The 144,179-nt window shown below is 40.9% G+C and overlaps 4 protein-coding genes and 1 pseudogene across 11 annotated transcripts in view; 2 read left to right on the top strand and 3 right to left on the bottom strand.

Annotated features, from left to right (window-relative positions):
• The first annotated feature begins 13,133 nt into the window (after positions 1 to 13,133).
• LOC140002986 (coiled-coil domain-containing protein 138-like) lies at positions 13,134 to 25,600 on the top strand. Of its 2 annotated transcripts, XM_072041403.1 has the most exons (4): positions 13,134 to 13,247; positions 16,120 to 18,315; positions 20,319 to 20,501; positions 24,318 to 25,600. In XM_072041403.1, the coding sequence occupies exons 2-4, from the start codon at positions 18,078 to 18,080 to the stop codon at positions 24,458 to 24,460; spliced, it is 564 nt and encodes a 187-aa protein (XP_071897504.1). In that variant the 5' UTR covers positions 13,134 to 13,247; positions 16,120 to 18,077; the 3' UTR covers positions 24,461 to 25,600. The 2 variants fall into 2 exon arrangements, with proteins under 2 accessions (XP_071897504.1, XP_071897503.1); XM_072041402.1 differs by lacking the exon at positions 13,134 to 13,247 and having other exon boundaries at positions 15,391 to 18,315.
• Positions 25,601 to 40,645: 15,045 nt separating this feature from the next.
• On the bottom strand, positions 40,646 to 43,146 carry LOC140002988 (cysteine protease ATG4A-like). The gene is made up of 4 exons (XM_072041405.1): positions 43,057 to 43,146; positions 42,869 to 42,947; positions 41,840 to 41,985; positions 40,646 to 40,779 (listed from the first exon to the last, which is right to left on the bottom strand). The coding sequence occupies exons 2-4, from the start codon at positions 42,933 to 42,935 to the stop codon at positions 40,705 to 40,707; spliced, it is 288 nt and encodes a 95-aa protein (XP_071897506.1). The 5' UTR covers positions 42,936 to 42,947; positions 43,057 to 43,146; the 3' UTR covers positions 40,646 to 40,704.
• Positions 43,147 to 52,928: 9,782 nt separating this feature from the next.
• Positions 52,929 to 75,903, bottom strand: LOC140002984 (ubiquitin carboxyl-terminal hydrolase 42-like). Of its 7 annotated transcripts, XM_072041398.1 has the most exons (21): positions 75,452 to 75,903; positions 68,135 to 68,280; positions 67,253 to 68,053; positions 66,514 to 66,613; positions 64,675 to 64,912; positions 63,729 to 63,929; positions 63,024 to 63,134; positions 62,762 to 62,864; positions 62,490 to 62,557; positions 62,263 to 62,333; positions 61,648 to 61,730; positions 60,619 to 60,730; positions 60,101 to 60,241; positions 59,806 to 59,906; positions 59,201 to 59,342; positions 58,239 to 58,520; positions 57,351 to 57,439; positions 55,505 to 56,463; positions 54,500 to 54,810; positions 53,190 to 53,344; positions 52,929 to 53,108 (listed from the first exon to the last, which is right to left on the bottom strand). In XM_072041398.1, the coding sequence occupies exons 5-19, from the start codon at positions 64,910 to 64,912 to the stop codon at positions 54,698 to 54,700; spliced, it is 2,814 nt and encodes a 937-aa protein (XP_071897499.1). In that variant the 5' UTR covers positions 66,514 to 66,613; positions 67,253 to 68,053; positions 68,135 to 68,280; positions 75,452 to 75,903; the 3' UTR covers positions 52,929 to 53,108; positions 53,190 to 53,344; positions 54,500 to 54,697. The 7 variants fall into 7 exon arrangements, with proteins under 7 accessions (XP_071897499.1, XP_071897497.1, XP_071897495.1 ...); XM_072041396.1 differs by lacking the exons at positions 67,253 to 68,053; positions 68,135 to 68,280; positions 75,452 to 75,903 and having other exon boundaries at positions 55,505 to 56,236; positions 56,318 to 56,463; positions 66,497 to 67,245; XM_072041394.1 differs by lacking the exons at positions 67,253 to 68,053; positions 68,135 to 68,280; positions 75,452 to 75,903 and having other exon boundaries at positions 55,371 to 56,463; positions 66,497 to 67,245.
• Positions 75,904 to 91,787: 15,884 nt separating this feature from the next.
• On the top strand, positions 91,788 to 116,888 carry LOC140002989 (kinesin-like protein KIF27; annotated as a pseudogene).
• A 12,461-nt stretch (positions 116,889 to 129,349) lies between these two features.
• Positions 129,350 to 144,179, bottom strand: part of LOC140002874 (uncharacterized) — an 18,392-nt gene continuing 3,562 nt past the window's right edge. The window contains exons 6-12 of the mRNA XM_072040417.1: positions 143,065 to 143,138; positions 142,002 to 142,130; positions 138,690 to 138,896; positions 137,769 to 137,885; positions 136,642 to 136,834; positions 134,457 to 134,639; positions 129,350 to 130,640 (exon numbers count right to left, since the gene is read on the bottom strand). Coding sequence (XP_071896518.1) covers positions 130,498 to 130,640; positions 134,457 to 134,639; positions 136,642 to 136,834; positions 137,769 to 137,885; positions 138,690 to 138,896; positions 142,002 to 142,130; positions 143,065 to 143,138 — 1,046 coding nt within the window. The 3' untranslated portion in view covers positions 129,350 to 130,497. The remainder of the gene's footprint in view (positions 130,641 to 134,456; positions 134,640 to 136,641; positions 136,835 to 137,768; positions 137,886 to 138,689; positions 138,897 to 142,001; positions 142,131 to 143,064; positions 143,139 to 144,179) is intronic.

Raw genomic sequence — 144,179 nt, 5'->3', positions numbered from 1 at the left:
GCTTTGACATTTGTTTTCATTCACAATTCTTTCCCACACCTGACTTAACTGAGGAATGTACAAGAGGATCAATGAGAAGATCTAGGTATTTTCTGGAAAAAAAAAAAAAAGATCCATAGGCTGTACACCATGGCTCCCATTTTCTTTATATTTCTTCTTAATATGTGGTGTGGATGTTGCTTTCTTCACTACTGGTGGTATGTGCAGATTGGACCATGAAGAATTACAAATTTGATCTTTGAAAGTTTGTCCTGTTTTTTAACACTGAAATGGAACTTAGTTGGGAATTATTTCTAAAAAGACTCTCTTGTTAATCACGTTTTAAAATTTGATATTTCTCTAGCAGCATGAGACAAAAATGAGCCAACTGAGAGAAACCTTGAGAAAAATGACTGATGAAAATAACGAACTGAGGTCATCGCTTAACTCTCTGAGGGAAAATAACGAATTGCTAAAAACCCAGGCAAGATTAATTATTTCCTGTTACTAGCTTTACGAGTTACAGTCAAGTAGTCAAGCAGTACAGTCAAGTTTATAAGTAGCTTTGCAAGTTACAGTCAACAATTTTAAATGTTTGAACAAGTTGTTTGCAAAATTGCTGATTTAGTTTCTTTAAGACAAGAATTGTGTGAATGGTTGTAAATACTTTCTGCTTCGTTTTCTAGTACATGAAATTTAGTCTCTCAGAGCTTTTGCAGTATTAAAGACTTTAGAGTTAGTTATTTTTGAAAGTGTTAATTAAAGGAGTATTTTCTCTGTTCTTAAAGGCACGCTGAGACAGTGGTTCACAAGAATACAAAGTTAAAGTTTTCTTCTCACTTGACTTAAATCTGACCTAAGTGCTGACAAGCAAATTGCTGCCTAAACTCTTTTGACCGTTGCTCCTTCAGTGAATTGCAGTTCTGATGGTCTTGAGTATGATCAAAATCATCTGCTTCCTAGTCTCAGTAAAATCTTTCTTTCTCTTTCTCTTTTGTGCAAACTGAAGTATTCATAGAGGACTTACATGATGATCAGGATGCTTGTTGTATCCATAGAGTATGCTACTTATATCTAAATGGCGGTTATAGTTTGCCCCATATTGTTTTCTCACAGGTTATGCTCAGTAACAGTGTTATTTTCTGAAAACATTTGTTTTATGCTCAGCTTCAAAGCCTCAGTGTTGGTTTTTTTTTCAGAATCTGCTGGAAAATATTTAATTATATTTCAAATTTCCAGTGAAGGGGAAAAAAGACACATTCCTTGGTTCTTTTTCAAGGCACGCAGGTTTTTGACTGTTACAAGTAATTGTCGCTTCAATTTTCCTTTGTTGCAGTTTCTTTTGTCTGTTTTTGCTTATATTTTAATGGTATGTACTGGTGTTAAATTATATTATGGACTAATAATAACAACAAATATTAAAAGATTACTATCTTGAGTTTCACAATTATTTTTTTCCAATTCGATGAAATGTAGCACGTATTGGATACATTGCTGGACACTGCAGGACAGGTGTTTAAGTACAGGTGAACTAAAGCGTCTTAACTATCAGCAGTGAATAGTTAGAATATTTGAAAGATTCAAAAAAGGGAGAATTGGGCATATTTGTGGTTAAAATGGATGCTAAAAAAAAAAAAGAGCTAAGTGTAAACAAAAGCTTTGACATTTGTTTTCATTCACAATTCTTTCCCACACCTGACTTAACTGAGGAATGTACAAGAGGATCAATGAGAAGATCTAGGTATTTTCTGGAAAAAAAAAAAAAAGATCCATAGGCTGTACACCATGGCTCCCATTTTCTTTATATTTCTTCTTAATATGTGGTGTGGATGTTGCTTTCTTCACTACTGGTGGTATGTGCAGATTGGACCATGAAGAATTACAAATTTGATCTTTGAAAGTTTGTCCTGTTTTTTAACACTGAAATGGAACTTAGTTGGGAATTATTTCTAAAAAGACTCTCTTGTTAATCACGTTTTAAAATTTGATATTTCTCTAGCAGCATGAGACAAAAATGAGCCAACTGAGAGAAACCTTGAGAAAAATGACTGATGAAAATAACGAACTGAGGTCATCGCTTAACTCTCTGAGGGAAAATAACGAATTGCTAAAAACCCAGGCAAGATTAATTATTTCCTGTTACTAGCTTTACGAGTTACAGTCAAGTAGTCAAGCAGTACAGTCAAGTTTATAAGTAGCTTTGCAAGTTACAGTCAACAATTTTAAATGTTTGAACAAGTTGTTTGCAAAATTGCTGATTTTGTTTCTTTAAGACAAGAATTGTGTGAATGGTTGTAAATACTTTCTGCTTCGTTTTCTAGTACATGAAATTTAGTCTCTCAGAGCTTTTGCAGTATTAAAGACTTTAGAGTTAGTTATTTTTGAAAGTGTTAATTAAAGGAGTATTTTCTCTGTTCTTAAAGGCACGCTGAGACAGTGGTTCACAAGAATACAAAGTTAAAGTTTTCTTCTCACTTGACTTAAATCTGACCTAAGTGCTGACAAGCAAATTGCTGCCTAAACTCTTTTGACCGTTGCTCCTTCAGTGAATTGCAGTTCTGATGGTCTTGAGTATGATCAAAATCATCTGCTTCCTAGTCTCAGTAAAATCTTTCTTTCTCTTTCTCTTTTGTGCAAACTGAAGTATTCATAGAGGACTTACATGATGATCAGGATGCTTGTTGTATCCATAGAGTATGCTACTTATATCTAAATGGCGGTTATAGTTTGCCCCATATTGTTTTCTCACAGGTTATGCTCAGTAACAGTGTTATTTTCTGAAAACATTTGTTTTATGCTCAGCTTCAAAGCCTCAGTGTTGGTTTTTTTTTCAGAATCTGCTGGAAAATATTTAATTATATTTCAAATTTCCAGTGAAGGGGAAAAAAGACACATTCCTTGGTTCTTTTTCAAGGCACGCAGGTTTTTGACTGTTACAAGTAATTGTCGCTTCAATTTTCCTTTGTTGCAGTTTCTTTTGTCTGTTTTTGCTTATATTTTAATGGTATGTACTGGTATTAAATTATATTGTGGACTAATAATAACAACAAATATTAAAAGATTACTATCTTGAGTTTCACAATTATTTTTTTCCAATTCGATGAAATGTAGCACGTATTGGATACATTGCTGGACACTGCAGGACAGGTGTTTAAGTACAGGTGAACTAAAGCGTCTTAACTATCAGCAGTGAATAGTTAGAATATTTGAAAGATTCAAAAAAGGGAGAATTGGGCATATTTGTGGTTAAAATGGATGCTAAAAAAAAAAAAGAGCTAAGTGTAAACAAAAGCTTTGACATTTGTTTTCATTCACAATTCTTTCCCACACCTGACTTAACTGAGGAATGTACAAGAGGATCAATGAGAAGATCTAGGTATTTTCTGGAAAAAAAAAAAAAGATCCATAGGCTGTACACCATGGCTCCCATTTTCTTTATATTTCTTCTTAATATGTGGTGTGGATGTTGCTTTCTTCACTACTGGTGGTATGTGCAGATTGGACCATGAAGAATTACAAATTTGATCTTTGAAAGTTTGTCCTGTTTTTTAACACTGAAATGGAACTTAGTTGAGAATTATTTCTAAAAAGACTCTCTTGTTAATCACGTTTTAAAATTTAATATTTCTCTAGCAGCATGAGACAAAAATGAGCCAACTGAGAGAAACCTTGAGAAAAATGACTGATGAAAATAAGCAGCATGAGACAAAAATGAGCCAACTGAGAGAAACCTTGAGAAAAATGACTGATGAAAATAACGAACTGAGGTCATCGCTTAACTCTCTGAGGGAAAATAACGAATTGCTAAAAACCCAGGCAAGATTAATTATTTCCTGTTACTAGCTTTACGAGTTACAGTCAAGTAGTCAAGCAGTACAGTCAAGTTTATAAGTAGCTTTGCAAGTTGATTCAAAGATCGAAGCCGAAATTCCTTTAAGTGGTATATTCTTTATTGCAGCGCTGGATGCACGGGGGATCTCTCCACCTATCGTGCATACCCAAAGCGGAAAGCAGTCTTGAATTTATACAATCAATCTATCAATATTCTACAAGCGCCTATACATATGCATTACCTATCCCCGCCTTCCCTCGCTTCTCATGCTAATTAGCCTTTTGGCACCTTGCGCCTGCGTAGAGCCTCCCAAGAATTGTGGGCAGGGGTCTTTGGGACGTGGGCAGGGGTCTTTGGGAGGAAGACCCCGAGTCTTCCTCACAGTGTACTTTTCACCTTTGGTCAGGAATCTGCTGAATTGGCACGTTTCTTAATTGCGAGAGCTGGTTGTTGCCAATTCTTCCGTTTGTTGTATCTTTATAATGAATTCCAATGTCCAATTTTGAGATTTATAGTCCTTACATTTGTTTCTCTGTCCGTCTGCCGCTTCCTTATCATGAGTTCCAGTGTCTTGTTTCGAGATATACAGTCCATGTCTGGGGATTGTCCTTGCCTCCCCAATACCTCCCCAATACCTCCTTAATCAATCCCCCCTTTTCTTTTCCCATGCAAATTCTTTTGCATCAGATACTTTCATTATTTACAGTAACAAAACAAAGCAGGCATCTAAACAACATGCACACAAATATTCCTAACACTACTAATGTGATAAGAGCAATGAACACTTGTTTCAAACATTGGAAGTTGGGCAACCAGGAGGTTAACTTATTCCATATTTCACTAAAACTCCATGAAAGATCATCTTTACTGATCTCATGTAGGACCCTTGTCTGCTTCCATATTTCTTCCAGGTCGGTAGAGATCCTTCCACTCTGATCTACATACATACAACAACTTGTATTTATTACTGTACAGACTCCCCCTTGAGCGGCCAGTAACAAGTCTAGGGCCATCGGATTTTGTAATACTACCTGTGATAAACTAGGAATCTCTTCTTGTTGAGCCTTTATAGCATCCAGAGTTTTGTTTTCTAACTTCTCTATAATTGCAGAAATATTAACTATCGCCTTTTCCAATTCATTCACTCCTAACCATGGGATAAACCATCGAACAAAACTATGAAAAGCGGTGTGTCTCTCTATCAATGGATTGTTAATTTTTCGTCTAATTCTCCAGATATGATTTCTCAAGTAACCTCGAGGCACTACATCATGTACTGTCATACTGGGGACTACTGCTCCAAGAGTGCAAGTTCCCTTCCAGTTCTCGGGCAAGACCTTACGAGCTGTATCATTGCATAGCCAATACCACCCTTTTCCTTCTGGAACTGGCCAGCTGGTTGAATTTGCCCAACTGCTAGTTGTACTAATATCAATTGTTTGATTACAAGATGTCTGATTTCCCACATAAGTAGTACCCGTATTTATACAATCCTGTTTTCCCATACCCTTAGGCGGGTTACACCTTTGTACACATACATAGTAAGATTCCAATGGCACAAAGCTACTAACTTCTAGTTCCAAAACTTCTTCATATTTTTTTGACCCAAGATGTGTTTTCCCACAAATTAGTCCAAGATAAGTTTGCAGGCAAGGGAATCCCAATTATCGATATACCCTTATTCCCATGCTGTGGCAGATGGGTGCATACCCAACAGTTCGTCTTATTAATCACTTGAGATGCAGTTTGTATTAAGGTCAGGTGTAAGTTCTCGTCCCAAGTTGCCCATCCCAAATCTGACAACCATATCCCCACAATCATTAGGATCTGGAAAAACACAATTTTGCTGGTCCAATTGGGGTCATGGTCCATATCCTCGCCAGGGCCTTTTTCACCTTTGAATCGTGGATCCAAGCTGCTTGCTCCTTAATCTTAATGGCGGTGCGTGTTGTCAGTAATACCTGGTATGGTCCCGTCCACTTTCCTTCCGTTTTTCCTCTAGGGGTTGTCCTGAAAAAGTCTTTATATGTATAATCCCTGAGCTTAAAAGGGTGGATTGGTTGATCCAACCATCTAGCCCAGGTCCTGAGAACAAATTTATGTACTTTATTTAATTATTTCTGAAGTTCAGTTATATATGCATATAAATATTCTAATCCTAGCTGCATTAGATCCTCTCCACTAAATATAAATTGATATGGCCTTCCATATAAGATTTCAAAGGGACTCAAATTCCCTTTTATTCTAGGTTTAACTCAAATTCTAAGTAATGCTAAAGGGAGGGATTGAGGTCATGACAAATTAGATTCTTGTCCGATTTTAGCTATTTGTTGTTTAATTAAATGTTTCATTTTTTCTACCTGTCCACTTGCCTGCGGTCTATAAAGAGTATGCAGTTGTCTTTAGAATATCTTTAGAATCTTATTTATCTGTTGTACCACTTGCACACAAAAATGTGAAACTCTATCAGAAGACATTGCTACTAGAATCCCAAAGCATGGTATTATTTCATTTAACAAGACTTTAACCACTTCTTCTTGCTTTGTTTGTTTGACAGGGAAAGGCTTCAGGCCTTCCTGAAATCATGTCAGTCAGAACCAGTAAATAACAATACCCCCCTTTTCTAGGGAGTTCTGAAAAATCAATTTGCCACAGTTGCCCCGAATAATTCCCTTTATCAATGACACCAAATGTCACCCTATTTCCTGTATTGGGATTATGACGCATACAGGTGTCACATTGTTGGGTTACCTGCCTTATTGTGGTATACAGATTTCTTGCTACCAAGACTCGATTTAATAGTTTATACAGGGCATCGGCTCCCCAGTGGGTTTTGTTGTGTTCCCCCAAAACCATAGGCCACACCAAATTAGAGGGCATAACAACCCTGTTGTCCTTCAAATGAGCCCACCCATCAACATTCAGCTTCCCTTTTAGATCCTCGATCAACTTTAAATCTTCTTTTGAATATTTAGGAGCCTGTCCTTTCTCTAATGTCTGAATTTTACCGTCTGGTATTAAAGCAAGCACTTCCACTTGACCTCTTTCCGGCTCCCTTCTTGCCTCTTTATCAGCCAGTCTGTTCCCAATCTCGAAGTCAGTGGATCCTCTTTGATGCCCTCGACAATGCATAATAGCCACTTTTTCTGGTTGTTTTACAGCCTCTAACAATTTTAAAATTTCTTCAGCATGTTTTATCTGTTTTCCCTGAGCAGTCAGTAATCCATGTTCTTTCCAAATCGCTCCATGAGCATGTACCACGCCGAATGCATATTTAGAATCTGTCCAAATATTTACCCTTCTTTTTCCAGCTGCCAGTTCCAATGCTCTCGTGAGAGCAACTATCTCCGCCTTTTGAGCTGATGTTCCAGGGGGTAAAGGCTTAGACTCAATTACCTGCTGAGTAGTTGTTATAGCATATCCAGCTTTACGTTGTCCTTGTGTAACAAAACTGCTCCCATCCGTGAACCAAGTTTCTTCTGCATCTTCCATGGGCTCCTCCTTAAGGTCTGGTCGGCTGGAATACACAGTCTCCATAGTTTCTAAACAATCGTGAATCACAGGTTCCGCCGGAGCATCACTAAGAAAAGAGGCTGGATTCACAATATTAGTTATCACAATTTCCACATCGTCCTGTTCTACCAATATTGCTTGATATTTCAAAAATCTCTGAGGAGATAACCAATGAGCCCCCTTTTGTTCTAAAACTGCTGACACAGTGTGTGAGACAAACACTGTTATCTTCTGCCCCATTGTAAATTTCCGGGCTTCTTGTATATTCATAATTACGGCTGCCACTGCTCACAGGCAGTCTGGCCATCCTTTACTTACTTCATCCAATTGTTTAGAGAAATAAGCCACTGCCCTTTTGTAAGGTCCCAACTTTTGTGCTAGTACCCCTAAGGCCATACCCTGTCTTTCATAGGAGTATAACCAAAAGGGTTTAGACAAATCTGGTAAACCAAGAGCTGGGGCTCGCATCAACTCCATCTTAAACTTCTTAAAGGCTGCTCGGGCTTCTCCTGTCCATATTAGTCTTATGCAGTTATCTTTAATTAAATCATACAAAGGCCTTACAATTAATCCATAATTGTTGATCCATAATCTGCACCAACCTGTCATTCCTAGGAAAGTTCGTAATTCTTTAACAGTCTGTGGTTCTGGGGTACGACAGATTGCTTCCTTGCGTTCCGTCCCCAGTTCACGTTGTCCTCCTGAGATCTCAAATCCTAGGTACGTCACGTGGGTTTGAACCAATTGTGCCTTCTGTTGTGAAACCCGGTATCCATTCATTCCTAGGAAATTAAGGAGGCTCACCGTCCACTGTATGCAGCTTCCCCTGTCTTCGGTAGCAATCAAGAGATCATCAACATATTGCAGCAGGACCCCTGCAGAATTGGGGGCTTCCCAGGATTCAAGTTCCTTTGCAAGTTGATTACCAAAAATCGTAGGGCTATTTTTAAACCCCTGAGGAAGCACTGTCCATGTCAACTGGACTTTTCGTCCTGAGTCAGGATTTTCCCATTCAAAGGCAAAGAGGTTTCAGCTTTCTGGGGCCAAGGTTAAACAAAAGAAGGCATCCTTTAAATCCAGTACGGTAAACCAGACCAACTTGTCCCTTAACTTGGTCAATAGCGTATAAGGGTTTGCTACCACAGGGTGTATGTCTTCAGTGATCCTGTTTATTGCTCTCAAGTCCTGTACTAACCTATAACTCTTCCCATCCGGTTTCTTAATTGGTAAGATGGGAGTATTATATTCTGATTCACACTCGACCAGTAACCCATATTTCAAAAACTTATCTATTGTATCTTTTATTCCTCTTCTATCTTCTATTCTAAGGGGGTACTGCTTAACCTTTACTGGCTTCTCTCCTGGTTTTAATTTTACCATTATTGGTGCAGCATTCTTTGCTTTCCCAGGGACATCAGATTCCCACACCCCTGGATAAACCTGATCCTGGATTTCCGGAAGGGTTTCATTAAAAGAATCAGTTTGGATCAATACCAAACTTAGTGCACTTATAAGTCGGTCTTCTTTTACTCTTAACTCTACCCTTCCCTTTTCAAAAACAATTTCAGCTTCTAATTGCTCTAATAAATCCCGTCCCAATAAAGATCTAGGAGATCCCGGCAAATACAAAAACCTATGTATTCCCATTTGCTTCCCCAATTCATATTCTAATGGCTTTAAAAAGAAAGCTTTTTCGTGTCTACCCATTGCCCCCACCACTGTCACAAAATCTTTATCTTCTGGCATCGACTTCTGATTTAACACTGAATATGTAGCTCCTGTATCTACTAAAAATTCTACTTCCCGACCCAATTTCCCTAGCTTAATTTTAACCAGTGGATCTGCTAGGGTAGAGTCCCCCGGTCTCCTTCATTGTTTTGTAGCCATTAATAGCTTATTTTCCTCTTGCCGCTTCGGGCATTCCCTTTTCCAGTGTCCTATCTCTTTACAATAGGCACACTGTTCAGCCCGCAAGGGGAGTCGAATTACCTTCCCCCCCCCTTCTCCTGCCTCGAAAAGATTCTTCCTGCTTTCGCAGGGCTGCCACAGTGGCTGCTGCAATCGTCTCACCTAACTTTTGCCTTTCATTCCCCTCACGATTTCTAAACACTCTCCAGGCTTCTTCTACTAATCTTTCCAAATCCCTTACGTCTGGTTCTTTCATTTTCTGAAGTTTTCGTCTAATATCTTCCGCCGATTGACCCAAAAATAGAGATACTAATTGAAGTCTACCCCCCCTCAGAGGAAGGGTTTATAGTGGTAAACTTCTGCATTGCTGCCCTCAGCCTTTCAAGAAATTCGGATGGGGTTTCTTTTAGACCTTGTTGGAAGCATATTCTCAATTCCCAATTCATCCAGATTTTAGTATTTACTTAGCCGTTCATAATTTTAGGGATGATTAGGGTCTCAGTGGGGTCGGTCAGGGGAATGCAGTTGTCCACAGTTCCCTGAGCGGTCCCATCGGTAATCTGAGCTCGCACATGAATTCAGGTTGTTTTAAGAGTTAACTGTTTTTCTGTTTCCATAACAACTCTCTCTCGGACCCATCATGATCCATTTGCCCCAAAGGGCTAACACCCATGATTTTAAGATCTCTGCCTAGAGCAGAGACAGAACTATTAACATTCCTACATCCTCTTTCCCTGCTCATTCAACTTCAAACACCTTTAACACTTTCAACAACCCTTTTAACACTTCCTTTATCTTTCTCCAGCCTGTACTTCTCTAATGCCAACATCAAAGGCTCAGTCAGGGACCAACTTAATTCCGTACCTTTTCCCACCAAGATGCTGAAACAACATCAGTATACAACATTTCATCCTATTCTCCTTCTCAAAACCAACATTAACTGTAGCAAAACATTAGAGTTTAAAGTTCCATTTAGGGGCCACTTTTCTCCACATTCCAGCTTATAAAGCGGCCACCATTGATTACAATATTTTATCAATGTTTTCCTGTTCACACTTCCACCGGCAGATCCTCCAATATCCTTCCAGTGACTCAAAACACATCCTAACGCACTTTTCTTAGGAATTTCACTGCTTACTTGCCCCCCCATTTTCCAGTTTACACTTTCAGAATACACGTGTTACTTACAAAAGCGTATCACAAAAACGTATCACTCACAAAATTACAGGCACGCAATATCTTTCAGTAGCGATGTCACAAAGCTACTATTACCAGCAATATTGCTAAAATCACAATAACAATAGTCAGAGTCAAATTCTACATGCGATAACTCAGAAAACCGAACTGTGTAACACCATAACGATATCTTTCTTATAACAATGCCACGAACCTACTATTACCACCAGAAAAATAGCCAAAATCACAGTAACAATAACCAGAGTTAAATACCATACTCCATGAGTCAGAAAACCGAAATAAACAACACAATTCCAGATGGACCTTAAAGCGAGCTCTTTCCTTAAGGTCCCCAAATATACTTATGGTGCTTACCACAAAGTATATACCAAACACTGCCTCGCAGAAGATCACCTTCTGACTTACAGACAGTTCCAGATACAGATGGACCTCAAGGTCCCCAGATATACTTGTGGTGCTAACCACAAAGTATATACCAAATACTGTCCTGCAGAAGTCACCTTCCGACTTACTGGACAGTCCCAGATGACCGGTCTACCAGAAAACCAAACCAGAATAAAGAATATACTCACTTACAATGATGGGGTCCTTGTCTGCCTCCGCAGTGATCCGGTGAGTCGAGGAGTCCCTCCGGGAAATCCCGGGGGTACCCTAGGGAGTCCTGTCCCCAGCGGGTCCTGCGGACCGGCAGAGAGGTAGTCCCATCTGGGGTGCCAGATTGATTCAAAGATCGAAGCTGAAATTCCTTTAAGTGGTATATTCTTTATTGCAGCGCTGGATGCACGGGGGATCTCTCCACCTATCGTGCATACCCAAAGCGGAAAGCAGTCTTGAATTTATACAATCAATCTATCAATATTCTACAAGCGCCTATACATATGCATTACCTATCCCCGCCTTCCCTCGCTTCTCATGCTAATTAGCCTTTTGGCACCTTGCGCCTGCGTAGAGCCTCCCAAGAATTGTGGGCAGGGGTCTTTGGGAGGAAGACCCCGAGTCTTCCTCACAGTGTACTTTTCACCTTTGGTCAGGAATCTGCTGAATTGGCACGTTTCTTAATTGCGAGAGCTGGTTGTTGCCAATTCTTCCGTTTGTTGTATCTTTATAATGAATTCCAATGTCCAATTTTGAGATTTATAGTCCTTACATTTGTTTCTCTGTCCGTCTGCCGCTTCCTTATCATGAGTTCCAGTGTCTTGTTTCGAGATATACAGTCCATGTCTGGGGATTGTCCTTGCCTCCCCAATACCTCCCCAATACCTCCTTAATCAAAGTTACAGTCAACAATTTTAAATGTTTGAACAAATGTTTGCAAAATTGCTGATTTTGTTTCCTTAAGACAAGAATTGTGTGAATGGTTGTAAATACTTTCTGCTTCGTTTTCTAGTACATGAAATTTAGTCTCTCAGAGCTTTTGCAGTATTAAAGACTTTAGAGTTAGTTATTTTTGAAAGTGTTAATTAAAGGAGTATTTTCTCTGTTCTTAAAGGCACGCTGAGACAGTGGTTCACAAGAATACAAAGTTAAAGTTTTCTTCTCACTTGACTTAAATCTGACCTAAGTGCTGACAAGCAAATTGCTGCCTAAACTCTTTTGACCATTGCTCCTTCAGTGAATTGCAGTTCTGATGCTCTTGAGTATGATTAAAATCATCTGCTTCCTAGTCTCAGTAAAATCTTTCTTTCTCTTTCTCTTTTGTGCAAACTGAAGTATTCATAGAGGACTTACATGATGATCAGGATGCTTGTTGTATCCATAGAGTATGCTACTTATATTTAAATGGCGGTTATAGTTTGCCCCATATTGTTTTCTCACAGATCATGCTCAGTAACAGTGTTATTTTCTGAAAACATTTGTTTTATACTCAGCTTCAAAGCCTCAGTGTTGGTTTTTTTTTCAGAATCTGCTGGAAAATATTTAATTATATTACAAATTTCCAGTGAAGGGGAAAAAAGACACATTCCTTTGGTTCTTTTTCAAGGCACGCAGGTTTTTGACTGTTACAAGTAATTGTCGCTTCAATTTTCCTTTGTTGCAGTTTCTTTTGTCTGTTTTTGCTTATATTTTAATGGTATGTACTGGTATTAAATTATATTATGGACTAATAATAACAACAAATATTAAAAGATTACTATCTTGAGTTTCACAATTATTTTTTTCCAATTCAATGAAATGTAGCACGTATTGGATACATTGCTGGACACTGCAGGACAGGTGTTTAAGTACAGGTGAACTAAAGCGTCTTAACTATCAGCAGTGAATAGTTAGAATATTTGAAAGATTCAAAAAAGGGAGAATTGGGCATATTTGTGGTTAAAATGGATGCTAAAAGAAAAAAGAGCTAAGTGTAAACAAAAGCTTTGACATTTGTTTTCATTCACAATTCTTTCCCACACCTGACTTAACTGAGGAATGTACAAGAGGATCAATGAGAAGATCTAGGTATTTTCTGGAAAAAAAAAAAAGATCCATAGGCTGTACACCATGGCTCCCATTTTCTTTATATTTCTTCTTAATATGTGGTGTGGATGTTGCTTTCTTCACTACTGGTGGTATGTGCAGATTGGACCATGAAGAATTACAAATTTGATCTTTGAAAGTTTGTCCTGTTTTTTAACACTGAAATGGAACTTAGTTGAGAATTATTTCTAAAAAGACTCTCTTGTTAATCACGTTTTAAAATTTGATATTTGTCTAGCAGCATGAGACAAAAATGAGTCAACTGAGAGAAACCTTGAGAAAAATGACTGATGAAACTAACGAACTGAGGTCATCGCTTAACTCTCTGAGGGAAAATATCGAATTGCTAAAAACCCAGGCAAGATTAATTATTTCCTGTTACTAGCTTTACGAGTTACAGTCAAGTAGTCAAGCAGTACAGTCAAGTTTATAAGTAGCTTTGCAAGTTACAGTCAACAATTTTAAATGTTTGAACAAGTTGTTTGCAAAATTGCTGATTTTGTTTCCTTACGACAAGAATTGTGTGAATGGTTGTAAATACTTTCTGCTTCGTTTTCTAGTACATGAAATTTAGTCTCTCAGAGCTTTTGCAGTATTAAAGACTTTAGAGTTAGTTATTTTTGAAAGTGTTAATTAAAGGAGTATTTTCTCTGTTCTTAAAGGCACGCTGAGACAGTGGTTCACAAGAATACAAAGTTAAAGTTTTCTTCTCACTTGACTTAAATCTGACCTAAATGCTGACAAGCAAATTGCTGCCTAAACTCTTTTGACCATTGCTCCTTCAGTGAATTGCAGTTCTGATGCTCTTGAGTATGATTAAAATCATCTGCTTCCTAGTCTCAGTAAAATCCTTCTTTCTCTTTCTCTTTTGTGCAAACTGAAGTATTCATAGAGGACTTACATGATGATCAGGATGCTTGTTGTATCCATAGAGTATGCTACTTATATTTAAATGGCGGTTATAGTTTGCCCCATATTCTTTTCTCACAGATCATGCTCAGTAACAGTGTTATTTTCTGAAAACATTTGTTTTATGCTCAGCTTCAAAGCCTCAGTGTTGGCTTTTTTTTTCAGAATCTGCTGGAAAATATTTAATTATATTACAAATTTCCAGTGAAGGGGAAAAAAGACACATTCCTTTGGTTCTTTTTCAAGGCACGCAGGTTTTTGACTGTTACAAGTAATTGTCGCTTCAATTTTCCTTTGTTGCAGTTTCTTTTGTCCGTTTTTGCTTATATTTTAATGGTATGTACTGGTATTAAATTATATTGTGGACTAATAATAATAACAAATATTAAAAGATTACTATCTTGAGTTTCACAATTATTTTTTTCCAATTCAATGAAATGTAGCACGTATTGGATACATTGCTGGACACTGCAGGACAGGTGTTTAAGTACAGGTGAACTAAAGCGTCTTAACTATCAGCAGTGAATAGTTAGAATATTTGAAAGATTCAAAAAAGGGAGAATTGGGCATATTTGTGGTTAAAATGGATGCTAAAAAAAAAAAAAGAGCTAAGTGTAAACAAAAGCTTTGACATTTGTTTTCATTCACAATTCTTTCCCACACCTGACTTAACTGAGGAATGTACAAGAGGATCAATGAGAAGATCTAGGTATTTTCTGGAAAAAAAAAAAAAAAGATCCATAGGCTGTACACCATGGCTCCCATTTTCTTTATATTTCTTCTTAATATGTGGTGTGGATGTTGCTTTCTTCACTACTGGTGGTATGTGCAGATTGGACCATGAAGAATTACAAATTTGATCTTTGAAAGTTTGTCCTGTTTTTTAACACTGAAATGGAACTTAGTTGGGAATTATTTCTAAAAAGACTCTCTTGTTAATCACGTTTTAAAATTTGATATTTCTCTAGCAGCATGAGACAAAAATGAGCCAACTGAGAGAAACCTTGAGAAAAATGACTGATGAAAATAAGCAGCATGAGACAAAAATGAGCCAACTGAGAGAAACCTTGAGAAAAATGACTGATGAAACTAACGAACTGAGGTCATCGCTTAACTCTCTGAGGGAAAATAACGAATTGCTAAAAACCCAGGCAAGATTAATTATTTCCTGTTACTAGCTTTACGAGTTACAGTCAAGTAGTCAAGCAGTACAGTCAAGTTTATAAGTAGCTTTGCAAGTTACAGTCAACAATTTTAAATGTTTGAACAAGTTGTTTGCAAAATTGCTGATTTAGTTTCTTTAAGACAAGAATTGTGTGAATGGTTGTAAATACTTTCTGCTTCGTTTTCTAGTACATGAAATTTAGTCTCTCAGAGCTTTTGCAGTATTAAAGACTTTAGAGTTAGTTATTTTTGAAAGTGTTAATTAAAGGAGTATTTTCTCTGTTCTTAAAGGCACGCTGAGACAGTGGTTCACAAGAATACAAAGTTAAAGTTTTCTTCTCACTTGACTTAAATCTGACCTAAATGCTGACAAGCAAATTGCTGCCTAAACTCTTTTGACCATTGCTCCTTCAGTGAATTGCAGTTCTGATGCTCTTGAGTATGATTAAAATCATCTGCTTCCTAGTCTCAGTAAAATCTTTCTTTCTCTTTCTCTTTTGTGCAAACTGAAGTATTCATAGAGGACTTACATGATGATCAGGATGCTTGTTGTATCCATAGAGTATGCTACTTATATTTAAATGGCGGTTATAGTTTGCCCCATATTCTTTTCTCACAGTCGCAAGTGATATATGAGCAGTATCAGTAGTTAGAATTCTGAGTGAAGAGAAGAACAGTTGTCTGAAGGTAGATACAAGAAAACTTGTGAAGGTTTTAGAGAGATGTTTGTGTAGTTTGTCTTCAGGAACGTCTGGATACCTTTCACAGAGCTTTTCTGTACAGTTGTAGCAGAGGGACAGAATGACAATTTCACGAAATCTTTATTCTTCCAACAATGCTAGTTACACAGTTAAAATTTAGCCTAAGTAGATTGTATGAAATAAAGCAAAGGAGTGTATTAAATGTATTAAAATGAGGATCATGCACAGATCATTAAATATTTTCTTTCTCCTATGATCCATTTAGTTAGAATTATAAAATAGAGTGATTTTGTATGTGAAAATCTCTTCCCAAGGCTTTCATAAACATTTGTTTAAGCACAAAATAAAGCATGTGCGTATTACTAATGTACTCGTATATTTTAGTCTATTGGTATTGTGGTTTAGAAAATCATAGACTTGAAAACTGAAATAACTGATGTTGTGGATGTGTTACAGTTACTACGGATTTCAAAAGTTTACGACCCCTTAACTATTCTTATGGACTGGATCTCAGACCAACACCTTAGCAAAATAGAAATACAAGAAGAGAGAGAGGGCAGTGAGAAACCTCAGTGTGCTAAAGAAAACTACACTCTAGAAAATTGTATGAAGGTAAAGGCATTTGAATTTGTTTAGGTTGAAATGTTAAGATTCTTTGTATTATTTCTGAGTGTAACAGGTCTGCCTGTTTTACACACGCTTTGAATACATGAATTAAAAGAAAACAGCAGTTAATCCTTCAGTATTAATTCCAACAGTGAGATGTAATAGATAATTTTTCATACAGATATTTATACAGATCATTTTTAAGGAAATGTGTAGTGTGCAGTCTGACCTTGAGATTCCACCTGTCTTTCTATTTTAAGTCACTTTTCTCAGCTGATAATTTATCTCGTGTTTTATCTGTAATACTGTATGTAATTCCTTTTTCCTAAGGAGATACACACGTCTAATTTAAAGTATTTTAGTGCTGATACTAGGTATTAAAAGTTCAAGTTATGTCTTATAAAAGATGATACCGTGCTATACTTGTAACGCTTTTTTGGGATACCGAGGCTTGGAAATCAGTGAAGCGTTCAGGAAATCTGCTTTTTCTGTTTGTTTGTTTGTTTGTTTAATTATTATTCTATCTAAAATTTGTAGCCCTTGGTATTAGACTTCAGAGCTTGAGCTCACACAATGTCTTTCCACTTTTTGTGTAAACCTGTGTAAAATGTAAATTCAGTATATAATTCTGTTACCTGTACCAGATCTGCCCAGTGAGTATTTGTACATGTAGTCTGTTAAACTCCGGGAATACGTTGATTTTAGTTTGGTTTAGTTTTGCTTAGTTTGCTTTTTACTTGTGGTTAGCTTGTACTGTAAGTTCGTATACTGCACGTAACTTTGCCATTCTGTATTTTTACAGCTTTTGCCTATGGTCACTGGACAGCTCCAGTGGATGCCATTTGTGGATCCTAAACTACATATGTCTGTGATTCAATTTATCTACTGGTCTCTAAGGCAGATAGACACTGGTAGTCAGGTAAATTCCCAAGAGATATTTTGTATTATAAATGAGTATGAAAAGTAGATATTTTCAGGGAGTATATATAAAAGAAACTTTGCTGTCTTTGCAAAGCATACATGCCTACCACAGATACATAGCAAATGAAAAACTAATTCTCACCAAATTAACTTTCTCACATTCGTTGTAATATTTTGCACCGTGTCTGTAAACATATTTTTGCACACATATGTGATCTTTGTTGCAGTAGTGTGTAGCATCTCAGAAATGGTATTTTCCATATGTGCTTACAAAACTTGTGAACTAGGAAAAGAAATATATTTTTGTTCGCTTTATGCATGAGATTTGTTGAAATTGATGGCAACGTGTGGCAAAGTAGCAAAGGTATTTTGATTTCTTTGTTCTCTACTCAGTGTCTAACTGAATAGAACTAAGCTGGTGGTTCCAGTGCTAATGAGAAGGTATTTTAAATGAGCTTGTTATTAAGTTTGATTCTGAAGTAATATTTCTGCACCGGTTTTTGAAAAGTCCAATACATCTTACCTGTACAGTATTCTTAAGGGTCATGTTTAGACCTTAGTTCTGTAAACGCTTTTGTAGGACCTAGCTTCAGGCATCTTCACAAAAGAGGGTAGTGTAGTAGGCAGCACTGATTAAAGCTGAGTTTGAACTGACTTTATTCTGGAACCAGAGGCAAATTAAATAATGTCAGCATATCAGGGGCCCTGACTACCTTGTTTCTTTGTGAAGTGTGTGTTGACTAGGCCCTGTGCTAATGTTGTTCAACTGCTTGTGGAACGCAAAGTAGTATCCCATGTACAGACTATATTGCAATACACGGTCACGACATCTGCTATTTAATATTTAATCCTTAGGGGAACATACGTACTTAGCAGACAGGATTTTCATGTATTTTAATGTTTACGCTAAATGTGCACGTTGTTTGAAACAGGATGCAAGCATGACAGCAACAATGGAGAGACTTGCAGAAGTTATTCTCAAAGGCGCAGTACAAAAGGGAAGCATGCAAAAATGGACTAAAAAGTCTACACGGAGTAAACCAAAAGCTGCACATTTCTTTAAAAGCTCCTCTATGCCTTTGAGGTTTCTGTCAACTTTAGTTGTGCTTAGAACAGCAAAACGAAGTAAGTTCTGGTTTTTATTATGTCTTTTTTAAATTATCTTTTTCTTTTTCTTTTTTTTTTTTTTTTTAAATCTTATTTTCAGGTATGTGCCCAGACAAAAAAACAAATGTACAAAATGCAGCAGTTCAATGATACTGTAGCATCTGTAATGCTTTAGTAGTAAAGGATGTTTTATTTGAATTTTACCACCTGATGAAGCATAATATAGGGAAGCAAGTATGAACCTTGCTATTATTCATGTCATAATTTGTGTGGTCATTTTAATATGCTTTATTTATGTCAGTGAGATCAACGTATTTTGTGACAAAGGGGAAAAGAGATGTTGGTAATTCTCTCAAGCAATCACCGTAGCAGTGATTTGTTTGTCAAGATCTGCACTGCATATAATGGTACAGCTAATTGCTCCTCAGTAAACTGAAATCAGTAGCAAATTCAGAACAGTTCTAGAATTTCATTGCTTTGTCAAAGTTTAATGTAAAGCTCATACTCTGTCTAGCTCTTACCTCTCTGCTGTCTCCCCTTTTCTCCTACCAAGTCTGTCACTGCAAGTGGCTACCCATAAACATTATCAGCATTGAAGAATGCTACCATATGCTGATGCAGTATAGTAATGTATTTTGTTAACAGGCAAAAGCAAACGAGGTCGTACTTGTCTGGAGATATCGCAGTTCTTAGTGACTTTTGCTTCAGTTCATGAGAGTTACTCCGCTTGTGCAATTTCCAGGATGCCGTAGTATCTCTTCTCAGCAGCAGTTTCTTTAAAAACAAACAGGGCCTGAAAAGACAAAAAACGTTTTCTTTGAAGTGATGACAAAAATACTGACCTGTGCAGTATTTATACTGGTAGTACTTAGAATAAGTAGGATTTAAACATTCTGGAAGACCACCCTGTCACCATTAATAAACAAATACAGTATTTCAGCTGTTGGAGGGAAGAATCAGTGTATTTTCAATTTCAGTATCATATAGTTTCAGTCAGAATATTTTGGTGAAGCATGATTACCCTGAAATTGAAACTCACATTTCTAGAAATGTTTGATGAAAATGATGCAAATGAATTACAATACAAAAAAAGTACTTATTGCAGAGATTAACTATAAGCAGATGAAAGCTGTTGATCAGAATGAATCAGTTTAGCTTCTCATGGTCGGTTTTTACTGCGAGCCTATAGAACATGGAAAAAAATTACCTGTTAAATTTATGTTGAAACTTACCGTGTATGAATTTTCATCACTGACCACATGTCTAATGATCTAGCGATGACAAAGCAGCACATTCAGTTTAAACATATATATCCTGTTCCCTTCAAGATGCTAATATCCAGCAGATGGCACTGTAATTAAACTTTTGCTATGTGATAAATTTTTCCCTTACTCTTAATTTTCTGTGCTCCAGATGATCAATGCTATTCCAAGATACTGAGGAAGATTTGACATCATGAAATTAAGAAAACTGAATTGATTCACTTAATCTAAATTCTCTGAATAATTTAGTGTTCTCCAAAATGGATGCATATATAACGTGGATGCATATATAACGTGGATGCATATATAACTTAAACTACAGCTTTTTATGGAAAGGAATGTGAATAGTTGCTGTCATGGCAGTAATTGCAGTTATTCAGATGAATGAGCCTTTTACTCCTTTATTAGAGGCTTCCCAGGTGTTGAAACCAATATAGTCCCAAACTATGCAGCTTGTGATTTCTTTTCTCTCTTAAGGAAGAGATTAGAAAGGTGTTATATTTGCAAATATATTTTGCTCAATTTGTGAGTTGTAACTTGTCTTTTTTTCCACTCACAACAATTTTTGTAAGGAATAAAAATAGGCAGAAGATGCATTTAAACAAATAAGTAAATTAATATTTTCAGCCATTTAATTTTTTTTTTTAATTAGTATATATCTGCAACAGTAACTCTTAGGATAAATATTCATGTATTTGTGATCATCTAATGGAACTGTGATTACATAATTTTTATTCCCTGTTTTCTGTTATCTTTCAGTGGATTACCTGACTCAGGCATTTCATTCCCTTTGCGTGGACTTGAAGACAGATGAAGGAAAGATCTTATTTTTGCAATACCGATGTGTGCCTATCATACTAAGCCACTTAACTATATCCAAAAAATGTCTCCTTTTTATTGCACTTAATGCATTAGTTGAGATGGCCATGAACAACGATAAAAGTGAGTAATTGAAAAAAATACATACAAAGTTATGATGAAAGTAGGTGAGGTAAGCATAAATACCAAATCAAAAATAACGTGCTGCTTCTCTATAAATAACCTGATCTAGCATTAGCATTCATTTTTGTCATTTAAATTCATTAGAGATATAAAGTATGTTTCTGAATTGTCCGTCTCTTCTCACTGTCAGCATCCAAGCTTTACATCTTGTCCTGGTTGCTTTCTTAGTGGTGTGATTTTTTTTGATGTTTAGTTTAGCTTTTCTGTTTATTCCACTGGTTTACCTTGCTGATGTTTTGCCAATGAGTAATTTTCTTTTGAAGTAAGGCTGTGCCAGGGCAGCCATTTCATGAAATCCTGTTAGCAGGTGGAGATAAAATAAATAAATAAATAAATAAACTTTTATCTTTTTTTACCCCCCTAATGTGAACAGCTCACCCCTAGCCATTTTTCACTTTAAAGTAATTGGAAATGGCACATCTGTAAGGGATGGTTATGTTTCAATGAGTTGTACTGTGGTGTGGTCCTATAAAAGGGTTAATAGTCTCCTTCACAGTGGTTTTCCAGGTGACACAGGCAAAGAATCAGTTGATAACAATCTGGATGAACACACAAGTAGTGAGCCATTCCAGTGTCATGTGGAACAATCCTTGTTAATTTTCTTAAAATAAGAAGTATTCATTGTTTTTTGGAACAGAAAAGGGAAGGAGAAGGGACTGCTGCTATTTGTGAAATGTATATTGTTGGCTTGGGGTATTTTGTTACCATGTACTATAGGGGCAAAAACAGAAAGCGTGTTTGACTTGGGATGGAACAACGTTGAGTTAGAAGGCATTTTGTAGTGAGATAAGTGGCAGAAAGATTTACCTGATGTTGTTTTCATCCTTTTTAAGACCGTGTGGTTAGTTTATCTATTTATTTTTTTTACACTAAAGTATTTCTAATCATCATAATTTTGATCGGTATAGTAACTGGGAAAGAAAAACCTAAGCAGGGTTGATGGTATCTGACATTACTTTGAAGAAAAATTCCACTAACAGTACATGTTCTGTTATCTAGTAGTAGTCATTTCGATCTGCTGGATGCCTAGATTTGGAAGAATAATGGAGATAAATTGTGACAAGTTCACATTTTGCCATGTTGCTTGTAACCTTGTTGCATGTCAAATGTAACCGTTCAGGTATTGGTACCATCTGTTTCCTATCTATACGTAGTATCTTAATGACAAATTAGAATTAATAGTCTTATTGCTGTTCATCTTTACTGGCACGCAGCTTTTCATGTACCCCATCCCTGTTTGGTTCAGGTGTTTCACATCCAGAATCCTGTCAATCTGTCTTGTTATAAAGGTAGTTCCTGGCTTCCAAGGTGTAGGTTTTTGTTCTGGTCTTTTCTGATCTTTGTAAACTTCTGTTCAGTCCAACTTACTTCTGTGACATAAGGAATCCTGTTCTATTTTTAACCTTTTTTATTGCTTTTTTTTGTGTGTGTATGTTTGTGATGGTCATTTAAGAATGAGGGTGGCCTCCCGTACATCCTGTGTCATAGCTGCGTAAAGGTCTTGCACATCTAGGAAGCTGAAGAACAATTGATACCATCCTGAGGTCAACATGTACTGGGTGATGGGCTGGACCTGTCCTTGGGCTCTCTTAACTCGGGGTCACCCACGAAGGCATCCACACTCGAGGGGCCTTGCACTGACTGTTACCTCGCCTGCCCTCCGTTGTGCTATAACCACTGGCTCTTACCAGGCCCAGCTGTTGACGACGAGAATCAGTTAAACTCAGCAAATGGTTCCAATCTTGCCAGTGACTGTGTAAGAGACAGCAGCTCATCAGCAAGCTGTTCAGTGTAGTTATTGGTTCTTTTTCTGTGGTCCTTATGTAACTTTTCCACGAGCTAACTCTCTATCACTCTGTTGGGTTGGTCCGCTCTCCTGGCAGATCCACATGCAATTAGAAACGAGGCAAAACCGTAATGGTTAATTTGTTAAAACATGAACTTCAAGCTGGTGTTCCTGACAGTCTTCATTTTCTGAGGTGACAGAGCTTTAGCTATAAAACAGAAATTTCTGAATGACAATAGCTGGTGAGACTTGATGCTGTGAGTGACTGATCACTTTGAGGGTAAATTTCAGATGAGTTCTGTCAACAGTGATAAATTGCTCATTGTTCATTACAGTCTACCAATGAAGTTAAGTTAATGTAACTACCAAATGCTGCAATTTTTTATGGCTCCTATGGGAGGCTTTTGCAGATTATTTAAAATTGTGTCAAATCCTGACCGGATAGATTCCAAGTTAGTTTTTCTACAGTAGTTAATAAAAACAAAATCTGTGCAGAGATGATGCAGAAAAATATGTAAAAATACACAGTTTTTATTCTTCTAGTTCATCAGATAGACAGGCATTTAAATTATATGCTTATTTTGTACATTTGTGATGATTTAAAATCTATTCTGCAAAAGCTTATTTGAAATGAATATATAAAATGAATAGATAAACAATGTAGGAAAAATCTCTTTAAATGCATGTCTTTATCAGTTTGCTTTCATGTGATTGAACTTTGTGAAACTTGAGGTATTATTTCCACTTTGGCTCTTCTGCTTTATGGTAAAATTCCCTCAGCGTATTTTTTATATTGTTTTATAAACCTCACAGTTAAAACATTTTACAGTGTATCTGTATGTATATGTGTGTGTATATATATTAATAAAGTTTTCTTCAGATACCTTAAGACCGGTATTTTTAATAATAAAATAATACAGTATTATTGAGACCAGTAAGAACAAGCCAGCAAAGAAATGGCCAAGTAAGCAGAATATGGTATTTGTTTACACCTACAAAAAGGAATTTAAGGCATTTTTAGATATTTAAGGATATTTATAGGAATAAATTGTAGGACCTCCTTCTTCTACAGTAAAAGTAGAATAATATTACAATAACTATTAATTTAATGGCATATTCGAAGTAACTATATCCTGGGGCATACCAAGTGTGTTTATACGCTAAGGGCAGAGTGCAGTGAATAGTGACTTGTTTTGTTGGATTCCTAACAAATGTGTTCAGTTCTGTGACCTATTAAATCGGTACTTATGTTCTTTATGGTGTTTTTCTAAATCAGGCTGTACTATTAGAATCAAGAGTGAAATAACACAAGGGAACAGATTTTACTTTATTCTGAATTGACTAAGTTTTGGGGAGCAGGAGAAATAGAAAAGATTATACTATATGGCCATGTTTAAAAATTATCCAGCATTTTACAGGAATTGTTTTGATATTCAGGTGTTCTTATCCAACTCTGACCTCTCAATTACGATTCTGCCTGTCTTGAAACGGTACGGTGACAGTTTTGATAATGAAAAGCTGTCTAGTCATCAGTGTCTACATGTACTATTTCCGTACGTCATTTTGCAGCAGCTTAAAATATTTCCTTGTCAGTTTTTTTAGCATAGCTTAGTGTTCTCCTCATGTCATCATAAGAAAAGGAGCATTGAATAAACATGTTGAAGATGAGATTTTTTTATCTGAGTTTAAAATTGCTCAGTGTCCTGTTTTCCTTTGTTCTCAAGGGAATAGGCCTTGTTTTAATACCACAAGTGCTGGTAATATCAGAATTCTTAGGAACTTGGGTGAGTTTTGTTCGCGGTTTTACCTGATTTTTGCATCACATGCCTAGAATATACCCAGTTAGTACATTGTTCTCATGGTTGCACAGCATGAGGCGCATATAAAACCCTCAAAAGCTATAAATCAATGATTTAGTTTTCCATGAGCCAAGTGCTGTGATTAAACTTTTTAACTATTTTCTTTTACAGTTTACTTAAAGATTTTCCTGGAAGACTGCAGTAATGAACGCTTTTTCCATACTTTGGCTGCATTGCTTCAGAATCGCGAGCTAGACATTTCGATTTTGGAAAGGATTTGTTTTATATTACAGAAACTCTCCGAAATAAAGTAATCCTTTACTACCGTTTTTCTGTTAATTGCCATTAGATCACTGAACTTGGGGACCTTTCTCTTTTTTTAAAAGCGCATCTCTGTTTTGACGTTCATTTGCTCCAATACAAATAATGCTGGACTTTCATTGTTAGCAATTATGTTTAAAATGTTTGTCACAGATATGTAAGATGAATCTCTCAATTTGCCTATATATCTGTGTAGTTCAGAATATGAACTAAAAAATAACTAGCCTAAAGAACATATATTCCTCATTTATTTAGATGACGAGAATGCTTAGAAGAAAACCCTTCTTTTCTTCCCCCGACCTTCGGTTTTACTGAGTTACTTGGTAAAAATGTCCTCTGAAAATTGTTTTGTATGTGACTTAAATTTCAGTTTTGTCAATTTTCATCTCTATCAAAACAAACAAACAAAACAAACAAAAAAACAACACACGGTTTAAAGTCTTGAGCCATTTAAGACTTTGGGGGAATGTTAACCTTTACAGAATAGGTTTCTGTTGCTTACTGGTTACTAATTTATTATAACAAAGAGCTTCAGCATGTCAGTGGTAGAATGCTGCTGAGTTCCGTTGATGTGCATTATTTAATGGGATTGTTTCATTTATAAAAGCAGGTATTTACACTAAACTGTTGCTTACATTAGAGTTAGTTATTTACAAAACTGAGGGTTTTGTTTGATTTTTCTTAGGAACAAAATTGAACTCTGGGGGAAAAAAAAAAAAAACTTCCTGTAAAATACTCTAATTTAAATCATATTTTTCATCGGAAATAAACTAAAAGTGTACTCAGAAATCCAGATTTTTTAATTTGTTTAATTAAAAGACAACCTCACAGGTGGTGCCATAAATCTTAAGAAATGAACCTTGAAATATTCTTTAATTTTTTTATCCTTGGTTTTGTAGTAGTTCATTACTGTATTTGCCTCGATGTTATTGTGGATTTTCTGTACACATCCTGTTTCTGAAATCTTGCTTCTCACTGGGGAAATCCTTTTACAGGTTTTCCTTGATCTTCCACTGTACTACATGTAAATACCATTTAGTCAAGAGAAAGCATAGTTCTTGATGTGAGGAATGTTTTAACAATTCCAATTCGTGTCCATAAATTCGTGTCCATAAAGAATAATTCTGTTTGAATCCTGTCTGCCTCTGGGCCCTGCACTGGCAATTTAGTTCTTGAACCACAGATGAGTGTGTCCCAGTCTCCCCCTCATTCTAGTCAATTTATCACGTCTTCAGAAAACACTCCTTAAATTTGTGAACCTGTTTGCTTTTGTTATTCCTGACTTCTAGTTCTAACAGTTACGGTTTTTTTTTCTGTCTTCTTCGAGATTGATTTAACACTGCTATAGATGTTATGTAGATGACTGTAAATAGCTGGGAAAGAATGTTTTAATTGCTCGTGAGTCGTCAACCTGTTTGGGAGTTTCAGAACAACTGATAATAACTGGTGACTGTTGGTGACTGTTATGAGATCCTTGGTATCTGGCCAGGGGGGGCCAAGAGATTAAGAGGAAGGAAAAAGAAGCTGAAGGACGGTTGGGAGACAAGACCTGTGGAGAGTGTACAGAGAGTGTTCCATAAACTTGGAATAGTGCCGAGTAAGTACAAAGGGTGAGAGGAAGACTACAAGCCTTCGGCATGAAAGACCCCTAGAGACCCCCAGAGGAGACTGATGCGCATGCTCCAGTAGGAGGGACTGGACCCCGGAAGCTAATTATAATAATCTATTTTTTTTTAGAAGTAGTAATGAATATGTATTAGTCTAGGCGCATGAAAATCAGCTGCTTGATGTAACTGGTGTGCGTCCTGGTGGAGCAGAGACTCCCGGTGCACCCAGCGCTGTTTGCTTACCTCTATTCCTTTATATTCTTTTAATAAATCCTATTTTTTTTATTTAATCCTAATTTGAATCCTGAGCCATTTATAACAATTTGGGGGCTCGTCCGGGATGGTTATAGTTCCTGAATTCTGATTTAATCTAGGAGAGGTGCCCCACCATTTGGTGGCTCCTGTTTGAGTCAGATCGGGACTAATGCCATCCTGAACCTGAATAAAGGTAAGCAAAGAATTTGATTTTTTTTGAGCTCCCTTGTTGCCGGCTATTTTTTGCCCGTAATTCTGCGCGCGAAGATTCGGACGAAGACAACAGAGTCGTTTGGATACCGTTCGGTTGGATTCCGGTGCCCGGAATCGAACCGGATGAAGACGACAGTCGTTTGGATACCGTCTGGTTCGATCCCAGACGAAGACAGCAGAGACGCTGGTGGATACCGTCCGATTGGAGTCTGGACAAAGACGACTGATTCGTAAGATACCGTCCGGTTGGGTAAGGGTACGGTTGCCAGTTTTTGTGTGTGAGAGTGTAACTGAGACTTCTAAAGTCAGCGTGGAGGTCTTTTTGTTTTCTCACTGGTTCTAATCTCCTGTCAGGGGGGCTGGACCGGTGAGAAGAGGGATACGTGGGTGGGTGATAGGTCCTAAACCCCCTGCAAGACACTCTCACTGGGCAACCAAGGGCTGTGGGAATTGCCACTAGTAAAATTCCCGGATGGGTCAGATAAAATCGAAGACCAAGGACCAGAAAGGGAGCAAATTACCAGATATATGACCAAAAAGTCCAATATGAATAATGATTAGAAATTGGAACAATAGGGGCCCCAGAAAATTAAAGAGTAAATTAAAAATGATCCAGTATTTTATGACAGAATGACCAAAAGAACCCTTAAGACCCCCTGTATTTTGATCCACGGAGGACGGGGTCTGTCAGGCTTTGAACATTAATAGTAGAATACCCGTGGATCCAGAAAAGAGCAAGCTGAAACATTGGAATTAGAAATTAGAGAGCAATTGATTAAGAATGAATATGTGCTCCATTTGTGCCTGTGCTGCACTTATACCACCAGATAACAGGAGCCTCTCGGACCCCGAGAACCAGATCAAAAACAACCTCATGGTTCAGACTTTAACCAAGGGGTCTAAGATAAGGAGGACTGTTCACAAAGGGACAGGTTATGTGTGTGTATAGGAATGTTTATGTATATGTAACTTTTTACTAAAGCAACGTTAGGCCTGCACGACTTTGGGGGGGACTACCCGCCCCGTGCTGCACGGCACTGAGTAAACATACCTACTTTACAATCTTACTGATTGTGGAGTCAGCTTTCTGTGAGTCATTTTGGTGAGCCAGGCAGGAGACACTCTGCTCGGCTGCGGGATCGGCTGCAGCATGGACGCCCCTAGGTGCACCCTGAGCGTTTTTGCTCGGAGGGGACTCCACTCTCAGCTGCTCACCGCAGGAGCAGAGATCTCCTGAAACTGCAGACAAACGGTATGTTTTCGACTGCTGGAGGGATACTAACTGGAGTGTTAATAATTGTATGTGTTTTTATGTATGTATTTTGTGTTGAAAGTATTTGTGTAAATGTAAGGGTTTGAAACTGATTCAAAGATCGAAGCCGAAATTCCTTTAAGTGGTATATTCTTTATTGCAGCGCTGGATGCACGGGGGATCTCTCCACCTATCGTGCATACCCAAAGCGGAAAGCAGTCTTGAATTTATACAATCAATCTATCAATATTCTACAAGCGCCTATACATATGCATTACCTATCCCCGCCTTCCCTCGCTTCTCATGCTAATTAGCCTTTTGGCACCTTGCGCCTGCGTAGAGCCTCCCAAGAATTGTGGGCAGGGGTCTTTGGGACGTGGGCAGGGGTCTTTGGGAGGAAGACCCCGAGTCTTCCTCACAGTGTACTTTTCACCTTTGGTCAGGAATCTGCTGAATTGGCACGTTTCTTAATTGCGAGAGCTGGTTGTTGCCAATTCTTCCGTTTGTTGTATCTTTATAATGAATTCCAATGTCCAATTTTGAGATTTATAGTCCTTACATTTGTTTCTCTGTCCGTCTGCCGCTTCCTTATCATGAGTTCCAGTGTCTTGTTTCGAGATATACAGTCCATGTCTGGGGATTGTCCTTGCCTCCCCAATGCCTCCCCAATACCTCCTTAATCAATCCCCCCTTTTCTTTTCCCATGCAAATTCTTTTGCATCAGATACTTTCATTATTTACAGTAACAAAACAAAGCAGGCATCTAAACAACATGCACACAAATATTCCTAACACTACTAATGTTATAGACCAATGAACACTTGTTTCAAACATTGGAAATTGGGCAACCAGGAGGTTAACTTATTCCATATTTCACTAAAACTCCATGAAAGATCATCTTTACTGATCTCATGTAGGACCCTTGTCTGCTTCCATATTTCTTCCAGGTCGGTAGAGATCCTTCCACTCTGATCTACATACATACAACAACTTGTATTTATTACTGTACAGACTCCCCCTTGAGCGGCCAGTAACAAGTCTAGGGCCATCGGATTTTGTAATACTACCTGTGATAAACTAGGAATCTCTTCTTGTTGAGCCTTTATAGCATCCAGAGTTTTGTTTTCTAACTTCTCTATAATTGCAGAAATATTAACTATCGCCTTTTCCAATTCACTCACTCCTAACCATGTGATAAACCATCGAACAAAACTATGAAAAGCGGTGTGTCTCTCTATCAATGGATTGTTAATTTTTCGTCTAATTCTCCGGATATGATTTCTCAAATAACCTCGAGGCACTACATCATGTATGGTCAAATTGGGGACTACTGCTCCAAGAGTGCAAGTTCCCTAGTTCCCTTCCAATTCTCGGGCAAGACCTTACGGGCTGTATCATTGCATAGCCAATACCACCCTTTTCCTTCTGGAACTGGCCAGCTGGTTGAATTTGCCCAACTGCTAGTTGTACTAATATCAATTGTTTGATTACAAGATGTCTGATTTCCCACATAAGTAGTACCCGTATTTATACAATCCTGTTTTCCCATACCCTTAGGCGGGTTACACCTTTGTACACATACATAGTAAGATTCCAATGGCACAAAGCTACTAACTTCTAGTTCCAAAACTTCTTCATATTTTTTTGACCCAAGATGTGTTTTCCCACAAATTAGTCCAAGATAAGTTTGCAGGCAAGGGAATCCCAATTATCGATATACCCTTATTCCCATGCTGTGGCAGATGGGTGCATACCCAACAGTTCGTCTTATTAATCACTTGAGATGCAGTTTGTATTAAGGTCAGGTGTAAGTTCTCGTCCCAAGTTGCCCATCCCAAATCTGACAACCATATCCCCACAATCATTAGGATCTGGAAAAACACAATTTTGCTGGTCCAATTGGGGTCATGGTCCATATCCTCGCCAGGGCCTTTTTCACCTTTGAATCGTGGATCCAAGCTGCTTGCTCCTTAATCTTAATGGCGGTGTGTGTTGTCAGTAATACCTGGTATGGTCCCGTCCACTTTCCTTCCATTTTTCCTCTAGGGGTTGTCCTGAAAAAGTCTTCATATATATAATCCCTGAGCTTAAAAGGGTGGATTGGTTGATCCAACCGTCTAGCCCAGGTCCTGAGAACAAATTTATGTACTTTATTTAATTATTTCTGAAGTTCAGTTATATATGCATATAAATATTCTAATCCTAACTGCGTTCGATCCTCTCCACTAAATAGAAATGGATACGGCCTTCCATATAAGATTTCAAAGGGACTCAAATTCCCTTTTTATTCTAGGTTTAACTCAAATTCTAAGTAATGCTAAAGGGAGGGATTGAGGTCATGACAAATTAGATTCTTGTCCGATTTTAGCTATTTGTTGTTTAATTAAATGTTTCATTTTTTCTACCTGTCCACTTGCCTGCGGTCTATAAAGAGCATGCAGTTGTCTTTAGAATATCTTTAGAATCTTATTTATCTGTTGTACCACTTGCACACAAAAATGTGAAACTCTATCAGAAGACATTGCTACTAGAATCCCAAAGCATGGTATTATTTCATTTAACAAGACTTTAACCACTTCTTCTTGCTTTGTTTGTTCGACAGGGAAAGGCTTCAGGCCTTCCTGAAATCATGTCAGTCAGAACCAGTAAATAACAATACCCCCCTTTTCTAGGGAGTTCTGAAAAATCAATTTGCCACAGTTGCCCCAAATAATTCCCTTTACTGATTATTCCAAATTTTATTCTATTCTTGGTATTGGGGTTATTGTGTAAGCAAATGCTACATTGTTGAGTTACTTGTTTTATTGTTGTATATAAATTTTGTTCCACTAATGTGTGACTCAGGCTCTTATGCAATGTGTCAGCTCCCCGATGTGTTTTATTGTGTTCTGTAAGAAGTATGGGCCATATCAAATTAGAGGGTATTATTACACAGTTATCTTTTAAATATACTCATCTATCTGGTTTCATTTTACCTTTCAAATCTTCAATTAATTTTAAGTCTTCTTTTGTATAATTTGGCTTTTTGGTTCATATATATAGTTTGGATTTTACCGTCTGGTATTAAAGACAATGCCTTCACCTCAGTTATTTCAGCTGCCTGTTTAGCCTCCTGATCTGCCAATCGATTTCCAATTTCAAAATCAGAGTTTCCCTTTTGGTGTCCTTGACAATGCATCATAGCTACCTTTTCTGATTGTTTTACAGCCTGTAACAATTTTAAAATTTCTTCAGCATGTTTTATCTGTTTTCCCTGAGCAGTCAGTAATCCATGTTCTTTCCAAATCGCTCCATGAGCATGTACCACGCCGAATGCATATTTAGAATCTGTCCAAATATTTACCCTTTTTCCAGCTGCCAGTTCCAATGCTCTCGTGAGAGCAACTATCTCCGCCTTTTGAGCTGATGTTCCAGGGGGTAAAGGCTTAGACTCAATTACCTGCTGAGTAGTTGTTATAGCATATCCAGCTTTACGTTGTCCTTGTGTAACAAAACTGCTCCCATCCGTGAACCAAGTTTCTTCTGCATCTTCCATGGGCTCCTCCTTAAGGTCTGGTCGGCTGGAATACACAGTCTCCATAGTTTCTAAACAATCATGAATCACAGGTTCCGCCGGAGCATCACTAAGAAAAGAGGCTGGATTCACAATATTAGTTATCACAATTTCCACATCGTCCTGTTCTACCAATATTGCTTGATATTTCAAAAATCTCTGAGGAGATAACCAATGAGCCCCCTTTTGTTCTAAAACTGCTGACACAGTGTGTGAGACAAACACTGTTATCTTCTGCCCCATTGTAAATTTCCGGGCTTCTTGTATATTCATAATTACGGCTGCCACTGCTCACAGGCAGTCTGGCCATCCTTTACTTACTTCATCCAATTGTTTAGAGAAATAAGCCACTGCCCTTTTGTAAGGTCCCAACTTTTGTGCTAGTACCCCTAAGGCCATACCCTGTCTTTCATAGGAGTATAACCAAAAGGGTTTAGACAAATCTGGTAAACCAAGAGCTGGGGCTCGCATCAACTCCATCTTAAACTTCTTAAAGGCTGCTCGGGCTTCTCCTGTCCATATTAGTCTTATGCAGTTATCTTTAATTAAATCATACAAAGGCCTTACAATTAATCCATAATTGTTGATCCATAATCTGCACCAACCTGTCATTCCTAGGAAAGTTCGTAATTCTTTAACAGTCTGTGGTTCTGGGGTACGACAGATTGCTTCCTTGCGTTCCGTCCCCAGTTCACGTTGTCCTCCTGAGATCTCAAATCCTAGGTACGTCACGTGGGTTTGAACCAATTGTGCCTTCTGTTGTGAAACCCGGTATCCATTCATTCCTAGGAAATTAAGGAGGCTCACCGTCCACTGTATGCAGCTTCCCCTGTCTTCGGTAGCAATCAAGAGATCATCAACATATTGCAGCAGGACCCCTGCAGAATTGGGGGCTTCCCAGGATTCAAGTTCCTTTGCAAGTTGATTACCAAAAATCGTAGGGCTATTTTTAAACCCCTGAGGAAGCACTGTCCATGTCAACTGGACTTTTCGTCCTGAGTCAGGATTTTCCCATTCAAAGGCAAAGAGGTTTCGGCTTTCTGGGGCCAAGGTTAAACAAAAGAAGGCATCCTTTAAATCCAGTACGGTAAACCAGACCAACTTGTCCCTTAACTTGGTCAATAGCGTATAAGGGCTTGCTACCACAGGGTGTATGTCTTCAGTGATTTTACTTATGTCCCTCAAATCCTGAACTAACCTATAGCTTTTTTTCATCTGCCTTTTTAATTGGCAATATGGGTGTATTGTATTCTGATTCACATTCAATCAATAATCCATACTGTAAAAATTTATCAATTATCTCTTTAATTCCTTTCCTATCTTCTATCCTCAAAGGATATTACTTAACCTTAACGGGTTTCTCTCCTGGCTTTAATTTAATAATTATTAAGGTCACATTTTTGCTCTTCCAGGGACTTCGGTAGCCCAAACTCCTGGACATATTGATCTGTGATCTCTAAAGGTATTTCACTTTTAGGGTCAGTTTGTATTAGTGCCAAGCTTAACACATTTATTAGTTGTTCTTCTCCTATTCTTAATTTCATTTTCCCTTTTTCAACGACAATTTCTGCTCCTAATTGCTCTAATAAATCTCTACCTAAGAGTGCCCATGAGGAGTTAGGCATATATAAAAATCTGTGTATGCCCCATTGTTTCCCTAACTTGTACTTCAAAGGTTCACAAAAATAAGCCTTTTCGGTTACACCTTGTCCTGGTTTCAGTTAGAATAGAGTTAATTTTCTTCCTAGTAGCTGGTAGAATGCTACGTTTTGGCTTAGGATGAGAAGAGTGTTGATAACACCCTGATGTTTTAATTGTTGCAGAGCAGTGCTTATACCAAGCCAAGGACATCTCAGCTTCTTGCTCTGTCCTGCCAACAGGCAGGCTGGGGGTGCAGTAAGAGCTGGGAAGGGACAGACCCAGGACAGGTGACCCAAACTAGCCAAAGGGGTATTCCATACCATCTGACGTCATGCTAAACAATGTATAGGGGTGGCTAGCCAGGGGGAGGGGGCCGGACTGCTCGGGGTTAGGCTGGGCATTGGTCAGCGGGTGGTGAGCAATTGCATTGTGCATCACTTGTTTGTACACATTATTAGTAATGGTACTATTATCATCATTGTATTATTACTATTATTATTATTATTATTTTGTCTTATTAAACTGTCTTTATCTCAACTCACGGGCTTCACTTTCCATTTCTCTCCCCCGTCCTAGAGAGGGAGGGGGAGGGTGAGCGAACGGCTGCGTGGTGTTTAGCTGCCAGCCGGGTTAAACCACAACACACCTTTTACCCTAACATAATAATTCTGTGAGGGCATTAATGCTTGATTTAGAACTGAATACGTTGCCCCATATCAATAAGAAATTTCACTTCCATTCCTCCCCTAGCTTCATTATAATCAGTGGAGGATCCGCTAGGGTAGATTCCCCAGGTCCCCGTTATTCCTGTTGAAATCAGGGACCAATGATTACCCTAGAAAAAGGCTAGTCAATTTGTCCTCCGAAGCCAGGTCCAAACCGTTTTGTTTTATTTATTTATTTATTTATTTTCATTACATTTCAGAGTTGGTCCAAAAATTCCATAGGGGTTTCTTTTAGACCTTGTTGGAAGCATATTCTCAATTCCCAATTCATCCAGATTTTAGTATTTACTTAGCCGTTCATAATTTTAGGGATGATTAGGGTCTCAGTGGGGTCGGTCAGGGGAATGCAGTTGTCCACAGTTCCCTGAGCGGTCCCATCGGTAATCTGAGCTCGCACATGAACTCAGGTTGTTTTAAGAGTTAACTGTTTTTCTGTTTCCATAACAACTCTCTCTTGGACCCATCATGATCCATTTGCCCCGAAGGGCTAACACCCATGATTTTAAGATCTCTGCCTAGAGCAGAGGCAGAACTATTAACATTCCTACATCCTCTTTCCCTGCTCATTCAACTTCAAACACCTTTAACACTTTCAACAACCCTTTTAACACTTCCTTTATCTTTCTCCAGCCTGTACTTCTCTAATGCCAACATCAAAGGCTCAGTCAGGGGCCAACTTAATTCCGTACCTTTTCCCACCAAGATGCTGAAACAACATCAGTATACAACATTTCATCCTATTCTCCTTCTCAAAACCAACATTAACTGTAGCAAAACATTAGAGTTTAAAGTTCCATTTAGGGGCCACTTTTCTCCACATTCCAGCTTATAAAGCGGCCACCATTGATTACAATATTTTATCAATGTTTTCCTGTTCACACTTCCACCGGCAGATCCTCCAATATCCTTCCAGTGACTCAAAACACATCCTAACGCACTTTTCTTAGGAATTTCACTGCTTACTTGCCCCCCCATTTTCCAGTTTACACTTTCAGAATACACGTGTTACTTACAAAAGCGTATCACAAAAACGTATCACTCACAAAATTACAGGCACGCAATATCTTTCAGTAGCGATGTCACAAAGCTACTATTACCAGCAATATTGCTAAAATCACAATAACAATAGTCAGAGTCAAATTCCACATGCGATAACTCAGAAAACCGAACTGTGTAACACCATAACGATATCTTTCTTATAACAATGCCACAAACCTACTATTACCACCAGAAAAATAGCCAAAATCACAGTAACAATAACCAGAGTTAAATACCATACTCCATGAGTCAGAAAACCGAAATAAACAACACAATTCCAGATGGACCTTAAAGCGAGCTCTTTCCTTAAGGTCCCCAAATATACTTATGGTGCTTACCACAAAGTATATACCAAACACTGCCTCGCAGAAGATCACCTTCCGACTTACAGACAGTTCCAGATACAGATGGACCTCAAGGTCCCCAGATATACTTGTGGTACTAACCACAAAGTATATACCAAATACTGTCCTGCAGAAGTCACCTTCCGACTTACTGGACAGTCCCAGATGACCGGCCTACCAGAAAACCAAACCAGAATAAAGAATATACTCACTTACAATGATGGGGTCCTTGTCTGCCTCCGCAGTGATCCGGTGAGTCGAGGAGTCCCTCCGGGAAATCCCGGGGGTACCCTAGGGAGTTCTGTCCCCAGCGGGTCCTGCGGACCGGCAGAGAGGTAGTCCCATCTGGGGTGCCAGATTGATTCAAAGATCGAAGCCGAAATTCCTTTAAGTGGTATATTCTTTATTGCAGCGCTGGATGCACGGGGGATCTCTCCACCTATCGTGCATACCCAAAGCGGAAAGCAGTCTTGAATTTATACAATCAATCTATCAATATTCTACAAGCGCCTATACATATGCATTACCTATCCCCGCCTTCCCTCGCTTCTCATGCTAATTAGCCTTTTGGCACCTTGCGCCTGCGTAGAGCCTCCCAAGAATTGTGGGCAGGGGTCTTTGGGACGTGGGCAGGGGTCTTTGGGAGGAAGACCCCGAGTCTTCCTCACAGTGTACTTTTCACCTTTGGTCAGGAATCTGCTGAATTGGCACGTTTCTTAATTGCGAGAGCTGGTTGTTGCCAATTCTTCCGTTTGTTGTATCTTTATAATGAATTCCAATGTCCAATTTTGAGATTTATAGTCCTTACATTTGTTTCTCTGTCCGTCTGCCGCTTCCTTATCATGAGTTCCAGTGTCTTGTTTTGAGATATACAGTCCATGTCTGGGGATTGTCCTTGCCTCCCCAATGCCTCCCCAATACCTCCTTAATCAAAACAAAGTGTTACAAGTCACTTCACGAAGAACACAGTCAGAGACAATACTTGTTTGGTTAGTTATCATTCTAAATTATATTCCTGTGGTATGAATGAGATGTGCTGGAGGCCTCCGTGTGCGATGGTGCTGTGTGAGTGAGACGCAGCGTTGCTGCAAAGCGAGTGCAGAGTTCCGATCCGTTGTTCCGTACTCTCCGCAAGGGGAGTGGGCAGAGATGAACGAAGTGCTTGACAGACTGAAAAGAAGTGCTGTTTTATCCAAGTTTTGAGTGGTGGTGCCTAATATATGGGCCCGGTGTATCTTGTGTATCCTATTTTTGCTCTTAAATGTTTTGACTGTGACAAGAAAAAGGCAGGAGCATGACATGACATGCTTCCTGCAACATATGAGGCCCGCACAGGGCGAGACCTGGACTCGCTGAGACCTGAACAGGCCGAGACCAGAGCAGTGCTGGGAGACCCGAGACACTACGGAGGGACTACCGCTGGACGGAGAGAGCCCTGAGAGACGCTGCGGAGCCACGGACGGCTCTGAGAGACACAGAATAGACCTGACAGAAGCTGCAAAACGCGGGGAAATTGAAGTAATTGCAGAACATCCGAGATCGAGTTGCTACGGGAGACCAGAGGCGTCAGTGGACACCGGTAGCTGACCCTCAGCGTGTGGCGAGTCAGCACAGAGCAGAGGGGCGGACATCAGGACCCTGCAGCCTGTCTGACATAACCATGGAGGCAGCGGCAGCAGCGGCTGTGCTGCTTCACTCTAGCATTCTTTTTATAAGAGGTTTATCTTGCAATGCAAAAAAGACTATTCGTCCCCAGATCGGTGTTATAACTATTGCTAATGATGACTTAGCTCTATTGCAGGGCGGGAGTGCAGAGACGCAGATTACACTGCCAAATGACCACCGGCAGGCTCTTTCACAAACCTAAGGTTGCAGCTGGCACTGCCTGCAGCCGTATAGCAGACGTTCCACTCTCTTTCCTAACTAGTAATCATGTGTCTCATCCATTTGTGGTGAATGGTCAGTGGCAAAAAGAAAAGGAGGATGCCACTGACACTAACAGCATGGGTAATAGGAGTAGTATAAGTGACACAGGTGACGGTGCGGGGTGCTGGGTGCTCTGCCTGCTGCTCACCTTCGCCTGACTGTGCACTGCTGCCGACGGTGCTAGAGTAAAATGTGAAGACTGCTCAGATGGCAGTGATGAGAGTGCTTGTGTGAAGAAGATGTGTACTGAATCTGACTTTGTGTGCATAGATATCAATAAAGTGTGTAACCAACAGAGAGACTGCAAGGACTGGGGTGATGAGCCCCTGAAGGAATGCAACAAAAATGAATGTGACTGTCCAGCTGGGAAACTGTGGAGATAGTGATGAATGCCAAAACCCTGGTATCTGTAGTCAAATCTGTATCAACCTGAAAGGCTATCAGATGAATCCTGCTACAGGAACCTGGAAAGGGCCATACGGCAAAGCAAATTAGATAACTGTTATTTAACTTGTCAGAAGATAAAAAAGAAAGTGTTTCAACAAGCAGCCACGGGAGGGAAGAATCACTGAACCCTTGGTGTGAGGGACTGTACCTTGTTTTACTGACTACTGAAACAGCTGTGAGAACCGCAGAAAGGGACCCATGCATCCAGAATAAAAGGACCAGTAACTACTGAAACTCGGAGGGTTGAGTCCACTCCTGGGAAACTGAAACTCAAGCTAAGGAAGAACTAATATTCTGGCAACGAGGCTCTGCAGGCTCTGCATGAATTAAGGATGCCAAATAAAGGGGACAAGCCTGAAGGGAGGAAAGGGAGAAGGCAAGACCAGGGCAGGACCCTCCACTGTGGTGTGTATGGTCTACCGAGGGAGGCAACCCCTATGGGTATTGACTGCCGAGTGAGAGGGCCTCGACTGGACTTCTCCCACACTAAGGTCAGGTTGTCCTGAGAAAATAACATAAGAACCTTTTTTTTAACCTATATAAAATTGTGATTCATTTTCCAGGAGCTGGATCACCCTGACAGGCCGAACGGTAACACAAGCCTGAATCAACCCTGAAGGTGTTTGCCTATTATGATCCAGATACGTGGGCAGAAGACAGATCCTGGGACTATAGGACCCCAGTATATATACTTAATAGAATAATTAGGTTATTAGCTGTAATAGAAATAGTTATAAATGATGAGAACTGCTTTGTATCAAAATTGCCTAGCTTTGGATTATTTACTAGCACAAGAAGGAGAAGTCTGTGGAAAATTTAGCTTTAGTAATTGCTGTTTAAAGATTGATAAAAAGGGTGTTTCTTCCTAGTAGCTGATAGAATGTTATGTTCTGGTTTAGGATGAGAAGAATGTTAATAATATGCTGATGTTTTAATTGTTTTTAATTGTTACAGAGCAGTGTTTACACCAAGCCAAGGACCAAGCCAAATTCAGCTTCTCACTGTCCTGCCAGCAGGCAGGCTGGGAGGAGGGCCGGACTGCTCGGGGTTGGGTTGGGCATCGGACAGCAGGTGGTGAGCAGTTGCATTGTGCAACACTTGTTTCGTATACATTATTACTAGTAGTAATATTATCATCATTATTATTGTTATTATTATTATTATTATTTTCTTGTTAACTCACAGGCTTCACTTTCCCATTTCTCTCTCCCATCCCAGAGAAGGAGAGGGGGGAGGTGAGCGAGCAAACACAAACCTGGAAGGATATGGAATGGGATTTATTTTCATGGCTGCCTGGTGGACCATGGGTTAAAAGAGTGTTATTTTTATTGTTATGTGGTGTAATGACGTTATTATTTGTACCTTGTATGATACCTTGTTTTACATTATCAATACGCCGGGTGATAAATAGTACATTGGTAATAACTTCATTAAAAAAGGAAGGGAATATGTCAATTATGATGCTTAAGGATTGGACCCTCCAAGAACAAACTGATGAAATCCAATTATTAATAACAGAAGAGACACGAATTGGGGATAGTAAAAAGAAGATAAGGGATTGTGAGGAATGTTTTAACAATTCCAATTCGTGTCCATAAATTCGTGTCCATAAAGAATAATTCTGTTTGAATCCTGTCTGCCTCTGGGCCCTGCACTGGCAATTTAGTTCTTGAATCCCAGATGCAGTGTGTCCCAGTCTCCCCCTCATTCTAGTCAATTTATCACGTCTTCAGAAAACACTCCTTAAATTTGTGAACCTGTTTGCTTTTGTTATTCCGGACTTCTATTTCTAACAGTTACAGCCTTTTTTCCTGTCTTCTTCGAGATTAACTTAACACTGCTATAGATGTGTCTGTGAATGGCTGGGGAAGAATGTTTTAATTACTCGTGAAGCGTCAAATAAGAAAGCTGTTTGTGTTTGATGTCTGGGAGTTTCAGAACAACTGATAACAACTAGTGACTGTTATGAGATCCTTGGTATCTGGCCAGGGGGTCCAAGAGATTAAGAGGAAGAAAAAAGAAGCTGAAGGACGGTTGGGAGACAAGACCTGTGGAGAGTGTACAGAGAGTGTTCCATAAACTTGGAATAGTGCCGAGTAAGTACAAAGGGTGAGAGGAAGACTACGAGCCTTCAGCATGAAAGACCCCTAGAGACCCCCAGAGGAGACTGGTGCGCATGCTCCAGTAGGAGGAACTGGACCCCGGAAGCTAATTATAATAATCTATTTTTTTTAGAAGTAGTAATGAATATGTATTAGTCTAGGTGCATAAAAATCAGCTGCTTGATGTAACTGGTGTGCGTCCTGGTGGAGCAGAGACTCCCGGTGCACCCAGCGCTGTTTGCTTACCTCTATTCCTTTATATTCTTTTAATAAATCCTATTTTTTTATTTAATCCTAATTTGAATCCTGAGCCATTTATAACAATATTTTCTGCTTTTTAAAAGAAAGTTGCTTGCAGAACTCTCCTCAAGTTTTCTGTTGATCAATAGCACAAAAGACAGATCTATCAGCTCCTCCAAAGGGGAAAAAAAAAAAAAAAACGCATCAGATTTTGAAGGACAGGTTTTGGTCAGGAAAAAAGGTGTTCCTGAAGCCAAACGCTATTCCTCTTCAAAGAGAAGTTACCTTCTGTCCTGTATTTCAGTTATTTACAAACTGATTTTTTTTTTTTTTAAATAAATGCCTTTAGAGGTTGATGGTACTTTACATTCAGACGTCTGGTGCTTAGCTTAACAGCTGCATGCAGAAACATCCTCAAGTCTGTTTCCTGTGGCAGCCAGCACCTTCTGTTCTCCCTAGATCAGCAGGAGCTAGAGGCCTGCAGCACTTACAGAATCAGATCTTTAAGATAGCAGGGACTAACAGTCATAATTAGAACACGCAATCTATTATGTCAAACAATAAAAAAGGATCAGGAAGCAAATCATTGATACATCACTACAATATGGCAGTTAAACCTTAGTCATTTAGTGAGAATTAGAAGTTAAAAGCAAGTGTCACCCAGTAACACCTTCAAGTGTGGATGTTTACACCCATTTTCCAACTGGCAGGGTTTGTGGCTGGTAAAGTGCTGAACAATTTCCAATTAGCAATTCAGTAGTATTGCCTTACCCTGATGCTTTAATGCATTCTTCTCCATGGCTCATACAATTTGTATACAAGGGAAAATGAAAAGGAAAATTTTACAAAAAACAAACAATAAAAACCAGACTTTATAAAGAACAAATCGAGATGCTAAGTTCCCACTCTTACCTTTTGTACAAGACTACACCAGTTATCAAAATCACATTCTTCTTTGCAAAAGAAGCCCTTAGGGGAAAAAACAAACACACAGAGTTTTACCTTTGCAGATGGTAGGTATGTGGTACCAGCAGGTAAGGCGGTTTGACCTCTGATACAGTAATGCCCTGTACGATCAGTACATATAAGACTCCAAATATGTGGCAGCTCTAGGGAGAGAACCCACGGGGAGAACAAGGCCCTGCAAACCCCTAACGAAATAGTCAAGCAAAAAATAGCAGCAGCTCCTGTGTGCTCCTCCATGGAGCGCCACCCAGTTCCTACAGTCCAGGTATCAGCAGAAGCTGAAAACTTGTAGATGATGGACCACCTAAGGAACATTTCCATTCTGGTATCTATACTGAAAATATTTGCTCTTCGTTATGATTTTGTCTGTCTCGTTGCATCATGCCACATTTTGCACAGTTACGTAGTTAAGTATTAAAACAAAACAAAACAAAACAAAACAAAAAAACTTTCTAAAAAGCAGCAGTATTAAAAAACAGGTATGTGAATGAATGACAGATACCGGTATCTTTACAGATTGTTTAAAGCTTTAGAAACACATCCCACTGGTGACAACTGCCAATCACCCAATCACAGGATACTGGCATGGGATCAGATCCAATTTTTTCAAATACCACAGTACCCCCATGACATTTTGGGTGAATTACAAATAATACATTTGTATTTGTAATTTTGGGTGAAATACAATAATTCCACTTAAACATTTTCAACTTATGATATAAAGTAAGTTTAAGTAACTTGTCTAGAGGTGACCAAACATAAAGTAGTGATAGAATAAAACACGTAAACCTGTTTCAGTTCCTTGCTCTGACCATTATAATGCCTCTTGAAAGAAGTAAAAGCTGCTCAGTAAAGAAAACAAAGCGAGCTCCCTACAGTACAGACAGCTCCCCACTTGCCCTAAGATTCTCCATGTAGTTATGTACAAACTACTATGTGTTGATCACAGAAGACAGCTTTGTGATCTTGGTTCTGTTCAAGGAGATGCATTGCTGCCCTTACCAATGTAGAGAGACATTACTTTGAGATAAAGTACATGCATTCAAGATTTCCTGACACTTACTAAAGCTACTGAAGGGTCCAAATTCATGATCTTCATTCTATGTGGGGCTTCCTGGCAGTGGAAACTCTCATCGTCAACCGTGCCATTTTCTTCTGAATCTACAAAGCTTTGAGTGGTGTGAGGGTCCAGATAGATCAGCTCATTGCCTGGATGGGTAAAAGCCGTATGTTAAAAATAAGCAAGTGACATTAATAAGCACTTGGTCCAGAACTGTAAAATAGAAATTAGATTGCCATTGCAGTCAGTATAATCTAGACTTTCCAGCTAGGGATTCTTTAAGAGAATCGGAAGGTTTAGACACAGCGTTTCCCACAGGGTATTTAGTATAACTTCCTATTGTCACCTATTACTGTAATTTTTTGGTTGGTTATGTTCTATCTTTGTCGCATACTTTTATTTTTCCATGTGAGATCCAGTACTTTTTTTTTTTTTTTTTTTTAAATCTCAAGTGTTGTAAACACTAACATTTGACAGATTAAAAGGTACAGGATGTTCACAGATGCAATCTGTAATCCCATTAGGCATTCATTCAGAAATTGGAACAAAAAAGCCTAACTAAAACAGGTTAGGTTTTACAAAAGGACAAAATAGGGTTGCAAAATTTTGGCCCAAAGTGGGGTGAAATCTGAAGGAATGCATTTTAAATTAATTAGAGCAATACTTAATAACAGAAGGTATGCAAAAGGTGAAAAAGATACTGCTATCAGAAACAGTTTTGAAATACAAGAAAATAAAAGTGACATTTGACCAATACACTTGTCAAATGCTATCAGCTATTCTCAGTATGTTGCTCTTGTTGATGTCATCACTTATTTTTACACCTAGCTTTGCTGTTAACTTTCTGCTCCTGTTAAGGATCATCTCATACTGTTTCTAAACTCTTTTAGATATGCTTCTTCATTTATTTTATTCTATTCTCATCTTTCTTTACTTCTAGAGGTTCACGCTTAGACCCCTTACTATTTCCCCTTCAAAAAATGTTCTCTTTTGATCATCTGCACATTTGGAATAAGTTTCTTTTTTCCTTACCTAAAAATCCTATGAAATAATAGGCATTATTTGGTTTCCCTCCTAATGCTCCCAAAGACTGTGGCATCTTAAAGCATTCCTAGGAGTTCAAAAGGAATAAAGGAAATTGTAATTCATTTCTTTACTGACATCACACATACCCAAACTTATTTGACAGTAACGAGCAATGAATTGAAAGAAAACCTTACTTTAAATGCATCAATATATACGGGATTTATGTGATTTATCCCTAGTCGTAGAGGTATAATAAGCAAGAGGGCTTTCCAGCCTGTGCAGAGTCCTCCTGCCTTCTTGCTTCGGCCAAGAGCACTTCTGTGCAAATGTGCACTGCTGTGGGACGCGCTGCTGCTCTGAGGAGGGGACCAGCACATTTTTTCTGCGGGAATAAAACTAGAAATCAGTCAACGCACAGAGGAACACAAAGCAGATCTTCCTCTCAGTAGTGAATTAAGCTAGTTTGCCAGGGATCTTTATAGGGCACCCAAGACAAAACGAGCCGGGCATGGCAATTACAGCTATTTAGTAGAAGTAATTCTAGCAGACAGTATGTGCTGGCACGTCCAAGTGAGACGTTAGATCAATGATTGGGGGATGACAATTTAAGACTGCAGTGACATGTCCTATTAATGTTATTAATAGTGTCAAGCTTTGCCTATAAAACGCCAGAGAAATGAAATGGCAGCAATGATGACAGTAGGAATTCTTCAAGGAGCTCTTCACATCCAGTGATGTGAGCACGAAGTTGGCATCAGGGATCAAAAAAACACAACTGAGTTTGTATGTCCTTCTTCCCTCTTCTTACCCTTGCAAGACAAACCCATGGCCCCCCAAGTATTTGTTCATGTTTAGATACATGCTGGCAAATGGAGTCAAATCAGAAACTGTTACCAGAAAACTGATGAGGTGTCACTTACTGATGTCGTCAATGACCACCGTATTGCCCATAGATACATAAACTGCTAATGAATTCCATTCATCAAATAAAGCAAGCTTCCTAGAAAACATTAAGGTACTAATTAATATAAACTAGTTGGATCAAAAGGGTAGCTTTACACTCAGAACCATTTATTTATTTTTTTTTTCTTAAGAAAAAACATCCTTTCTGCATTTTTTAAAGTCTCCATGTAAGAAAAAGAAAACTTTAAACATTAAATGTTTAATATCTTTAGAAAAATAGGTACTGAGTGGTACCAGGAAAAACATATGCGCTGCACCATGTGCAAACTGTTTTGTCTTACTGCTAAGTGCAGTGACAGTAACAGTTCAACTACATCAAGTTTATTACTTTTTATTGCACTCGACAGTCTCTGCACTGGGTTCTTGCCCAATTGTGTCTTTTCTCATCTGGAAAAGAAAAAAATTCCTATGCCAGTTTTGCAGATTACTTTTTGCTTAAGAAATTCCACTGAATTCAGTGGAATTACTTCTGCCTGAGCCTGCGTGCACAGCAGAAATGGGGCGTTAAAAGCTAAATCAGCTAAGGGTTTGGGGCACCAAAACTTCAGTGGGAGACAGCAGCACACAGTTTTATGTCCACTTCTGCAAAATCCAAACCTTTGGGGAAGGGAGCTACACTCTTAAGCTGCACTGGCAGAATTAGCTGTTTCAAATAAGCCAGAAAGAAATGGGGGTGAGCGTTTCACCATGAAAAACTTGGCCATGAAAGATCTGGAGTCCAGGGCATGCTTCAGCTCCCCTCCCTCTTCAGATCATGTGCCTGTTCCAGGGTGTCAAAGACTTGCTGCTGAGCTCGCAGGACCTGTAGCCTAGCCCCTGCCTGAGGTAAGACACCTCCACGTACCCCTGGAGAACTGAGCAGCCTCAGTTCCTTTCAGTGTGGCTCCCAGACTATGAGGAGCTGCCCATCTTTATCCAGTAGCCTTGCTGGCAGAACTGCTGCTCAGAAAGGGAGGAATTGCAGCTCAGTTCCCTCCTCAGCCGAGATGGCTTCTCTCTGATGTTTCACACCACCACTCCGACCTACACGGTGGCACTCTCGACCTGCCAGAGCTGTGCCACTGTGCAGAAAGGAATATACATCTGTGGTGTGACTGGTGAGGGCATGCAGACGGCATAGCAGGAGACTTTCCTGCAGTTTCTTCTCCTCAGGCTCTTCCTTTATTAAAATTTAGAGGTCACCCATTCCCAACTCAGTACCTGCACACCGAGCTGTGGCATGACATTCCATGCTGCACTTGTAAATAGATGGCAAGTACATTCCTGACTGTGGGACAGGGGGAGATGCAGCCTTCAAAACTCTGCCTGGGCCTTCTCTTGGCTGCCCCAGGGGAGTACGTTCTGAATGAGACTGGTATGATCTCACTTACTTTAGTACTTGAGCAACTGTATTTGGTCCAAACCATTCTCCAATTGACTTCCCCTCTCCAACACCCACCTGTGCTGTTTTCACAGTGAAAAAAAGACACACGTACACAAAATCAAAGAAAAATGAGACCATAAAGAATGTGGGAACAATATACAGTAAATACCGTGACTGTCAAACATTCTAGAGTAACTGCAATCTGTATTTAGCAATAACAATTATTTTCTCAATCTATGCTCTTTTCAAAACTTAGGGAGTGCCAGTTTCTTTAATAAACAAAAGGCTTCTAAACTATAATGAGAATTACAAGTTAACAAATGTTAGTGCCCCTTATTACAAATTACAGCAATAAGCTACAAGACTGTCTATTCTAGCATTACTGACTCTGGTACCCAAGGCTTACAGAGTTTATCAAGAGCTAGATTCTAGTACATGGCTTTATTTAGGTCTCAGGGAATGTTTCTGTACTACTAGTCTTTGCGCCCATCTGCATACCTTTTTATTTTTGTATAAGCATACACATTGTCTTCACATCCACTTCTTAAAATTATGAATTAACATACTGCAAATTAGTGATTCAACACAGTAGAAATTTCAGTGGAAAAAACCTGAAAGTTTATGTTTGTTCTTACCCATCTGGTGGATTGAATAACAGCAAGCCTTCCTGTCGAGAAAGCATCGTAGGATTCTGTGATATTCTTCTGGTTGTTTTTTGTGTTTTTCCCATTGCCAATCTGAAAGGAAAAATTGATATAGAATAAAAAATGGTGTCGTTTTCATTACACTGATCAAATGTCTAGACAGCAGAAAGCTTTATAATGAGATGTTAAAAGACATTTCAATTCATCTCGAATATTTACATTTTGTGTAGAGCTCCTAGAATTCCAAGCTTGTTATTTATCATCAAGCTGCACTTTATCATCATAGGCTAGATTGTAAAAACAGGGAAAATAAAACAAAACAAAAACATCAACTGCAAACATATTCTGACGGATCATGCTGCGTGTTGATAGCCATTCCAGTATCTCTGAGCTTCCAAGATTATTTAAAAGTACAGGCTGTGTTTAGACCTTGTTGGATTTCTAAGCACCCATTAAATAACAACATAAGATCCATACAGAAAGTCCAAACACTCCACTGGCAGCATCCTGGGATGTGACATGCATGCTTAAGAGCTTGCACCAGGGGGGTTTGGACCTCGTGCTGCTGACAAGTGAGTAGTGAAGAGAAGGGTAAGAGCACTGTCCCACGGTGGCAGGTTTTCCCTTGGCCTCAACTTGGGTGTTACACTAAAAGGTTTATAAAATAATGGCGACAGGATTCCCCATTTGTTCTCCTTCTATGCCTATTTCTCTGCTTCAGGCTGGGATGATTTCACCCAGCTGAATATGAATCGATTCATTAGGAACTGTTACCAGGGCATCAAAGAAAGTCTCACTAATAAATTCAGGGTTTGTGCTTTTAATGGAGTACTTACGAAGAAGCGTCTGCAGACAATACCGAAGTTCCCTCAGGACCAGCACTCACCTCTCCCTAAGTGTCTGCAGATCAGTGCTTGGGCCAGCATCATCTGCCCGCATCGCAGCATACATCCCCAGCCAGCGTCCGACGAAGGACCCGTGCCTCCTGTTAGGAAAGTTCATCACAATCAGTGCAGGCTTTCAACTGGGTGCAGCACCACAGAGGACATTTCAGAGTGCTAGAAAACAGATAGGGCTGCTGAAGCCTCCATGAACTGTCCTACAGATAAAAGGCACAGAGCAAGACTTTGGTTCCATGCTGTTGGTCTAATTCTAATCTCTGCATTGCACAGATAAACAAAATTCATTTATTCCTTGTGGAGCTGACTTACTCTTTTCATTCTTCAAGCAGCATTCGCAAACCATTTACTGCATGCTATACAACATGATCACCTGTTTACATACAGACATAAATAAACACTGATTTTAATAATCTTCATGTTTGCATAAACAGTTAAAATGATGCTCAAAATGCGCTAATACTCTAGAAATATTTTCCCAGCCTACGATGCCATCACTTGTCTTGCTATTTAATTTAGAACAATGCAGCAAATCTGCAGTATACTCACCAATAGGCGAAAACTTTCTTCTACACGTAAACCACAGTAAACCACACGTGAACACACCTTGGCTTATTGTCTGACTTTGGCTTATGGTGCGTCTGTTGCTGTGTCCAGCACAGTGCAGCCCCTAAATTGCTACCAAAACCTTGCCACAAACCTCAATCCCCCTGTTAAAAGAGACCCTCTTGTTTGTTGCCCTTCTTTCGACACTCTCTAACAGTTTTATGTCTTCATACATAAATATACAACAAAACATCAAAGAGCTCAGCAAGGTCCACCAAGGAGAGGAAGCAATGCAGGAGAAAGAAGACAGGACAACAGGGAGAATGGGCAGCATAAGGGAGGAGGCAGCCAGTGGCCTTAAAAACAAAGCCTAAAAAATAACTTCCACTAGTGGGACATAGTGAATTGGAGCTCTGGGGTCTGCATCTAGAGATGTCTTTTCTATTTATCGTGTTGTTGCGGAGATGGGTCCTCTGGCTTTGGTTGTGTTTTTTCATGTTGGGCAATTATCTCCCAAGAAGAACCCCCTGTTGGACAGAAAGGTAGAGGTGTGCTCCAGAAACACAGTGATGGCAAGGAGTCCTCCACTTCATTCTGGCATTTTTTTCCAGCTGGAAGCATTCCCAGTTGTCAACGGAATTGGTTTTGAGGAGTAGGAAAGACAGCATTGCTGGATTTCTGCTTTCTCCTCCATCCTATCAGACCACATCATGAGAGTTGTCTTTGTTTGATGTTCTTATGTCGCGTTCTGTTATTCTATATTTTTTTCTCTCTTATGTGATTTTATGTTCTTCTGTTATGTTATGTTCTTATGTTCACAACAGGACTCCTTGCCAACACCGCCTCACAGACACCTGGGCCAAAGAGCAGGGCCTTGAGCGGCTAGCTCACCATGACAGAGCTCATTTCCTTCCCAGTAGCTGCCAGGTGCCCTCTGGGGGCATTTCGGGGCTACAGCATGGGAAGACTTCCTTGGGGTGGGAAGCCATTGGGCTAGGAAATGGGCAATGTTCCCTAGGAAGGAAATCCCTGGGAAGCAAAAGCCTTGGGATGGGAAGTCTTGAATGGGGTGGGTACCATTCCCTGGGGAAGGAAGTGCTTGGAGAAGTCCTCCAAGAGAGAGGAATTCTTTGGGACGAGGTCTCTTTGGCTGAAGAAACGCTTCGTGTTGATGGGGCAGATTTCGTCTGGGTTGCTGGGAATGTGCCATGCGGTGAAATGGCAAGGATGGGCACTGCCGCTGAGGCCGAGAAGCTGGTCCTGGGCTGGGCAAGCCTTGGGCCGGGCAAGTGGTGGTGTGGAAGCGTCCTGGGCATGGCAAGTGCTGCGTGGGAGGGAAAGCCTGCTGGGGATGGCCAAGTCTTGCGCTGGGCAGCCTGCTTGGCTCCAAAGCCTGCAGTCCTCCCCAAGATGTCGGCGAGGGGCTGGTCAGCCGTTGGGACGGAACCCCCGTTGCCCGCGTTCCCCAAGCAACCGCCCCACTCTCCAGCCACCATGGCAGGTCCAGGAGCCGGCTCCTGCTCCTCCCAGGGCTGCGGCCCTGCTGGCGAGCCCAGCGCCCCAGAGCTCAGCCCAGCGCCCTTTTTCCCACAGAGGGTTTCCCCAGACGGCTTCCGCGGCTTCCGCAGACGCAAAACTCCCCCTTCGTCGTCGCAGCCGTGCCGCCAACGGTGGCTGCCTGGCTGCTTCCCTCCCTCCCCGGAGCGATGGCGCTGCCCTTGCAGCCCCCCCAGGTACCCACCCTCCCCTCCGCACTGCCCCAGGCCACCGTCTGGCACGTGGTGCCGGGGGTCCAGGGGCAGGTGCTGCAGCTCCCCGCCAGGGTGCAGCTGCCACCTGGGGGGCACCTCCCAGCCCAGGGGCACCACCTGCAGCTTGGGCAGCTCCCCGCCGCCGCCGTGGGGCAGCTCCCTGCTGTGGGGCAGCTCCCCCACAGCGCTCCTGTGGGTGCCCCCAGTGTCTCCCAGCCCCTGCTGATGTGGACGGGGACGCTGGTGCCCCAGGATGGTGCTCCCCTCTGCTTGGGGCCCAGGGCCGTGCTCCATGGGGAGCTCCTGCACCCCGCAGGCACCTGCCTGCTGCAGGCCCCTGCCTACCCCGGCCCCCCACCACTCCTCATGACGGGGCCTCCGCTGCGGGGGCAGGCGCTCCCCGCGCCCCGCACCCTCAGCAGCAGCCGGGGGCAGCTGCCGGAGCCCTGCTTGCATGCCGTGGGGCTCAGCGAGGACCAGGGGCCCCCGCTGCCCGGCCCCACTCCCCCCGAGCCTGCCCAGGCTCCAGCGACTGCCAGCACCCAGACGGCGACGCCCGACGGTGAGTTTGGGGCTGGCCCAGCCGGCCGCTGGGCGCCCCACACCCAGGAGCCATGGCAAAGCTGGCAGCGGGGGATGCTTGGGGGATCGCATTGGCTTGCTTTTTCCTCAGCGGCGACACTTGCAGAGGTACCTGAGGAGCCCCTGGAGCTGCTGGAGCTGGGCCCCGATGCCTTCGCCGAGGCCTTTCCCCAGCTGGCAGGGGACAGCCAGCAGCTGCAGCACCTGCAGGACCAGCTCCCGGCCGACCTGGACAGCTCCGGCTTGGAGGAGCTGCTCAGCTGCCTGGATGCCGTGGAGCCCCAGGACGCCTTCGCCGCTGTCCCCAGCAGTCCTGTCCTCAAGCACTTCCTCTCGCAGCTGCCCGACCTCTGCGAGGACATCGAGGAGCCCAGCACACAGGGACTGGCAGCCACCAGAGCGCTGGGTGAGGTCCCCTCAAGCCCTGGGCTGCACCCCGACAAGGTGCAGGCTGGGCGGGCGCTGCAGCCCCCTGCAGCTGCTGTGCCGCCACTCAGCTCCCCCCTCAAGCCTGCAGCCCGGCCCCAGCTCAGGAGAGCCCTGCCCAAAAGGTCCCCCCTGCAGGAATTCATCCCTGCCTGCAGGAGAACCCTGCCCCAGCCTCCCTTGGCTCCCCTCAAGAGGCGCCCTGTCCCTGACTGCCTCCCTGCCCGCAAGAGACCCCTGCCCCAGCCTCCCCAGGCTCCCGTCCAGAGCCCCCCCGACCCTGACTTCCTCAGTGCCCTCAGGAGAGCCCTGCCCAAGCCTCACCTGAGTCCCCTCCAGAGCCCCCCCGACCCTGCCCGCAGGAGACCCATGCCCAAGCCTCTCCCCAAAAGGCCCCCCCAGCAGGAATTCATCCCTGCCCACAAGAGAACCCTGCCCCAGCCTCCCTTGGCTCCCCTCAAGAGGCCTCAACTTCTCCCAGCCCTCAGGAGAGCCCTGCCCAGTCCCCCTCGCAGTCCCCTCCAGAGCCCCCCGCTCTGGAGGGGACTGCCCACGGCTCTGCCCACGCAGCCGCGCACGCTGCAGCGTCCGGCGCAGCCCCGCGGGGACTACGTGCCCTGCGTGGGGCCCTGGGCGGGCGGCGACGCAGCGCCCACACCGCTGGAGGAGCAGGAGTCGTCGGTGCCCATCACGCCGCAGCAGCGTCCCGAGCGGGAGCGCCTCAAGAAGCTGGCCCAGGAGGAGCGGCAGCGGGCGGCCCACCACATGAAGATCGGCCCCGGGCAATTCTTCGAGCAGCGGCAGAAGGACCACGCCAGAGCCTACTCTTACGGCTACCCGTGACCGACCTCGGGCTTCTCCTCGACGGCCCCCGCAGCACCCAGGCCCGCTCAGCACGCAGGCAGGCACAGAGACCTCTGCAGGCACCTGCTCCAGCTTCAGCCACGCTCCTCAGCCCTTGCCCCTCTCGCTTGCCCTCTCCCCTCTCTCGTGCTGGACCTACGCACTGCTTGCCACTCTCAGGGATGGGCAACGGCAAATGCCAATGGCAAATGCGCGCGCGCCTCACCCAGGAAGGTGGCAATGGCAAGCTGGGGGGATGCTGGCAGCAGCTGGGCTGGGAAAGCTTGCCCATGGCAACTGCTGCTTGGGACACCAAAGGGCTGAGAGACAAGACTTAGCTCTTCTTTCGGGGCATTGCTCTTCTTTGCTGCCTTCTGGATTACATTCCTCTCCTTAGGTGCTCACTCAGCAAGGCCTCTGCCTGCAGCTCTTCTTGCACTGGGACACCGAGGGGATCAGAACTGGGACGTTGTTGGGATAGGAAATGATCAGTGGGATGGGAAGTGATGATGGGGATAGGAACTCATTGGCACGGGAAAAATGGGTTTTATTTGTATTAAATTTACATTTTTAAATTTTATTTAATTTACTGGGTTTTATTTGTATTAAATTTACATTTTTAAATTTTATTTAAATTACTGAGTTTTATTTTTATTAAATTTACATTTTTAAATTTTATTTAATTTACTGAGTTTTATTTTTATTAAATTTACATTTTTAAATTTTATTTAATTTACTGGTTGTATTATTTATTTCATTAAATCCACTTTATTGACTGTGTTGTACAGTATGGCATTGTTTCATTATTAGAAAATGATAAGTATTTACTATTATTAATTAAACAATATTTACATATTTTATACATTATAAATTATCAATATTCTCATTTCTAATTTTGTTTGTTTTTATTCCTTTTCTACCCTATTAAACTCTCTTTATCCCAGTGCACTGCTTTGGACTTTAGTTTTCCTTCCGAGTCGTTGTGGATTCACTCCGGATGGGGGGACATTAGCGAACGCCTGTGTGCTTCAGATCCAAGGTCACCTTTGCCCTCAACTCAAGATCCATGTTTGCATCTGTTGTCATGAAGCAATGTTAACAACAGCAACAATTAAGTTACCTTATTTATTATTTCATGTTATTTCATAATTTCATGTTCAGTTATTTCATGCAGCCCGCTTCCGCTGCCCATGCTCAGGCCGGGCATGGATGTGGGCATGGCCAGCACGGACGGCAGAAAATGGGTGCATGGCTGGATGGATGGCTGGGTGGGAGTTGGGAATTCAGCCTTGGGATCAGAACTGGGAGGTTATTGGGATAGGAAATGATCAGTGGGATGGGAAGTGATGATGGGGATAGGAACTCATTGGGATGGGAAAAATGGGTTTTATTTGTATTAAATTTACATTTTTAAATTTTATTTAATTTCCTGGGTTTTATTATTTATTTAATTAAATCCACTTTATTGACTGTGTTGTACAGTATGGCATTGTTTCATTATTATAAAATTATAAGTATTTAATATTATTAATTAAACAATATTTATATATTTTATACTCGTAAGGGGGTGTCGAGAAGCAGGAGACCTTTTCTCCATTAACACCAGCGACAGGACCCACGGGAACGGGGTTAAGCTGAGGCAGGGGAAATTTAGGCTTGACATAAGGAGGGGGTTCTTCACAGAGAGGGTGGTTGCACACTGGAACGGGCTCCCCAGGGAAGTGGTCACTGCACCGAGCCTGTCTGAATTTAAGAAGAGATTGGACTGTGCACTTAGTCACATGGGCTGAACTTTTGGGTAGACCTGTGCGGTGTCAAGAGTTGGACTTGATGATCCTTAAGGGTCCCTTCCAACTCAGGATATTCTATGATTCTATGATTCTATGACTACTCCAAACTTCTGCTCAGGAAGAAAATCACGGAAAATGTAAACTTTGATTTTAGATGTTGAATTTGTTGCAGATACATCTTCCTCATCGCATGATTCTATTTGGATTTAAACCATAGTATCTATGGACAGACCAAGAGTAGGACAAGAACAGCACAGAGTTCAGCATGAAGCCCATCAGGAGCTCAAGTTTGTATTCTTTGTATTCAAGTTGATCCTTCTCTTGCTGGAAGGACCTGCTTTTTGACTCTCCTTCTCTTCACTAGGAGCATGTTCCCTCTTGCTTTGGTAATGCTCTTTCTCAGTGTTTTTAGTCTTGTCCTTTCTACCTTGGCATCTCTCTGCAATAGATGAGGAGGAAAGCTTTTTAGAGCTACATTCAGTGTCACACTTGAGAGAGGAAGTTTGCCGCAATTTCTCACCAGGCTCAGAAGACTCTTTGCCGTACAAAACGTTTTCTTTTGAAATGAGGTCACTTTCTTTTGATCTTCTTGGTTTCTCCTTGTCTCCACCGTCATCAAATCGGTACTCTGCGAGGTATTCATCATTCCCAGTAGATTTCAGAGGGTCCGTGACACTGCACAAAATAAAATCACATTTCTCACTTCTGCTGAAGGACGTGAAGATTAACAGTAAAACCTTCCAAAGGCAAACAAACAAACAAAAACCTCCGGACTACAGGAACACTCGCAAAGAAAGATATGCCATGTAGAAACCTCTCCTGCGATTAGGACACCTTCTCCAGCTCCCAGAGAAAGTGTTTTTTCCCCTCTTGCTTCTGAAGCCATTGCACTAAAAAAGCAAACGCATCTGTCTCCCTCCACATGCTGCTGCTCTGAATAAGAGCCAGAAGATTCAAAACCACCCTATTTGGTCTCCCAACATAGCCGAAAAAGACACCAGTTGAAACAGAGTTTTCTACCTCTCTCCCAAGAATTTACATTCACATATCCTGTGACTGCAAAAATAGAAGGCGGGGCTCAGGAAGAACAGCCAGTGTTGGAAATGAAAAAAAGCAGCCTCTTTCTTCAGAGTCTTAAGCCTATGCTACTAGGAAAACAGAACAAAACAAAACAAGAGGAGAGGAGAACAACAGCGGGAAATTTACCTATTCTCCAGGTGTTCAATTGCAAAGCCTCCTCTGGAGGATCAACAGCTGTGAATTCAGCGTGCTTAGGAGAAATCAGATCTACGTCTGAACCACAACTATTTCAGTAGCATCACTAACTTATGTTACTCTGAAGAAGCAGTCAGCACCGTTTCTATGTTAGGAAATAGCTGAACACAGTCTGTTATTCACAGGAATTATTCAGGCAGGCTTCTTTAGGAAGGCTGGGTTTCACTAGAACATTACTAGCCTGTAAGCCTCATGGCATCACCTTCCATCTTGACTGCTAAACCTCCTTGCTCCCTACTATCTTCTTTGCCAAGATACAGCTGTCCACGTTTACTTTTCCTACTTGGCTGGACTGAATTTAAGAAGGGATCCTGCAACTCTTCCTCTTGTTTGCCACTTAATCATCACACCAAATGAAAACTATTTGCCTTTCACCTCTTTATTTCAGGCCTTCTTTCCTAGTGGTCATTTAAAAACGGAAAGAAAAAGTCCATCAACTTTTTTTTTTTTTTTAATATTCAGCAGACTCTTAAGTCATCAAGCACTTCAAGACTGTTTGAAATAATCTCTACATTAATAGAAAAGGAATTCCTCAGACACACTGCGGCCGCTTACCTTTAATACACTCGTTGGATGAGACGGAGCTGTATTTTTTGCTTTCGCCTGCACTGGAAGGCTTCCCTTCCTTGTAAGGTTGTTTACTGCTCTCACTTGTGCATTGCTCACATGAAGAGCCATCTGGAGGATGGGATTCTTCCTTCTTCTCCCGCGTTATCTTCTGGAAACGAGGATCTAAGTGTTCCAAGGAGCCCTTCACTTTCCTGGTGTTTCTCTTTTTTCTTCTTTTTCTTCTCCTTTTTCTTCTTTTTTTACGCTTGCGTTTGGCACTGTCAAAGTGGAGCGCACAGAAACACAAATCGTGAAGTCTGAAAGAAACATGCAAGTTTAAAAGAGAAAAAAAGATGTGGCACTTGTTGCCTATATGAAACTTTATTTATTTTACCACAGGTGATGATTTGCAGCATGTCAGCTATTTTGTGGTGCTTTGTGCACACGCAACTTACTTTAGATGTAGCAAACTTAAGCCCTCAGATTGAAGGACCATAGGTCCTGGTTTGTACACAGATCATTAACAATGGCTAGCTCTGGAATACGTGCAAGCAGAAAAAAACTTTTAACCTAATCCAGAATGGTGTACGGATGTGTTTCCAACTATGTGGTCCAAAGCTAGTGCTCTGACACAATTCAGCAATAGCTTTCCTATCTTCACCGATCAACCTAACAACATGATCCCCAGCCAGCTGATGCTATCTAAGTAACTTAGAAACTACCAGAACAAAAAAAAAAAAAAAAAAAAAAGAAGAAGAAAATAGAGAAGAAAAAAAAAGGAGAAAAAAAAAAGGAGAAAAAAAAAAAGGAATACATGAGAAGCACCCAGAAAAGAATTAGGATAAAAAATGCGGAGTATGCTGGAATCCTTGCTTACTTGGAATCCTTCTCTCCATGTTTATCCTTAGACTTCTTTTTCTTCTAGAACCTGTGATATTTTTGCATTTTTTTCACCACCTAAAAGCTCCTTTTCTATCTTTCTGTCTTTCCTTTCTATTTCACTTTCACTACCTTCTGCACGGGTACATTTTCTTTTTCTGTTTCCTTCTGTTTCATTTTTCTGGCGACAGTTCTCCAAATGAGCTGACACAGGTGGAAGCGCATGTCTTTCACGAGAATGTCTTCCAGAATGTTGCTGAGATACCGAGCAACGATGCAAGTCTGCTCGGGGTGTGCTAAAGCGACGTACATCTTCATCTCTCAAGAGGGAACCGTGAGGCCATCCACTTTTGTAATGATAATGCTTATGTGACCTGCCGTAGTAAGTTGCAGTCCATTTGTCAAAGGCTGCATCGCCGTGAGCGAACTTTCTCTCTCTACTGTCTCCTGTCGCATGAGGTGAATAGTAATCATTGGAATAGCTACATCTTTCCCATCTCCGTGCTTCATCTCGATAGTATCTTTCTCTGCTCCAACTTCTTTCCCCTTTGGATCGGTAATATCTATTGCTACCTTGTTCTGATCTTCCTCCGCTGCCAGATCTGGACTTTGAATATTTGACTGCTCTTCTGCCATTCTCAGGGCTGTATCTTTCACCAGGGAAAGATCTGCACCTGCTTCCCTCCCAGTGCTCCTGCTTGTGACGCTTTTGCTCAACAACTTCCACGCTCTGAGAACACCTCCTCTTGCTGGAAGGACCTGCTTTTTGACTCTCCTTCTCTTCACTAGGAGCATGTTCCCTCTTGCTTTGGTAATGCTCTTTCTCAGTGTTTTTAGTCTTGTCCTTTCTACCTTGGCATCTCTCTGCAATAGATGAGGAGGAAAGCTTTTTAGAGCTACATTCAGTGTCACACTTGAGAGAGGAAGTTTGCCGCAATTTCTCACCACGCTCTTTGCCGTACAAAACGTTTTCTTTTGAAATGAGGTCACGTTCTTTTGATCTTCTTGGTTTCTCCTTGTCTCCACCGTCATCAAATCGGTACTCTGCGAGGTATTCATCATTCCCAGTAGATTTCGGAGGGTCCGCGACACTGCACAAAATAAAATCACATTTCTCACTTCTGCTGAAGGACGTGAAGATTAACAGTAAAACCTTCCAAAGGCAAACAAACAAACAAAAACCTCCGGACTACAGGAACACTTGCAAAGATATGCCATTTAGAAACCTCTCCTGCGATTAGGACACCTTCTCCAGCTCCCAGAGAAAGTGTTTTTTCCCCTCGTGCTTCTGAAGCCATTGCACTAAAAAAGCAAATACATCTGTCTCCCTCCACATGCTGCTGCTCTGAATAAGAGCCAGAAGGTTCAAAACCACTCGATTTGGTCTCCCCACATAGCCAAAAAAAACACCAGTTGAAACAGAGTTTTCTACCTCTCTCCCACAAATTTACATTCACATATCCTGTGACTGCAAAAATAGAAGGCGGGGCTCAGGAAGAACAGCCAGTGTTGGAAATGAAAAAAAGCAGCCTCTTTCTTCAGAGTCTTAAGCCCTCGCAAAGATATGCCATTTAGAAACCTCTCCTGCGATTAGGACACCTTCTCCAGCTCCCAGAGAAAGTGCTTTTTCCCCTCTTGCTTCTGAAGCCATTGCACTAAAAAAGCAAACACATCCGTCTCCTTATACCTGCTGCTCTGAGAAAAAAGGCATAGGGGCGAGCAGGGAACAGCCAATGTTTCTCTAGACAGTGGAGAAAAATGGAAAAACATTCTATGAAGGAACACGAGTTCTCCTTGAGGCACCAACCTGCATCAGAGTGATATGCTCAGTGCTGATCATTAGTTCTGTTCGTAACGCTGGACATACAGTATGGAATTGTACTAATTTCAATCCTTCCATTAAATACTATTAGTAGACAGATAAAACCGTAACGAACTTCCAAAAGGTCTTGTCTTAATCAGACTGTGCTCATTTTACCTCGTTTCCTCTGACAAGCTGTTCAGCTGGCTGGCTGTGAGGGACTCCGTGATGACTTCTCGATTGACTGAAGGCATAGCTCCAGGCATCTGCAATCAAAACGCACAAGTCAGCAGACAAAAAAATACTATTTGTAGTAGTACTGAGGACCAGTCTTGTCAGAATTTCTCCATTAAATGGTAAGCAAGACCGTTTTGAGTTGTATGCATTATCTACACTTCAAAGATAACCCCAACTCACCTCCCAAAATCTACTTTATGAAACTTAGGAATTTTTATCTCAGCTGAGCTTAAGTTGGCAAGTTCTAATGTAAGCTCAGGTCTGCAAATTCTAATGGGATAATACCACAAAGTCTTACAATCACATTTGTGCTGTGTTTTCTCAGTATTTCACCTGAATTAGGAACACACTAAACACTCCCGAATACATCATAGGTGAGAAATTCTCGATGGAGCGAATCTATGTTTCAAGCAATCCGTTTGTTTTGGAAAAGAACATCTCAGAAGGTTTAACAGGTTCAACTCGGCAAGTGGAATCATCAAGTTTCAGTGCGTTTTCTTTAGATTCATTAACTAACCTAATAGCACCATTTAGTGAATTGGTTTTTGGCAGCTCATGCTGGGATCTTCCTTCGTCAGCATTCTGACAGGAAGAACTGGAATGCTGCAATGTACGGACTACCTTTCCAACCAAAATTCCATTAGAGGACATTGCATTGCAATTCCTTTTAAATAAGCCCTTTGACTCCTCCTCAGATTTTCCTGAAGATTCTGCACCGTAAGGGACTGTGTTATCAGAGCTGAGTTTAGGATTTTCATTCACTGTTGGCTCCACAAAAATCTCATCAGAAACTTTTTTGCTTGTTTGCATTTGCTTCATTTGCATTACCGAATTTGTAATTGTGGATGAAGGAACAGCCTGGTAGAGATCTTCATCCTCCGCAGCACTGCTAAGACAGTCAGGCTGTAACACAGTCCGACGAGCAGGCAATTTATTGTGAATACTGGTGGTGATCTTCTGTTTTCTTGACGGATCAGTAATTGAAGGCCTGGTAATTGTCTGGTTTTGAACACAGGCCATTGGTGGTGCTGAAGATGGCCTTTTTAGGGTGACACCAGTGGTCTTTGCGTCCTCTTTTATGGATCCATTTCCATTTAAACGGCTTGAATTCTGTATTTAAAAAGAAGAAATGGCAAGATGGATTAACGCAAACACTGCATTTAACATTTTGAAACACACAACTCTCCTACTGAGTATTTCTACAAATGGTCTTAACACCTACAAAGAAAAACACACTGCCCTTTAAAGATAAATGCAAGTCCAATAAGCGTATTCAATTCCTGCTTTTGGTTTACAGCCGATTGGAATCAAATTAACATCATCTTTGAAAACCAGCCAAACAACTTAACATTACCTGCTGCTATTCCCAAATATATTTATTTTCCCCTTTAAACATACCCTGAAAAGCCTGAAGTAATTGTTCTGGTGCTCAGGAATAAGACAATTAGTTTTCCCTGTCTTAGCTAAAGTGACAACGATAGGAAAAACAAGTCCTCTTTTAAATGATTCGAGGATTAGTACACTCTGCTTAAATTGTCAAAGAGCGTAGCTCTCTGTGCTTTAGAAAGCTGTCTTGGAGGTATTAAGTAATGGAGTCGCATGGCTGCACAATTTAGCAGTAACCACTGTTTGAATGACTCTGGCTGTAGCATGAGGGCTGTGGAGAAAGCTGCAGCATGGGAAGGAAAACAAAACTAAGATGCCGAAAACCAAACTAAAAACCCCACACCAAACCCCAAACCCACTAGCAGTTTGGTGCCGTTACCTGCCCTCCCACTTCCCTGAATTACCTTAATCATATGAGAAAGAAGTCGTGGTCCCATAAATCCAGCCTGCTTACTATTAGCCCCCTGCTGACCAGGAGGGAATGAACAGGGATAAGATGGTGCTGGCAAGTAAAATGCACGTTCTCCAAGTGTCAAATCATAGCGCCTTCAGAAAAGAGCAGTGATCGGAGTTTAGTTTTTCTTTCAGCCTACTCTTGGATTAAATCCCATCCTATAATTTTAGAGGAACAGTTCATACGATATGGAAGCCTTCTCTACAGAAGGCTTCGCCAAGACTACAAACTGAAAAGGAGAGAACAGTCTTCCTACTAAGACTATCACTTTCAGAGCAATAATTCATTCTTACACCACAGATGACCTTCATTTCTCTCCTTCTCTAAATTAGCCAGCTACAGGTAACACATAGATAGCAATTTACACAAGTGCTGCAGTTTCAGGCCAAGCAACAAAAGATAATAAATGACACAGAGAATTTCAGGTTAGACAGAACTGAATTAGACAAATAATAATCTTTCCCTGGGATAGCAAGAAAAACACTTGCAAAACAGAAAAATATCAATAACAAGAAAGTAAATCTCTTCTGAACACATGTTAAGATTTGTTATTACCTGATATAAAAAAGTATGTAAGCTTGCTGACCAAGAACTCTCTTAATGTCAGTACGGACTACTTTAGCATCATTCATCTGATACCAAAGTCCATTACCAGCCTGCAAATAAAGACAACCATTTCTTTAGGTGAATTGCACGTGTTCCAAATGAAATCACGGATAGGAACAAAATACACACGTGTCAAATAAAAATATAATGAAATCTTTTTCCCTAGAAACAGTAGCTGCTAGTCACGCTTTCATTGGTTTGCCAGCACAACCTTTACCCTGTTAGAAATGCTGTTGACTTCTACCTTTACATAGCATATATAGTGTCCTGAGTGACAGCTGACACCGTGATGTACCAGCACCGCGTATAAGGCATAGAGCACTGGTTCTCCCATTGACTGTGACATGTAGGCTCTCAGGTCCAAATACTCCGGGTATTTCACCTCCTAAAGAGAGACCAAGAAGATAGAAAAATTATCCCAGAGTACTTCGTGGACTAGTCAGAGAAAAACACTTCCAAAAAACACAGACTAGAATTTATTTCTAGAATATATTTCTAGAAGATATTTCTTGATTCACTACAAATAAGTCTTCCCATAAACAATGTTGAAGACTAGAAGTTGCAGAGAACTGTTTCCTGATGAATCAGCCTTCTCAGAGGAAAGCATATGCTTCTTGTCAAGCGGGAACTTTATTGATAGTAAGAGAAAGAATAAGCCATAGTCGTTAGTCTACAATTATTGTCTGAAAATATTAACAACTTTCAGCTTTGGGGGATGTCCCATTACACGATGATATAGTTGCATTACAGTGGTAAATATACCTTGTTGATCTTTCCACCTGTGAAATCTGCAAATCTTTTCAGTGATATTGTGAGAACCTTGGAAGAACGGTGTATGGTAAATCTCTTGGATGCAGGAACCATCTTTTTACACCTTAAAAACAAGCAGAGATAAGTGTTTGAAGGCATCTTCTTTTTTCGCCCCCAAAACAAACTCGTTTTAATGTCTCACGCATGCCTATGCTATTTGAATGACATTTACTTGCATAATAGGTTGGTCTTTTTTCTTTTCATAAACCCATGCACTGCGTGTCAGGTTTGTTAATACAGTGAAGAAGGTAAATTCTCCCAAAACCCCGGGCATAGCGGGAACAGGAATCTCTCACGAAAGGGTATTACCAGGTTGGATGGCAAGGTACCATTTCTTGGTCTACAAAAGTGGCTATTTGAACTCCAATCCTGAATACATTCTTTCAGCTTTCAAGGGAAATACAAATAATGAAAGTGGAACAAGAAGGCCTTGGTCCCCAGGACTAGAAATTGCAAATAATCTCCAACATGGGTCGTCTATCAACATCAAAAATACAACAGAAGCACGTGGTCATTCTACAGGAGGGAGACATTTAACAGTAGGAAGTCTTCATGTACTGAGCTTGTCTGGAAAGACACTGAAACTGTCTGCCATCCTTTGAAACACAATAGTTCAGTTTGATACATTGCCCGCTCCAAGGTAGGACCTACAGCGTAAGCAGTGAAAATTAGCCGCTAGCCCAGAGAACAACGGAAACTGGGCAGTTTACATCAAGAAAAGTACTGTCGAGAGCTAATAAATAGAAAGAACAAAAGTATCTCTTTTTGAATTCTGATGGCAAAATACGAGCCAGAGAATTGCAAACCCATAGGGAATGCCTCTGAACAAGACTTCCCCCCTCCAAAGAAACAAAAATCCAAGTGTTTTATAAACTTCCACAAAACTCGTAAGTAGATCCAAAGTTTAGAGGTAGTCCAACAGAGTCATGCAACATATAAAACTGACATCTAGGATTAAGACCTAATTCGTCAAAATCTTACTCGCTACATTTATAGCAATTCTCTCCACCCAGCTCTTCAGGTTTCACAAAGAGTTCCAGAGCTCTGGTAACAGATGAAACCGCCTAGAGGAGCGAGAAAGAAGAGCGTAAAGTCACCGTAAATTCAAAATTCCAGAGACGTACTAGTGGTTTATAAGAGAATCTTACTAACATACTCAAGCGATCTACTATGAGCACTGTGAAGAAGGAGGCAGAAAGAGCATGCTCAGCATTGACCTCACCTGGAAGTCATTTGACTTCGGAACAAATACTTTTCCAGTAGCCTAGACAGCATCTATAGTGTGCTTTGTCATCAATACTGGGGACAAATTCATCAGTCTAACAATTAGATGTACATTGGGGTAGAACAACAGAGAAGTATGACAGCATTATAATTTTTGCAGAAAGAGAATTCTTTCCCCTTAAACCCAATGCAAATGTGGAGACTATTTACATGGGTTCCACAGACGGACAAAGTCCAATCCACTTCCTTAGCACCACCAAGCTCTTACGTTTTAACATTATATGTGGTTTGGTTTTTTAAGGTAAACAAGTTTAATTTAGAAAGTTAGGCATGTACTTAAACATCATGAATTATATTTAGAAAACATCTTACCTTTATATCCAAAGCGATATCAAGAAATGCCTCATACGTATCCGAAACTGCTTTGCAATTCAAGCACTTCACTGGAAGCAAAATATAAATGCTTAACCTTATGTGAAGGAGACTAACTGTCCAAATTCAAGTTGTTGACAGATACTACTTTAGACAAACTACAGACTGCTTTACTACCGACAAAAGACACAGATCAGTTCTAAGGACAGGAATATTTTTTAAAGTACCTCTCGATCTTAGAAATCCTCCAAATATTTGATGAATGATGGTGGTAGCTTGAGAAGATCTGTCCAATCTGGAAATAAATTAGAATCAGACCTCAGAAGATTTAAGGCGCACAGTTAACTCTTCAAAGAGTTTTATGAAAACTAAGGATGATGTAGACTTTCGTTGCTGATTGTAAATAAGGCACTAAAAGGTGCTAGAGATCATTTTTGATAGTAAATAAAGGACTAGAAGGTGCTAGAGAATGTATGAAAGTGAACTTGTTTATGCTTACTCGGTGCTTCCATTCAAGCACGCTTCCTGCATAGCATCAACAGTATAGCGCAAGAACTCGTGTGCGTCTTCTTGACTGCCAAAACGGAAATGTTGTCCTATTCCTAAAGAAGAAGATGATAGTATTCACCTCATTTAAAAATGAAATCATTCTTGTATTTCTAAAATCTCTCTTCTTTCTAGTGTTAAAACCACTTATACACATCAAATAAGTATTTGAAGATTACAAGCTATCGAAAAGAAACACATCTGAAGCCACTTACGACTGAGATTACTGATAACATGCGTAGGCTCGATGGCATCAACAGTGCAACGCAGGGCCTGGTTAATGTGAGTCTCCATTGTGCACATCATGCAAAAATCTTGTTCACGACCTGAAGAGTGAAAGAAGAAAGCATCCCAGTCCAGCAAAATATCCATAACTACAAACAAACATCTAAGTAAAATTTAAACTATAGATACGATATCCACTCTCCTTGCTACATTCTATTCTCCCAAGATGCCAATGTCCCAACAGTCTTGTAACATTTCATTTCACACAACTTTACAGAATAAAAATATCCACTAAGCCTGTATTCAAATGCATTTTGTGATGAGAAATCTAAAAGACTACTGCAAAGTCACATTTGTAAAGGCTGACAGGAATGTGAACTCCACAGGCTGAAAAATGTATTACTCTCTAAAATTACTACTAAATGCATTACTGTCCAATGCACTTCATTATTCCCACGAAGCAATAAATGATCCTTTAATAAATACATAAATAAATAAATACATAAATAAATTCATTAAACAAACATAGTGCATTAATTGCACTCCATATGCTATTCGGAGCCCACTGCTAATACAGTGCTCAAAGCCAGCTTCTACAGGTAAAATCGGGCAAATAAGTTTGTCTCAGAATCACTGCTGTTCTTTCACCTTCACAGCTGTCCAACAGATTCGAAATACTGTTAGAAAGTACTCACATGACTGGCCGTGCTCGAGAGAAAGCATGTAATTGGCAAGTGGGGGTGTGTAGGTCAAACACTGTAGAGTAGCATTAAGAAAACATGTGTTGCCAAGATTGTACAGGCCAACTCCAACACTTTGTGTTTCTCGCCAATCCATACAAATCTTCTCAGGTGGAAAAAGAATGCTCTGTGGTGGAGCAATTCCATCATTAACGACTGCAAGAAAGTTAAATTTAAAAAGAGATTTTGTTTGTTTGTTTCTAAGAAAGGTATTTAAAAAAATACTATTCTGCAGGAGCACCTAGAGGAGCTAGCTACAATCGCAGCCAGAAAAACTTATTGCAGACAGCTTTAATACCGCCAAATTCAAATTGGCTGGTCAACACAATGTTTTGGGGAAAAAAAAAAAACAAACAAACAACTTTCGTCAACCATTTTAATTTTTCTAAGGCAAGGCTAACTGCCATTCTGTTTGTAGTACCTAATGCCAAGTTCCTCTCCATCTATAATCTTTAACCTGATTAACTCAACTACTGTTTTTTTCCTTATTATAACTTAAACCACAAGCTTAGACTTGAAATTATACGGAAAAAAGGTAAAAACTAGTAACTAGGAATGACGGTACCCCTACAGATACCAGATCTTTTCCTGAGCAATGTTATCATTCAAAAAACGTGTGAAAAATGGAAGCTGTGAATAGCAACAGTCAAACACTTTTCTTTGCAAAACGGAAAAGACATGGATGAATCTGTGCATTACACAAAGCTCCCCAGATTTCTCTGTTGACTGTAAATATATCAAAATTAATTTCTGTAACATCAGTCACTTCAGCTGCCTCAGGGGATTTGCTTTTGAAGTCTTTGTTCACACTAGTCCCCTTCTCTATCAGTGCAACAAGTAAGAACTGCATTTTCTACTTTTGCTTTGAAGAAAATGGAGTCAGGATAAAGCTCACACTTACTTAGATCTCTTGGGGCAAAAGCCTTAGATTTTTCAGATGATCTACAGTAAAAAGCACCTCCACGTCCTTGGGCCACAGAGACTTGGCTTGAATCTTCTGCAGGCGGTATCTGGCCCCAGTTTGCGGTGCGTGACATCAGTATTTTAGTACTTGGTTTCTTGGATTTGCCAGACCGCCTTGAAGAGGGCTTTTTAGACTTTGAAGATTTGGGCTTCTTAACTACGGTCATTGTTGACATCTGCGACAGAGACAGAAGTTCTGGTTGACGTAAGAATATCAAGAAGCATTCCAAGAAGAAAAGAGTAGCAGAAGTCCTGTCACTTAATCTCAAAGAAACAGCCTTAAGAACTAAATCGCTGGTATGAATGATTTAAAAAGAATCCCCAAACTAAACACACAAAGTGAAAATTTCCATCTAAACTCTATCGGTATTACTTTTAGCTTCTGCAGAACTAGTGGCTGATGCCATTTCTTTCACTTCCGTAGGATTTTAATCCATTACAACTCTGGAGTCTTTTTAATATAAAAATGTAGAAGACATTCTCTGAGGGGAATCAGTTATTTATTGATTTCCAGAGTTGCACAATTATCTGTTAATTATTACCTATGATCTAATAGATAATTGTTGCAATTATCTATTGCTGGCGTTAGTAACGGAACACTATTACTTCACTGCCTGCGTTTTTCTGTTTCGTGTGCACAAAGGTACCCAGAACTCACTGCTCCTTTTCTTCTGTCTTTCCAGGGATCGCCCTCTACCTCACTGTCTACTGCACCAATCATGAGGGGGTTGTTGTTATTCTATAATGAGCCTAGCTTTTAAATACACCTTTTCTGGGCGTCACTTTGTGATAGCAAGTTAATTTGTGAGAGCTCCTCAGTCTACATCATGTGGTCGCTTTTTCCAGGTGAAAAAGCGGAGCCGTAAGTGGCAGTACACTAAAGCCCTGGCATGTTGAGATCCAAGAAGAGAGATGTTTGGCCCTCCTTCTCACTCCTGGGAACCATATACCTCAAAACCCACAGAGGATGGGCTATATCTCAGAGAAATCTTGGGAAAGGAGAGCATGAAGAGCACGTTTGCAAATTTATTTCTCCCTGGGCTTCTTCTGCTTCTCCAAGAAATACGAGTTTGAATAGAACTTTGGCAGCAGTACTTCTGGTGTTTTACTCCTACCACATTTAAAACTCCTACAAAAAACTGAAACGTTAGACTAAAAAGCAGCTCTTTCCGTTCTGCTTTCTAAAGTTGCACGTTTTCCTCATGCAAAACAACAGGGGAATGTAAGCTAGAAACGGAAATGCTGAATGTAAAACAAAACAAAACAAACCTCAGCCCTCCAGGACAAAAGCCAATAACTGCTACAAAGTCCTTTTTAAAATGCTGATTAGGTTTCAAGGTGATACCGCTTTAAATAAGCATAATTGTGTGTCCGTAGGCAGAAGCTGAATAATGACAGGATGAACTTCTATACTTCATGTTTTGTTACTGTCTTACTGTAGCACACAGGGACTTGTTACCTGTAGGGAAACCACTAACCTAATGGAGGGTTTAAAACATAAGCTAGTTTGTTATACCAAAATTACTGAGAGAACAAAGCATAAAGTGCTTTCAGATTTCTAGCACGCCTTGATTGCTATCCATTAAACTTCACACACGTTAAACAAAACACAGTAAATAAGAAAACTCCTAGTCCCACAGCTGGCAAATTGTGTGCAGAGGTTGTAACTAGAACTTTTTTCCCTTGACATTTTACATTTAAGATTGATTTTAAATCCATTCTATACACACTTCCCGTTCCTGAAAAAACAATACGCAAACCTGAAAAATGCATTTACACGAGAAATGAAGTCGTCCTTGTCCGATTGGAAGACTAAGGTGACAGCTCCTGGGCTCAGGGATTTTCAGATAAGCTCCGATCTTCACCAGTGACAGCTCCTTTTTTCGGATTGAAAGAGAAAATGTTTCAGCAACACATTGAAAACACATTTAAGGGACAAGAAACAAAATCAAGACTGCAGTGAGAAGGAGAACAGAAAAACAATACTGGGGAAGAAGAAAGGAAAAGGAAAAGGAAAAGGAAAAGGAAAAGGAAAAGGAAAAGGAAAAGGAAAAGGAAAAGGAAAAGGAAAAGGAAAAGGAAAAGGAAAAGGAAAAGGAAAAGGAAAAGGAAAAGGAAAAGGAAAAGGAAAAGGAAAAGGAAAAGGAAAAGGAAAAGGAAAAGGAAAAGGAAAAGGAAAAGGAAAAGGAAAAGGAAAAGGAAAAGGAAAAGGAAAAGGAAAAGGAAAAGGAAAAAAAGGAAAAGGAAAAGGAAAAGGAAAGGCCTTGATCTTTATACTGACCAATGAGATAAGCCTTACACATTTTTAAGTTTATTTTTGACAACTGATTGAGGCGTTACCAGGTATTAAGTACGATTCAAGAGCAAATATTAACACTAGAAAGAAGAAATCCGATCCACCACCACTTTTTCAAAATACATCCATTTCTAATGTGGAGATAACGTCTCTCTGACAAGGTAGTAGAAAAACTGTAAATACCGACAGAGCTTCCTCTCCCAATGTTCCATATACATACCGATGCTGTTCCTACACCTACGCTCTGAGCATAAATTTATGTTGACATGAGTATCGGGTGTTACTCCTCTCTTTGTTTGCCTTGAGAGACACACCTCTTGTCCACTGAAAAGTAAACTCAAGATTCCAGATCAGTTAAGACAGTTGCTATCCCCCCATTCAGAGTTTTGCAGCAGCACTGTTCAGATGTGTTTAGCAGTCTCTTTAGAAAACGTTATCACTTAGGACCTGCTTCTCAGTAGGTACACGTTTGGCCTCCGCTTAGCGGAGAGTCAATCCCAGCTTAAGCTTTCGTACAAGAGCCCCTTCACGAAACAGACTTGGGCCCTGACATAACTGAGCTTAACCTTTAACCTTGAAGCTTCCTTAAAGAAGGAAGCAGCACCCAGGCCAGGAAATAGAAATTAATCGTCACTTTACCCTGAAACGCAGTGAGCTATTCTGTGCTGGCAGGATTGCTGCCGGGCTGGCCGACGAGGCGGCGGGCAGCTCCCCGGGGCCACAGGGCCTGTCACAGGGAGCCGCCGGGGGTCTCCAAGGTCCGGGAACAGCGGCAACAGCGGGGACAGAGGGGACAGCAGCGACAGCAGCAGCCACCTCAGCCAGGGCCGTCTCCACAACCGCCACAACGGCCTCGGAACGCCGCCGAACTCGGAGCTCCAGCGTGACGCCTTTTGAACCTGGCCGCTGGAAGGACCTGCTTTTTGACTCTCCTTCTCTTCACTAGGAGCATGTTCCCTCTTGCTTTGGTAATGCTCTTTCTCAGTGTTTTTCGTCTTGTCCTTTCTACCTTGGCATCTCTCTGCAATAGATGAGGAGGAAAGCTTTTTAGAGCTACATTCAGTGTCACACTTGAGAGAGGAAGTTTGCCGCAATTTCTCACCACGCTCTTTGCCGTACAAAACGTTTTCTTTTGAAATGAGGTCACTTTCTTTTGATCTTCTTGGTTTCTCCTTGTCTCCACCGTCATCAAATCGGTACTCTGCGAGGTATTCATCATTCCCAGTAGATTTCAGAGGGTCCGTGACACTGCACAAAATAAAATCACATTTCTCACTTCTGCTGAAGGACGTGAAGATTAACAGTAAAACCTTCCAAAGGCAAACAAACAAACAAAAACCTCCGGACTACAGGAACACTCGCAAAGAAAGATATGCCATGTAGAAACCTCTCCTGCGATTAGGACACCTTCTCCAGCTCCCAGAGAAAGTGTTTTTTCCCCTCTTGCTTCTGAAGCCATTGCACTAAAAAAGCAAACGCATCCGTCTCCCTCCACATGCTGCTGCTCTGAATAAGAGCCAGAAGATTCAAAACCACCCTATTTGGTCTCCCAACATAGCCGAAAAAGACACCAGTTGAAACAGAGTTTTCTACCTCTCTCCCACAAATTTACATTCACATATCCTATGACTGCAAAAATAGAAGGCGGGGCTCAGGAGGAACAGCCAGTGTTGGAAATGAAAAAAAGCAGCCTTTTTCTTCAGAGTCTAAAGCCTATGCTACTAGGAAAACAGAACAAAACAAAACAAGAGGAGAGGAGAGGAGAACAGCAGCGGGAAATTTACCTATTCTCCAGGTGTTCAATTGCAAAGCCTCCTCTGGAGGATCAACAGCTGTGAATTCAGCGTGCTTAGGAGAAATCAGATCTACGTCTGAACCACAACTATTTCAGTAGCATCACTAACTTATGTTACTCTGAAGAAGCAGTCAGCACCGTTTCTATGTTAGGAAATAGCTGAACACAGTCTGTTATTCACAGGAATTATTCAGGCAGACTTCTTTAGGAAGGCTGGGTTTCACTAGAACATTACTCCGCGAGTCCCTTCTATTCCGTTTCCCCTTAGAATCTGGGGATGTTTCAGCTAAAAAGGAGGGCAGAAACACTCTCCGTAGGTCTCCACCATGTAGTAAAACAGCGCTGCGTACCTGGTTAACCTCTGCAGCCAGCAAAGCATTTCTATTTGCAGCAGTGCCCTGACCCCAGCCTCTTGCTGAGCTCCGTCCTGTGCTGCTCGGATGCTCCCGCTGCTCAGACACGGGGGCTGAGAGAGCCACCGGGCCAGCACAAGCCCCCGAGCTCACTGTCAAACTTCACTTTTGGCATCTTTCACTTCACCAGCGCCGCCGGACGAGGAGCCCAGCAATGCCTGACGCCGCTCCGGGTTCACCTAAATGCGGGGCAGGAAATTCAGATTCAAAGCTGCGAAGGTTTTTCTTAGTGAAAGCATGGAATGAGTGGCCATCGGTGACTAACCTTACAGGAAGGCATTCACTTTGTGAATGCTGCAGTGAGTGAAGACTGAAGGCGTTTTCTGAGTGACCTAAGGAGAGCCCTCCCCGAAAAGCAGGACGTTTTATTGTCTATGTAACATCTCCTTTGAAGGCTTGAGCATGAGATACACCAGGTTTAAAGTCTCAAGACACGGATCTGCCACCACAGAAGCAATACATTTCATCTACTAAGCCTAAATACCGTATTTTGCCTCCTCTGTAGGTTTAAAAAAACACGGCCACGCTTGAAGGAATGCATTCTCAGATATTCTACGTATTTACAGTGCTTTAATTAATACCACAGACATGTTGTGCTGTTTAGGGGAATTTGCAATTACATTTTCATTTCCAACCAAACGCAGCCTGACACAAATTGGGAGCAACAGGAACTAATCATCTGGAAGCCGGGATATGCATCATTCGCCATTTTCTAAGAAAATGACAAAAATATAAAACCCCAGCAGTCTGAGAACGTGAGCACTGAGGTAAAGGCCTGATCAAACAAACGCGCACAACTATGATTTGTCCTTTTAACTCAGCAAAAGTCTGCAAACTGCCATGGTAGCAAATGAGGAGAAGGAGCTGGTATTTACAGAAGTTGCAGCTGAAGATTCAGATAAACCATTCGGGTCGATGCTCCCTTCCTGCAGGTTTAAGCTGCAGTCACATCACCTATTTCAAACCCTTTTGATTTCTACCAGTCACCCCACCTATTTTGCACGTTTTCCAATCAATGAATTCGCTACATGATTTCTGGGGCACAAGAGCAGGCCTGGTGAAGAGGAGCATGCCTGGGGCCATCATTCAATCAAATCAAAAGCGTCCAGGAGAAGCCCGGGGTGTGGTACTCACAGGGAATGTTTGCGAGCGGCCAAGTTCAGCAGAAGAGAATAGGCAGGACTGGAAGCCCAGGGGAACGAGATGCATCTGTTGTTGCAGGCAGCCCCAGCAAAATGTTACAGCTTCACTAGCCTGGGGCATGATTCCCCCCTTCCCTTTTCACAGCCAAGTACAATATTAGCTTGCCTTTTCTTTTTTTTTTTTATTATTATTATTTTTATTTCTTTTTGCCATCGTCAGGCTGAGGCCGGCTGAGAATATTCTGTGTCTAGACTAATAAATGTTTGTGCGGATTTTGCAAGAGCGGCTTATGGGAACAGAATCCACTTTTTGTTTTCTGCTGGAGGAAAAAAAATAAAATAAAAATAAAGGAGGAGCATTAAAAGCAACCAAGCACCCCCGTGCATTTGTTTGAAAATGTATATTACGGTGCTTCTATTTTATGTGCAATCAATACATAATTTGAAAGAAAAAAATGCTTTTAAAATTCAGAGCTATCCCTGAGCAGCTAAGGTTCTCTTGGAAACTGAAGGAGGAGTCTGAAATGATTGTTCTTGTGTTTGCATCCCCCAGTGGGAAAGGCAGCACACAAGTAGAAACCACTGTGCTTTGAAGCGGCATGAATCATTAAGAATAAAGATCCCCCCCCATTTAAACATGAGATATTAAAACTGAATCTAGGACAAAGGTAAACTAAACAGACTCCTTCCTTCCCAGGCAGTCAGTGGGTTAAATCAAATATCAAAGGGGCAACATCAACCTTATAACTTCCTCTGCCGAAATTAAAAAAAAAATAAAGGTAACTTCTATTTTGCCTGCCCCGACCCCAATCGCATCGCCCGAATGGGTGCAAACTGCTGGGATATGTGAGGGCCCAAGCCTACATTTTCCCTTTTTCGTATTTGTTGGAGGAGGGCGGGGTATCTCCAGATGAAATGGCTGACCGAGCTTTTTATTTCCTCGCTTTGGGTGGAAATGACTGAATCTTTCCAGGCAGCGGAGCAGTGCTCGACCGACTCCCTCGGCCTCCCCGCGTGGGAAGAGCCCTGCCGGGAGCAGCCCGCATAACCCTCAGATGCCAGCCCCATCAGGATTAGGTCCAGCAATGGGATGTTGGCTCCTCTAAGTGAGGACGCATCCTCTCGAAACACATACACAGAGATTTAAATGAGATATTCCCAAGAACACCTGCCTATTCTTTCAGCACGTGTGCAAAGAGTAAATTCACTTTACTTCGTTCCTCTTTTTCTAAACTCTCCCCTCCTTCCTCCGGAAGGAAACAGCCAAGCAATATTAGCAGGGCCTTCCTTTTCCCCTGGTGGAGTCCAAGAACGCGAGAATTGAGAAAAGCGACTTGTCAGGAATCAAGTTTAAAAAGAGTGTTTGTGGACTGCGAGGTAAAATACCGGAAGCTGTAATCAGAAACACAACTTTTAACTAAAAAAAGCTTCTTTCCATTGTAAATTATTCCAGTTAGTGAAATAACAAATTAGTTCTCTGCTCAGCCACAGCCTCCTCCACCAAATTTAAGTAGAACCTGCAAAGAAGTTGAAGTTGTAAAACATTTGTCAGATGCAAGGGGCAGCGCTGCGTGGGTTAGCATCACGCTCGGATGCCCACAGTACCAACAGGTGCTTTCTTTCCAGAGGCACCAGCTCCTCCAAGAGTTCCCCGCACGAAGAACTGAAGAAGCTGCAGGCAGGGTGAGCCTTCCTCAGTCCTCATCCTCACAGCGAGGAGTACTGGGGACGGGGAGCTGTGTTTCGGCTTGCTAAGAAGCAGAAACCCCCCGAGTTTTCAGGCGGGCTCCGCTCAGCTCCCCTTGTGACTGCTGCTCGGGACACGACCCTGCCTTGCTCAGCACCCTCGACTCCAGCAGGTGCTGCTGCTGGCAGCTGCCCTATGTATACAAAAAAAAAAGAAACCAACACAGTATTTTCCTGCTTTTAAAGTATATCCCGAAGATTTACTAGGCATTGTGACGTTCTGCAGAAGCCCACAGCTGTAACTAAGGTTTGTGGGGTGTAGAGGGGCTGGGGGCTAAACAAGGCCAACAAGAGCCACATCTCCTCCCCGGTTGTCTCCCCTGTACTCTTTTTAGGACATCCAACATTCCCAGATCTGGTTTTGTCCCAGTGACCAAACAGGAGCCTGGCACTCATGCACTACGCCTTAAAACCTCTACAAACCGTGCGCCTAAGTCACAGCACTCATTATAAGCCGGCAGCTCTTTCTGGTCTCACAAACTATATGTGGCTTGAGAGATGCTCTCCAGATTCAGGGCGCTGAACACCTGCTGCCTTTGCCATAACCATGACAAAGTTCAGGAGCTCCCTGCTGGCTCCAAGGCTGGCTCCAGCAGCGGCTTCAAGCTGTGGGTCAAGAAGGCCAAGGCACCCAACGAGAACCTGCAACACCAAGTGGCTTTCTGGAACGGCTCCAAACACAACTGGAAGCCTGTTGGTTTTTTTGGAAGTGAGCTCTTCTGGACCTGTTAGGTGCAAGCAGAAGTCAAACTTTCAAAGCATGTTTGCATCGTTAAGCTCTCCATGATCCATCTCCAAGGTCTTCTAAGAGCTAGTAGCAACGTGGTCAGAGTTCTTGCCTGTTTTTCCCTTCACGTTCTCCCACGTCAGCAGCCGTGTGCTCCCTTTGGGCTGACTTCCAGAGCTGGGTAGAAAGGATCCCCTGGAAGCAGAGATGCTGCTTTATGCAACACCTTGCAGCTCACTGCACTCTGAAGGGTACACGAAAAGAGGTGAGTGGTCCTGGTGTGGTTCCTTCCAGCTCTCAGAAAGGCAAGAGAACTGGAAATGAACCATCAGCCAAAGGGAGGCACGGCGCAGCGTTACGAAATGCCATCTGGCTGCTACAGGATAAGGAAAGGAGGCATTTTTGGTGGCTCCCATCTCCACAGAAAAAGAAACAACTATTTATGCAGCAGAGTGGTTGGAGTATTTCAGGAGGCCCTGAGCCACCCCAAAAACCAACAACGAAACCACAAACCAAACCGAAACCAAACCAAACTAACATGATGGACTGCAATAAAAGATGAACATCAGAATTAATACTACCAATGACAATAAAGATGTTGAAAACTTGAGTCATCACATCCCTTGTGTAGACTGCAGGAGGAAGCACCTTTAGTGCCTGATGTGACAGTGTCAGAAAGTTAATTAATAACACCACAAAACTGGATTCCTGTGAGCACACACTCGGCAAAGGTGATACAACCGACAGCCGGACTTGAACACTGATACTGGTACCTGACTGGGAAACAGCGAGGAAACAAAGGGAGGAGGGGAAACCGTGCTATCCTGAAAATTGCATCACTTGTTTACAAGTCACCGGCAACTCCGAGGCAAACCATCTCGGGCATTTATGGATCAGTGACCTCACGTCTCTGGCACAGGACGGAGAGGGAATACCGACCGTGAGTTCACAGAAGGGAACAGCGCGTCCAGGCCCTCCTGCACTGCGCCAAATGTGGTCAGAATGTCCCCTCCCCTCATCACCCCAAAACTTATCACGTAGGACTTCTATTAAACAGACCCCAAAGAGCTCGTTCTGTCAATTTTGCAACAGGCTCAGGATTTCTCAGAATTAGAGAGGCTAATTTCATAATATACAAAAATACTGCATCTGGCACAGGGGAATTCTCAGCTAGACTTCAGCCTTGAGACACAAAGCAAAACTGACCATAGAAATAGAGATTGGCCAGAGCTCAGCCACAAGCGAGTATGCCTCGGTTATATTTATTACCTGCAAGCAGAACTAGAAAAACAGTTTACACTGACTTGCTGCTTTAGAAGTTAGTTCCATAAAGACGGAAGAAATTCTCAACTCAAACTTGAAGAAAGCATCAGACTTCAAAACCAGTCGTAGATCTTTGAAGTAAGACTGTTATGAATTCAGAAGTCACATCCAAACAAAAAGATCATTTATATTAATGGTAACTAGATTAAAAAAAAAATTAATCCTGTCCCTCAGGCTTTGTAAGTGACTGGGGAGAAAACAGCGCAAGGATAGTAATAAGCCTAAGTGAAACACCACAAACTGCTAAGGGAAGCAAAAGACCCAAGGAAACAGCCTTTTTGGTACATTAGGAACAAAAGGAATCCTAACAACAGCACAAAGTCCATCACTTGACAGAAATTCTTCAGCGTAGAGAAATTTACAAAAGGCAGAACCGTTCAAAAGCCAGCTCTAACAGGCTCCAGGGACGCATGGACACGCAGCGATAAACATCGGTTTTCCCAGTAATAACCAGCAGAGATAAATGACGACAATTACGGCTAGCAAACGGAGCGCTGGATGCAGCTGAAGCAGGCACAGGTCATCGAGGGCTTGGCAAGAGAAGAGAGAGCCCAGGAGAGCCACAAGAAGCATTCAAGGAGTAGGAAAGCCTCACAAAGAGAATGCGTGCCCTACCTCCAAGTGTTACGTCTCAAACTTGTCTTTGTTAAACAAGCACAGTGCACAGGTGCTTTACGGAAATGCAGAGGGCTTTTTGGCTGAGGAAAGCTAGTAGGACTGCCAGCCTGAAGTTAGCAGTCACCTCGTTTAGAAAAAATGGCACCTCCTTCTAACGAGCTCCGGGGAACCCAATTAACAGCGTAACTGGCAGAGGCTGCCTTGCAGGCAATGTTTCAAGACGGTAACAAATGGGTTTTCTACTTAATGTCTGCTTGTTCGGGGAGGTTTGGACTTACAGCCTATGGCATTTGGGTCCTGGGGTTTGCCTCATACAGGTTGTTCTCCACAGCTGGACCAGGTTCCTCAGAGCACCCACCAGCTCCTCGTGCGTGAAACCCCTCTGAGCAAACACCAACGCAGCACAGGCTGCTGCTTAACACCAGCAGCGCAGCTTTCCAAACTCCCCTCTCCTTTCCCCCTCCAGCGGGCTGCTCGTGTTCACCTCAGGCCTTCCACAACAAAGCCCCCTTTGCACGGATCGCCGTGCACTTTGACAGCCCCAAGGCGCTCTCTGGGGCGCCTGTCCCGGCTGGGACCGCCACCTCAGCCTTGACTCACCCTTCAACGAAGCCAAACTCCTCCGTCAAGCCTGACGGGGAGCCCCAGCACCTACCGGGCAGCGCTGACAGCCGCAGCCTCTCCGCTCCCTCAGCGCCCCGCCGCCGCCTCCATTAGGCGCCTCGCCTCGCCCCGCCGGCTGCCGATCTCCAGCGCCGCGCAGCACCTGGGGGACAGCCGGGCGTCAGGGCGGCCCCCGGCACCGCAAAAACCCCCGGCAGGGCTGGGGACATGGCCCCGCTCCCCTCCCACCGCCACACCGAGCGCGTGTGTGTATATAGAGAGGGGGGGGAGCCCGGTCTCGGCTGGCTCCGTCCCGTTTCAAGGCACGGAAAGCGAAGTTGCTCGCCCTGCCCGTGTGCCCCCCATACCCCCGGCTCTGTCACAGCCCAACCGCGCCCCGTTCCCCCCTCACAGAGCCGGGGAAGGGGTGCTCGCAGCCGCCCCTCTCCTCAGGGCCGGCCGGGGGAGCGCCTCGCCTTCTCCCCGGGGGTCTCCCGTGGCCGCTTGGGGTCGCCTCCCGCAGCCGCCTCGCCCCCCTCTCCTCTCAGCCCCGCCGCCTGCCTCCTCCTCCGCCGCCGCCGTTTTGTGTCTCTGGGAGTCGTCCGCTGCCGGCGGGGCGGGCGCTGAGCCGTCGCCGAGTCCCAGCTCCGCCGGCCGCCCGGGCCCTCGCCTCGCAGCCCGCGGCGCCCACTCGCATCCTCCCGGCGCCTCGCAGCCTCCCCGCCCCGTCCCCGGGAGGGTTTGAGAGCCGGGCAGGGCCGGGCAGGGCCGGGCAGCGGCGGGCAGCGGCGGGCCGCGGTGCCTCAGCCTCCCCCGGCAGGGAGCGGGGCGGAGCCGCTCCGCCCGGCAGGCGGCGGCCGGCCCGGCCCGGCTCGGCTCGCCTCGGCTCAGGGCATAAAGGCGCTGAGGGCGCCCGGCTCCCCGACCTCGGCTTCTTCTCCAGCCCCGAGTTCCCCTCAGGTGCCCGGTGCTGAGGGAGGAATGCCCTCCGGGGCTGGCTGGGACACCCCCAAAACCTTTGGAGAAAAAACAAACAAACAGCGAACAAACAAAAAACCCACCCCCAACCCCCTTTTTTTCCACCTCCAAGTTGAATAAAGAGGAGCTCTTCCTTCAGTACGTGTCCAGATATCTTAGTCTACGTTTTGCTTTAACTCCCACTACGTACTTCTCTTCAATACGCTGTGTTTCCACATACCGCTGCTTTTAGCAATGTTTTTACCTCAGACGCTAAAAGTTGATCTTTTCCCCAAGTCAGAAAAAACAGAATGGGGCTTCTGAGAACCCTTAGCTGTGACAGCTGTTCATGTACAACCGAGATTTACGCCTTTATATATATTTAACTGTGAAGGTCTTCTTCTCTCCCGACTAATAACGGGGAGAAGTTTGCCCAAAACTTCAAAGAGCAAAAGTTTTGATGCCAGGAACGCTCCTGCTTCCTCATTGCCTGTCATTCCCTTTTAAGTATGAAATTTTCCAGTTGCAATGCAATGAGCTGACTGTGGTTCCAGAGGTAAAGATGCATTTAGGATACCAGGTTTTCAACATCGTCTTGAAGTGGATAAGAAGAAACACATTTTTGCCTCAGTGATATGTTTTTTTCCTCTCCTTTGCCTGGAGATGCAATGAAAGCTTCCTGTTGTCCGCTCAACACAGGCACCTTCTTCACGGTAGCTTTTTAAATACAGTGCTAACAACACAGCTCTTTGTTCCCTTCTGTACGTCTACTGAAACGCAGATTAGGTACCAGGCGTAGGTCAGTCTTGGAAAAAGCTGCCACCCCTAATGTTATAAGTTAGACCACACAATTTTCTGGTCTATTGAAATTATTTTATTAATCAAGTAAGCAGACACAAGCAAAACAGCGCTGGGCGGCTGGGGAGTCTCCGCTCCACCACAGCACGCAACTTCCCCTTTCCAGTGTCGCTGTTTTAGAGCATTCAAGTTCTGGCTTGTCGAGACTTGACCTGTCGACTTGTCGACTTGTCGAGACTTGTTCTGAGGCTGCGCAGTCTGTTGTTGGGGGTCGTTATTCTTCCTCCGGTGATCATGCGTTGTGCTTGTGTTCAGGTGGGGGCAAAATAGGATGTCTTGAGGTGGGTGGGTGGTATCTTACAAAATCCTTGTTTTAACAAGGATTTAACAAGATGTTTACCCAACCCCCCTTCCCCATTTGTCCCCATGTTACAATGCTGTGAGTTGTGAAACCTTATCTCCTCAGTAGATTCTTTAAATTCTCAAGGACAATGAACAAGCCCCTACTAATTTATCACAATCCCTCCTTTTTCTTTTTCTAACATATTTTGTTCATTGAATTTTTGCAATATTTTCTTGCTGAGCATCAAAGTTTCTGCGTCGTCCTCCTCCTGCTCAAGAGATTCATACTTAGCATACACAAGCATAAGATGAGCAGCTTCCAATTGTCTTTTCACAATTGCAATTACTCGATTGAATATACATGGTCCAAAAGTCAGTGTTAATATAAGTAACAACAAGGGCCCCACTATGGTTGTTAGCAGTGTAGTAAGCTAAGGTGAGTAATTAAACCAGGATTCATACCAATTCTGAGGAGCCTCATTTTCCCTTTTGCGTTTTTCTGATCCTTCCCGCAATTTAGTCATTGTATCTCTTACCACCCCAGTATGATGTTTACCAGATGGTATTCAGCCACTGTGTGATGGGTATACATATACTCTTCAGTGTGGTATAGAATCCTTGGTATAATGACCACCTGTACACAAAAATTGTGAGATGTGTTAAACAATTTTAAAGATAGGCAAGGAGTGACTCTCAACAATGAACATACCCACCTAGTGTTATTTGCAGGAATTAATCATTTGTGTGTTTGGTACTTTTTTTTTTTTTTTTTTTTTTTTTTTTCAGTGGCATGGCACAGATCATTTTTATCTCTTGGAACTGTGCCGATACATCTACCTTTTCCCATAACTTGAGTCAAAGTTATCCCAATTTCCTGACCCCAACTGCACTTGGAAGGATTTGACTCGTTTGAATATTCAGACCTCCCCATATCTCCTATAGCTTCATAATATGGGGGCTTAACACTTACACATAGCCAGCACCCTTCAGTTATCTCAGGATTAGTTCGATTTAGTACCTGGAAACTAGCATTTATAACTTTCCACATACTACTCTCGGGTACAACCCCTTTCTTTTTTTTTTTTTTTTTTTTTTTCACAATGCTTGGAAGCAGTGTGGGTAAGGATAACTCTGTTGACTTATTAGAAAACACTGTAGTAGGTTGGGCAGTCCCAGGTATCTTTACAGTCTGGACAACCAAACCTTCCCCTAATAACTCTTTATTAGGCCCGACTACCTTGGAAGTCTCGGGTTTTTCCTTCTTTATTGGTATGAGTCCTCCCCTATCTGTTCCATGTTAGTAAAATCTGACATTTTTCCCTAGTACCCAGCTAGTATCGTCTGAGTTTGTTATATTTATATACAGAACCTTGCAAATTTCTTTATTTCCGTGGAAGGTTCCTGTATACCCTATACCATGCCCTCGCCACCTGTAACAAGGATCCAATTGTCGGTTACAACCTTGCAGCCCATATCCCACTTGTAAGAATTTATCCTGACCAGCCCCGAGTGTCCAGTCTGTAGCAATGGTTTCACACCCCCGGTATGCACAATAATACACATTCAGGCATTTACAGTACCCCTTTCCCAGGTTAGAACTTGGGCAGAAATAAAATCCCATATATTCCCAGCATCAGGGCCTCGAGATCAGCTGACATAGTGTAGAAGTAAAGCTTGGCCCCCCCCGATGTTATCTGGGTTGCAATAACCTGTTGATCTTCGAATCGACTTAAAGTCCATTTAAAAGGTTGGTGGGGGTGGTGTTGAGTCACTATGCAGGATGAAATCACTGCGAGAACCCCCAAATACCGATAGGAATGGCTGAGGCCCATTTCTTTCCCCACTTATTCACTCCTCTGCCTCACTCGTCAGTTGGGTTGCAGCCAACTATGAGGTTTTAGTTCTTCTCGGCAGCAGTAGTGTTCTTCAGGGGAGAGCCTCTACCTTAACCCACGGTACCTATCGAGTTCGTCGCAATGTGAGCTTCAGGTCTTTGTTTCCTGGAGCGATCTCCCACTTCTTGTCACAGATGGGTCCTTTAACACGGATGGCATGTGTCCATCCTTTCTCCGCAGTCCGGACGACTGTTTCTGTAGTAAGCAAAACAACATAGGGGCCTTCCCCATCGTGGTGTTAAAAAAAGTCTCTTTCCAAGTCTTAATTAGAATTGAGGGTGATCAAGTGGCAATTCCAAGTCATAGGGCATACCATACAGCATTTCAAAAGGAGAAATTCCTACATCAGTTCTGGGCTGTGTCCATATGTTTAACAGTGCAAGGGGTAAACATTTTACCCAAGAAGACTTAGTTTCCAGCATAAGTTTTGTTAGTTGTTTCTTAATTTCACCATTCATTCGCTCTACCTTTCCAGAAGAGAAGGGGTGCCAGGGGCTGTGAAAATCCCACTCAATCTCTAAGGCCTGCTTTAATCCTTGCAGTAAAGCTTTTACACCCATTCAGTCACGTGGTCAATTAGGACAAACAAGTAACTCAGTAAAGTCTACCTGTATACTTAGGAAAGGTCAAAGCCCTGGCTCCCGTCCCCCTCTAGATGGGTTACAGAAGACCTTTTTATTTACCTTTTGACATATAGTACATCCTCTGCATGTGTGTTTCCCTAAAGTATATATTCCTACACAGACATGCTTTCTTAGAACAACATCACACATTGCTTGCACCTCCCAATGACTCTTCTGATGTAAAACAGTTAATATTTGCCTCATTATCACTTTATTCAGCATTTCTCTCCCATCAGGGAGTATCGATTTTCCTTAAAATGATCCACATATTTGTAACATTAATACCTCCTTGGGAGGTTGTAATTGCTCCAAAATCTTTTTTTAGAATTTACCCAAATAGATAGGTGGCCCTGTAAACCCCTGAGGTAAAATTGTCCACCTATATTGTTGCTTCTGCCCCCATTTCAGGGTCTTTCCAGTCAGAGGTGAATATACATGTATGTTTGCTCTCAGGGCCAGAGAGCACTCCATTAATAACACTGTTATTCCAGTCTAACAATTTACTATTTGAATGCCCAATTTAATCATCAAATCCCTTCCCATCAAGTTAGTCCCTGCCTTGGATACATACAATAATTGTCCAGTGATCATTTTATCCCCTGGTCTCAGCTTAGTATTCCCCAAAAGTGGCACTGTTATCCCAGTCCCTTCTACCCCCATCACATTTAGGGTTTCATTAGTTAATTTAATCCCTGATACTTTACAAGTCAGTAATCACTTAGCTGCTCCAGTGTATTGGGTTTGATGGCAAGGTTCTGGGGGGGGGGGGGGGGGTGATGGGGGTGGGGGTGGGAAACTGCAGTGGCAGCCCCCGTGAGAAAAACCCAGAAACCTCCCCGTGATAGATAAGGGACAATTTCATCTGGCCCCAAAGGGGCCCACTGCTGCCCAGAGCCAAGCCATAAGCAACACAGTCCGTGCCTCTGTGAGAGCACATCCACGAAAACAAACAAAGAAACAAACAAAAGCCTGCTGCTCAACAGCAGTTGGGAGAGCGAGAAACCCTCCCGCAGACACCAAAGTCAGTGCAGAAGGAGGGGGAGGAGGCGCTCCAGGCGCTGGAGCCGAAGCCCCCCTGCGGCCGCTGGAGAGGCCCCTGGTGGAGCAGGCTGTTCCCCCCTCCCCAATGCTTGGGAAACTGACCAAACACCACAGCAAATATGCAAATATGCCAAAACTTCTAGAATGCCTACATCACCTTTCCCTGCTCATTCAATTTCAAATAGCTCTGTTAAATACTGCATGCCACACCTTTAACACCTTCAGCAACCCTTTTAACACTTCCTTTATCTTTCTCCAGCCTGTACTTTTCTAATACCAGCACCAAAGGCTCAGTCAGAGTCCAACTTAATTCCATACCTTTTCCCTCCAAGATACTGAAACAACATATCAATCAATATACCATATTTCATCCCATTTTTCTTCTTTCCACAAAAACAACATTGACTGTAATATGGTGTTATAATTAATAGTTCCATTTAGGGGCCACTCTGCTCCATCCTCTAGTTTATAAAGTGGCCACCACTGATTACAATATTTGATAAGAGTTCTTTTACTTTCTGTACCCTTTCACCCCACTATATCCCTCCAATGTGTTAGTATACATCCTAGAGGGCTTTTCCTCGGGATTTCTTTGCTTTGAACTTTTCCTGTTGTAATCTACAGTGGTCAATATTCCACTGTTTTCCTAGAAGCTCTTTAGTAGTCAATCCCAATCCCTCCAAAATCCACAATATATAGATACACAAGTAAAATCAGACCATTGTAAATTAACTGCCTCTTGACAATTACACTGAGGACATTTAAACCTGATGAGCCGATAATATGCCTGGGCAAATTTTGTTCCCTTAGACATACACCTCAATGGCAGTCCTTATATTTACATATTTACATATTAACATATGTATAAAAGTGTACTTTAACAAAAATGCCCGGGCTTTTATATATATACAATATACAATGTACAGTTATTATTCCAGTTAGAATTATTCCTCAGCAGCTGCAAACATGCCAGTTGCCATTAAAGCTCGCTTACCCTCCTCCTGTCCTTTTCTTAAAATCTCAGACATCCCCAGAGTTAATGGGGATGGCCACATATTCCATTCCTGGCTGGGATCCCCCCATCACTATTTCTCGTAGGGGATATAATCCCTCCCTTAAAGCAGATTTCTGATTTCTTGCCCTGCTTCTGGTTACCGGCCCCTGTGTTTCATGATCCGATTCCGATTCTCCTGGATTAGCTAATTCGGGGAGTCCATTAAGGACAGGAGCTGTTAGTGCGGGCGGTGGAATATAGAGTGGGGGCGGTGTTAGGACTTCTTAGTCCTTTCTCTTTTTATCCTGCCCTCCTTTTTCTTTTAGAGATGTAGATGCGTCCTCATATCTGAATTTATCCAGAGGTGCGCATACTCACTTTCTTCCAGACTAAAAGGTTCCTTTGAGTTTACATAAATATTTAGGCCTGACAAACCCAGTCTTCAAAAGACCCAAATACAGGCCAGTAAAGGTGGTCTCCTCAAATCTGTTTACCACCCCAAACTTCAACACAATAACGTATCATTTTTACTTTATTCCTTCCCCGCCTAAAAGGGGAATCATTCCAATTTTTAATCATTATTCCTAGAGGACTATCGGGGGGGAATGGAGGACATATCCTTACCACTATTTCCCCCACCCATGGAACCAGAAAGCTTACTCTTTTTCTGGCCCATCTTCCAGAGTGCCCCCCCCCACACACACACACACTCCCCCTTTTCGTGGCCCAGTCCCTCGCGGGATGTGGGAACCGCACTACCGAGGGGTCCGCTCTCGCTTCGTCCGCAATTGGACGTCTCAGTTGTCACACTCTGGGAAACCCAACCCCAACCGAACGGAACACCGGCCTATCATTTTTTGACTCACTCCTCCTCTGAGTCTTCGTTCGGTCTTCGTGCACAAAGGTTGCCTGAGGTTTACTGGTTTTATTTGCTTGTATCCAATTTAGGGTTCGTCGGTAAAAGGTCCCAAGTGAGGCCTGCATTCTCAGAGGCCGCCGAACTCGGCAGGGCGCCTCCCCTGAGATGCGCCTCAGTCTGATGCCTTTATCCGAGTCACGGCACCAAATTGTTATAAGTTAGACCACACAATTTTCTGGTCTATTGAAATTATTTTATTAATCAAGTAAGCAGACACAAGCAAAACAGCGCTGGGTGGCTGGGGAGTCTCCGCTCCACCACAGCACGCAACTTCCCCTTTCCAGTGTCGCTGTTTTAGAGCATTCAAGTTCTGGCTTGTCGAGACTTGACCTGTCGACTTGTCGACTTGTCGAGACTTGTTCTGAGGCTGCGCAGTCTGTTGTTGGGGGTCGTTATTCTTCCTCCGGTGATCATGCGTTGTGCTTGTGTTCAGGTGGGGGCAAAATAGGATGTCTTATGGTGGGTGGGTGGTATCTTACAAAATCCTTGTTTTAACAAGGATGTTTACCCAACCCCCCTTCCCCATTTGTCCCCATGTTACAATGCCATGAGTTGTGAAACCTTATCTCCTCAGTAGATTCTTTAAATTCTCAAGGACAATGAACAAACCCCTACTAATTTATCACACCTAACACACTGACAGAAACGTCGGCATTGAGTTGCACCTGGCTCACGATTTGCCAGTGTTTGCCTAGAAAGCTCCATGGTTTATATAGCATAGATAGATCCTGAAACAATTGAGAAAAGTTAGACTTGGAGCACTGTGTTCAGCAGTTCTGGGCTCCCCAGTACAAAAAAGACAGGGGTCTCCTGGAAAGAGTCCAGCGGAGGGCAACAAAGACGATAATGGGGCCTGGAGCATCTCCCCTGTGAGGAAAGGCTGAGAGACCCGGGGCTGTTCAGCCTGGAGAAAAGACTGAGAGGGGATCTCCTCAATGTGTATAAATATCTGAGATGTGGTGGACAGAGGGATTTGGCCAACCTCTTTTCAGTGGTTTGTGGGGACAGGACAAGGGGCAATGGCCACAAAATGGAGCCCAGGAAGCTCCGCACCAACATGTGAAAGAACTTCTTCACGGTGAGGGTGACAGAGCACTGGGACAGGCAGCCCAGGGAGGTTGTGGAGTCTCCTTCTCTGGAGATATTCAAGGCCCATCTGGATGCCTACCTGGGCAACCTGCTCTAAGGAACCTGCTTTGGCAGGGGAGTTGGACCTGATGATCTCTGGAGGTCCCTTCCAACCCCTACAATTCTAACAAAAAGGACTGGTTCATATTCATACTGGTGCCTCAGTGGTGGAAGACGCTTATTAGACTGGCCTAGAAACCTGAAGTAATGTGCTCAGGAGTGCTAGCTAGCATCCCAAAAACTCAGCCCTGTAGAATGCAGTCACGGGAGAAAGATGACAATGCACTTATAACAGATTAGGAAAAAAGCTAGGAAGCAGAAATGGATATTTTTATGGTGTGTACTCTTTTGAGCACCTCAGAAGTTCTTTTCACCTGTCTTGTCTGTGATTCCTCAACTTCATGTTCATTATATAAAGGATTTCTCAGAAAGTCATTTTAGAGAACAAGAAAAGCAAACCATATACACAATCCCATTAAAAATGTCAAGCACAGATAAAAAACATCATACGATGGGTGAACAATGTCTGACAGGTAGGGCTCAGAGGGTTATGTTAAATGGGGCTACATCAGGCTGGTGGCTGGTCACCAGTGGGGTCCCCCAGGGCTCCGTTTTAGGGCCAGTTCTTTTCAATGCTTTTATAAACAATTTGGATGTAGGACTAGAAGGTGTTTTGAGCAAATTTGCTGATGACACTAAACTTGAAGTTGTTGGCTGTTGAGGGTGGAAAGGCCTTGCAGAGAGATCTGGACAGATTTGTTATAAATGGCTCAGGATTCAAATTAGGATTAAATAAAAAAATAGGATTTATTAAAAGAATATAAAGGAATAGAGGTAAGCAAACAGCGCTGGGTGCACCGGGAGTCTCCGCTCCACCAGGACGCACACCAGTTACATCAAGCAGCTGATTTTTATGCACCTAGACTAATACATATTCATTACTACTTCTAAAAAAGTAGATTATTATAATTAGCTTCCGGGGTCCAGTTCCTCCTACTGGAGCATGCGCATCAGTCTCCTCTGGGGGTCTCTAGGGGTCTTTCATGCTGAAGGCTCGTAGTCTTCCTCTCACCCTTTGTACTTACTCGGCACTATTCCAAGTTTATGGAACACTCTCTGTACACTCTCCACAGGTCTTGTCTCCCAACCGTCCTTCAGCTTCTTTTTCCCTCCTCTTAATCTCTTGGCCCCCCCTGGCCAGATACCAAGGATCTCATAACAGTCACCAGCAGTCACCAGTTATTATCAGTTGTTCTGAAACTCCCAAACAGGTTGACGACTCACGAGCAATTAAAACATTCTTTCCCAGCTATTTACAGTCATCTACATAACATCTATAGCAGTGTTAAATCAATCTCGAAGAAGACAGAAAAAAAAAACTGTAACTGTTAGAACTAGAAGTCAGGAATAACAAAAGCAAACAGGTTCATAAATTTAAGGAGTGTTTTCTGAAGACGTGATAAATTGACTGGAATGAGGGGGAGACTGGGACACACTGCATCTGTGGTTCAAGAACTAAATTGCCAGTGCAGGGCCCAGAGGCAGACAGGATTCAAACAGAATTGTTCTTTATGGACAGGAATTTATGGACACGAATTGGAATTGTTAAAACATTCCTCAAATGCCTATACATACATACAATCAGGATAGGTAAGAAACAATCCTTTGAGTTCCATAACTTAACAGTCCCCATTCTGCCAGCCTGTTCCTCTTCACTTCTTTTTCCTGCTTCTGTACTGATGTAACTTCATAGTGTTGCCTTCTTTTTTTTTTTTTTTTTTTTTTTTTTAAGAGCAGGCTCCCCTCTAATACCCTTCTCTCCACAGCAGTTCTTTTCAAAACAACTGTTTAATTAGTCAAACAACTTTGAATGTAACAACAACAGCAAACACCCAGAAACATCCATGCCTTAATGGCTGGAGAACAAGAAACCACCTGGAGAACAAGAAACCCCAGACTGCATGGAGTCTCCTGAATCACCCTTCTTTGTTAATATCAACCATTTTCTCGACACGAATTACCACTCCATATATAACATTTCCCCAACTTGTATTTCAAAGGTTCACAAAAATAAGCCTTTTCGGTTACACCCTTTTACCTTAACATAATCATTCCGTAAAGGCATTAATGCTTGATTTAGAACTGAATACGTTGCCCCATATCAATAAGAAATTTCACTTCTGTTCCTCTCCTAACTTCATTATAATCAGTGGAGGATCTGCTAGGGTAGATTCCCCGGGTCCCCATTAGACCTGTTGAAATCAGGGGCCGATGATTACCCTAGAAAAAGGCTAGTCGATTTGTCCTCTGAAGCCAGGTCCAAACCGTCTTTTTTTGTTGTTTTTTTTTTTTTTTTTTTCTTTCTTCCCCATTACATTTCAGAGTTGGTCCAAAAATTCCACAGGGGTTTCTTTTAGACCTTGTTGGAAGCATATTCTCAATTCCCAATTCGTCCAGATTCTAGTATTTACTTAACCGTTCATAATTTTCAGGATGATGAGGGTCTTAGTGGGGGTCGGTCAGGAAAATGCAATTGTCCACAGTTTCCTGAGCGATCCCATCGGCAATCTGAGCTCACACATGAACTCAGGTTGTTTTCAGAGTTAACTGCTTTTCTGTTTCTGTGACAACTCTCTGGGACCCATCATGATCCCTTTGCCCCAGAGGGCTAACACCCAAGATTTTAAGGTCTCAGCCCGAGGCCGAGGCAGAACTGTTAACATTCCTACATGCATAGTATCCCATAACAGTCACTAGTTGTTATCAGTTGTTCTGAAACTCCCAGACATCAAACACAGACAGCTTTCTTATTTGAAGCTTCACGAGTAATTAAAACATTCTTCCCCAGCCATTCACAGACACATCTATAGCAGTGTTAAGGTAATCTCGAAGAAGACAGGAAAAAAAGGCTGTAACTGTTAGAAATAGAAGTCCAGAATAACAAAAGCAAACAGGTTCATAAATTTAAGGAGTGTTTTCTGAAGACGTGATAAATTGACTGGAATGAGGGGGAGACTGGGACACACTGCATCTGTGGTTCAAGAATTAAATTGCCAGTGCAGGACCCAGAGGCAGACAGGATTCAAACAGAATTGTTCTTTATGGACACGAATTGTTAACACATTCCTCACAATGCTCATCTTCTGTTGGTGATGTATGAATCTGAGTAACAGGTACTTTTGGCTGCAGGAGCTGTGTTCACAACTCTTACTGCTTGGAGCAGACTGCACAGAGAGTTGCACTAACAGCCTGCTAGTGATATGCAGATCAGAAAGTTGGGAAACTGGGTCATTTATGGGAGCTGTCAATCCATGCCATGATGGTGTTGCAACTTGGATTATTGAGGGCTCTTTTTGTAACAGAGTTACTTACTTCCTTGACACATTAGTGAAAGCCTTCTCTCAAGACTATGGCTCTTGCTAATACATGACACAAATGGAAACAATTTCAAATACTTGCCAGCAGGCTTTGCTTCCTTTTACCTTCATGCGGATTTTTCCTGTAGCCTATGTAGTAGGCAATATTGTGTTCAGATAAATAGGGTTTGGGCAACAGGCTGTTATTTACTTCCAATATTTTACCGCACTTCAAAACTCTTACTTGAAAACTACTGTAGAAGTTGAAATGATGCTTCAGGTCATAGTTTGATCTGTGGAATTATGAAACTCCTTGTGGTATTTGATTAAGGAGGCATTGGGGAGGCATTGGGGAGGCAAGGACAATCCCCAGACAAGGACTGTATATCTCGAAACAAGACGCTGCAACTCATGATAAGGAAGCGGCAGACGGACAGAGAAACAAATGGAAGGACTATAAATCTCAAAACTGGACATTGGAATTTGTTATAAAGGTACAACAAATGGAAGAATTAGCAACAACCAGCGCTTGCAATTAAGAAACATGCCAGCTCAGCAGATTCCTGACCAAAGGTGAAAAGTACACTGTGAGGAAGACTCGGGGTCTTCCTCCCAAAGACCCCTGCCCACATCCCAAAGACCCCTGCCCACAATTCTTGGGAGGCTCTACGCAGGTGCAAGGTGCCAAAAGGCTAATTAGCATGAGAAGCGAGGGAAGGGGGGGATAGGTAAGGAATATGTATAGGCGCTTGTAGAATATTGAGAGATTGATTGTATAAATTCAAGACTGCTTTCCGCCTTGGGTATGCACGATAGGTGGAGAGATCCCCTGTGCATCATCCAGCGCTGCAATAAAGACTATACCACTTAAAGGAATTTCGGCTTTGATCTTTGAATCATATTTGAACACTTTCTTTCTGTGATCAAAAAGCTTCCTTAAACAAAGCCTCAAGCTCAATTACACCAGTGTGTTTTTAATTTTCTACGGCTGGTTATTTCTATAGCAATACAGAATAACACTGCTCATAATTCCTGAGGTGGGGGGAACTATACCAGCCTCTGAAAGGGTGCTAGCAAGCACCTCTAATTAGCTGAAAGCTTTTGAGGTATCAGCCCATTGTTTTTTCAGGGAGGGGGGAATGGGAGCCATACTTTGAAACTGAAGTGCTAGGTGCTTAATAAAATGGGTCTGCCAGAATTGTAGGTGTGGTGCTAAAATATGAAGCCTGGCATGGTGGTAGGCCTTGGTGAATCACTGGATCCATCTTTAGGTGTTGCAGAAGTGGGATAATTTGATCCTGCTGTAATATGAATAGTATTGAAATGTCCTACCAACTGAATTAGCAATGTTAACAACTATCTGCGACTCAACTAGAAAATAACCTGCAATCTCATGTATTTGCAATTCACTTTATAAACTCATTGCCATCCATTATGATGATGATGATGTAGAAACACCGAATTCAGGAATAAGGTTTTGTAAATTGATATCATGTTGTCACTGTAGTATTTCAGTGAATTGGAACAGCAGAATTCCATGGGTAGTACTTGTTAAATGTACTTGTCAGCTGGGCTCTTAATTGCATGCCAACTACGATAAGACAGCAAAGGTATACTTACTGGTGTATTTATATTGGTGTATTTATAGACGAAAGAAGGGAGTTTGCAGCCACTTTATGTACCTGTGTAGAGGTTCAGCTACGTGTAATTGTTTTCAGATTGTATGTGCAAAAAGAAGGATTTGGCAGCATTAGCCACTGCTGCCACTGTACAAATAAAGACTGTTGTGCCGTTGTACTGTTTACATTAACTATAAATACACCACAGTAGAGAGAGACTAGAAATTCCAAGCTTTTACTGAAGAGTCATACTATAGTTCTTTTTTTTTTTTTCTTAAACCAAGCACAGCAGGGAGTCTGCACACAAAACTTTGAGTGTTGTCTGCTTTAGAGCAACATCCAGCATCATAAGTTCTTGTGGAACATGACTGAGCACTTTTATCTGGTGCTTTTTCTTGCTGTAAAGATGCACCTGTAATCTTTTCTCTGAGCTTCAAGTTTCAACATATTTCGTGTCCAGCTAGTAAGAGCATGAAGTCTCTCAACTTTAACTAAGTTCCTCAGCTGGTTAACTATATAGTTATTTAGCATTAAAATATTTGTCAATGTATGCACACGTGTGCATATGTGCACAGTCTTGTCTGCACAAAGATCCAAATGTATCCTGTTCTGTCATTTAAAGAGTGACAAATATGAATTACTTATGATGTAGATATGATTGACCTGTATTTTCTAGATACATAGTTGTGGTCTGATCAGCTAATCTGAATATCAGCATCAAGTAGATTCACAGCTCAATGGCCGTTTTCTCCTAAGATGACCAGCTTCATTTTCTCTTCTTTTGAGAGAAATGGAGTTGAGTAACTTTGTGTGACGAGAATGCTCTTTTCTGTAACCTTTTTGTCTCCTGTAAACTTAAGAGTAGAGCATGGTTCTTTCATCTCTGAAAAGTGAAATGACATATTCCTTTTAAATCATTATTTTGGGGAATGGTCTCTGCCATGCTATTGTTGCATGTTGACATACCTGAGTATATATGGAGCACCTATACAATTTTGGACTGGAGAAATTCTGGAGTTAAGTGGTAAAGAGAGCCTGTGGAAACTTCTGCAGAGTCTCATGTTCTTTTGTAATAGTACTTAATAAGGAACAGATTTGTAGGTTATCTAAGCAGATAACTCAAGAACTTGTTTCAAACTCTAAAGATTCCTTTTGAACAGTAATTTCAAGAAGTATGTATTATCTCACTACACCTCTGTCATAATATGTCAGCATATCTAGATGTCTGTTTTCTATGAAATTTGTAATCAGAGATGGATATCATCACTTTCAATACTCTGCTAATTGACCAAACTCTGCATGGAAAAACTGCAGTTGGACAAACATAGATATACCCAGGATCTAGCTTTAATGTTAGGTAAATGATTTGATCTTTAGAATGGTGTCCCAGGGATGTACATGTTGCTTTTAGCTACAGGCAACAACAGAAGGCATAAGTGTTGCTTAGTTCCGTCTCCCCCCAGCGTATCCTCTGTGTCTTGCTGTAAGAACAGGTGAACTTGATGTTTGTGGACGGTACCAGCTGAAATGCTGGGTTCACCTCACTGTGGAGAAAACTGCTTGCTGAATCTCCAGTGCATTGCAAACAAAATTAAACTTCTTGTAAAAGAAGAGATAAGGCTGCTTACCCCAAACTGGAGCTTGCGTATGTGTATTATCTACTTCATTTTTAAATTGTGTTTGTCAGGCTCTGGGGATGGCATCTGAAATAGTTTTTAAGCACTAAATTATTCTATTCTATTCTATTCTATTGTGTCTTTTTCCGCCCAGAACATGAAGACCAGCTTCTTTTAGAGCCACCTTTTTTTTCCACAAAATCTCTCAAGAGCGAATGTATTAGCCTAAAATGTGTTTGGTAGATTGTTTTTTTTTTTTTTTTTTTTTTTTTTTTTTTATGTAATTCTTCTTTATTTACCTAAGGTAATACAGTGTAGTCAGTTACAATATAAATAAATTATACTGTATCTTTTTGATTTCTCCCTCATTCCCCCAATTCCAGCCCTGTCTTATGCTTTTTGAGCCAAAAAAAAAAACACTTCTGTGGTTTAATGATATGAATTATTGCTTGTTTGATCAAACAATGTTTTCATTCTACCTTCTGTGCTACTTTCCCAGGAAACTGATAATTAAAAGAAGCCAGCTCAGTAGAATTTCAGACATGGCAATGGAATCTGCTCTAATCAGTTCAGTCTCTACCACTGCATCTCGTTTTGCCTTACTACAACTGGAAAGTGATACTGATTCAGAGCCTGGAAAAGGCAGAAGTGGCCGACGTGCTGGTAAATCTCTAGCTTCAGAGTGTAGATCTACAAATGTGAAGAAAAGAGAGAAAAGAAGAAAAAAGAGAGAACAGCAGCAGAGTGAGGCCAATGATGTAAAGGGATTATATTTTCAACAGTGAGTAAGGTTGTTGTCTCATCAAGAGTTTTTGCTGTCCCTGAAAAGTCATTGGTTTTGGTTTTCCCTGTGAAAGAAGAACTACTTAATCGCAGATTACATCTTTACATTGTCCTGTCTTATGTTTCTGAGAAGTACTTGCATGCTTTAGGGAACTGAAGCTGGAAATACACCCTTTTGTTTCAGTCATTTCACAGCTTAGCTTTCTAAATGTCTCTTTGTTTATCAAATCTTTAGGGTGGAGTAAGCTCTGTGCACTTACAAATTGCTAAAGCAGTGTTCCATGTCATGAATGGGACCGACTTGGTCTTCTCTGTTGTTTTCATATACAAATCTGACAGAATCCGTTCGCGTTTTGCTCCTTGAGCTCTGTCGGCATTGTGTCTACAGATGTGTCTGTGTGTGGACGTGTGCCTGGGCACTCCCGGCGGCTGCTGGGCCAGCAGCTGCGAGCAGTTGTGAGCGTGGCTCGCCTACTTGGAGACCGCTTGTGTTTGAGGGAAAACTCAGCCTTTACCGCTGAGCTCCACCGGAGCCGTGAGGAGACGCTCTCCTCCATGACGAGCGCGGCGATGGAAGCCGCATTTCGCACCCCTGCTTTGACCACAAGCAGACGGCCCCCTCCACCCTCCCCAGGACTCGAGGGCGAGCTGTGCGCGTCCCTGGGGGCCGGGGGCTGCCCCCCGGTGTCCCCTCACACCCACCCCTCAACCCCCGCTCCGCCCGCGCCCTCCTGCCGCGGGGGGCCGCTGTGCGCGGCGGGGCGGCGCCGCCGAAGGTTGCGGCCGTTGCCTAGCGAGGCGCTGTCACCAGCAGCGCGGGCGGCCCAGGCGCGGCCCGCCGGCCCCTCAGCCCGCCCGGAGGCTGCCTCCCGCCGCCCGGAGCAGGTTTGGAGCGGGGAGCGACGGGGCCGGGGCCGGGGCTGGGGCTGGGGGGAGCCGCCCCACAGCGCCGCTGAGCCGGCATTTTGCTTGGTGTTTGTTTGAGGCAGTAGGAAATGGGATCTCTCCCCTCCTCCGCCCCTCCCCTCCCGCGACTGGTTTGGGTGTCATTTTGGGAGGGGGGGGGAGTCAGTAAGTTTTCAGTATGTGCTCGTGATTGCCGTGCCCTTTCTGAAATGAGCAGGATTTCAGGCTCTTGCAAAGCCTCCTTGACTGAGAATCAGCAAGAGAAGAGCAGAAGATGTGTTTGGGATCCGGCAGCATTTGATACCCATCGAGGCTTTGGAGTGTTTCTGGTAGACATTTGTAAAGAAATCCTATTCGATGCTTCTTCTTGTGCTTCAGAATTAATCCGTGGGGGGCAGTATAAGGAGCCATGGTTGCTGAAATATATAACTAATAAAAAATAGTTCCATATGGGCATAAACAGACGGATTAAAATCAGAGGAATGCTTGGTGTGTAGTAATCACAACTATTTAAAATCATACCCCCCATGTAAGCAACACGACAGCTTTCTGTGCTTCTGAAATTCTAAATACTTGGCCCTTGTAAGCAGAAGATGGCTTTCAAGCACGTGTGTGTCTATAGGTATTAATTCCGGATAAAAAGTTTTTTTTGAATAATTTCTGTTGCCTATGCATCGGTACTGTAGCAGTGAGAAAATAAGGTTCATTGTAAGTCTATGCTTTATCAAGAGTTCATTAACAAGATCTTACAATATTGTTGCTTCATCCGGCAGTATAACGTCCAAACAGAAAGCCTGACCACTTTCAGACCAAAGGTTAAGTCTGCTAGCTTAGAAGGTAATAGAAGCAAAATTAGTTTCTGCACTGGTTTAACAGTTGTTAACATATCTGCTTTTTTATCACAGTTCCTTTCCAGGGTGTAATGTTGCTTATGTATTCTTTGGGAAACTCTTCAACATTCTGCTTCAGCAGGGAGTTAATTCTTTCTTCTTTAACTCGGAAAACATTTTTTCTTAGGTGCAGAAAATTGCAAATGAGGTGAACAGAGGAATTGTAACAGATCTTCCTGAATACTGAGTGGGGAGCACAGAGATGGAGGCCGGCATGGAGGAGATCCTGGTTAAAGTTGCAGTAAGGGTCAGACCTCTGCTTTCCAAGGAAGTACTTCATAACCACCAAGTATGCGTGAGATTAGTCCCAAATACACAACAAATAATCATTGGGAAAGACCATGTCTTCACTTTTGATGTTGTATTTGGCAAAAACTCAACCCAAGAAGAAGTTTATCCAGTTTGCATTAAACTTCTTCTAGTGTCTTTGGCTGAGGGATATAATGCTACAGTATTTGCATACGGACAGACGGGTTCTGGGAAGACTTACACCATTGGAGGTGGTCACATTGGTACGTTGTAAAAAGTCTTTTTTTGTGTGTGTGTGAACAATGTAGTTCTGCAAATTAAGTATTTAATACATAACAGATGATGCTTGAGAATTTTTAAGAGATAATGAAAAAATGCATAGCAAAAAAAGACATATATATTCCAAAGTTTATGTGATGGTTGTGTTCTAAACACAAATTCTGTGTCCATTAGGCTATCCCAAAAGTATGAGAGAAAAAAAAATAAAAAAGTGCTCTTTCCCATTCTCTATTCTAACAGGCAACTTACCCTACTTTCTGAAACACAGTGCTTTAGAAATTTTGGCTCCATTTATCCTACTTAGAAAGTATCTGCTTTAGGTAATTGTATGAAGCAAACTCACTCTTGGACTTTTTTCAGAGACTGACAAAGAGATTTCATAGATAAATTTCATGGAATAGAATCCTAGAATGGTTTGGGTTGGAAGGGACCTTAAAGATCACCCGGTTGCAACCCCCTGCCACGGGCAAAGATGTCACCCACTAGACCAGGTTGCCCAGGGCCCCATCCAGCCTGGCCTTGAACACCCCCAGGGACGGGGCATCCACAGCTTCTTTGGGCAACCTGTGCCAGTGCCTTGCCACCCTGTGAGTAAAGAATTTCTTCTGACGATCTAATCCAAATCAACCCTCTTTTAGTTGGAAAGCCATTCCTCCTTGTCCTATCATTACACCACCTGCCAAAGAGTCCCTCCAGAGTCCCTCCCCAGCTTTCCTGTAGGCCCCCTTTAGGCACTGGCAGGCTGCTGTAAGGTCTCCCCAGAGCCTTCTCTTCTCCAGGCTGCACAACTCCAGCTCCCTCAGCCTGTCTTCGTAAGAGAGGTGCTCCATCTCTCTAAGCATCCCTGTGGCCCTCCTGGACTCTCTCAAATACTTCCACGTCCTTGTGCTGGGGGACCCAGAGCTCCAGGTGGGGTCTCACGAGAGCAGAGCAGAGGGGGACAATCACTTCCCTCCCCCTGCTGGCCATGCTGCTTTTGATGCAGCCCAGGCTATGGTTGGCTTTCTGGGCTGGAAGCACACATTGCTGGCTCAGGTGGAGATTCTGATCAACCAACACCGCCAGGTCCTTCTCCTCAAGGCTGCTCTCAATCTGTTTTCTGTCCAGACTGTAGTTGTGCTTGTAACTGTTCCAGCACAAGTGCAGAACCTTGCATATTGGCCTTGTTGAACTTTATGTGGAATTCAAATTTTGCTTTTTTAAAGGCAGATATCTGAAACTCTACTATTCGACTTACTTGGTATTTCCAAGTCAGTGTTTCTCAAACACCTGAGACTGGAAACTACTTTTTTTCTGTATTAGTTCGCAGAAGAATTCTTCAGCTTCTGCATGTATACGATTTTGCTTTCGGACTCTCTCTGGAATCTTGTATCACCAGCTCTGGTTATCTTCCCTTCCATATGGAGAAGTCACAATTTGTTTGTCTGTTCTGCTGAAGAAGAGAGAAGAAGTGGAGTAGCAGGAATTAGAAGACTATCTGGATTTTTCTTGGTCCTTGATTCTGAATTTGAAACCCTGAAAATGATGTATTCATTCTTTCTGCATAAAGGATTTGCAGGTTTATCATTAATTCATTAGCAAGTTCAAAATATTTTTTTTCTTCTAGCGTGATTTTTTACTAATTTAATTTTCTTTTAGTCTCGTACCCGCAGAAAGTAGTAAAGTTCTGTATCATTTCCATGCATTTCTGATCAACAGAAAAGCAAATCTTTACATGAAAACTTGGGAAAACTGAGCTCTTCCTATTCCTTATTATATTGAGTGATAAACCTCGCAGACTTCTCTTTAGTTTTAGTCTTTGTAATTTGTGTGACAGAATGACTGCAAGTGTCTGTGACATCTGTGTTTCTATTTTAGCATCAGTTTCAGAGGATGAAAAAGGCATAATCCCACGGGCTACTCAGGAGTTATTTCAGCATATTTCTGAAAACCATAACATCGATTTCCGTGTGAAGGTATCTTATATAGAGGTTTACAAGGAAGAACTTCGAGATTTATTGGAGTTGGAGACCTCTGTGAAAGATTTACATATCCGAGAAGATGAAAAGGGAAATACAGGTAGGATTTCAGCTCTAGAACTTCGTGCATTTGATTTCTGTTGTGTGCACAAATTACTGTTTCCACCTCTTGAAAAGAGAGCTTATCGATGACTAATACTAGACGAAGTCACGTTTTCAAAATATCAATTCAATTTAGCTGATCTGAAGCAGCCTTCATTTGAGATTCCTATGAACAATATCAATGTTCCTCCAGAAGCAGCATCAGGTGGTAAGGTAGTACTGTTACTGTTTCTGCAAATTCAGCATAGAAACACAATTGTGCATGATTATTCAGTTGAATGAATGCTTTAAGATTAAGCCTTTGCTTCTCACTTCAAAGTTATATTTGTTAAGCTACTTATGCTGTAAATATCAGCTTCCATTCCACTAAGAACTATGTTCTTAACATAGGCTGGGAGTCACTTTTACTACAAACTTTCAAAATTTCTGTCTTTTTTTTTTTTAACTGACAAAGTAAGCTTTGAGCTAGGTTTGCTCATACTTTTTTTCTAGATAGCGCTAGGTTGCAAATTGCATAAGACGATGTGTAAACACCTAAGTCTGTGTATTCTGTTTACGATATTGTTTCAAATGCTGTGACAAAATACACCCATATATTCTATTTCTGCAGGTTTCAGATGTGCTGTACTTCGTGCTTTCCACATACTGTTTTATTTTATTTAGCTATGTGCTACGACCTTATAATAATGCAGGCTTGTATGCTTGTGTGATTTGTGTTTATAGATTGACTCTTCATAATTGCAGTAAACTTTTACTGAAAAGTTTAAAATTAATGTAATTATTCTGATTTTCTTTTGGTGTTTGAGGTGATTGTTGGTGCTAAGGAATTCCAAGTAGAATGTGCAGATGAAGTGATGAGCCTGTTGGAAAGTGGCAATGCATCTCGTCACGCAGGCACAACACAAATGAACGAACACTCTAGTCGATCACATGCCATTTTTACTATCAGTATTTGTCAGAAACAATCTGCAGAGTCTCAAAAAAAAATAGTGATCCACAGGATTCATCTTGGAAATCAGTCCAGATGATTGCTTCAAAGTTCCATTTTGTGGATTTGGCAGGATCAGAGAGGGTGACAAAGACTGGAAATACCGGTGAAGGATTCAAAGAATCAATTCAAATCAATAGTGGTTTGTTGGCCTTGGGAAATGTCATCAGTGCGCTTGGAGACCCAAAAAGGAAAAGCGTACATATTCCATACAGGGATGCTAAAATCACTCGCATTCTGAAAGACTCCCTAGGAGGGAACGCCAAGACTGTCATGATAACATGTATAAGTCCATCCTCATCAGACTTTGATGAATCTTTAAATTTGCTCAAATATGCAAACAGAGCCAAAAACATTAGAAATAAACCAGTTGTCAACTACAACCCTGATCAAGACCGGATTGATGAAATGGAACTTGAAATCAGATTGCTCCGAGAAGCTTTGCAGAACCAACAAGTTGGTAATCAGTGTTGACATGACTTAAATCAAGAAAGAACCCGAATCAGTTTGCTAGAAGAACAGCTCACCCGGCTTCAAGCTCAGTGCTTCAGCTACAGAAACTGTTTGGACGAAGCCTTCCCATTCCTTGTTGATTTGAATGATGATGTTAGCTTAAAAAGCAGGAAGCTCTCACCGTGCAGCAAATTGACCCTGGAACTGGCACCATGCAAGAGCCCCATCATATCACAATTCTTCAGCTGAGGAGAGAACTAAAGAACTGCCAGGTATTTCATTCTAAGTTGATTGTTTAGGTACCTATGAACAAATCAGGAAAGCTAATGTGTCTGTCTTGTAGGGGGAGGAGATAGAGTTCCAACAAGTTAGAATTTTATAAAATCAACCTATTTTCATTTTTCACACTGAATTCTGGTAAGCCTGTAGATTGTTACCTTGCAATCGCATACACAAATTCTGGCTTTTCTTGGTTCTCATCATCCTAAATTACAGCTCTGTTATTTATTCTTCATTTTTTTTCTCTGGCTTATTGTAAAGCTTTGCTTCCCAGGTTCAAAACAGTGTAAGAGCTGGGTTTAAACTGAAAGATACCCAGGTAAGCATGCCATCCACAGCTAGGAGGAGATGGTTAGGGAGATGCTAAAATAAACAGGGCAATAAAGGCTCTTGAGCAGCTCTTAAGAGTTGTATTTACTTGAAAGATATAGGTTGTACAGAAAAGATAGAGTTGTACAGAAGTATCTGTCTTTAGAATGGTAAGGCATAGTGTGTCCATACTTTGCATTTGGCTCCTAAAGGTTTTCTAGAAGGCCAACTACATTTGGAAGTAACCTTCAATCACTATTGGATCACTTACCCAGAAAAACATCTGAAAAAAAATAACATTATAATTTCTTTAATCTTTAGGCTCTTCTTGGAGATGAAAAATGAGGAGGACCATCCTTATTTTTTTGTTTGAGAAGTGTATTATGATTGATGCTGAGATTTTACAGCCACATCTCACAACACACCGAAGAAAGTAATTGGATTTAAATACCCACTTTGTAAGGTAGTGTTGGTTATGGGTCCATTATTTCCTCTGGGAGAAAGAAACTTGTCAAAACAAAATCAATAGATGAGAAACAGAAGTAAAGAAACGACTGGTGGAAACCACTTTTGAAGGGAGCAGCTGATTCCCCAGAGGGCCATGCTGCCATAGCCACAGGGACCTTGACAGCCTAGAAAGGTGGGCTGACAAGAACCTCATGAAGTTCAGCAAGGGCAAGTTCAGAGTCCTGCACCTGAAGAGGAACAACTGCAGGCACTAGTGCATGCCGGGGGCCACCCTGCTGGAAAGCAGCCCTGCAGAAAAGGAGCTGGGCGTCCTGGTGGCCACCAAGTTGAACATGAGTCAGCCATGTGCCCTTCCTCCTAAGAAGGCTAGTGGTTTTGTTGGCTGCACTAGGCAAAGTGTCACTAACAGGTCAACAGATGTGATCCTTCCGCTCAGTGAGGCCACAGCTGGAGTAGTGTGTCCAGTTGCAGTTGCAAACTGTATTTTGTGGTGCGTTATACACAGCATAGGCAGCCAGTCAAAAGAGGAGTCTCCCACCATATTTAGCATTGATGTGGCCTCACCTTGAGTATCGTGTGCTCAGGGGCACCCCAGTTGAAAAAGGATGTGAAGATAATTGAAAGTGTGAAGAGGAAGGCAACAAAGCTGGTAGAAGGGCTGGAAGGCAGGTCCTATGAGGAGAGACTGAGAACACTTGTGTTGTCCAGTCTGAAGAATAGGAGGCCAAGAGGCGACCTCATGGCTCTCAGCAACTTGCTGAGGAGGGAAGGTGCTGGTCTGTGCTGCTGGTAACTGAGGGAAGAATGCATGGGAATGGCACAAAGCTGTGGGGGATGTCCAGTTCACGCTGGACATCAGGGAAAATTTCTGTACCATGAGGATGGTCAGACACTGGCACCGGCTTCCTAGCGAGCTGTTTGGTGCCCCATGCCTGTCAGTATTCAGGAGGCATTTGGGCACTGCCCGCAATAACATGCTGTAACTTTAGGTTAGTCCTGAAGTGGTCAGCCAGTTGGACTTGATGATCTTTGTAGGTCCTTTCCAACTTCTCTACTGCATTCTGCTTGATTCTGTTCAGTTCCGGGCTCCCCCATGCAAGAGATTCAGGGACATAATGGAAAAAGTGCAGCAGAGGGCCACAAAGATGCTTAAGGGACTGGAGCACCTCTCCAATGAGGAAAGGCTGAGAGAGATGGGACTGTTCAGTTTGGAGAAGAGGAGGCTCAGTGGGGGATTTTAGCAATGTCTTACAAATACCTGAAGGGAAGGTGCAGTGAACGTGCAGCCAGGACAAAAGGCAGTGGGCACAAGAGCTTCTAGGCTAACATCTGGAAGCACTTGTGTACTGTGTGGTGGCCGTGGCTGTGCACTGGAACAAGTTGCCCAAAGAGGTGGAGTCATCCTCTGAGACCATCAAAAGCCACCTGGACATGGTCCTGGGCAACCTGCTCAAGGTGGCCTTGCTTGAGCCAGGGGTTAAACCAGGTGACCTCCAGAGGTCCTTTCCAGCCTCAGCTGTTCTGTGATTCTATGGTGGGAGAATTTGCCATATATACGTCCCAACTTTGCAGTTCCAATCACATCTTTGAACAACAAATAAATATATGTATGTATTTAATTTTCCAACTTCAAGAATAACAATGCCTGCTTTTCCACTGGCTGAATTTTCCTTTTATTATCTAGCAGGCTCTAGCTATGGATGAGGAAGTATTCATCCAGAAGGATCATGAATTGAAGATATTGCAGAATCAGATAAAGACATTAATACAGGAAAATGAAGAGCAACTGGAATCTTTAAAGAAGGCTGAAGAAACACATAGATTACAGGTATTTTTCCTCTGGCATATATTACATGTATCTATATCGAACCATCCATCCACTATAGGAATGTACTCATGATTTCAAGACAGATCCTTCAGAATTTTTTTGGATGTAAACACCTACCAGTCTTACAAGCACCTTGTTTGAATTAGAGCTGTATTCCCTAATGAGCTGAGATCATCTAGTGGGTGAATCACAGTACTGTGATTCCTGAAGTTTGTGGATCAGCCTAACTGTGCCACAGCCTTCCTGTATGATATTAAGTGATTCATTCACCCTCTCTTTGCTTCCTGCCTTCCTCCAGATCTGTGTTGTTGCTAAGTTGTTTCAGGACGATTCATGATTTAGGACTTGAAAGGCTTTTAAAGCTTGTTTAGAATCTCAAAAAGACCATCAAGTTCCTACATAATGCTTTAATTGAAAGGCTGTGTAGAAACATGCTTTGTTATATCTTTATTCAGTGTGAGAGTAACGTATTGTTGCCTTTTGACTTTTTAAGACAGAATTTCATCCTAGTATTCTGAGAGTTTACTATTACAAGAAGCTGAGTGACACAGTGGAAACACTGCTTGCCTCCTTCCCTCTCTAGATCTTGTATATGCTAATGAAATTGTAATGGGTAGTAAGTGAATAGCATTTCAAGATCCAGGAGACCATATATAGGATAGTTGATAGATCTGACTTTATAGGATGATAGATCTGACCTTTTTTAAAGGGAACAGCATAAACATGGCTAGTTAGTACTCTTCTCCTTATTCTCCTTATTCTCCTTTTTCTCCTTTTTCCTCTTCTTTGCTGATGGCTTGGGGAGAGTCAATGAATGAAAGGTAAGTACACTGGTCACCATCTTTTCCTTCCCTCTGTAACTTTTTTTCTGTTCTGTCATCTCTGGATAGGCTTTTTTTGTGTGTTTTCCTTTTTTAACCCATACTGCATATTGTCAGCTTATTAGACTGAAACAATCCATGCTTCTAATACCCATAGATGCTTATATACGATTATGCTTATAATTGTATCTTATGGAGGATACGAGGCAGATGATATGAACAGAAACAGTTGTACTGTAGGCAAAAGATCGCAGCTCTCACTTTTACTTAAAAACAGAAAAATCAGTATAATAATTAAATCAAATGCTTGTGTCAAATGGCTTAAAGTTGTATGCACAGGAAAGTGTCGTTTCAATGATACATGATAGAATAAGAACTGTAAAAGTAGCATGTAAATGTTTGTACCCATGTATTTATGTAACAGGTTATGCACTATGGGGTTGTATGTACAAGGGCATAAGGGACAGAGTCTTATAGGGATTAAAAAAAAAAAAAGTTGCAAGGTGGAGTTGCCCATTACTACTTCCACAATCATAAAATGTATGGTATTGACATATATATTCTTTTTGCTATGACACAGAAATATTATGTATTGTATTCCAACAAAATGTCAATTTGTGGGGCATTGTCTATGTATGGGGAAAGGACTTGCAGTCTAAGAAGATGAGAAAAAAAGAATAAATAAAAAATATATGATTCAAAGTAGGAGAATGCATACTTTAGTTAACTATCTCTAGCTGTTATTCAAATTTCCTGTTGGTAGGCAAGATTTTCGATGTATTCTGAAAGGAACAGAGAAGACTGAAAATTGTATGGTCTTGGCCTTATGGATAAATCAGTTCAGTGAAGAGATGTAATTTTGAACAATGCACAGAGATTGCTGTAGGAAAGGCAAGTAAGTTCTTCAAACTAGCATTACCGACAAATTTGAGGCTGGGTAGAAAAGAAAGTAACGGTTGATACAGGGGATCCTGGGGTCACGTCCAATTTTATGAATGTTAATTAATAAAAATAATCTTTCAAGTTGGACCGCTTCAAGAGGAAGAGGAAGCCTACATGTATGTACATTTCATTCTTTAAACTCAGACCATGTGCTTCATTTGAACATTTTTCTTGAATTACCGTTTTATTTATCCATGAACACACAAATAAGGCAAGCAAGGGCTGATAAATATGTCATCTACTTCTCACTAGATGTCTAAATCTAGCTGACATAATTTATATAGGACAGCTCCTTTAGAGACAAAAATGTCTCAAAAAAATGATTGGAGTTTGGGGAGAGGTAAGATTCTACCTGTCATGCCAGAGAATTTTCAGTTTGTTGCAGAATTTGCCTGTGCACTGCAGAAGAATTTAGAGTTGGTGAATGATATACAAGAAGACTGACCTTTATAATGAATTTAGAAAGGTATGATGCAAACCTGATGATCAGCAACCGTTTTTGTTTTTGTTTTTGTTTTTTTCATATGAGAATGAAAAAATGGTGGAACAGCAAATCCTTATTGATCAGCTAAAAGAAAAATTAGAGAAGTTTATGGTTGTGAAAACTTGGGACTTCTCAAGTGCTTGTGGAGATGGGCCTGCTGTTACGGCATCTGCAAGAAGGCCATACAGTGTCCCACTCACAAAGAGTCTGCTACACTCCCTTTACCCATCTTCAGGGACAGAGACACGAAAGGTAAGGTCTACCTAAGCATTACATTTTTTTTAACAGTTATCGTTCAATAATTCTATTGGGCGTGACAAATTATGGTGACCTATTGTCAGCTGCTGTTTGGCTTTGAAGCATTTTAGCATTGAAGACTGAAAAAGTACTTTCGAATGTCTTGCGACACACGCTATGTCCCAATTGTCCAAAATCTATGGGCTTACATTTTGAATCCCAGAATGGCTGGAGTTTGAAGGGATCTTTAAAAATCATCTAGTCCAACTCTGCCATGGACAGAGACACCTTTCACTAGATCAGGTTGCTCAAAGCCCCATACAAATTGACTTAAAACACAGAATTTATCACAGTCATAAAGCTGTAGTCTTTAGTGATCTTTTTGTGCAATGTTTAACAGTTCAGATAGGAAGCATTCCCAAAATGAATGATTATTCTGTACTGATAAACTGAACATTTTGGGTAATAAGTTGGTAACAGTACCTTCTTTTGCACTTGGGACAAGTGTTCTAAGCAGAACCTTCTCTTGCAAAACCTTCTGGTACACAGGTACTCAGAAATATTATTTAAACACCTGCAATTTTGCATACAAGGTCAGGTAGTGAAAGACTTTTAAACTGAAATACTATTGGAATATCAATAAAGAATTACTGAACTATTCCAAGTGTTTTTTGGGCGCTTTTTGGCAGGTGTATACCAGTCCCCCTGCTTTTTCCCTGGCTCGGATGATGGCAGGATTCCGTGCTCGTAGCCAGATTATACTGAGCTACATAGAAGATCAAGATGAAGTCCTTCACTGCCACCTCTCTGATCAGAGTGATGAAGAGAAAGAAAATACAGACAGTCAAAAGTAATTTCATTTTTTTTTCTTATTACTTAATTAAGTATTTTTTTCTTTAATTTTTGTTACAGATAAATATATAGCAAATATAATATTACTGCCTAATCCTACTGTAATGTGAGGCCATTTGTGATACTACTTAAAATAAATTTGCAGGACCAACTAGGCATATTATGAAACTAGTTTAAAAACCACATTTTTTGATGCGATAAAGATTGCATGATCTTTGTTTTGGGGACATCATCCAACAAGATCAAGCAAGGGAAGAAGAAGGTGCAAATGCTTATGTAAGCTTTCTCGGTTTGGCACTCTTCTTTTTAATATCATGTACTTTATATAAAGTTAAAAGAAAAAAAAATCCCTTTGTGTTTAGAATGTATCATGTTTTCCATTCTTTCTTAGGCGTTCAATAAACCAAAGATGGACACGAAAACAGGCTTCTCTGTGCTTTCCCTTTGAGCAAAGTGACATGAAATGTCAAGTTGACAAGTCCAGCTTATGTGACAAATCTGTGCCACAGACTGATACAGCCACAGGTAAAATGGAAGTCATGAGAGTAAATTGTATTAGATATAATATTAGAATATGCAATAATGTCTTTATCACATGTAATTATTTTTCTCATCAAAATGTCTTTATTTGCTACAAATACTTTTTTCATGATAGCTCAACATAAATTTATTTTTAAATTATTTTCCTTTTCCTTTTCTGAAATTGACATCAGTGACCTTAATGTTTAAGTACTACTTACTAGCGAGAAAGCACTTGACATACAAGTCTAGTACTAGTTCAAGAAAAGGAAACATGCTATTGTTTCATCAGAGATGCACTGAAAATGCTTAAAAAATATATTTTTTTCTCTCTCAGGTTAGCATTCATTAGCATTCTTGAAATGCTAATGCATGCTGTCATTTCCATATTTAGACGGCAGGGAAAAGACTCTTTGCAATACTCTCTCCGTTTGGCTCTTTCACTTCATTTGTAAGAATTCTATACATACTATATTTCAGATCACTGTCTTTTGGCTAAAGAGTGTATTCCTTTTATTCCTTTTTTATTCCTTTTTTTTTTTTTTGGTCTCCACATTGTTTTGTTTTCTTTCAAGGTGAAGAAATTGACTGCCTCCAGAAAAGTCATGTTTTTAACATGCAGAAGTTAAAGAATTCAGAGTTGAGACTCACTGAGGCCAAGCAAAAATGAGAGAACTTGCACTTAACATCAAAATGAAAGAAGAACTTATTAAGGAATTAGTAAGAACAGGTAAGTGACTGAAAAATTGAAATGAAGACATTCAGAAATAAGCAAGAAAAAAGACACAAAACTTCTGAAGACCTGCATATCTTAGTTTTTGGGTAATTTTCTTCTGTGGGAATACTTCTGGTAACTTACAGTTTCCTAACTTCTATGAATTACTTGCTATGAGTGCATTGAAGGCTGCAAATTTTTATTGTGTCCTACTCAGCTGTGATCTGCAGATTTGTTTGTTAAATATTTTTTTGTGTTTTGTGGCTTATTGTGTTTATCCACCTATAGTGTAATTTTTCACGTATGCTTAGTGCAACTGATCTCTTCATGGACATGTGTTTGTCACCCAGTGTCTGGGATAGGAGAGAAGATACGACACTGTGCTGGCTGCTTGCATTGCCATCATAGCAGTAGAGAAGCAGGAGTCAGAAGTAGATGAGGGAAAAGGTCAGTGTCCCTGTTAGCCTATATCATTACACACCTGTCCTGATATATATATGCTTGCCAGAAACTTATCATTGTGATGACCCTAAAAATCTGTGCTTAGTTGTTTCAATCACACTCTTCTAGTGTGTACATATTCTCCTGAGGCAGTCTTTTGGCATTGAGAAACATTGTGCGCCCCCAGTAACAGTACTTACGGAATCCCAAACAGAGCAAATCAGATTGCCCGAACAGGGCAAATCAGTAGAAACACAATCGAGAGTTTTTTGCTGATTACCAAGTTGAAAGCTGAGAAATATGTAGCATATTCTTCTGGGGAAAAACAAACAAACAAACAGACAAAAACAAAACAACAACAACAACAACAACAACAACAAAAACATAATAATACAGGCAAGCTATTTTGTCAAGGACTGCAGTAGGCAGAAAATTTTCACTTGATGTGGCACGCAGGTGTTACTTTCTTTGGTGACATCAGATGGTTTATGAAGAGTTCAGATTTAAGATTCCTTCGTTCATCTATATTTCAGTGTTATAAGGGAGCTGTTTGTTTAGGTTTGGAAAATGTCTCAGAAATTTTTGGTTTAATCAGGATGAAGTAAGTAACGATTCAATTACAGGCTTAAGTAATACATTGCAAATTATTATCTTGCTGTTTTAAAACTATTTGGATATGATGTCTTTAAGGTAAGGATGCAGAGTCTGTAAGCAGGCAATATTCTTTGAAGATAACTAAACTGGAGCAAGAATCTGAGCAGGCCAAAATGGAACTGGCCGAAACTCAAAAACAGCTTCAGGAGCTGGAGAATAAGGAGCTGAGAGAGCTTCCTGAGAAAGCCAAGCTGCAAAGAGAGTTCTGAAAGAAGATGGATGCAGCTAAGCTGAAAGTGCAGGTATTTCCAATATGACCATTAGGATTTGCAAATTCCTGTCTCAGCATCACCTTTGAAATCCGTACACTCTGCTTGTGAAACTCTCACCAGCTTCACACAATTGAAGCTAGTTGGATTGAAGTAGCCAATGAGAACCTTCACACAGTTATACCCACTACTATTTAACAACTAAGTAGTTAGATAGTTCTGTCTTTGATGATTTTACGAAGGCTCAGAGACCTTAGAGATAATGTGTGATTGTTGTGGCAAAATGTAGCAAGTCTTGCTCACTGTCCTAACTCAGTGAAATAGAGAATTAACCTGAGTCAGGTTTTAGTTTTAAGTTTTCCTGTTGTTAAGCTGAAATTTTCCATGAACATTCAGGTCTTACAGAAGAAGAAGCAAGACACTAAGAAACTGGCTTCTCTATCTAACCAAAGTGAAAAACGAGCAATAGAACTTGAGCAGAACGTGGCTCAGATGAAGCATCAGCAGACCCTGCTAGAGAAAAGACTGCGTGAGGAGAGTGAAAAAAAGAAGCAACTAGAAGCAGAGCTTCAGCGGGACCAGCTACAAATTAAAGTAGGATTCTTTCTGTTTCCTTATGACAAAGAATAAGATCAACCAGCTTGACCTTTGTTTTCCCAAAGGCAATGTACTATACTACCAGATTTTGTCCTTTTAAGTAATTGCTTACTTGACACTGAAGAAATTGTGTGTAAGTATTTTCACAGAAATCTTCATTCTTCCTTTCTCTTCAGCTATGTTTTTAAATGTTATTATGTGATGTCTAGCCCTGAGTTGCAATTTTGCATGTAAATTAGTTCAATATTTCTGATTTCATGATTGTGTAGATTCTGTCATTAAATGTGTTTGAAAAACACACTGATTGAGGCAGAAAGAAAGTTTTGTTTGTTTTTGTTTAGAGGAACTTCAGCTTAAGATGGAACAGCAACAGAAGATTCTTAAACTTAAAGACAGAGAGATTGCTGCATTTAAAAAGAAGAAAAATAACTCGGTGGGGACTTTACAGAAATCAGAGGTAGCTAATCTATTCCAAATCTGTGTGGACACTGAAAAGAAAGGTGTCTTTATTCACCCCTTGTCATCTTTGTAAAGTGTTTGGAAGAAGAGTATTCCATCCTCCCTCCCCTGTTTTTTCTTTTAAATTGTTATTTTTTTGTTGTAGCAAAAACTGAGACAAGTCAAGAAGCTCTTTAACTGGTTTTGAATGAACGAAAGGAGAGGGCTGTAATGTCTTTGTTTTTTCTATGACTTGTCAAAGGTAGTAATTCAGATAGCTGGAAATTCAACGAGTTTGGTTGTCTGGTAGGCTTGAAGGTGATTCTGATGAGCTCTGTTATAAATGTTGCACGGTTTGTTTGTTTATTTCTTTTCCCATCTGACAAATATGACAGACGGCTATGGTTTTGGTTGTTCATGACAGTGTTAGAATAGTAGGTTTCCTGTGCAACAGTGCTACCTGCATGATTTCAGAACTAGACATTGGAACATGAGAGTTTCATGAGTTAACCAAAGTCTTTAGAGGTGAAAATCAATTTAAAAAACAAAATAAAAGCAACTTCTTAGCCATACCAGCAATATGCCCACTGATAAACCATTGCTTCAGAAGAGACTTATAATAGACTCTGCTAGCAGGATCAGAACTCCCATTTTTTCTTTCTTTCAGCATCACAGTTTCTCATCACAATGTGTTTTTCCACTAATCTTGGTCTTGGGCAAGAATCATGCAATGAGGATGGGCTAGCTGATTTCTTGTGGTACCTTTCAAACTTAGTTGTTGTCATTCTATATATGACATCTATTTCTATAACTGTTTTTAGGAAAATAATACATTTCCTTAAAAGCATCTGATAAAATTGTTTGCATAAGATGTAGTAATATAACATTGCTGAGCCTCTCCTTAAGTCAGTCCTATTTCTGTATTATCCTGAATCAGGATTCTGTTGAACACTTAATGTTAAGAATTGAAATGTTGATTTCTCACGTTTTATCAGTTACTCTAAAAGAGGAAAAACATAGTCATAAAATTCTGACCCAAATAGTCCTCGTTAATGCTCTCTGGATCTCTGTTTAAATTGTAGAAGTTAGAAGAGCAAAAGAAATGGCTGGATGAAGAAATGGAAAGAATTCTTCAACAGCACCAACAGTTAGCGGAACTAGAAGAAGATTTAAAGAAAAGAGAAGCCATCGTAGCTAAAAAAGAAGCATTATTGCAAGAGAAGAGCCTCCTAGAAATCAAGAAACTGAGATCTAGCCAGGTGATTCAAGAAAAAAAAAAAAAAGAAAGAAAGAAAGAAACTTAACACAATTGTAGAACTGCCTGAAAAGACTATGGGAGGAGGGCAGCCGGATAACAGAAGAGGTTTAAGCCATGCGACTTGTATCTCTAGCGCTGCCATTACATTATTGTGTGGCTTGATCAAATCAACATTTTAAACGTGAGTAATAGAATGTAATAACCTTTATTTACATGATATCCCTGAAATTCTAACAACAAAACAAAATCTGACTTCCAAAGTTCTGTTATTGCAGCACATTAAATAACGATATCTAAAAAATTGCTCAATGCCTGCAAAGTAGAGAACATGGCAGAGAAACATTCTGTATTATTTACTTTGGCTACTGAGAAACAGAAATTGAAATGTCATTGTCACCGTAATGACTAACTCATGTAAGATATGTAGAAAACTGCACATTGCTTTTCTTTGTTTTCTTTCATCTTTTGATTAAATAGTAAATTTTATGGTAGCTGTCTACTTAGCCTAAATGGCGTCCCTTTACAAGAAGTAGACAGGTCTTCCACATTAGGATGCGACAGTCTCATGTACATGTTTATGGGGATGGAGTTTTACACTTATGGTTTCTTTCATTCTTCCTCTTATTTCTTTCTCTCTCTCTCTCTCTCTTTTTTTTTTTTTTTTTTAAAGGCTTTAAACAAAGATAGTATGAAATTGTCTACTCGCTTAAGTATGCTGGACCAGGAATTGTGTGATAAAGGTATGCAGCTTCAGGACAGCACTACTGAAGATAAGACAGACATTCTGGAAAAAATTCAGGTTCTTCAGAAGGAAAGGGATCAGCTACTCAGAAGAAGAAATAGTGTGGATGAGAAACTGAAAGAGGGTAACTGAAAAGCGTTGTCAGCTGAAGTAAGTAACTACCTCTGAGATACATCAAAGTTGTAGGCAATGTTGTATAATAAAGTATTCCAATCATGACCTAAAATGTCCCCCAGTATTAGATAGTAGAGAATCAAGGAACTGAGGTTGGGTGTTTTTGTTAACAGCCGACATGAAAATACTGCTATAATGGCACTACTTACGTAACAGTGAACAACATATACTTTCAGAGGGACTTACTTACTTTAGCTAGAGTCCGGACAAATGTCGCTGGCCTAACAATTCTATAATTAGAAATAATGAAACAGGATGTCCATCAATTTATCTTAGGCAGCTATTTTCCTATCAGGACATAGAACAAGGTGAAGTACTCTAATAGTGATGTCCCTTGATTTTTTTTTTCATAGGCTTTTGTGAAAGACCAAACCTCACCTGAAGGCCTCCATATAGTTACAATGAAAATAAGCCATATTGTGGATGTTACACACTTGAATTGATCAGTATAATTAAGTTGAAGATTGAATAAATTGATGTAAAATACACAGATTTGTTTTAGGTCTTGAGAAGCAGCAGTTGGGGCCTATTACTGAGCTGATAGCATGCCAGAAAGAATCCTATTTGCTTCACTCCACAGAATCTTCTGCAATACTTCAGGGCGTGAATTTCTGCCACCTTCCTGCACAGATAATGGTCACCAAACTGCTTACAGATCTGATTGGTTCATTAATTGCTAATTAGAAAACTAGTTCAACTGAAAAAGTAATAGAAGTCATCAAATTGTGGGGAGGGGAAAATGAAGGAAGAATAGAATGTAGGCTTTTGTGGTGATGAACCATTTGTTTGAACTCTGGTCTGTGGAAGGGATATCAAGACATTTCCTGCTTGCTCCAAACAGGTTCTAGATTTGTACTCTTCCTCTTATTTTTCCCATTCCATTCTCTGTACTACTACTAGTTAGTCTTGCTCTTAAATTGAGATTCACCTTTGAGAATGAAGTTAATGTCTTATGCACACAAAGATTTGTTTTGTACTTTTTATACAATCTCACTCCTGTGTTTCTGTGTAGGAAGAACATGTCCTTTTGCAGCTGGAAGAAGGAATTGAAGCCCTGGAGGCTGCTATTGATTACAAGAATGAAAGTATTCCGAGTCACCAGTACTTGCTTAGATCCTCTTCACAGATCCTTTCACAGAGTGAGGATAATGGAATAGGAAAACTAGTTTCCTTGTCTGCTGATGAGCTCAGAGCTATCCTCTTCAAATACTTTAACAAGGTTTGCTTTGGCTAATGATCAATATTTTATCCTATTACCTGTTATTGCGCTAAATAGTTAAAGGAAATAGTGTCAAGAAGTAAAGTCAATTTAATCCACTTTCCTTGAAAGCCTGCTTAGGTTACTCACATCTGTTGTTAATTTGGATATTTTGCATCTTGACATCAACATAAAAAAGGATGCTTTTCTATTACTTGTTTGTATCTTGTTTTGGTGTCATTAGCTTAAAAGGTGTTGCAACTCTGGAAATTTCCTTGCTCCTTTCCACTGCTTTATGCTGCTAACTTCTCAAGTAGCAACATATTTAAACAGTGGTGTCGTATTGAAATTCTTCCCACCTGCAGTCTTTATCAACCTCAGGATAGTATTTCTTTTTTCCAAATCCATTATCAAATCTTTCTGCAAACAAGCGCTTACCACCATATACTGAAGAATCGTAATGACACCTGGAAACATAAAAAAGAAATGCATTAGGACTTGGTGTCTCTCTTTGCCCATGGGTGAACCTTGGGTGATTTTGTGAACAAGTTGTCTGTGGTACACAAATTGGCAGTTTTCCAGAAACAGGAAAAAAACTCTTGCATCAGTTTAAGTTCTGCACAGGGCATTAAAAAATCCACTAGTCCATGTGATCAAAATCTACAGAGCTCAATTCTGAAGTGTGAACTCGTGTCAGCAGGCAAATCTGTTTCCAGTATAAGCTTACAGCTTATACAGACAATTGCTTTTGTATCCATTCATCTATTAAGCAGAACTGTAAAAGCATTTGTTGAAATGGTTTGATAGAAGTGTATTAGATTGTCTTAGATTGTTGGCCTGCGAGAGTCTGAACGTAAATTACAACTGCAGACTGAAGAACAGGAGATGAAGGTCATAGACCAGGAAAATATAATACGTGAATTGGAATCTGCACTTGAGCACATCAAATTGCAGTGTGACAGGCAGCTGACGCTACAACACAGAGAACATGAGAAAAAACTACAGTTGATACTGCATCATTTCAAGGGTGCTTGTTTGTTTTCCAAGGGGAATTGTACAGCAGATATTATCTTTAGTCACTGTTGAGAAATACTGTGTTTCATATGAAAGAAAAAAGAAGGTATGAGGTAGAAAGATAACATTTTGGCTGTTACTAATTCTGATGTCGTGTAGGATGCTGATGAACAGACACAAGGTGCTTGTATAAAAGAAAAAAGCTGACCATTTTTAAAAAACGGTCAGAATTGTCACATTTTTATATTCAATTTGTTGACATTGGAAAGGTGAAAGATAGCAATCCCCTTGATCTTTATCCTCTAAATGCTCCTATTAAAATGGAGAATTGGGGTTGGCATGGGCTTTTTGCTCCTCTGTCATACTAGTTTAAATGTACACCCTGAAAGCAGAGTGTCAGCAAAATACAGGACATTCTCTAGCTGGGCATCTTGATTTTGGCACAGAGAAGTGAAGTGAAGATTTGATTCTCATACTAGTTTTACTTGCCCTAGAACAAGATGGTGAAGGTATTGCAGAAACCTTGAAAGAGTATGAAGTAAAAGTCCAGCAACTGGAAAAAGACTTATGTTATTCTAAGAAAACCAGCAGAGAGCTGAAGAAGAAATTGAAGGGCTTTTTTGGAGAGTCACCCCATCAACTAATGGCACCTACTAAATGTAAGTACATGATCTTAAAATGCTTTTGTGTTTGTCAGTAGATTATTTGAGGGGTAGCAAACAGACAGAAATATATCAGATAGACATAAAACTCATATTTTTACTGAACTAACTCTTATCCAGGAAGGTACTACATCTCCCCTCACTTGCAAAGGAGAGACAACATCAGTTTGTAATAGAGGCAGTGGTATAACACTGTTCTAAATTCGTGTTTGGTTTTCTGTGGATTCGAGCATAATTTCAGAAGCTACAGTCTCACACTGTTGTGGTTGAGAAAACGGTATTTTATGATCTGAAAGACTCTGAATGGCATTATAATTAACAAATGTGTAATATGCTATGCTTTTAGATGCCAGTATTTTAAACAATCAACTTGATTTTGCTGCCAGCACTTGATTTCATAGAAGTTATTTCTTGGAAGATTGTCAATGAGGAGGTCCATACTTCCAGTTAACTAAAATCATTCTTTATTAAGGTTAAAAGACCTAGATATTTGTAGTAAGAAGACAAACTTCCTAATGTGATCTATGCTTTGACCAAAAAAAAAAAAAAAAAAAAGGACCAACAAACAATTATGAAAAGATTTTGAATGAAGTAGTTCTGGTGTAGGAGCAAAATTGGTTTAATCATTGTCATTATCTTGGTTGTCTTACACCTCACACTGCCACCACCACCACTTCACACGCACAGTGCAGCCTTCTTGGCCCCGTGTTTCGTCTTATGGCTCAGCGTGACTCATTCTTCCTCTTAACTGATGGTTCTATTTCGTCACACTTGAGGTAGTGCCATGTCTTTGTAACACGTAGATGCTGGTCACATATGCATCTGTTGCTACCAGAGTGAATTGAGGTTTAGCTCTCCAGGCAGGATAATAAGCCTAGAGGTTCATTACTCGAAAGTATGCTGTGGCGGTGTGAACATGAATATTGCACAGGTTGGACTGTAAATGAGCATGGGGAAGATTATTCTGTGTCTAATACACAAAGAAGCATGTAGTCCAGGACATGTTTTGCTGTGAGGAAACATCCATCGCAGCCAAACTGTAGCGAAATGTAGAAGGGTGAATGTCCCTGTGAATTTCTAACTTTTCCAAATACATATGTTTGTAACGTTTGTAAGAAGCGCTCAGTATTTTTGTATAATTGCCTTTAGTTATCTTTCCTCTGAATATATTTTGGGGCATAATACAATGTAATAAAAAAGTGATGAGCTTTAAAAATAACAAAAATCCCTGTGTACATTAAAGTCACATTCAAAGACTATGTTTTGTGTGTTCTGCTACTGAAATTGCAGACTACTTTTGAAAATACGAAGAATTTCATATTTTACTGTCATGGTTCAGTTGTTTTAAGATTGCCTAAATTGCAAGTTAGAATGGTGAAGCTTGTATTACAAGCAAAGAGCCAACGGAAAGTAAAAGACACAGTCTTTTACTTCCTCGTCTTTCGGGTGCTTAACATACAATGGTGCTAGCTCAGACCTAGGAATCACCAGTCTTTATCTTGTTCCCTGTCTAAAGTCCCCCCTTTTCTTGAGCCTAAGCAAATTCTTTGGCTTATTACAATCCTTCTTGATTAAAAGTTTTCATTAAATTCTTACCAGTTTTGACTTGGTGCTTGTTTCAGTTACACTTCCAGGTATCATAATCTAGTCCTTCATACAGCACCAAAATGCACATTGTACCACTACACAAGTCAAGACTACTACTATTAAAAAGAAGATCAGTATTCCTCTAAATGATTGCTTAAGCCAAGAAAAGTTGGGTAACCAAAAGGTTATTTTGTTGCATAATTCTCGAAAACCCCAGGAGGTGTCATCTTGAATTACCTTATGTAATCACCTTAGACTAATCACCTTATTACCGTAGTCTTTCCCCAAATGTTTTCGTGCTCAGTCTCAATTCCTCCTGCCTCATTTACACACATACAGCAACTAATATTGATTAAAGTGCATCCTTCCCCTTGGGAGGCAAATAAAAGGTCTAGTGCCTAAAACATTCTTCTTGATTTGTTCTACTTGCTTGCACAAAACTGTAAGATGTTGTTGCAAATACTGGTTTCCTAAATGTGTTAGATCTTCTCCTTTGTCCGGCCTTTGGTAAGGCCTGCCATACAATATCTCCAAAGGGGCTTAGTTTGACCAAGTTTGCTCCTGGGGGATGGATGGAGCCCGTGGTAGGGAGCCATGTGGGAGCAGTGCTTGAGGAGCTGCTGCCTTTGGCAGCCCCTGCAGGCTCACTTTGGGAATCCCATGTGAGGGATGAAGTTCTGTGTTTTTTGTTTTTTGTTTTTTGTTTTTTTGTTTTGTTTTGTTTTGTTTTTCTGAAGAAAGCGGGTGTTTAAGAAGGAAATGCAGAGTTGCCTTTGTTTGTCACTCGATGGTCTTGAGGTCTCTTCCAACGTAGACATTCTGTGATTCTGTGAAGTCACAAACGCCAAGGCGTCACACTGGCTGGCTCTGCAGCACAGATGCCAGGAGTGCTGCTTGGCATGGCGGCGGCGGCGCGGTGCCCCAGCCCCAGGCCCGTCCCAGCCCCAGCGCACGTCGCCCTCCGCTCCCCCATGGAGCCCCCCGCCGCCTCAGCAGCCCCGTGGCGGACGCCCCATGGCGGAGCCGCCCCCGAGGAGAAGGAGCCTGCAGCCCTCTGCCCGCACCGCACCGCACTGCACCAAGCGCCGCGCAACGGCTGCCACCGCCGCGGGGGCTCCTGGTGTGAGCGGCAAGCGGTGGCAAGGGGGGGGCTGCGCTTCCTGAGTCGAGCTGCTGGACACCGGCTTGCCTGGGCAATTGCCCATGTTGCTGAGGAGGCAACAGAGCCAAAGCCCTTGGGGCTGAAGATCCAGCACGGCTGGGGAGGCTTTGGCATTTCTGCACAATGCTGCTCAGTCCTGCTTGGGAGCCCAGCCTCAGGTGCAGAATGAAGCCAAGCAAGCTCGAGGGAAACTGTGTGCTGGTAAGTTGTCAGTTCTTGCTTTCTTTTTCATTCCTCACGCCTAAGAAAACCTAACTCTTTCAAACACTTGTTTGATGGACTTGATTCTGGGTGTGCTCCTTAAGCTTGTTTGGCAGCTGTTGAACCCCGCTACACTTGCAGGAGACCTATGCTGGAGTTGATGCTTGCTGTGATCAGCGGTGTTCTTTTGCTCTTCTTTGCTTTGGTGATGGCGGGTGAGGTTGCAAAGAGTTTTCAGGAGGATTCTTCTTTTCCTTTGCAGAATGCCAGACTGCGTATTAGAGCTGATCTTCATCTCTGCTCGGAAAAGCTTCACGGGCCAAAAGAGAATGGAGATGAGGAAGGCAATGGAGAATGATGAGGACTATTTGCAGTCAGCACGCATAAGCTTTGTGAAAGAATCAGGTGCATTTCTGTAGTGGTAGAAAGCGTAGCTGGAAAGACTTCCTAAGGGCGTCAAGTCCAATTCCTTGTTCTCAGTTAGAGCAATCCCGTAGTTTAGACTCCTGATAAGGTATTTGTCTGTAGGCAGCTGCCAACTTGTCCAGCTAATCCAATTCAGCCTGGAAAACAAGCAAGCAAGCAAGCCAAAAGCACAGAAACCTGCAGTTTATGGAGTGCAACTGTCTCCTTTCCAATCTCATGGGTTTCACCAAGTTTTGGGTGACTCCAGGGCTGGCTTGCCAGGGGGACTTTCTTGAATTGCTGGCAGATCAGCCAGAAGGGCAATACAAGGCCCTGGCTAAACACAATCTGTAGGCTGCTTCTAGATCAACAGTTTCCTTGGTTACTCCACAACCTCCACAATCTCCACTTGCTTCGAAGCTGTGAAGATTGCAAGTCCACTTTGTGTTTTTCAGCCACTCTGTGTCAAACGCTAAGAGTTTTCACTGGCTGTTAAAACAGAAAGGACAAAGAGCCCCTCCTCTGGGTCTTCAGAAGGCTCCTAAGATCCCCCAGACTGGCTAAGTAGCGACGCTCTAGTATAGCTGCATCTAGATGCAGTAGAGCTAGATGGTGGGAGAGAGGCTCTAGCATGGACGTGACACACTTTGACAGCATCTTTTCTCTGACAGCAACTTCTGCCTTGGCTCTTCCCATCAAGCCAGAGCAGTTTCTTGGCCTGCGCAACCTGCAGACTGACCTCTCGTGTGTATCCGTGCTGGACTGAGGGTAATGTTTGGAACACACACTGATGCTGTATTCACTAGAACTTTGAGAAGAGAGAGCAAGAAGCTAACCTGCAGACGAGTTTCTTAGGTTTCTGTAGAGAGAGGGAGATATACATGCATACATATTTACTTCTGTCTTTACTTCTTTCAAGATAGCTTTTGTTCTCCAAAATGAATCCTCTGACTGTTACTAATGTATGGGACACACCTTGACACTCTAATGGCATAGAAATACTTTTCAGCTCATCCTTGCTATTGTTTCTGGATTGAAAAAATAATTGTGAATATGATTACCTGCTTGGAATCTTTTTTTTTTCTTTTTAATATATACCTATTCTATTATGAAATCCTATAAAAAGGAGTGAACTCAAGAGGAAAAAAAAAAAAAAGAAAACAATTTTAATTCCACTTCTAAATTAGATATCTAATCCTGATAGATTCACTCCCTTCCAAACAGAGCTCAACAAATGAAACAGTAAAAAATGCACATAATATTTCTTCTATCCCAAGATTTCATGGCACAATAGTTCTTTGCCTAACCCCGCAATAGCCCCATAGGCATTGCAATTGCTTACTTGTTCTTCTCCTTTGCTTGTGTTTAGTGTTTGCTTTTCTAATGTTACAACATTTACCTCCTTAGGTATCAAGAGAAGAAGGCATTTGCTTCAGAGGACAGTACTTTGATGCTTTCCAGGGCTAATGGCCAAAGTTCTCAAAGCACGTTTTTTGTTTTTTTTTTCCCATCAGTGATTTATACATTTGTCAATCTTTCCGTCTTCATTTACAACTCCGAATTTAGGTTTTAGGTGAACAAGAACCCTGAAACCAGCTGAAGCCATATCAGACATGAAGCCATATCAGACATAGTAAGGACATGTGTCTGTGAGGAAGTAATTCAGAGTGATTCTCTGGTGTCCTTTGGACAGCTTTCCTCTGGTCCTCTGCACTAAGCATCCCCAAGGGATATTTCAAAGCTCTCGGAATGATCTGTCATTCTCTCTTCCACTGGAGTCTCCATTAGAAAAGCGTGACTATTCCTTGCCCATGTGGAAAAGAAGTCCTCCTTGAGTTGTTTCTAAGCAAAACCTCTTTCTTGTGTTCTCTGGACAGAAACCACTTGGCTAGACAAACTCAATCGTTGCAAATGGAAGGAGTGGAACTGCTTCAGCACCGTGCTTCGTCTTCTAAGCAGAACTGTAATGTAGGTGGGGACGTAGCAAGAGGACATGGCCAAGCCAGGGTGGACTTGAAAGTGCCATGTCCGAGCCACAGCAAGAAGTCCGTGATTGCCACTTGGAGACTGCTGCTCACCTAGTAGCACAGCAGCTGGAACGCTTCTGGATACTGCTGATGGATTGCCACGAATCAGGCAGTGACACAAGCTACGAGAACGATGGAAGTGACTGGAAGTGATGCTTCTCCCTGTTCTCCATTGCAATTTGTGAAAGAAAGGAGAAGAGAGGAGAAGAACAAAGGAGAAGACGGGAGGGAAGGGGAGGGAATGAAGAGAACGGGAGGGAGGGGAGGGAAGGGTAAAAACAAGAAGGGGAGGGGAGGGGAGGGGAGGGGAGGGGAGGGGAGGGGAGGGGAGGGAAGGGGAAGGAGGGAATATTGCCTTATTTGTTACCTTTTTACTGTCTTCGTGTAGAGCCGTGACAGGCAAAATAAACTATGTTGGTGAAAAGGACGTCTTTGTCTGGTGTGATTCACGCTCCCCCAGTTTAAATTAATCAAGAATAATCTGCTCCTGATTGAGGTCTTCCCTTACTAGTGCAGTGCTAGGACCTACATGCTCAATGTGCTGAGGATGTGCAAGAGAAGAGTCTTAGAAAACAGTCAAGTTTGGTTCACGGTACTAGATTTAAAGGATGCTTTTTTGTGCCTTCCTGTGGTCAACTGTATGAAGTTCAACAAGGCCAAGTGCCGGGTCCTGCACCTGGGGCGCAATAACCCCAAGCAGAACTACAGGCTGGGAGATGAGTGGTTGGAGAGCTGCCAGGCAGAGAAGGACCTGGGAGTGATGGTGGACAGTCGGCTGAATATGAGCCAGCAGTGTGCTCAGGTGGCCAAGAAGGCCAACGGCATCCTGGCTTGTATCAGAAACACTGTGACCAGCAGGGCTAGGGAGGTGATCGTCCCCCTGTACTCGGCTCTGGTGAGGCCGCACCTCGAGTACTGTGTTCAGTTTTGGGCCCCTCGCTACAAGAAGGACATCGAGGTGCTTGAGCGGGTCCAAAGAAGGGCGACGAAGCTGGTGAGGGGCCTGGAGAGCAAGTCCTATGAGGAGCGGCTGAAGGAGCTGGGCTTGTTCAGCCTAGAGAAGAGGAGGCTCAGGGGTGACCTTATTGCTCTGTATAAGTACATTAAAGGAGGCTGTAGAGAGGTGGGGGTTGGCCTGTTCTCCCATGTGCCTGGTGACAGGACGAGGGGGAATGGGCTAAAGTTACGCCAGGGGAGTTTTAGGTTAGATGTTAGGAAGAATTTCTTTACTGAAAGGGTTGTTAGACATTGGAACAGGCTGCCCAGGGAGGTGGTGGAGTCACCATCCCTGGAAGTCTTCAAAAGACGTTTAGATGTAGAGCTTAGGGATATGGTTTAGTGGGGACTGTTAGTGTTAGGTTAGAGGTTGGACTCGATGATCTTGAGGTCTCTTCCAACCTAGAAATTCTGTGATTCTGTGATTCTGTGAAAGCCAGAAACTCTTTGCCTTTGGATGAGAAAATCCTCACAGAGAATGAAAAACTCAGCTCATCTGTCGTTTTTTAGTCACCTTCCCCCCCATCCACCCTCTTCCACCTCCTCCCCCCGAGCGGCGCAGGGGAACGGGGGAATGGGGGTTATGGTCAGTCTACAGCACTTCTTTGCCGCTCCTTCTCGGTCACTCTCGTCCCCTGTGCTGTGGGGTCCCACCCACGGGATGCAGTCCTTGATGAACTGATCCGGCGTGGGCTTCCCACAGGCAGCAGCTCTTCCAGAACTGCTCCAGATATGGGTCCGTACCACGGGCTCCATCCCTCAGGAGAAAACTGCTCCAACCTGGCTCCCCCACGGGCAGCAGCTCCTGCCAGGTCACCTGCTCCTGCGTGGGCTCCTCTCCACGGGCTACAGGTCCGGCCCGGAATCTGCTCCGGCAGGGGTCTTCCACAGGCGGCAGCCTCCGTCGGTGCAGGGCCACCTGCTCCACCGTGGTCTCCTCCACGGGCTGCAGCGTGAAACCCTGCTCCACTGTGGTACTCCATGGGCTGCAGGGGGACATCCTGCTTCACCATGGTCCTCACCACAGGCCGCAGGGGACTTCTGCTCCGGCGCCTGGAGCACCTCTCCCCCTCCTTCTACACTGACCTTGATGCCTGCAAGGCTGTTCCTCACTCCCTTCACTCTCCCGGCTGCTGTGTGGCGCAGCGTTTTTTTCCCTGTCTTAAATATGCTCTCACAGAGGCGCAAAACAACATCGCTTATTGGCTCAGCTCTGGAAAACAATGGGGCCCTTCCCAAACATGGGGCGGCTTCTAGATCTTTCTCACAGAAACCACCCTTATGGCCCCCTGCTACCAAAACTTTGCCATGTAAACCCACTACAGATGGTCTTGGTAAGTAGCAGCCATGGATGAACCACTTAATGCCCTTTAGTTCTTCTGGTCACGATCAAATCATGAGGTGCTTGTGATGTTCACACAGTTTGAGTGAATCTGAGATGGATTGTAATTAATTCAGTATCTATGGACATATCATTCAAAGACCTTTTAACATTGAAGAAGTAATTTATATTGTTTACTTGGTTTTATTTCACTAACTTCAAATATTTTTCAAAAATTGCACTGTGAAGTGCACTGTACCTGTGTAATTTAGGTTTTCTGAAAGAACATTCTGCTTCATTTCATTGGGTCAGAAACAATAACAAACTACATAATTTATTTCACTATATAGCTAGAAAAATACAGTTTCCAGAATCTTACCTGGCATTGATAATGACTGACCTCTGACTTCTCTTTTCTAAATACTTCGTACATTTTATACGAGCCATGCTTGATATTAAAATAGCATGACCTAGAAGTTTTTTGTTTCTCCACAAAAAAAAAAAAAAAAAAGTCAAAATAATTGTTATGGTTGTTATGGTCTGGTTGTGAAATTAAGGGAACTGCTTATTTCACTTGAAGGTTTTGTTTGTTGGGGCTTAAAAAAAATTGCACTTTGGGAATATCGAAGCGTGTTGTTTGTTTCTGTAACATTACTGTAGAAAACAAACAAACAAACAAACCAAGCAAAACAGAGGATCAAATTCAGCATTTTCTAGGTAAGCTAGATGGGCAAGTACAGTATTTTCTTTGTACTAATTACTCATGTCTTTTTTTAGAAGATAGATAATTCTTTTGAATTCCCAATCTGCAAGGGCTACATGTATCCTTTGATTGACTTCTGTTGGTAATCAGTTGAGGATGAAAAGCAAACCTTTTTTGTAAGAGTACAGTACTCACTGAAAAGCATACACTTAATAGCTGCACAAACTTGAATGCAGAGAGCAGAATGTCCGCACTTAACTGAATCTAACTTTTATCCATAACTCTCTCCAACATATCAAAAAAGGCACTTTTGAAAGTAAGGTTAGTTTTATGTTAGTGGTGGACTACGAGTGGGCATATTTGAAAGTGTTGTTGTGGATTATTAGATGTACTTAGCAAAGGGATTTTTACTCTGCTGTCATCTGGGCAAGTAGTGTATAACATGTGTGGCTGTAGATATGAAAGGACTGCATTTTTCCTTGCTGCAAGCACAGAATAAATTTGTCCACATCATGAGGCGGCTGTTACAACATGATAAATGGGCCTATTGTCTTGTGGCACATTTACAATTTTTCTGAGTAGATTGCAAAATACTATATTCTAAACGGTTAGGTAAACCATACTTCATTATTCTATGTTGTTCATCTCAATTGTGAGATAAGAATCGTCATCTTTTTGTTGGATTATTTCTACTTGCATGGAAGTAACAAGTCTTGCTAATGTTAAGTTTAATATTAGTGTCTCTATTATTCACTCCATGTTTGTTGTCAAAGAGCAATAAACAAACAAGTAAATACAGTTTAAAATGTGCACTTATTTACTATTCTTTATGAGGTGAAAGAATTGCCAAAGTCATTTCTTCTTCGGATGATACTGTGTATTATCAAATACCTGTCACTACTCTACAACTAAGGATGAATTCCTCTTGAGGTCTGCATAAATGGAAATTCTGTTCTTCATGGATGAAAAATAAGCAAGAAGTAATGTAGGAAACATACAACTCAATTGGTAGGAGATGTCTGCTGATGCTCCGCAGGTTTCTGCAGCTGTGACACTACAGATTAGGTAGTCATTCAAACATTAGATTCTGTATGCCATATGTATCCATTTCCAGACATAAGTACAATGTCCTGTAGCACTACAGGAGGTAAATACATTGGGTACATTTGTGATCTTTGAGAACTGGATGAAGTGTTGACCATGAATAGGAGCTAACAATTCCAATACACAAACAGAACAATGTGAGAGAGAGGACAGCAAGTAAATCATATGGGGAAGAGGGAAGAAGAAAAAAGAAAAAGAAAGAAAGAAAAACGGGGAAGAAAAAAAAGAACATCCCTCTCTCCTCCCCCCCCCCCCCAGCAAACTAACAAACAAAAACCACAGACCCACAGATAAAATACTGCATACGCAGCAAGGGAAGTCTCATGTTTGCTACCCTTGTTCTCATGGGGGACTTCAGCTTGCCAGGTGTCTGCTTGAAATACAGTGCAGGAAGGAGGAAATGGTCTGAGAGACTCCTGGGGTGTGTGGACACAGGTGGTGAGGGAAGCAGCAAGGGAAGGTGCCCCACTTGACCTGTTGTTTGCAATCAGGGAAGGACCTGTGGGTGACATGATGGTTGGAGGTCTCTTTGGGCACAGCCATCATGAAGCGATAGGCTTTTTTCATCTTTGGCGAAGTAAGGAAGGCAGTTTGCAGAACCGCTGCCGTGGATTTCCAGAGGGCAGACACTGGCCTGTTTAGAGACCTGGCTGACAGAGTCCTCGGGGAGGCAGTTCTAAAGGCAGGGCGCTCCAGGAAGGCTGAACTTTCTTCAAACAGGAGATCCTCGTTTGAATCAGAGAGTGGGAGTTCTATCCTGCACAGTGTTATTAGCAGGCAGCAGTGGGGGAACTCTGCTGCTCGGGCCCGCTGTGCTGACTGCGCGGGTTATTCCCCGCTGGGCTTCCAGCGAATCACCAAGCACAAGGGCAACGTGCGGTGCGCCACTTCAGCGAGCACGCTGCTTCCAAAACTAATTTTGACCATGGATAGCCCAGCAACCATTTCTGTTTGTTCACCACCTGCCCTGCCCTGCCCTGGGGAGAGGTGAATAAAAAGCTCCCGGCTGCGAGCAGCGCTCGGAGTTGCCCCGGGACGTGCCTCGGCTGGGCTGCCTCGGCTCGCTGCCACCGGCGGCTCCTGGGGCAGGAGGTCGGCTGTGAGCTGGAAAACGCCGTCAGGCAGCAGCTGCGAGCTTAAGAAATGCCTTTTAAGATTTGGGTTTTTTTTTAGGGGTGGGAGGGCTTCAAGGGGGGTTCGTGGGTCAGCCAGCGTCCTGCAAGCAAACTGGTGGCTGTTACATTTTAACAGTGCACCTCAACTGTGCTTTTGTTTGTTTGTTTGTTTGTTTGTTTTTTTCCTGAAGTTCTTCCTCAAAAAAAAAAAAAAAAAAAAAGTTATTTTTTCTGGTGAATTCACTCACAACCTGTTCGCCCTCTAAACCGCCAGGATCGCTGCCTGCCATGTGCTCGCCGCTGCTGTGGGTTGAAGCGGGTTCCCGAGGCAGGGTGCGTGGGGCTGGGAAGCTGCTCCTGGAGCTCGGGGGCGAGCTGGTGGCTTGATCCTAAGTGATTTTAAGGATTTAGAGCGTTTTAAATAGAGTATCTTGATAGCCTTTGATCAGATGGCTTAAATAAACAAAGGTTATTAAAAGTGAGAAAGCTGATCCCGCTGGGTGGATCAAAGCTTCCTGTAAACGCGCTGATAAGGAATAAATAGTAGATGGGGCTTGCCGTGATAAAGTGTACAAACTGCCAAAATCAATACTGTCGTGTGCAGGCAGCGCCAAGGTTGGTCGGTGCCAGCAGAGGATGGACGTGCTCCTTCAGTTATTGTGTATCTTGGTGGTGTTTTAGGTTTAGCAGCGAGTGCTGGGATCAGTCAGTACTTTAGGTGTTAGCTGAGCACGTGTTTCGATGATAGATGGTGGCAAATAAGCATGTTAGTAATAGACACAAGGAGACAGCGTGTGGGAAGATGCTCTTTTCAAAGTTCTTGGAAATCTGTGGCTTTATTAGTTTAGTTGAAGATGGAAGTGGTTCTAGAGGAACTGAGATGTGTTTTTGGGCTATTCAGCATATTTTCCTTGAAACAGTAGATCACCGCATTTAAAGCTATGTGGTTATTCCACAAATGCTTGAAAGTCTGCTCCTAACGTCAGCCTAGAGTCCTAAATTGTGATGTGCTGCTCATTTCTTTGTGGTGTTTGAACATTTGCCAGTTAACTGTAAATTCATGCATGTATACTGATTTAAAGATCAAAGCCAAAATTTCTTTAAGTGGTATATTCTTTATTGCAGCGCTGGATGCACTAATATCAATAAAACAATAATTGGGTGACTCAATGTGTTCAAAATCCCAGTTACAGTTGGCGACCATCCAAAAAGTGTATCCCACCAGTTGTGACTTGTGTCTCGTTTTACTCTTTGCAAAACTCTGCTTATTTCCTTTGTATCATGATGGACAGTAATTAGAGTCTTCTCTCCATTTTCCTGAATGCCTTTTAAAATTCTAATCAGGTCTTGGTGTTTAACTAGTTGCTTCACTAGTGTGAGGTTCATCCCAATAGGTGTAGGTAGTAACTTATGATACATTGTGTTGTTAGACTTGATCAGCTGGTGGGATACCACTGGTGCCAAATATAGAATATCACACCCGACGATTCTAACAAAGTTACAAATACAGAAATTAGAATGATGTTTGCTATGGAGAGTTATGTTCTCTTTATCTACTTCTACAAAATCACAAGCAGTTCTTAAACACACACACCCTTGATCAACATATACAAGCACATTCTTTTGGCTAGTATTTGGATGAATTTCAAAGTGACAGATACCTTGCTCCGTGTCAAAACATACATCCTGAGCCTCAATTGTATTGCTTTCACAAATAAATCCTCGTTGTTCCCCGGTAACACATGATTCTAGATTTACAGACTGCCATTTCCCATTCTCCATCCGTATAGTAAGCACGAAGGCAGTAGCCATGTTAATAATGGGCATAAGTACAATTTACCAGGGTCCACGAGGACTGGAACTTCTCAAAATCATTGGCATTGTCCCAGACTGCCTTTTGGACTTCAGCCGGAAAAATGCCTTTACTTCCTTCCCTAATGATCAAGGCAGCCGTTGCCTGCAACCATAACTGTGCTTGCATACAACTAAGAGCTCAGGATACATTATCTTGTGTCCACTCTTCTCCTAATTTTCACCATTCTGATGGTTTATATAAATAATTACCATTTGTTCGCCAGATGACCATAACTGATAACTTTCCATTAAAGTTCTTATCCTCTGTTGTTACAGCTTTAGTTCAAGGCCACCCACCATTCTCTATTGTCACAGAGGCACCTTCTTGAATCACAATTACAACTATAAGCCATAAAAACAAAACAATTCGATGAACAAATTTTCTACCAACCATATTACCAAATACTCCCGACCATAATGTCCTCATCTTGATCGACTAAGCTTTAGTTTCAGTTCATTGTCACCTAGTGTTACTTTCCAGGGAGCTCCTGGAGCCTTCTTCACTCGGGAATAGTGGATCCAAGCGGCTTGTTCTCTAATCTTGATAGCAGTGTGAGTTGTCAGCAACACTTGATACAGTCCATTCCATTTTTCCTGTAGGGGTTGTCCTGAAAAAGTCTTTATACATATATTCCGCAGGCTTAAAGGGGTGGATTGGTTGATCCAACCCTCTAGCCCTGGTCCCTAACACAAATTTATGTACTTTATTTAATTGTTTTTGAAGTTCAGTTATATAAGTATATAAATATTCTGATCCCAGCTGCATTAGATCCTCTCCACTAAATATAAATTGATATGGCCTTCCATATAAAATTTCAAAGGGGCTCAAATTCTTCTTTACTCTAGGTTTAACTCTAATTCTAAGTAATGCTAATGGGAGGGATTGAGGCCATGACAAATTAGCCTCTTGTCCGATTTTAGCTATTTGTTGTTTAATTAAATGGTTCATTTTTCTACCTGTCCACTTGCCTGCAGTCTATAAGGAGTATGCAGTTGCCAATCTATCTTTAGAATCTTACTTATCTGTTGTACCACTTGCACACAAAAATGTGAACCTCTCTCAGAAGACATTGCTACTGGAATCCCAAAGCACGGTATTATTTCATTTAACAAGACTTTAACCACTTCTCTTGCTTTGTTTGTTCGACAAGGAAAAGCTTCGGGCCATCCTGGAAACATGTCAGTCAGAACCAGTAAATAACAAAACCCCCCTTTTCTAGGGAGTTCTGAAAAAATCAATTTACCACTGTTGTCCCAGATAATTTCCTTTACCAATTATTCCAAATTTTATTCTATTCCTGGTATTGGGGTTATTACGTAAACAGATGCTACATTGTTAAGTTACTTGTTTTATTGTTGTGTATAAATTTCATCCCACTAATGTCTGACTCATGCTCTTATGCAATGTGTCAGCTCCCCGATGTGTTTTATTGTGTTCTGTAAGAAGTATGGGCCATATCAAATTAGAGGGTATTATTACACAGTTATCTTTTAAATATACTCATCTATCTGGTTTCATTTTACATTTCAAATCTTCAATTAATTTTAAGTCTTCTTTTGTATAATTTGGCTTTTTGGTTCATGTATATAGTTTGGATTTTACCGTCTGGTATTAAAGACAATGCCTTCACCTCAGTTATTTCAGCTGCCTGTTTAGCCTCCTGATCTGCCAATCGATTTCCAGTTTCAAAATCAGAGTTTCCCTTTTGGTGTCCTTGACAATGCATGATAGCTACCTTTTCTGATTGTTTTACAGCCTCTAACAATTTTAAAATTTCTTCAGCATGTTTTTTTTTTGTTTTCCCTGAGCAGTCAGCAATCCACGTTCTTTCCAAATCGCTCCATGAGCATGTATCATGCCGAATGCATATTTAGAGTCTGTCCAAATACTTATTTTCCTTCCTGCTGCTAGTTCCAGTGCTCGTGTAAGAGCAATTATCTCTGCTTTCTGGGTGGACGTCCCAGGGGGTAATGGTTTGGACTTGATTACCTGTTGAGTGGTTGTAATGGCGTACCCTGCCTTACGTTGTCCTTGTTTCACAAAGCTGCTCCCATCAGTATACCAAGATTCGTCAGCATCTTCTAAAGGTTCTTCCTTAAGATCGGGTCGACTAGAATACACAGTCTCTATTGTTTCTATACAATCATGAGTTATAGGTTCATCCAGAGTTCCGCTAAGGAAAGAAGCTGGATTTACGACGTTAGTGACCACAATTTCCACATCATCTTGTTCTACTAATATTGCTTGATATTTTAAAATCTCTGTGGTGAAAGCCAATGGTTTCCTTTTTGTTCCAAAACTGTTGAGACCGTATGGGAGACTAACGCTGTCATTTTCTGTCCCATTGTAAACTTCCGAGCTTCTTGTATATTGATAACAACAGCTGCAACAGCTCGAAGGCATCCGGGCCATCCTTTACTTACTTCATCTAATTGTTTAGAGAAGTAAGCTACTGCTCATTTATAGGGACCCAATCTTTGTGCTAGTACTCCCAAAGCTATCCCTTGTCTCTCATGAGAAAACAACCAGAAGGGTTTCGAAAGATCCGGTAATCCCAAAGCTGGAGCTTGCAGCAATTCTCGTTTAAGTTGTTTCAAGGCGTTTTGTGCTTCTCCAGTCCAGACTAACTTTGACTGATTACTCTTTATCAATTCATATAGAGGCTTTACCATTAGTCCATAATTATAAATCCAAAGGCGACACCAACCTGTCATTCCTAAAAAGGTTCGTAGCTCCTTTACCGTTTGGGGTTCTGGAGTCCGGCAAATGACTTCCTTATGTTCAGTTCCTAGTTCTCGCTGACCTCCCGAAATTCCAAATCCCAAGTAGGTCACGTGTTGTTGAACCAGCTGGACTTTCTGTTGAGAGACTCGTTATCCATTTAAACCCAGAAAATTAAGGAGACTTATAGTCCATTGAATACAACTCTCTTTAGTCTCGGTAGCTATTAAGAGATCATCTACATATTGTAACAAAGCCCCTTCAGTGTCCGGAGGTATCCAAGTTTCAAGTTCCTTTGCTAATTGGTTTCCAAAAATAGTGGGGCTATTCTTGAATCCTTGTGGTAGCACTGTCCACGTTAACTGTGTCTTTCTGCCTGAGTCAGGGTTTTCCCATTCAAAGGCAAACAGGTTTTGGCTTTCAGTGGCTAAAGGTAGGCAGAAGAAGGCATCTTTTAAATCCAGTACGGTAAATCAGACTTGACTATTCCTTAATTTAGTCAGCAAAGTATAAGGGTTTGCCACTACTGGATGTATATCCTCAGTGATCTTATTTATGGCCCTCAGATCCTGAACTAGCCCATATCTTTTTCCATCTGCCTTTTTAATTGGCAATATGGGTGTATTGTATTCTGATTCACATTCAATCAATAATCCATACTGTATAAATCTATCAATTATCTCTTTAATTCCTTTCCTATCTTCTATCCTCAAAGGATATTGCTTAACCTTAATGGGTTTCTCTCCTGGCTTTAATTTAATAATTATTGGGGTCACATTTTTAGCACTTCCAGAGACTTCAGTGGCCCAAACTCCTGGATATACTTGATTTATGATCTCTAAGGGTATTTCACTTTTAGGGTCGGTTTGTATTAGTGCCAGGCTTAACACATTTATTAGTTGTTCTTCTCCTATCTTTAATTCCATTTTCCTTTTTTCAAAGATAATTTCTGCTTCTAGTTGTTCTAACAGATCTCAACCTAATAGAGATTTTGGAGATCCAGGTAGATATAAAAACCTATGTATCCCCATTTGTTTCCTGTTATAAATGAGGTCTGAATTTTGTAATATTTATGAAACAAATATTTCTAAAAGGTATATAACAGGCAAGTAAACAGCGCTGGGTGTGCAGGGAGTCTACGCTCCACCAACACGCACACACAAACATCAAACGTTCTAAATACATGTATACAGAACATTGCTTTACATAATAACCCGAGTATGCCTGTTATAAATGGCTCAGGATTCAAATTAGGATTAAATAAAAAAATAGGATTTATTAAAAGAATATAAAGGAATAGAGGTAAGCCAACAGCGCTGGCTGCACCGGGAGTCTCTGCTCCACCAGGACGCACACCAGTTACATCAAGCAGCTGATTTTTATGCGCCTAGACTAATACATATTCATTACTACTTCTAAAAAAATAGATTATTATAATTAGCTTCCGGGGTCTAGTTCCTCCTACTGGAGCATGCGCATCAGTCTCCTCTGGGGGTCTCTAGGGGTCTTTCATGCTGAAGGCTCGTAGTCTTCCTCTCACCCTTTGTACTTACTCGGCACTATTCCAAGTTTATGGAACACTCTCTGTACACTCTCCACAGGTCTTGTCTCCCAACCGTCCTTCAGCTTCTTTTTCCTTCCTCTTAATCTCTTGGCCCCCCTGGCCAGATACCAAGGATCTCATAACAGTCACCAGCAGTCACCAGTTATTATCAGTTGTTCTGAAACTCCCAAACAGGTTGACGACTCATGAGCAATTAAAACATTCTTTCCCAGCTATTTACAGTCATCTACATAACATCTATAGCAGTGTTAAATCAATCTCGAAGAAGACAGAAAAAAAACCTGTAACTGTTAGAACTAGAAGTCAGGAATAACAAAAGCAAACAGGTTCACAAATTTAAGGAGTGTTTTCTGAAGACGTGATAAATTGACTAGAATGAGGGGGAGACTGGGACACACTCATCTGTGGTTCAAGAACTAAATTGCCAGTGCAGGGCCCAGAGGCAGACAGGATTCAAACAGAATTATTCTTTATGGACACGAATTTATGGACACGAATTGGAATTGTTAAAACATTCCTCACATCAAGAACTATGCTTTCTCTTGACTAAATGGTATTTACATGTAGTACAGTGGAAGATCAAGGAAAACCTGTAAAAAGATTTCCCCAGTGAGAAGCAAGATTTCAGAAACAGGATGTGTACAGAAAATGCACAATAACATCGAGGCAAATACAGTAATGAACTACTACAAAACCAAGGATAAAAAAATTAAAGAATATTTCAAGGTTCATTTCTTAAGATTTATGGCACCACCTGTGAGGTTGTCTTTTAATTAAACAAATTAAAAAATCTGGATTTCTGAGTACACCTTTAGTTTATTTCCGATGAAAAATATGATTTAAATTAGAGTATTTTACAGGAAGTTTTTTTTTTTTTTTTTTTTTTCCCCCAGAGTTCAATTTTGTTCCTAAGAAAAATCAAACAAAACCCTCAGTTTTGTAAATAACTAACTCTAATGTAAGCAACAGTTTAGTGTAAATACCTGCTTTTATAAATGAAACAATCCCATTAAATAATGCACATCAACGGAACTCAGCAGCATTCTACCACTGACATGCTGAAGCTCTTTGTTATAATAAATTAGTAACCAGTAAGCAACAGAAACCTATTCTGTAAAGGTTAACATTCCCCCAAAGTCTTAAATGGCTCAAGACTTTAAACCGTGTGTTGTTTTTTTGTTTGTTTTGTTTGTTTGTTTTGATAGAGATGAAAATTGACAAAACTGAAATTTAAGTCACATACAAAACAATTTTCAGAGGACATTTTTACCAAGTAACTCAGTAAAACCGAAGGTCGGGGGAAGAAAAGAAGGGTTTTCTTCTAAGCATTCTCGTCATCTAAATAAATGAGGAATATATGTTCTTTAGGCTAGTTATTTTTTAGTTCATATTCTGAACTACACAGATATATAGGCAAATTGAGAGATTCATCTTACATATCTGTGACAAACATTTTAAACATAATTGCTAACAATGAAAGTCCAGCATTATTTGTATTGGAGCAAATGAACGTCAAAACAGAGATGCGCTTTTAAAAAAAGAGAAAGGTCCCCAAGTTCAGTGATCTAATGGCAATTAACAGAAAAACGGTAGTAAAGGATTACTTTATTTCGGAGAGTTTCTGTAATATAAAACAAATCCTTTCCAAAATCGAAATGTCTAGCTCGCGATTCTGAAGCAATGCAGCCAAAGTATGGAAAAAGCGTTCATTACTGCAGTCTTCCAGGAAAATCTTTAAGTAAACTGTAAAAGAAAATAGTTAAAAAGTTTAATCACAGCACTTGGCTCATGGAAAACTAAATCATTGATTTATAGCTTTTGAGGGTTTTATATGCGCCTCATGCTGTGCAACCATGAGAACAATGTACTAACTGGGTATATTCTAGGCATGTGATGCAAAAATCAGGTAAAACCGCGAACAAAACTCACCCAAGTTCCTAAGAATTCTGATATTACCAGCACTTGTGGTATTAAAACAAGGCCTATTCCCTTGAGAACAAAGGAAAACAGGACACTGAGCAATTTTAAACTCAGATAAAAAAATCTCATCTTCAACATGTTTATTCAATGCTCCTTTTCTTATGATGACATGAGGAGAACACTAAGCTATGCTAAAAAAACTGACAAGGAAATATTTTAAGCTGCTGCAAAATGACGTACGGAAATAGTACATGTAGACACTGATGACTAGACAGCTTTTCATTATCAAAACTGTCACCGTACCGTTTCAAGACAGGCAGAATCGTAATTGAGAGGTCAGAGTTGGATAAGAACACCTGAATATCAAAACAATTCCTGTAAAATGCTGGATAATTTTTAAACATGGCCATATAGTATAATCTTTTCTATTTCTCCTGCTCCCCAAAACTTAGTCAATTCAGAATAAAGTAAAATCTGTTCCCTTGTGTTATTTCACTCTTGATTCTAATAGTACAGCCTGATTTAGAAAAACACCATAAAGAACATAAGTACCGATTTAATAGGTCACAGAACTGAACACATTTGTTAGGAATCCAACAAAACAAGTCACTATTCACTGCACTCTGCCCTTAGCGTATAAACACACTTGGTATGCCCCAGGATATAGTTACTTCGAATATGCCATTAAATTAATAGTTATTGTAATATTATTCTACTTTTACTGTAGAAGAAGGAGGTCCTACAATTTATTCCTATAAATATCCTTAAATATCTAAAAATGCCTTAAATTCCTTTTTGTAGGTGTAAACAAATACCATATTCTGCTTACTTGGCCATTTCTTTGCTGGCTTGTTCTTACTGGTCTCAATAATACTGTATTATTTTATTATTAAAAATACCGGTCTTAAGGTATCTGAAGAAAACTTTATTAATATATATACACACACATATACATACAGATACACTGTAAAATGTTTTAACTGTGAGGTTTATAAAACAATATAAAAAATACGCTGAGGGAATTTTACCATAAAGCAGAAGAGCCAAAGTGGAAATAATACCTCAAGTTTCACAAAGTTCAATCACATGAAAGCAAACTGATAAAGACATGCATTTAAAGAGATTTTTCCTACATTGTTTATCTATTCATTTTATATATTCATTTCAAATAAGCTTTTGCAGAATAGATTTTAAATCATCACAAATGTACAAAATAAGCATATAATTTAAATGCCTGTCTATCTGATGAACTAGAAGAATAAAAACTGTGTATTTTTACATATTTTTCTGCATCATCTCTGCACAGATTTTGTTTTTATTAACTACTGTAGAAAAACTAACTTGGAATCTATCCGGTCAGGATTTGACACAATTTTAAATAATCTGCAAAAGCCTCCCATAGGAGCCATAAAAAATTGCAGCATTTGGTAGTTACATTAACTTAACTTCATTGGTAGACTGTAATGAACAATGAGCAATTTATCACTGTTGACAGAACTCATCTGAAATTTACCCTCAAAGTGATCAGTCACTCACAGCATCAAGTCTCACCAGCTATTGTCATTCAGAAATTTCTGTTTTATAGCTAAAGCTCTGTCACCTCAGAAAATGAAGACTGTCAGGAACACCAGCTTGAAGTTCATGTTTTAACAAATTAACCATTACGGTTTTGCCTCGTTTCTAATTGCATGTGGATCTGCCAGGAGAGCGGACCAACCCAACAGAGTGATAGAGAGTTAGCTCGTGGAAAAGTTACATAAGGACCACAGAAAAAGAACCAATAACTACACTGAACAGCTTGCTGATGAGCTGCTGTCTCTTACACAGTCACTGGCAAGATTGGAACCATTTGCTGAGTTTAACTGATTCTCGTCGTCAACAGCTGGGCCTGGTAAGAGCCAGTGGTTATAGCACAACGGAGGGCAGGCGAGGTAACAGTCAGTGCAAGGCCCCTCGAGTGTGGATGCCTTCGTGGGTGACCCCGAGTTAAGAGAGCCCAAGGACAGGTCCAGCCCATCACCCAGTACATGTTGACCTCAGGATGGTATCAATTGTTCTTCAGCTTCCTAGATGTGCAAGACCTTTACGCAGCTATGACACAGGATGTACGGGAGGCCACCCTCATTCTTAAATGACCATCACAAACATACACACACAAAAAAAAGCAATAAAAAAGGTTAAAAATAGAACAGGATTCCTTATGTCACAGAAGTAAGTTGGACTGAACAGAAGTTTACAAAGATCAGAAAAGACCAGAACAAAAACCTACACCTTGGAAGCCAGGAACTACCTTTATAACAAGACAGATTGACAGGATTCTGGATGTGAAACACCTGAACCAAACAGGGATGGGGTACATGAAAAGCTGCGTGCCAGTAAAGATGAACAGCAATAAGACTATTAATTCTAATTTGTCATTAAGATACTACGTATAGATAGGAAACAGATGGTACCAATACCTGAACGGTTACATTTGACATGCAACAAGGTTACAAGCAACATGGCAAAATGTGAACTTGTCACAATTTATCTCCATTATTCTTCCAAATCTAGGCATCCAGCAGATCGAAATGACTACTACTAGATAACAGAACATGTACTGTTAGTGGAATTTTTCTTCAAAGTAATGTCAGATACCATCAACCCTGCTTAGGTTTTTCTTTCCCAGTTACTATACCGATCAAAATTATGATGATTAGAAATACTTTAGTGTAAAAAAAATAAATAGATAAACTAACCACACGGTCTTAAAAAGGATGAAAACAACATCAGGTAAATCTTTCTGCCACTTATCTCACTACAAAATGCCTTCTAACTCAACGTTGTTCCATCCCAAGTCAAACACGCTTTCTGTTTTTGCCCCTATAGTACATGGTAACAAAATACCCCAAGCCAACAATATACATTTCACAAATAGCAGCAGTCCCTTCTCCTTCCCTTTTCTGTTCCAAAAAACAATGAATACTTCTTATTTTAAGAAAATTAACAAGGATTGTTCCACATGACACTGGAATGGCTCACTACTTGTGTGTTCATCCAGATTGTTATCAACTGATTCTTTGCCTGTGTCACCTGGAAAACCACTGTGAAGGAGACTATTAACCCTTTTATAGGACCACACCACAGTACAACTCATTGAAACATAACCATCCCTTACAGATGTGCCATTTCCAATTACTTTAAAGTGAAAAATGGCTAGGGGTGAGCTGTTCACATTAGGGGGGTAAAAAAAGATAAAAGTTTATTTATTTATTTATTTATTTTATCTCCACCTGCTAACAGGATTTCATGAAATGGCTGCCCTGGCACAGCCTTACTTCAAAAGAAAATTACTCATTGGCAAAACATCAGCAAGGTAAACCAGTGGAATAAACAGAAAAGCTAAACTAAACATCAAAAAAAATCACACCACTAAGAAAGCAACCAGGACAAGATGTAAAGCTTGGATGCTGACAGTGAGAAGAGACGGACAATTCAGAAACATACTTTATATCTCTAATGAATTTAAATGACAAAAATGAATGCTAATGCTAGATCAGGTTATTTATAGAGAAGCAGCACGTTATTTTTGATTTGGTATTTATGCTTACCTCACCTACTTTCATCATAACTTTGTATGTATTTTTTTCAATTACTCACTTTTATCGTTGTTCATGGCCATCTCAACTAATGCATTAAGTGCAATAAAAAGGAGACATTTTTTGGATATAGTTAAGTGGCTTAGTATGATAGGCACACATCGGTATTGCAAAAATAAGATCTTTCCTTCATCTGTCTTCAAGTCCACGCAAAGGGAATGAAATGCCTGAGTCAGGTAATCCACTGAAAGATAACAGAAAACAGGGAATAAAAATTATGTAATCACAGTTCCATTAGATGATCACAAATACATGAATATTTATCCTAAGAGTTACTGTTGCAGATATATACTAATTAAAAAAAAAAAATTAAATGGCTGAAAATATTAATTTACTTATTTGTTTAAATGCATCTTCTGCCTATTTTTATTCCTTACAAAAATTGTTGTGAGTGGAAAAAAAGACAAGTTACAACTCACAAATTGAGCAAAATATATTTGCAAATATAACACCTTTCTAATCGCTTCCTTAAGAGAGAAAAGAAATCACAAGCTGCATAGTTTGGGACTATATTGGTTTCAACATCTGGGAAGCCTCTAATAAAGGAGTAAAAGGCTCATTCATCTGAATAACTGCAATTACTGCCATGACAGCAACTATTCACATTCCTTTCCATAAAAAGCTGTAGTTTAAATTATATATGCATCCACGTTATATATGCATCCACGTTATATATGCATCCATTTTGGAGAACACTAAATTATTCAGAGAATTTAGATTAAGTGAATCAATTCAGTTTTCTTAATTTCATGATGTCAAATCTTCCTCAGTATCTTGGAATAGCATTGATCATCTGGAGCACAGAAAATTAAGAGTAAGGGAAAAATTTATCACATAGCAAAAGTTTAATTACAGTGCCATCTGCTGGATATTAGCATCTTGAAGGGAACAGGATATATATGTTTAAACTGAATGTGCTGCTTTGTCATCGCTAGATCATTAGACATGTGGTCAGTGATGAAAATTCATACACGGTAAGTTTCAACATAAATTTAACAGGTAATTTTTTTCCATGTTCTATAGGCTCGCAGTAAAAACCGACCATGAGAAGCTAAACTGATTCATTCTGATCAACAGCTTTCATCTGCTTATAGTTAATCTCTGCAATAAGTACTTTTTTTGTATTGTAATTCATTTGCATCATTTTCATCAAACATTTCTAGAAATGTGAGTTTCAATTTCAGGGTAATCATGCTTCACCAAAATATTCTGACTGAAACTATATGATACTGAAATTGAAAATACACTGATTCTTCCCTCCAACAGCTGAAATACTGTATTTGTTTATTAATGGTGACAGGGTGGTCTTCCAGAATGTTTAAATCCTACTTATTCTAAGTACTACCAGTATAAATACTGCACAGGTCAGTATTTTTGTCATCACTTCAAAGAAAACGTTTTTTGTCTTTTCAGGCCCTGTTTGTTTTTAAAGAAACTGCTGCTGAGAAGAGATACTACGGCATCCTGGAAATTGCACAAGCGGAGTAACTCTCATGAACTGAAGCAAAAGTCACTAAGAACTGCGATATCTCCAGACAAGTACGACCTCGTTTGCTTTTGCCTGTTAACAAAATACATTACTATACTGCATCAGCATATGGTAGCATTCTTCAATGCTGATAATGTTTATGGGTAGCCACTTGCAGTGACAGACTTGGTAGGAGAAAAGGGGAGACAGCAGAGAGGTAAGAGCTAGATAGAGTATGAGCTTTACATTAAACTTTGACAAAGCAATGAAATTCTAGAACTGTTCTGAATTTGCTACTGATTTCAGTTTACTGAGGAGCAATTAGCTGTACCATTATATGCAGTGCAGATCTTGACAAACAAATCACTGCTACGGTGATTGCTTGAGAGAATTACCAACATCTCTTTTCCCCTTTGTCACAAAATACGTTGATCTCACTGACATAAATAAAGCATATTAAAATGACCACACAAATTATGACATGAATAATAGCAAGGTTCATACTTGCTTCCCTATATTATGCTTCATCAGGTGGTAAAATTCAAATAAAACATCCTTTACTACTAAAGCATTACAGATGCTACAGTATCATTGAACTGCTGCATTTTGTACATTTGTTTTTTTGTCTGGGCACATACCTGAAAATAAGATTTAAAAAAAAAAAAAAAGAAAAAGAAAAAGATAATTTAAAACAGACATAATAAAAACCAGAACTTACTTCGTTTTGCTGTTCTAAGCACAACCAAAGTTGACAGAAACCTCAAAGGCATAGAGGAGCTTTTAAAGAAATGTGCAGCTTTTGGTTTACTCCGTGTAGACTTTTTAGTCCATTTTTGCATGCTTCCCTTTTGTACTGCGCCTTTGAGGATAACTTCTGCAAGTCTCTCCATTGTTGCTGTCATGCTTGCATCCTGTTTCAAACAACGTGCACATTTAGCGTAAACATTAAAATACATGAAAATCCTGTCTGCTAAGTACGTATGTTCCCCTAAGGATTAAATATTAAATAGCAGATGTCGTGACCGTGTATTGCAATGTAGTCTGTACATGGGATACTACTTTGCGTTCCACAAGCAGTTGAACAACATTAGCACAGGGCCTAGTCAACACACACTTCACAAAGAAACAAGGTAGTCAGGGCCCCTGATATGCTGACATTATTTAATTTGCCTCTGGTTCCAGAATAAAGTCAGTTCAAACTCAGCTTTAATCAGTGCTGCCTACTACACTACCCTCTTTTGTGAAGATGCCTGAAACTAGGTCCTACAAAAGCGTTTACAGAACTAAGGTCTAAACATGACCCTTAAGAATACTGTACAGGTAAGATGTATTGGACTTTTCAAAAACCGGTGCAGAAATATTACTTCAGAATCAAACTCAATAGCATGCTCATTTAAAATACCTTCTCATTAGCACTGGAACCACCAGCTTAGTTCTATTCAGTTAGACACTGAGTAGAGAACAAAGAAATCAAAATACCGTTGCTACTTTGCCACACGTTGCCATCAATTTCAACAAATCTCATGCATAAAGCGAACAAAAATATATTTCTTTTCCTAGTTCACAAGTTTTGTAAGCACATATGGAAAATACCATTTCTGAGATGCTACACACTACTGCAACAAAGATCACATATGTGTGCAAAAATATGTTTACAGACACGGTGCAAAATATTACAACGAATGTGAGAAAGTTAATTTGGTGAGAATTAGTTTTTCATTTGCTATGTATCTGTGGTAGGCATTTATGCTTTGCAAAGACAGCAAAGTTTCTTTTATATATACTCCCTGAAAATATCTACTTTTCATACTCATTTATAATACAAAATATCTCTTGGGAATTTACCTGACTACCAGTGTCTATCTGCCTTAGAGACCAGTAGATAAATTGAATCACAGACATATGTAGTTTAGGATCCACAAATGGCATCCACTGGAGCTGTCCAGTGACCATAGGCAAAAGCTGTAAAAATACAGAATGGCAAAGTTACGTGCAGTATACGAACTTACAGTACAAGCTAACCACAAGTAAAAAGCAAACTAAGCAAAACTAAACCAAACTAAAATCAACGTATTCCCGGAGTTTAACAGACTACATGTACAAATACTCACTGGGCAGATCTGGTACAGGTAACAGAATTATATACTGAATTTACATTTTACACAGGTTTACACAAAAAGTGGAAAGACATTGTGTGAGCTCAAGCTCTGAAGTCTAATACCAAGGGCTACAAATTTTAGATAGAATAATAATTAAACAAACAAACAAACAAACAAACAAACAGAAAAAGCAGATTTCCTGAACGCTTCACTGATTTCCAAGCCTCGGTATCCCAAAAAAGCGTTACAAGTATAGCACGGTATCATCTTTTATAAGACATAACTTGAACTTTTAATACCTAGTATCAGCACTAAAATACTTTAAATTAGACGTGTGTGTCTCCTTAGGAAAAAGGAATTACATACAGTATTACAGATAAAACACGAGATAAATTATCAGCTGAGAAAAGTGACTTAAAATAGAAAGACAGGTGGAATCTCAAGGTCAGACTGCACACTACACATTTCCTTAAAAATGATCTGTATAAATATCTGTATGAAAAATTATCTATTACATCTCACTGTTGGAATTAATACTGAAGGATTAACTGCTGTTTTCTTTTAATTCATGTATTCAAAGCGTGTGTAAAACAGGCAGACCTGTTACACTCAGAAATAATACAAAGAATCTTAACATTTCAACCTAAACAAATTCAAATGCCTTTACCTTCATACAATTTTCTAGAGTGTAGTTTTCTTTAGCACACTGAGGTTTCTCACTGCCCTCTCTCTCTTCTTGTATTTCTATTTTGCTAAGGTGTTGGTCTGAGATCCAGTCCATAAGAATAGTTAAGGGGTCGTAAACTTTTGAAATCCGTAGTAACTGTAACACATCCACAACATCAGTTATTTCAGTTTTCAAGTCTATGATTTTCTAAACCACAATACCAATAGACTAAAATATACGAGTACATTAGTAATACGCACATGCTTTATTTTGTGCTTAAACAAATGTTTATGAAAGCCTTGGGAAGAGATTTTCACATACAAAATCACTCTATTTTATAATTCTAACTAAATGGATCATAGGAGAAAGAAAATATTTAATGATCTGTGCATGATCCTCATTTTAATACATTTAATACACTCCTTTGCTTTATTTCATACAATCTACTTAGGCTAAATTTTAACTGTGTAACTAGCATTGTTGGAAGAATAAAGATTTCGTGAAATTGTCATTCTGTCCCTCTGCTACAACTGTACAGAAAAGCTCTGTGAAAGGTATCCAGACGTTCCTGAAGACAAACTACACGAACATCTCTCTAAAACCTTCACAAGTTTTCTTGTATCTACCTTCAGACAACTGTTCTTCTCTTCACTCAGAATTCTAACTACTGATACTGCTCATATATCACTTGCGACTGTGAGAAAAGAATATGGGGCAAACTATAACCGCCATTTAAATATAAGTAGCATACTCTATGGATACAACAAGCATCCTGATCATCATGTAAGTCCTCTATGAATACTTCAGTTTGCACAAAAGAGAAAGAGAAAGAAAGATTTTACTGAGACTAGGAAGCAGATGATTTTAATCATACTCAAGACCATCAGAACTGCAATTCACTGAAGGAGCAACGGTCAAAAGAGTTTAGGCAGCAATTTGCTTGTCAGCACTTAGGTCAGATTTAAGTCAAGTGAGAAGAAAACTTTAACGTTGTATTCTTGTGAACCACTGTCTCAGCGTGCCTTTAAGAACAGAGAAAATACTCCTTTAATTAACACTTTCAAAAATAACTAACTCTAAAGTCTTTAATACTGCAAAAGCTCTGAGAGACTAAATTTCATGTACTAGAAAACGAAGCAGAAAGTATTTACAACCATTCACACAATTCTTGTCTTAAAGAAACAAAATCAGCAATTTTGCAAACAACTTGTTCAAACATTTAAAATTGTTGACTGTAACTTGCAAAGCTACTTATAAACTTGACTGTACTGCTTGACTACTTGACTGTAACTCGTAAAGCTAGTAACAGGAAATAATTAATCTTGCCTGGGTTTTTAGCAATTCGTTATTTTCCCTCAGAGAGTTAAGCGATGACCTCAGTTCGTTATTTTCATCAGTTCGTTATTTTCATCAGTCATTTTTCTCAAGGTTTCTCTCAGTTGGCTCATTTTTGTCTCATGCTGCTAGAGAAATATCAAATTTTAAAACGTGATTAACAAGAGAGTCTTTTTAGAAATAATTCTCAACTAAGTTCCATTTCAGTGTTAAAAAACAGGACAAACTTTCAAAGATCAAATTTGTAATTCTTCATGGTCCAATCTGCACATACCACCAGTAGTGAAGAAAGCAACATCCACACCACATATTAAGAAGAAATATAAAGAAAATGGGAGCCATGGTGTACAGCCTATGGATCTTGTTTTTTTTTTTCCAGAAAATACCTAGATCTTCTCATTGATCCTCTTGTACATTCCTCAGTTAAGTCAGGTGTGGGAAAGAATTGTGAATGAAAACAAATGTCAAAGCTTTTGTTTACACTTAGCTCTTTTTTCTTTTAGCATCCATTTTAACCACAAATATGCCCAATTCTCCCGTTTTTGAATCTTTCAAATATTCTAACTATTCACTGCTGATAGTTAAGACGCTTTAGTTCACGTGTACTTAAACACCTGTCCTGCAATGTCCAGGAATGTATCCAATACGTGCTACATTTCATCGAATTGGAAAAAAATAATTGTGAAACTCAAGATAGTAATCTTTTAATATTTGTTATTATTATTAGTCCACAATATAATTTAATACCAGTACATACCATTAAAATATAAGCAAAAACAGACAAAAGAAACCGCAACAAAGGAAAATTGAAGTGACAATTACTTGTAACAGTCAAAAACCTGCGTGCCTTGAAAAAGAAACCAAGGAATATGTCTTTTTTCCCCTTCACTGGAAATTTGAAATATAATTAAATATTTTCCAGCAGATTCTGGAAAAAAAAAAACCAACACTGAGGCTTTGAAGCCGAGTATAAAACAAATGTTTTCAGAAAGTAACGTTCCATTTCTCAGAAACCGTGAGAATCTTCTATGTGAAAATAGCTTTTTGTTCAGAAGTGTTGTCTTCTGCACTAGGAATTCAACCATCCACTACATTTTCTTAAGCCTCACTCTCAGACTGTTATCATGCTGCAAAAAGGACTTAAGCGGTAAATATAGAAATGATCTCATCAACAAAGAAAATGCTACAGATAGGCTCCAAACGGAGTGCTCAATTACTTCCATTGAAAAGGCCAAACCTTTAGAGTTAACCAAGCCTAGGAAAAGCTTGCCCAGCTTGGGATGGAACAGGAGCAAGGTGGCTTGAAATTGACCATAAACTTTCAAAACAGTCAGGGACAGCAGAATTATAAGTGAAAGGTTTTGAGAGGAAAAAAAAAGAATTAATATTCTCAATTTCTCCAAACCACATTACACAATGCTTTATAAGGCTTGCATATTTGGGGTTTTGACAATAATTTCACAGTTCTTCAGGGATTTGGCAATAATTTCACAGACCACAGGGCTGTTGTAGGTGGTGCCAGGATGTCTAAACCATCCAATTCCATTATCAAATCGGGTACCATCTGTATCATAATAAAGTGCATCACTTCATTCCTGCCAAATGTTTGTCTAGTCTGTTCCGAAGACCTGCAAATACTGGAAGCACCAGTCTTACTGACCTCTCTAACCCAGTGGTTAACTGCTTCATTTTAATCTAGTTTTCCCAAATTTCAACAGTAATCTGTACCTACACATCCCACAATTCATTGCACCATTCTGAACTGGAAACCACACCAAACTCACTAACAACAGTTTGGCACTTTTTATGCTAAATCTTTCATTTGGGGGTTTCAAACACTTTAAAGAAATAAGCATTATATCCAGCAAACATATGATGGCTTAAGAAAACTACAAGCAAGTTAAAATGTATGGGGAGCAATAAGAATCACTAAGTAAGTTATTGTACTTTTTTCATAGTTCCAAGTACTGCCTAAACGTCTTCATCAGCATCTTTTATTGCAGCGAAAGCTGCTTCACATCTGTGAAGCAATTCTTCTCGCTCAACTAGAGCACGTTCTCGTCTCTCAAGTTCCAGTGCATATTTCTCCTGTGCTGAACGCTCCCTCTATACCAAGGAAAAAAAATGTTGAAACGCCTTCGAAACACATGAAATTACCGATTTATAGTGAACTAGAATTCTTTCCTCTGCAGATATGCTTAGGTTTTGTTTTTAATTATAGTGTTACACAATAGCTGACTAATTAGAAGTATCCTAATGGCCATCTACATTCAATTGGATTTGCGGCAGGACTGCTTGGCCTTCCAAAATGCAGAATTCAACTCTGCATGGCTGTTCAAGTAACAGCATAGACAATTAAAAGTAGGATTTTGTTTCCAGAAGTTTTGGATAATGCTATTATCTGTAAGACAAAAGAGTCCAGTGCCCTAAACACTAGATTGCTGTATTGTTTCTTCAGTTAGTGGAAAGCACCTCTAGGAAAGTGGTGAGAAAAAAGATACGCACAATTCTTTTCATCTTGGATGGTGCAAAAGACAGTCCCAGCAGGAAATCTAGCAGAAGCACAGAAGCTGTTACAGAATAAAACCAATGCAGGTTTGGGAGCTCTTTAGTTAGTGGCCCAAGCCTGCTGGTGGATAAACTATTGGGAGTCACCAGCAGCAGAAAAGTAAAGGCAGAAGGGATGGTCTTCACAGAAGATCAAGTCAAGAGGGCAAGTGCTCTTGAATGCCCAGAGTGAAGAGCATAGTTTCAGGTGCTGTCAGGAAAAGCAGTGCTTGCAGGTGTTTCTCTCCATGCCAACACCGCATCACAAGACACAACTCTTGGAATAATAGCACTGTGTTCAAACTCCCTTCAGCAGAGCAAATATCTGATCTAACCACTACCCATGTCATTACCAAGTCAGTGAACTAATTTAGGGGAAGAGGTGGATGATGACAGTGATATAGTTAGTAATTTCTGAATTCTCTGTCAAAAGTGAGAATCTTTGTAACATTACTGATCATTACAAAATGTCTGAGGCCATTACAGTTCCTACCTGGAGATTCTGACGGGCGACTTGCAGTTCGCTATTACTCTGACTTTTACCCAAATGGGATGGTAAGGTGTTATCTGTGGAGAAAAAGAACACACTTTACATTAAAAATATAGTCTTAAATAAATAAAGACTGCTTATCCAAACCAGCGAAAGTGTATTTTAAGCGTTTACAGCGACCAGCATAAAGCAAGACATATTGAAATGAAAAAGTAATCTCCTAAAGAATTACGGAGAAATGCTCAAAGTTTTGTTCCATGACTTGTTTGAATCAATCTATGCACGGACTGAAACATGAGGTAGCCAAAGTTTCCTTTTTGTTATGGCTTCAGGAAAGTGATTAACTGCTGAATAGACCCGGACCTCTCCTATTTCCCGTTGAGTGAAACACTTCAGAACTGCAATTTAACAAATTGCTACTGAGTAAATTAAGAGGAATTTAGTTGTATACAATGAGAATTGATGTACAATAGTCACAGTTTCTCTGTTAAGAATTTAGTTTAGAATAAAGAGAAGCCAGTCCACCATTTAGGGAACCTGAGCACTTTCATTTCTGATAAAGGCTGCCTCACACTCGACTCTAAAAATACTAATAGATACGCCTCTTGCTCGAATATTTAGTCCTACCTAACCGACTACATTAGCAATGAGCGTGAGCACCCATATAGCCCCAATGCAAATTCCTTTTTGTCATTCCTGGTCCTCCCTTGTTCTGTCTTGAAGACCCAAGTGTACATCTTTGGCACAAATGACGATAACACAAACATTACTGCCCATTGTTCCAAACCAGTATTAGTCCGACACTGCCATTATTACAGAGCTGAATTCATTCTTAGGTGGTTAGAAACATATTCGGAGCCTATATTCATAGGTCACATAGGAAGACAGACCTGCCTTCCCATTGACGCTTACCGATGTCCAAACACAAAGAGCTAAACAGGCAGCAGCAAATGAAAACGGATCAGAACAGACTAGAGAACACAGAAAGGATAGAAGTAGGGAAGTATGTGACAGATTCTTAAGAACCAAGCATAACAATACTGCTTCTCAGCAACATGTTACAGCATAAATTGAAACTCCTTACATATTCACTCCTCTTTTGGAGTGATTAGGGCCAT

The sequence above is a fragment of the Anas platyrhynchos genome, chromosome 7 (genome assembly GCF_047663525.1).
Source record: "Anas platyrhynchos isolate ZD024472 breed Pekin duck chromosome 7, IASCAAS_PekinDuck_T2T, whole genome shotgun sequence".
Taxonomy (NCBI): domain Eukaryota; kingdom Metazoa; phylum Chordata; class Aves; order Anseriformes; family Anatidae; genus Anas; species Anas platyrhynchos.
This window is presented reverse-complemented; position numbering and strand designations above follow the sequence as displayed.

Excerpts from the sequence above, each read along its gene's own strand:
- LOC140002986 (XM_072041403.1), top strand. The coding sequence starts at position 18,078 with ATGTATTTTAATGTTTACGCTAAATGTGCACGTTGTTTGAAACAGGAT. Across the intron at positions 18,316-20,318 it reads GCTTAGAACAGCAAAACGAA|TGGATTACCTGACTCAGGCA; the intron begins GTAAGTTCTGGT and ends GTTATCTTTCAG. Across the intron at positions 20,502-24,317 it reads GGCCATGAACAACGATAAAA|TTTACTTAAAGATTTTCCTG; the intron begins GTGAGTAATTGA and ends TTTCTTTTACAG.
- LOC140002984 (XM_072041392.1), bottom strand. The coding sequence starts at position 66,664 with ATGTGTTTTCAATGTGTTGCTGAAACATTTTCTCTTTCAATCCGAAAA. Across the intron at positions 64,913-66,496 it reads CGTGTAAATGCATTTTTCAG|ATGTCAACAATGACCGTAGT; the intron begins GTTTGCGTATTG and ends TCTCTGTCGCAG. Across the intron at positions 54,811-55,504 it reads AAAATGTACCCGTGCAGAAG|ACTTCACGATTTGTGTTTCT; the intron begins GTAGTGAAAGTG and ends TGTTTCTTTCAG.
- LOC140002988 (XM_072041405.1), bottom strand. The coding sequence starts at position 42,935 with ATGCCACAGTCTTTGGGAGCATTAGGAGGGAAACCAAATAATGCCTAT. Across the intron at positions 41,986-42,868 it reads TTATTTCATAGGATTTTTAG|GCAATGAGCTGATCTATCTG; the intron begins GTAAGGAAAAAA and ends TTACCCATCCAG. Across the intron at positions 40,780-41,839 it reads TGGACCCTTCAGTAGCTTTA|GGCTTCTTTTGCAAAGAAGA; the intron begins GTAAGTGTCAGG and ends TTTTCCCCTAAG.